Here is a 126477-nt window from a genome sequence, read left to right on the forward strand (position 1 = left end):
CACTGAAAAATGCTAAGCATCATCTGAGCCTCCAGCAAGTCATAGTAACATCAAAGATCACAGATCACCATAACAAATATAACAGTAGCGAAAAAGTTGAAAACATCGTGAGAATTACCAAAATGTGATACAAGGACACAAAGTGAGCAAACACTGTTGGAAAAATGGCGCTGATAGATTTGTTTGATGCAGGGTGGCCAGAAACCTCTAATTTGTTTAAAAAAAAAAAAAGAAGTATCTGCAAAGTGCAATAAAGTGAGGTATGACTGTAAGAGTTCAACTACTTTTGGGTTGGGATAGATTGGGGAAGAGTTTTGACATTTAAAAGGTGCCCTTTATGTCATAAAGGCCCCATGGGATCAGTGGGAGCCATGGGAGTAGCACTGAACTCTCTGGTTCTGTTTTCTTATCTGTGAAATGGAGGTGAACCACAAGTGTCTATTTTTGTAAGGGCAGAAAACATGGATGTGGCAGGGGGTGGGGGTGGGGGGTGGCAGGCTGCATGAGGATCAAATGAGATAGTCGTAGGAGGGTCCTGGGAGAGGGGGCATGTCCAGGCAGGGGAACATACAGCTTCGGTACTTGTGGTTCTTTTCCTTGTACTGGGTCCAGCCTGACCAGCTAGGCCCAGAAGCCCCAAGCTGTGAAGGTCTTTCCAGGAGTCATGTGTTCTTTTGCCTTTCCCCACCCCTGCTGGTTTTCTGTGGAACAAAAACAACAAGAGCTGCGCCTCTATGTGACTAACAAACAGCCACAAAGTTCCTCTTATCTAGTCTAGCAACTGCTGTGGCCTCAGAAGGTGCAGTGTTTGTCTCTGTTTAGTCATGGTTGCCTGGGCAACGTGCTTGTTCTCTCTTTCCCACTGTGTGACTGTGGGTATGTTTTTCCCCTTTCTCGTAGGGAAGGGCTGGATGACCAGAGAGGGCTGTATGTTTGCTGGGCCATCTTCTTAGTTTCCTTTTTTCATCTGTTGGTTCTTATTTGGCTGGAAATCAGGGTATGGGAAGTCTGCAGATGAGCCTAAGAGTGGAAAAGTCCCTCAGTTTGTGAGAGGGCGGGGGGATGGGAGTAAGTGGGAACTGGGGAGAGCCAGGTTGGGTGGAGGGGTGAGGGGAACTGGGGGAGTAGCTGCCTGATACAAAGTTTGTGCCCATTCCACCAACTGTTAAGTCTGCACAGCCAGGAAATGGATCAGATGGGCAGGTGTAGACAATGAACTTGGCATCATGAGTTGAGAGGTGAGGAGCGGGAAGGGAAGTTGGGATTTGAGAGACCAGCAAGTAGAGTAAGGTTGTGAAGAAAAGGTTTAGTGATTCGAAATGAACAGGCCTACATGTGTGACCTTTAAGTGAAAGAAGCCTGCCATTTGAAATATATTTGGGCAGTGATAGGTGCAAGAAAGGGAGCCAAGACCTCTTGGCCCTTGAGGTTTATGGCTCAGGAAAGTCAAGGAGTTCCTTTAAATTTCAAGTGAGGTAGGTACATATGCTACAGGAAGCTGAGATGGAATGGAGTCACTCACACAGGAGTGATTCCCTCCCTTGGGAAACTGGGGGGCTTAGACCACAGCTTAGGGCCCATGGTGGCTCTAGGTAAGGACATAGTGGAGGAGACAGTGAATGCCCAGAATCAGAGAAATGGCTGGACCCCAGATGCCAGAGACATGGGGCCCAAGAAAGGGTGGTGGGTAAGTAAGGATGCCTTCAAGGAGAGACAGAGGACGGAAGTGGAGTTGGGATACTTAGACTTGGCCGTGCCCAAGGGGCTGCTGGGTTTTGTGAGCAAAATCTCAGCAGTAACAAGTGGAGCAGCAGAGCTTGAGAGCATCTCCCCTTGAGGGAGTGGGATGGGGTTTGGGCCATCATATATACTGTGTGTCCTTTTCTCCCTGAGGCCCTCTTAGCTCCTTTTTCAGTGTCAGTGGTCTCCTGTGGGTGGTATTAAGGTAAATGTACTAAGTGATCTGGATGATGTTTCAGAAGGGGAGGGGCCCATTTGTGTTTATTTGGTTCCCCTCTTCTTGCTCCCTCACGTGGACCCCCTGCCATTTTCTTTTGGGGCCTTTCTTGGGATACCTTTCCTTCCAAATCACCCCTCAAGCTGAAGTTGTACATTAGTAGTCACCTCACCACTCACTCCCAAGCTGCCATATGAAAGCAGGAGTGGGAGAGCGGGATGGATGGAAGGTTGGGTCCCAATTTGCCATAATAGCTGTGTGCCTTTCGGCAAGTCACTTCAGCGGGCTGAGTCTCAGCTTCCTCACCCATACAATGGGGGTGTTGTGACAGTTATGCAAGATCATGGCTGTAGCACAGGCCTGTCACTCAGGTGGTGCCCATGAACAGATGAGTCAGAAAAACAATGCCCCCAACCACCATTAGGGCCTCTACCACCCACTCTGTTTTAAACTCAGGCAGACACGAGGTTTATTTTTAGAAAAAAAAGAAGAGCAAAGTTTATTGAAATTTCAAGCTACATTTGAAAAATCCAAATCCAAATCCTGGAGACATAACATCAGGATAAGGTGTTAGAAAGTGGGAAGTGTTCACTGCCACAGAACTCCCTAGAGACAAGCTCCCTGAGCACATCACCCAGGTATCATCAGGTCAGAGTCATTCCCTTGTCCATGAGAGGACACCGGCAAGCTAATCATTCTCTGCACTTGAAAGTTTTCCACAACCGCTAAAAACAAAACAAAGTTTTCAGATAACAAAGTCCCAGCTGATCTCTCAACCCCATTCTATGTAGTCAGCACCAGTGAATGGTGGGTTTGGCATTCAGAAGGGGACCTCACATGTATTCAGGGGACATATGGGGCAAAGGTTGCAGCAGCAAGGCATTTAGAGGCTGGCCCCCCTCCCTGCCTTTACTCTTCAGTTTTACTTAACCTAAAGGACAAACTGGATCCACTTAGTAAATGAACAAATCTAAGAATTAGCCTTAAGAGATAAGGGACCACTCAATACTTCCAAAGCTGGTTAGGCCCTTCAACACATAGGTGTATGTGTATATGTATACATCACTACACTAAGTTACAGATCTAGCCCTATGGGTATATATATGCATGTATGGCTATATAGAAAAAACTATGCCAATACTAACCAAACAGAACTTTGTAAGCGGTCATCCCAAAGCCATAATCGCACACTGGGCTGTGCATAAAGCCATGCATTACATCATATTCACCAACAGAAGGCTGACTTGGCTCAATCTCTCCCAACTCTGGCCCTGTCCTGGTGAGGCAATGGAGGAGAGAGAGGTTGCCTCTGCTTAAACCACAATTGGTTTCTTCATAGGACAGTTGTTGTCAGGTTGAAGCTGTTGAAGATGTCCATGGAAATGAAAAAAACAGACCCCTTAGACTTTCTGGAGCAAACGGGCGGCCCGTCTCAAACTACCTTTCTCCTTTGCCAGTTGCAGCTAAATTGCTCAGGCCCTGGGAGCCCACAGGGCGCAGCAGCATTAGAGGCTCACTGGCTTGGGGTGATGAGGCCCCATGCAACTCAGCCTCTAGAGACCTACTCTTTGTCAGGGGTCTGTCACTGGAGTGGACCCAGGTGGCCATGTCCTTGGGACATCTCTTGGCACCAGTTATGCTAGGTGTAAAGTTCTCCACGTGAGATGACGCTTGGGGAGCCAAAAAACAAACTGGAAAGAACTAGGTAGAACAAGTTTAGTGGCTCTGCCCACCCTGAGGACAGAGCCACTTACACCGCAGAACCACCGGGGGCCTCGGGGGTTTCTGGGGTTTCGGGAGCTGGCTCCTCGGGGCTCAGACGGGACTGGAACTTCTCCAGCTGCTCTGGGCTCGCCAGGGTCTTCAAGAGAGTATTCTCCCGCTCCAGCTGGGAGTTCTTCTCCACCAGCTCCCGGATCTGCTCCTTCAGGATCTCCACCTCCTCTCTCACAGCATACATCAGATGATTCTTCACTAGATCCTGTCCCGGAGGAGATGATGACAGAAGCATCCGTTAGCCATGGCGGCCCCTCTGCAGCACTGCGCCCTGGCCATTGGGGTGCCTGCTGTCTCTCACATCACTGACCACCATACTTCCCTCAGCATGCTGGCCCTGTGTGGCCCTGCTCCTCCTGCCCCATTCTCCCAAGCACCTAAAGCCATGCTCAGAAGAGCCGTGGGATCGGGGCCACGCCTGAGTTGGGAGCCCAGCTTTGAACTACATAGGATTCTCCCCCCATAAGTTTCTAATAACTTTCAAAGCTGGCCTCTTGGGAGCCTTTTGGGTGTGACTGGTGGTGGTTCGCTCTATCTCCATTTCCACATAAGGTCCTGCTGCTGGCCCTGATCCCAGGGAACACCTGCAATGCACCCCCTACTGTCAGTCTGCTTGACACATCTTCACCAAGAGAAGAAAATGGGCTATTTTGGAGCCTCTCCCACTCCTCATTAGCCAGCATACTGAGCTGCAGCTGCTCTGCAGCCTGGCCAGACAGGACACTGGCCCTGGCGGAAGCTACCAGCATGGCCGCATCCTCTCTGAATTCGGATGACTGCACTGGAGGCAGAGAACAGTGTCCTTAGGCTCCAGGGCACAATGAAGTGGTTGCTAACTGCTTGATGCCCCAAAGCCCTGCAGCCACTGGCTGCTTGGTGAGTATGACCTCCACCTGGTAAGCAAAGGGAGAAGGGATTGTGGGGGGGGGGGTGCTTTGCCTCCTGTCTCCTCCCAACTCCTGACCCCAGCCCAGACTCTGCAGAGGCACTGCAGTGCGCTTACATCCAATGAGCTCTGGCCCCTGCCAAGTGTGGGATGTAGACAAATGCAGGTGTCTGAGCTCCGTGCCCTGCCATGGGCCCAGGAGGGAGCCAGACACGGCTGCAAAGCCCTGGGATTGGAAAAGAAGGAGGAGGAGGAAAGGAGAGGGCCCAGCAAGTGTGGATTGGAAATGCCATTTCTATGGGACTCTACTTAAGGCCTCTAAGGGGAGAGGAGACAAGCTGTCAGCTTCCCCAGGCTCTTGGCTTTTGCACCCACCCCCTCACCACTACCCTGAGTTACATAAGCAGAAGCCAGGTCTGGGGACGACAATGACGCAATAATGCCACTCACCATGGCCTGCTCAATCTTGTTGTCTATGGCCACCACACTGGCTCCGGAGGCACTGTCAAGACAAAAAGGAAAGCGACCACGTTACCCACTTGGTTACAGTCTTAAGTACCTGGTAGTGGTGGCCACAAGGTCCTCCCTCTGCCCCAGCTCTTCCTCTCTACCGCAGCCCTGGCTGGGAGTTTCAGGCAATTGTCCCCAGGTCCCTCTCTGGCCCCTGCAGGAAGCGCACCCCCCCACCCAGGCCGGCTGCTGGTCACTGCTGTCTGGAGCTCCGCGGGGAGCGGCGCGCAGGTCCGGGGGTGCACGGGCCAGCGTGGCCTGCTCGGCGACGTGCAAACAATGGGGACGCGCGGCCCAGCAAGTCGCCTGCTGCCGGCCCATTACGGCGCCGGCCCACAAGGTCCAAGGCAAACCTACCGAGACCTGCAGCTAGCTAGGAATTCCTCCTCTGCTCAGAAGCTTCTGGCCTGCTCCCCAACGGCGCACGGCGCGCGCCAAGCCTCCCGCCCAGCCCTGCCGCCTCTGCCTCTGCTGTGGCAGCTCGTTCTTATGGCGCAGCGGCCGCAGGGACGCTCCGACGGCGGATCCCAGCGCGGCGGTGACCGCCCCCCCCTCCCCGCGTCCCCTACCTCCGCCCCTTCCCAGGATGCTGCACCGCGGGGAACGGGGGCCGCCGGCACACGGTTCGCTCGGAGATCCCGCTTGCAGCCCAGCCCCCGCCGCCGGCGCCCGGGCTCGGGAGCTGTGGCCAGCCGTTACCTGTTATCCAGCTTAACGGAAACCACATCCCCTCCAAGCAGGGAAGAGAAGAAGGAGATGTTGAAATTGTGCAGCTGATAGACCGCCACCTCCATGGGGGTCTGATACATTTCGGTGTTCATGGCTCGGGCTGCCGGGGAGCTCTGGCCGGGCTGCGGGCTGGACTGGGCTGGGCAGGCTGGGCGGCCGCCGGTGGCTGGCGCGCTGCGTGGGGCTGGGCTCTGCGCGTTGGGCCCTGGGGCTAGAAGCGGGGCGAAGGCTGCCAAGAGGACCCAAAGCCGGGTGGGCGTTCCAGAGTTGAAAGGAAGTGACTCGAGGGGTGTCACCTAGTGTGTCACAAACTCCACGGCCGCCGGTCCAACCCAGACTCGGAGATATTTCGGCTCCTTCTTCTTTATATAGGAGGAGCCGGCTGCGTCACATGGCGTCAGGGGCCATGCAAATGAGTCCTGTACCAGGCTTTGTGGCCCAGTTAAACCACATCCCCTCCCTGAACCTTAGGCTGGGACTGTAAACCGTTCAGCACTTCATTGTGCCAACTGGCATCTCCAAAGAGGGCTCTGGAGATTGGTAAAAACCAAACTGGAGCTTTCTTAGAGAAATGAGAAGTACAAATGCCATTATAGGAGCTAGGAAGCTTTGGTAGAGGGCGGCACTGGTTTTAAAAGCTCTTCCTCATGGCTAATTCATGTCAATGTATGACAAAAACCACTACAATATTGTAAAGTAATTAGCCTCCAACTAATAAAAATAAATGAAAAAATAAATAAATAAAAGCTCTTCCTCAGATGTCAGCCAGCACACTCGCCTGTCTTTGCCATGCGATCACAGGCTGCCGCCCTGGATACCTACCCTCACCACGAGTACCTTCACTCCTTCCTGCCACCTGCCTTCTTGGCCTCTCTCCTGCACACAGACTTTGTCACCAGCAGGTCCCCTCACCCAGCCAGCTTGCCCACTGGCTTGCCCCTATCCCCAGTACCTATCCACTCACCTTATCCTCAGATGTACCTGTCCATGTACTGACACATGCACAGATCTGTGGCATGCACAGACTAGCCAATCTGTATGTGCCAGTGTGTTTGTATGGAGGACACTGTAAGTGTTTAGGAACTCAGATGAATTGGGGAACATGCACAAGGGAGCAGCTGGGGGCCAGGCAGGTGACAGAGGGGATGGGGAGGAGCCAGTAGGGGAGTGGGCACTGCAGTGACCACAAGATGCCAGAAAATACTTTTTAAATTTTTTGGTAATGCCATGCAACAGGTGGGATCTTAGAGTTCCCTGATCAGGGATTGAACCCACTCCCCCTGCATTGAAAGCACAGAGTCTTAACCACTGGACCACCGGGGAAGTCCCTCATGTCCTTATTTTTAAAGACAAGATTTTGTTACTTTCCTAGAAACAGCAAACGACAACAAAATTATGAATCAAGGCTATATATAAACCATCCCAGGAAAATATCTGCCCTATGATGGGGTCCAGTCATATACAGGGTTACAGGGTACTTCACAGATTCCAAGTCACAAGGAGGATGAGGTGATTGTTGCCTACTAAAAATTACACGTTTCCATCAAAATATATTTTCATTCTTTCTAGCCTCAATCTTAAAAAACAACAACAAACCAAACCATCAGAGGCTTGAAGTCCTTTTATCCTGCTCTTTCCTAAGTGAGGCCACCTAGTGGACAGAAGGAGAACTGCAGCCAGATGGAGCCATCTAGAGAAACAAGGACAGGTGACGCAACTGAGAGTATTATTACACAAACTCAGGACCATAAGGAGAACATCAGGTTCCACCACATATACAATAGTTTTGATGAAGTTAGGGCCAGTACCCATGAATCAGTTTGTGATTCAGGCTATGGTCCAAATAAATATCTTAGTGCAATCATGCTATTGGAAAAGTACTGGGGGCTTCTTATCAGCAAAGGTTATTATTATTTGCTTCAGGATATTTCACCTAATCAGGTGCCTGGCACGGACATCCTGGCCAAGGCCCTAGTTAAGCCTAGTCTGAAGGCCTTAATTTTCTCTAGGCTGCCAATGCAGTTATGCCACCGAACAGCCAACATTTTTTAGCATGATGTGAAGCTCCCAATGGATTCTATGTGTGTGCTAAGTTGCTTCAGTCATGTCCCACTCTTTGCAACCCCGTGGGCTGTAGCCTGCCACGCTCCTCTGTCCATGGAATTTTCCAGGCAAGAATACTGGAGTGGGTTGCCATTTTCTTCTCCAGGGGATCTTTCCGACCCATGAATCAAACCTGCATCTCTTATGTCTCCTACATTGTGGGTTCTTTACCACTAGTACCACCTGGGAAGCCCTCCATTGGATCCCACCGGTGGTAATACATGGACAAAGATCATTCTATTTGCAAATGACTGACAAACATGTCTACCCAAGCAAACCTACTGCACTAGCCCCGGATGGTGATTTTCTTCACCCCAGTTTGGCTGGCAGACAATCCCAATCTCAGGATATCAGGTTATCCTCAGGTCACAAACTCTCTGAACAAGATGTTCACACTAAGCTACATGTAGTAGATGGGACAAAGTGCAAACTACGTTTATAGATCATCAGGAACATTAACTGAGCAAAAAAAAAAAAACCTTCTTAAATCTGGAGCTTAATCGATATTGGAATTCCCTGATATCTTAATCTGCCCTCTGTGTCACATAGAGCCTTCCTGGTCCATAAAGGGTCTGAGCTGACCTTTCATTTGCTTGTAAATCTTTCTTAAACACACTATTGCTACCCACCTCAAGATTCCAAGGGAGATGATGAAAAGAAAAAAGAGAGATAAATAAGCTGGGTCAGGAGGAAAAAAACACCACCAGGAAAACAGGGCATAGGAGAGGAGAAAAACCGGCTCCTTCAATGGGAACTCCCTTATATGGAGAGAGAGGCATAAAATTCCAGGTAGTTCGGGGAGGGGAAAGCAAAGAGGTGAAGTTTGCTAGTGAGGCTGTGTTTGAACCGTACATTGTTGTTGTTGCTCAGTCACTAAGTCGTGTACTGTAACTGTACATTAATTATACTTCAATTAGAAATAAGCTGAGTTTGAGACCCGCTGACAATAACAGCTACCATACACTGAGCTTCGGCTATGGGCTCTGGCTCAGCTGTGTTGGCTGAGTTACAAACCTGGCAGTGTAGGCACTGTTACTGTCATTTTTACAGATGAAGAAACAGAGGGTCTGAGAGGTTACCTTGCCCAAGGTGGTGGTGCAGTGAATAAATTATAGAGCTGGGACTCCAGCCTAGATCTTCCTGACCTAGAGACCAAGTTTGTTCTTACTACACTTACTAGTGGGGCAGGGAGTAAGTTTACTGAATGAGTGAATCAAGGCAGTTGGTGGATGTGTTGGAGGTGCCAGGAAAGTAGTGAGGGAGGAAGAAAAGGTGGGGGCAGGCGAAGTATGTCTAGGACACCAACAGCATGTGGGACCAGAAGAATATCCAAAGTGTCTAAATGAGCTTTATAAGAGGGCTTTGCTCACCTGCATTATTTCAAAAGGCAGCTACACAGTCCACAAAGAAAGCCCTCTCTGTCTAGAAAACTGAAACTATGAGTCCCACCAGGTGGCTCCCAGGATGGACTACACAGCACCCCACATGAGGTCGGGAGTCTTGGAATAATAATCCAGTCAAACCAAAAGTCCCCAGGGCCCCACTAACTGATGCCCTTAATTAACTCTTTCCCCTCATTCCTGCTGTGCTCAGCTTTTAGAAGAATGAAACCAAGAGCAAGAAAACAAGCTCATATCAGGGATGTAGTTTAAAAAAACAACTTGGAAAGAATGTCCCAGGTTCAGCCCACACTCAGCGGATCTCTCTCCCCTGTTCACCTCTAGTTTACCAACCGGTAGTGAGAAGCATTCCCCCTGAGGCCTCATGGTTCTCAGTTTGCAAATCGTGGCTGGATCCCTGGACCCCAGGATTTGCTAAACTAAGGCCACCAACCTAAATAAAAACTGTCCCTATAGGAAGATTTTCAAACAGCAGGCATAAGGAAGATGCGGCAGGTAGTAGGGGGAGAGGGAGAAATTGGAGGAACCCAGAAGGCTTTCTGCTGAATCCTGGGCACACCAGAAAATTCCTCTGTCCAGAATAGTTGCACCAGACCTTGCAGTGAGTGGAAGTGTGCGCTGTATAGGGTATCTGTGATCTGATCTGATTTTTCTGAGTAAAGTGTTGATCCATGAGGCTGTCAGCATCCTTGTGCCCTGTGGACGTGGGCCCCAGGCAGGAAACAGTGGCCTAAGGATTCAACCGCACAGCCGCCCCAACATGTGTTTCCTGACTCCCTTTCTCCCATGCTGTGAGTTACATGACAGACTGGACTGAAAACCCCCACAGTCCCAGCACCCAGCTGATGAGTGAGCTCCTTTGCCGGCTCTGATCCTAGCCCTACAGCTGTGGGTTTCTGTGGTTAAACAGACACAGCTGACCCTCCCCCTCCCAGGGTGACCTTCTAGATGGAGGGCAGCAAGAGGAGGGTGGGTCAGCTCCTCAACTCCCACCATCTCAGGTGGCCCTGGAGGTCACCTGAGGCTGGATGTTGAAACACTTGTTCCCTCGGAACTGGAAGAAGTGTCTCAACATTATCACCAGTCTCTTTTACTTCAAAAGCCAGACTCTCTAGGGCTGGAGCCCCTTCCTATTTTGGGTTCCCACAGCCCAGGAAGACGGAGAGTGGCCCGTCTGGGCCACAGAACCCGTGGGCAGGATCTGAGCACGCTGCTGAGGTGTGGGGACCAGATTGGGGTGGGTGCGGTAGGTTGAGGGTGGCAAGGAGGGGGAACATCTCACTTCCCTTTTTGTCACACTTGAAGCATTGTGTACCACGCAGCCCAGAGGAAACTATTTATAGGCAAGTCTTCCTTATTTTCTACAGGATATGTTCCACCCCCAAGATTCAGCCCTGTTGCCAGCAAAACACAGGGTCTTGTGTCAGGAGACGCGGGAAGGTATGGGACTGGCCACCAAGAAAACGCTGAGTTAGGAGCCAGACAAGGAAATCATAAAGGCTGTTGAGTACCGGAGCGTCAGCACAGTTGATGGGGTGGCTGCAAACAACCCTCCCTACTTACTCCCCTGCCACGCGCCCCCTCCACCTGAAGCTCTGTTTACCCCTAAGTACTTACTTGTCCCTTTTTCTGAAGAGGCTGGGGGAGAAAGGAGGCTGAAATGACATCATTTAAAATTTGTCCTGGCTTCACTCTTCTCTCTTGCCCTCAGGTTCCACGTCAGGGGTGGGAGAATACAGACAGGAAGGACGCTGCCACTTACATGGTTAATTTGGCCTCATGGAAAATCCCCAAAGTCCAGAAGGAGGGAAGCAAGAAGGAAAGACAGTGACAGACAAAGTGCCTTGTCCTCAGTGGGTCACGTGAACTGCCCCATATGGCTGGGACCCGACCCTGGGGGGCAGGAAAATGGGGAGGAGGATGCAGGCGAAGATGCAGAAGGCGGCGGTGGGATGCAGGGAGCCCAAGGGGAACTGTGGCAGAGAGGGACACTGTCTTGGAAAAGTGGCTCTAGCAACCAATTTGGGCCAAACCTTGGCACCGAATGGTGGCAGAAGCAATGAATTGTGCCTTTCAGCTCCCTCCGGACAGGGTCCCATGTGAGCTTCACAAACAATCTCTCAGTGACACTATGGATGACAGGCAGAAGCAAGCCCCATCTGGACAAGGCATTCCACCCTTCTGACCCTCATTCAAAGAAGCCAGAAAGGGCTCTTGTCAAATCACCTTGGTTGCTCCACCTCGGGCATCTCACTTTGGGGGGGGGGCGTGGTTTGTGCTGGCATCTCAGCAAGACTGGAAGTATTGGCAACGTTATCCAGGAATGCAATTTAGCTCAGTGGATCTTAAATTTCATGAACCTTGTGTCAATATTTATGCTTGTCTCCCTTCTCCTTATGCCTTGCAGCTGGGAAAATTTACCTCCATAATTTTTCTAAGTTCTCTTCCCATTTTCCACTGTCCCCATTACCCATCTACAAGTATGAAAAAAAAAAAGACTGTCAAATTCACCTCAGTAATGGAATACCCTTCTCTTCCCTCCTCCCCACACAGTTGCCATTATCATTCAATTCAGTTCAGTTCAACTCAACTCAAATCAAAGTAGATTAACACCTATTCAAAGTACAAGGCACATTTTATGGAAATTAAAAAAAAATAAACAAACTGGTAGTACAGGTCAACAACTGTGTTTCCATCTACAATATCCTAGGCCTGTGGTGAACTCTGAAGTCTCCCTACTGGTTAGATCACAGTGAAATGTTTACTTCACGAAAAAGCCTAGGGCTTCAGGGTGCTCAGGATGGCAGTCTGGGGTTTGGGAGGGGCATACCACCATCATCACTCCATTCCCTAGAATTTGGCACGCTTGTTTTCTCCCCACCCTGTCATTTGGTCCATGTCCATCTAGACAGGGATAACACAGCAGTTAGGGGCTTCCCTGGTGGCTCAGATGCTAAAGAACCCACCTGCCAATGTAGGAGACATAAGAGACTCCAGTTTGATCCCTGAGTTGGGAAGATCCCCTGGAGAAGGAAATGACAACCCACTCCAGTATTCTTGCCTGGAAAACCCCATGGATAGAAGAGCCTGGTGGGCTACAGTCCATGTGGTTGCTATGAGTCGAACACAACTGAAGCCATTTAGCACGCAACAGAGCAGTCATAAAACCTGGAATTTCCATGGGACCTAAGGCTCCTGTGACATGGTGATTGACAGTGCCAGGGTCCCTCACTCTGATTCCCTTCCTTTGTAAACCAAGGGAACAAAGCACAGGTCCTTAAGGGTCTCACAGTTGCCAGCGTCTTCCTTCTGAGAAGGGGGGATCTATGTTTAGCACGGGGAGGGGGGTGGTCACCTCTGTCTGCCAACCTCTAGGTCTCCCTTCTTTGGCCAGCTCCTAGTGGTCTCATCCTTGTTCATATGGCCCTCCCAACTAGTGAGCATCTTCAGGTGGGCAAATAACCCCCCTCATCACGGCCCACCTTCTGGGAATCCCTGTGCTCGACAGCCTTCCCAGAGGTTGGGAGAGGAGGCAGCAAGAACACGGCCACTCTCCATGTTTGTTCATCTGCACCAGCCCTCCACCAGCTTCTCAGGGCCAGGGTGACCGACACTGGTTGGGCCTCTCCCCAGCCCTTCTGCTCTATGGAGTGGCCCCAAGAGCCGAAATTCCAAGGCAAGCCATTTTTTTCTGGCAGTTGCTGGGGTTACTCTGAGTGGTATGTGAAGGACTTGCAATGATTGGCAATGCTCAGAAGATGAGAACCAGGAGGATCTCGTTGGGGACGCTGAGCCAGCAGACGAGGGGCCTGTGAAGAGGCCAGGGGCTCTGAGGTGGAGCACCTGGCTCCATTGCGGGCCCCTGTGATAGAATGGGTGACCTCTGAAGTGGTCCAGGTTCCCTGGGGAACAAAATGCTGGTAATAATGCCAGCCTCTTCAGGCGCAGGGAGGCTCCCAGGCCAGGATGGGTAAGCATTATGAGCCTCCCCGGGCTCCCACATTGTACTCCTGAGGCCCTTGCTTAACTCACAGTGGAGCTATTCACAGTAGGCTCACTTGAGGTGGCTCCTTGATCCTCTGTTGTGGGACTCTGTGGGCCTCTGGCTCTCCAGCCACCTCCCCCCTCCCTCGGGTTTCCTGGATGGAAAGAAGGCAGCCCAGCTGAGATGGGGCAATGGCAGGAAGGGGCAGGCTACACACTACTCCCCAGAACAGAAAGAAAGGAGAGAAACAAGGCAAGCTCCTCCCTGGACAGTCCCCCTGCCCCCACCCTCCCCAGCCATGGGAACTGAGCCAGGGAGCTCAAAGGAGTGCTAGGAGAGGTTAAGGAAGGCCCCCTGCCCAGGGTTTGAGAACTGCTGACAAGGAATACACACACCTTATCAGGAAGAAAAGAGCAGCACAGAAGCACACACACACACACACACACACACATTTATGCAAACACTCTTTCAGCCTTTGACGAAGTCTAATTCAGAGAGAGGCTTCCCTGGTAGCTCAGCTGGTAAAGAATCCGCCTGCAATGCAGGAGACCCTGGTTCAATTCCTGGGTCAGGAAGATCTGCTGGAGAAGGGATAGGCTACCCACTCCAGTATTCCTTGGGCTTCCCTGGTGGCTCAGACAGTAAAGAATCCACCTGCAATGCAGGAGACCTGGGTTCCATCCCTGGGTTGGGAAGATCCCCTGGAGGAGGGCATGGCAACCCACTCCAGTATTCTTGCCTGGAGAATCCCCATGGACAGAGGAGCCTGGCAAGCTACAGTCCATGGGGTCACAAAGAGTCAGACATGACTGAGCGACTAAGCACAATTCACAGAGAGATAGGCAAGCCCAGGGCATCATTCAATCTCTCTCTCTCTCTCAGCTGATGCCAGCTTCCCCGTGACCCCAAAGGGGTAGTAAAGGAATAGGACATGGCATGGTGGCAGGGCAGGATACTCTAGACCCAGCCAGAGTGTCACAAGCCACAGCCTCTACTCTGACATCCAAGAATGACTGAGTACTGTGCAACGGTCATGGGTGACAGGGTCTTGGGAGTGGAAGTCAGGTCGGTATAGGGGGAACCAGCTTGATACTACACACTGTTCACCGGCTGCAAGGAAGTGCTGGTGCTGCCAGGCCCACAGTTTTCAAAGAGGTTAATTACACATTCAAAGAAATAAGAACAAGCACCATTTGTGTACCATCAATCATATGAATGCCTAAGAGATGATTCCTGCAGGCTCCTCATGAGATCTGGTCTAGGGAGAGCCAGTCCTGGCATAGACATCATATGTGACTGACATCTGAGAAGTATGATTTGAATGGCACTGAGGAAAATTTCCCCTCAGTCCAAGCTGTTTGCCTGACCAGACTACTGCAGTGCCTACAAACGTCACCCTCCGAGTCATACCTTAGAGTTCTAATGGAATTCTTTACACTTTGAGGAATTAGGAATTTTTTTCCCCAAGCAAAAGCCCTGGGAGAGTGCCACATTCTGCCACTATCAATTACAAATATTTAAATGGGGATGAACTCAATTTTTGTATTACTTTCAACAGAGTGGTCAGTGGCCAATCAGCATCAGAAGATGAGTAAACACAGCAGGTACACCTTGCTGGTGGGCTGCGGAGGGCAAGAAATGGGTCCAGATGAGGAGAATATGGATGTCTGTGGATTGGGGAGGGTCCTTTCAGGAGATGTGGATGCAGCACTTGTGGCTCCAGTCCATGGAACTGCTTTTGGGAATCACTGGCCTACAGGTGAGAGCCACAACAGGGTCTACTGAAGAGTCACCATAATGCCAGTCACCATGACCCACTTTGTATCACACACCATGATGGGGTTGAGCACTGTTGTTCAGTCACTCAATCATGTCCAACTCTGTGACCCCATGAACTGCAGCAGGCCAGGCTTCCTTGTCCTTCACTATCTCTGGAGTTTGCTCAAACTCATGTCCATTGAGTTGGGGATGCCATCCAACCATTCCGAGCCTAACTTCTGTTCAGTCATCTCCTTTCCTCTCCTGTTTGGCTACTTCTTTCCCTCTCACTCCTAAAAGCTAGATCAGAAAATGAATGAGAGCCACTATTAGAAAGATAACCCCAATCTGCTCTGATTTATAAGTCAACCTTTGGCAAATTTGGCCTCTCCATTATGAGGAACAGATTGCTTCTGAGACACTTCCCAGCTGTTGGTGGGAACTCTTGGCCTGGGAGGTTGGAGGTATGGGGGTGGGCATCAGGGCGACAAGGGAGAAGAAGAACCTGGAGAGAGGGTGAGAATGAGGAGGGGCTGCTTTTTTTCCAACAGCACAGTCTGGTCAATTAACCAGCCCTACCTCCCTTCAACAAAAGCCAGCTCTCCTCCAGCCCTGTGGCTGTCACTGCCTGGTCAAACATGGATCCATTCTGAGGTTGGCTGGAGGGCTGTGACTCACTGCCCCCTCAGGAGCTTGCTGGGCTGACTATAAAGACTGGCCAGGATCTCTGCCAATGTGCCCATCCCCACCCTGAGCCAAGCCTTGCTCCCCCTGCCCCTACCACCCTCATCCCATCCCATGGCTTGCTAGCGCTTCCCTGGCCAGGAGGGCGCCCTTGAGGCTCACTGACTCCCCCTCTCCCCAGGGAGAGCAGAAGGGGAATTCACTGCTCTCTGTGGTATGCATCCGGCCTGTGTTTTGGTATCTTATTTTATTTTTATGTTTAATTTACACTGCCTGCTAGGTTTGGGGCTTAAGTAAACAAAGGCTGTGTTTCCCCCAAGGCTTGGACTTCCTGGTTCTCTGTCAGCAACCAAGTGACCCTTTTAACCTCTCACTCCTTGAGACAGGCAGTGTTGGGGGCGGGGTTGGAAGAACAACATACTTTGCGTCAAAAGCCTGGAAATTCTTAGTGCCAGCCTGAAATACCATCCCCTCACCCTTCTCCACATGAATGTTAAGTCCCGAAGCTGCCTTACCAAGTATGGACTGCTTTTAAAGGGCACTGTAAGAGTGTAAGGGTAAAGCACAAGAAAAGGAAAATTCAAAGTATTCACATTGATTTTTTTTTTTGACAGATGTCTTTGTGCATGCTAAGTCGCTTCAGTGATAAGCTGCTTCAGTCGTGTCTGACTCTGTGCGACCCCATGGACTGTAGCCCACCAGGCTCCCTGTCCATGTCACTCTCTAGGCAAGAGAATGGGTTGCCATGCCCTCCTCCAGGGGACCTTCCTGACCCAGGGATGGAATCCCCAGGGGTTGAATCCTCATCTCTTACTTCTCCTGCATTGGCAGGCGGGTTCTTTACCACTACCACTACTTGGGAAGCCTGATGTGTTTGTGCCATCAAGTAAAGTCAGAAGAGCCCAGGTCTTGGTGGGTGGAGCCTTGGCAGTGAGCAGCCTTAAAGGCCTATAGATGGAGCAGAGCACGTTGGACCTGCCCGGGAAAGGCTTCCTGCCAAAGCTCATACATCTTAAAAAATAAGGAGAACACTGGCCCCTATGTCCTAGAATAGAGCTCTAACAGCAAAGTAATGAATTCTGGTTAACAGTTCTGACATCCTGTTGTTTACTAAAACTAATAATACCATGGCGTTTGTTGACAGAGTTGCAGAAGAACTAAAGTAAACATGGAAACTGAGGAATGGCCAAGTGTAGACAATTACTAACTCAGCAGTTGAGAAGAGGGAGTTTCTCAGACACTCCTTGTACCTCTTGGGGCAGTGGGGCCTGAGCACAGTTAGGAGACAATCCAGATGCATCTGTCGTCTTGTTGGGTGATTTCTCTCCAATAGTAGGCTGCTGCAATAAGGGGCTTGGTCCACGGAGTTGAGTCCTCAGACAGAGAGTATAACAAGAAGAAGTGAGAGGGACTCTACCAGTGCGCATGGCAGGGGAGGGGCTCCCTGAGAAACACGGCTCTAGCACCCGTTTTAAATGAACTTGGCTGAGTAATATTCCATTGTGTATATGTACCATAGCTTCCTTACACAATGGAATATTACTCAGCCATTAAAAAGAATTCATTTGAATCAGTTCTAATGAGATGGATGAAACTGGAGCCCATTATACAGAGTGAAGTAAGCCAGAAAGATAAAGACCAATACAGTATACTAATGCATATATATGGAATTTAAAAAGATGGTAATGATAACCCTATATGCAAAACAGAAAAAGAGACACAGATGTACAGAACAGACTTTGGGACTCTGTGGGAGAAGGCAAGGGTGGGATGTTCTGAGAGAATAGCATTGAAACAAGTATACTATCAAGGGTGAAACAGATCACCAGCCCAGGTTGGATGCATGAGACAAGTGCTCAGGGCTGGTGCACTGGGAAGACCCAGAGGGATGGGATGGGGAGGGAGGCGGGAGGGGGTAATCAGGATGGGGAACACATGTAAATCCATGGCTGATTCATGTCAATGTATGGCAAAAACCACTACAATATTGTAAAGTAATTAGCCTCCAACTAATAAAAATAAATGAAAAAAAAATAAATGAACTTGGTCAAATAGGAAGAAAACATATCAGAAGGCCAGAGTTCTTTTTCCACCTTACCCCCAGACCCCCTGGACACTTAGAAGGCTTCTAAATATGAAGGGCCATGTGAATGTGGGGTAAGGGCCCTGTTCCCAAACACTGCTGGTAAAATGGCTCACCAGATGAGAAGCCTTATCACTACTCTTTCAAAGTTTAGCATTTCTAACTTCCTGTCCAGTTCCAGTTTGTTGCTGCCATGGTTTCACAAGTTGGGGCTACTGCCTATGGGGAGGGGGATAGTGCGAGTGACTGATGTTCAAATGGGAATCAACAAGTAAAATGTAGTCTCCTGAAGGTCTTAGCAATCCTTTCCTGCTTGGACGACTTGTAACCTGCATAAAGTTTTGGCCTTGAGAGTCTCTCTCCAGGCAAGAACACTGGAGTGGGTTGCCATTTCCTTCTCCAGGTGATCTTCCTGATCCAGGGATCAAACCCGCGTCTCCTGCACTGCAGGCAGATTCTTTGCTGCTGAGCCACCAAGAAAGCCCCAAATGGCACCAGTAGTCAGTAATCACCAGGACTTCTAGTCTTTCAAGCAGGACTAAAGGCACAGCCAGATAAGAACATGTCCACCAGAAGTGGGCAATGCATACATTCTCAAGTGAGCAGTGACTGGCTTTCTAGACTAGAATACAAGCTCTCTGAGGGCAGAGGCTTATCTTATTCATCACTGTATCCCTCAGAGTTTGGCCCAGTGCCTGGCACACAGCCTCAATGCCATACACCTGTGCTTAATAAGTAAGCAGAAGGTTTAGATAAGTATTTGAACTTGGCTCATGGCCCCCACAGGGTAGAACTATAGGCAAATTCATGAATTTGCTTCCTGTTAATATTTTAATTTGGTGACAATCATTGTCAGAGAGCAACTCTGCAGTTAAAAACAAGAAAGACCTGTGAAAATCAAACATACTTGAGAAACCCAACCCAAACACAATCTAAGTGTCCACTAATGACCTGGAATCAAGGCCTGACCTCTTCAATAAAAAGGATAATTCATCCATGTGTGTGTGCCTGGCTTTGTGCAAATGCTGGGACTTTGGTCACTTTCCATCTTTAGCTGGAGGGGGTGGGTCAGTTGGGAACAGGGCACCCACAGGGAGCACTAGAGGGTGATGAAGCCCGGGAGGAGGGCAGCCAAGTCTCAGCTGCTGGCAGTAACATCAAAGGGATTTCAGGCTAGCAAGCCTGATTCTGAGTGAGTGACAGCCATATAACTGGAATGATGTGCAGTGGGGTGGGGGTGCAGATAAAAAACCAATCCTGATTAAAAATACCCTAATGTCCTCCAACATAGAGTAAATTCTCACCACTAATGTCATCCTTGGCTTTAAAGTCTTGAGGAACCCTGTTGAAATGAAAAGTCTTTCTCAGAAGGGAAACTTTCATTTTTCTCAGGGAAGAACATGATGACCTGCTCAGTATGGTCTGAATATAATTACTTTATTTGGAGTACTAGGTTGAGTATTGAAAATGAGTTGGGGGGCTTCTGGGATTAGTGACCCAGGCTGACTAAGTATAGACTAGGCCTAGGTGAGGCCTTACAATGGGTCCTAGCTAACTGGTGGCCTTGGGCTTTCAGGGGACAGGCAAATGTGCCCAAATATTCCTAAACTCACTGTAAATAAACCAAACTGCCTGAGTGGGCATGTCTGAATAGCAGAGTTTATGACAAAGGAGCTTGTTTTCTCCTGCTCTTCTTGGTAAATACAAGCAAAGTGTTCTGCAGAGGCTATGAGGAGCATTCATATATATGTCCAAGCCCTACTGGGGATATTTTCAGTGCTCCTTGTGTAGGGAACCTGGTTTGCGTGCTCATCAAAGAATCCTCCCTGGAAATCTCCTCCTCAGGTCCTACCAACTCACTGATAAATTGACACAGGTGAGAAACTGACCCCCAGGAAAGCTCTGTGACTGATAAGGGGTACATGGGTTCTCCTTTCCTGAGGTAATTTCTTTTTTACCAAGAGCCTCCTATTAACCCCAGGGAATGAGTCCAGTGCAGGGAATGCCAGGCAGGAGGTCAGGTCGCCGGGGGAGCTTTCTTTGGCCATTTTCTGCCACTCTCTGTTGGCAGCTGTCTTCTCTGCCTGTGTAGCAGGCGGCCCTGGTGGCAGACACAATACTCACACCAGAGCTGGCCAGGGCAGCCCTTGCCCCTCAGCACCCCTCCTTCCTGCCCTTGTAAAACTGGCAAAACCTCAGCCCCAGAATCCCACTCTAGCTTGACCAGGCGATGGCGAACTGCCTGATACCAGGCAGAGTTGGGCTGATGGAGGGAGGCGGGGGAATAGGGCTGGGCAGCAACTCCCCCCCCCCCAACCCCTGTGGCTCTGTTGTGAGGTGCTGACAGCTGGGAGAGGACCTGAAACCAGTTAGCTTGGGGCTCCCAGCCAGCAGTGTATTTTCATCTTGTTTTGACTGGGACTGTCCTCCTCTATGTAAACACGTCCATATCAAGGGGAAGAAAATGTAGAACAGCTTAAAATAGGTGGGTGGAACACATCCCACCCATGAATCACCAGCTCAGGGAATGCCCTGCAGGTGGGCCTTGCTTTAAGCAAACCTGACATGTGAAAACCTCAATTCAGCAAGAGGGCAGGGATGCACAGCTGTTAGCTTGACCTATCACTGGGAGATCTCACAGCCACATCTGGTCCAAATAATAACATCAGTAGTTCCTGTGTACTGATTGCTTAGCGGGCGCTGTGTTAAGATTATATCCATTAGCCTTTTGGACCTTGTCAATAGCTATGGATAGTTGACAGTAGTAGGAATTGGGTATCAGATTATCTCAGGCCCATTTTGTGGACGAGGAAACTGAGGCTCAGACAGGTTTAAGTGACTGCTATGTGCTAAGTCGCTTCAGTTGTGTGCGACTCTTTGCAACCCTATGGAATGTAGCCCACTAGGCTCCTCTGTCCATGGGATTCTGCAGGCAAGAATACTGGCGTGGGTTGCCATGCCCTCCTCCAGGGGATCTTCCTGACCCAGGGATCAAACCTGCATCTTCTGCATTGGCAGGTGGGTTCTTTACCACTAGCGCCATCTGGGAAGCCCCAGGATAGTTGATAGTAGGAATAGGGTATCATATTATCTTAGGCCCATTTTGTGGATGAGGAAACCGAGGCTCAGACAGGTTTAAGTGACTAGCCTAGGGTTTCCCAGCTAGCAGTTGTAGAGGTGAGACATGAACCTTTGGTGTGTGATTCTAAACTCCAGGCTGTCTCTGGCTGGGGATTTCACCTTGTTTTGAGATTTCTAAGCACGGCTGCATTCTAGGCATGAACGCCCATTTGCACTGAACCCCCTTCATCACAGTTCACAGGGGAACTGTTAATAGGCCTTTACAGGGTTAGGGTGGGGAAGCCCCCAGATTGGGGCTGGTTTTTTCCACTGACTAAAAGACTCCCATGGGGAAAGGGGCCCTACCGGCATGCTAGGATGGGATGGATCTGCATTTCAACTCAGGCCTGGCAGACTGGTTAAGGCAGCAGTCCCCAACCTTTTTGGCACCAGGGACCGATTTCATGGGAGACCATTTTCACATGGACTGGGGGTCGGGTATGGTTTCGGGATGATTCAAGCACATTACATTTATCGTGCCCTTCATTTCTAATCTGATGCTGCCAATGATCTGAAAGGAGGTACCAGTCCACAGCACAGAGGTTGGAGACCCCCGGGGTTAAGGACAACTGCTTGACTGGACACAGGGAAGGCCCCTCCTAATTGCAAATCAGTACAAACTACTCCCACAGCAGGCTGTGGCAGGGACAAAAGACTCAATATAATCCAAGTAGAAGGAAAGACCAATTGTAAACACATATTTTTGAAACAAAATGTCACTGGTCAATGTTGATGTTGGTGCAGGGCTGGCCTCCAGGCTAAACTGTGAAGGAGGAGTCTGTGTTCAGAACCTTCCCACTTCCTTTCCAGGTACCTTCCTCCTGCCTGTCCCTGCAAGTGACCTAGGGTTCCATGGGGACCCTCACTAATGTTTGGAGGTGTCCTGCCCTTCCTAGCAATGCCCCCTTTAAGGGCGAAAGTTGTTCTACCTCCCTGCAATGATATGCACCCAGCCTCTCCTGAAGGACAAATCGGGGAAATGTGTTTGTATAAATGGCAGGTAATGGTTTAACAGGTTTCCCCCAGATCATGCGGCTCTAACCCTTAGATTTCAGTTAGTGGTCCAATTTTTTGCCCGGGTGGGGACCTGGGGGTGGGGAGGGAACAAGCTAGCAGGGGCACAACAGTGGGAGAGGGGAGATTGCTCATCAGTGATCTTCAAGTCCTGACAAGTAGGCCATGTGCTACTCTGACTATAGGTTAAGTGTGGGTCTGCATAGATGGATAAGCACTCTGCCCTTACACTCACTGTATTCTTTCCAGAGCACCGTGGACAGGGCACTGGGGTAACAGTCAGGAGACCAGAGTCTGGCGTGGTTTTGCCCCTGGCTGCCAGAACAACATTGGAAATGTTTCATAACCACTCTGGGCCCCAGTTTCCCCTAAATGTAAAGTGAGAGGATTGAGACTACAAATGTATAGTTATTTAGGTGCTTATTTGATGAGTGATACCCCCATTTAGGGGGCTTCCCGGTGGCACTAGTGGTAAGGAACCTGTCTGCCAATGCAGGGGACATAAGAGATGTGGGTTCAATCCCTGGGTCGGGAAGACCCCCGAGGAGGAGGGCATGACAACCCACTCCAGTATTCTTGCCTGGAGAATCCCAGGGACAGAGGAGCCTGGCAGGCTACAGTCTATGGGGTCGCACAGAGTTGGATATGACTGAAGTGACTTAGCAAGCACACACGCACCCTCGTTTAGACTTGAGAGCTCCATGAAGCTACATACCAAGGGCCTATAACAGTGTCTGGCACATAGTAAGTGCTCAACAAATGGAACAATTGAAGGAAGGAATGGCAAAAGTGACTTCTAAGGTTGCTGCCAGTCCCAGCCTTGATGTCCTCAAATGCAGCTCTTTATAGTTGTGCCTCTGAGTGGAGAGGCCCAGGCCAAGGGCTGAATGAAGCCTCCAGGTGCTTGCCCTCAGGACCAGAGGGTACAGGGGCAGCCTGCACTGTGGAAGGGCAGCCTCTGGGACCAAAGGCAGCTGGGAAGAGCTTCCAGGAGGCCCAGGAGGCTTTCAGGATGTTGGATGGGGGCGGTGGTGAGGAATGTAGGAAGGGCAGGGTCGGGCAGGAGGAATCAGGAGAGTAACTTTTACACAGTTCTCTGTAAAACGGTAAGCTGAGATAACAGAGACTTGATGGGTGTCTGGGCTGAGGTAGGAAAAGTGCGGAGTTGCAATGGTGACTCAAGGTCAGGAGCTGGAATGGGGCCCGGAGCTCTCAAGCCTCTGCTCACCCCCTTGGGATGGGCCCCTGGCTCCAGGCCAGCTCCCTGAATAGCTCTCCCACCCCCACTCACCCCTCCACCATTCTAGCTTCTCAGGCCAACCTGTTTCCCTGACCAACCAACCAGTGGCTGCCCTCTCCCCTCCCACAAGGTGATGTGAAGTCCACCCCCAATCTCTCTCTGGAGGCAGATTTGCCGCTCCTTCTCACATCTCCTGTATTCACGCTCTGACGCAACTCTTCCCCTTCTTTCGCAAAACAGGTGCATTCGCCAGGCTGCCTCTCCTCCTCTCACTTCCCCTCCTAACATCCCCCTGCCTTCCCCTCCCCAACCCCACTCCATGGCCAGGGCCCTCTCCTAGGAATACTCCTGTGTCCCCACTCTCCTCCAGCACCCTTTCACGTTTTGACAGGACCCACAGTTTCAATCCATGAGAATGAGTCTTTAAGAGTGAAATTTCAGGTATGAGTGGAGAGAGAGAGATTGATTGATGGAGCAGGGGTCTCTTCCGGAATTCCTGGTATGACACTCCATCCTCTGGATGCTTCTTAGACCAATTCTGTCTTTTGCTGCCCTGGGAATTGGGAGACCAGAGTTCTGGTCCCATCTCTGCCACTAAAACTGTTTGTGTGACCTTGGGCAAGTCATTTAATCTCGCTGAGTCTCAGTTTCTTCATCTGTCAAATGGGAGTAATTACCCCTGCCCTACCCTTGCCACGCTCAACAGAGGTGTTATGAAAATTAAAGGAGATGTGTGTGTGTGTGTGTGTGTGTGTGTGTTGGGGCAGTGGGGGAGCTAACTCCAAAGCCTGGGACAAGTACCAGGGGTTATGTCTCCCCACTGCTATGTTTGAAGGACTCATGAAGGTTACATGGTAAAGCTTTCTTTACAGAAATGCCAGTGTGCCTTTGGCCTGCGCCTTTCCCCTGCTTCTCCTCCAGGGCTTGGGTCTTCGCCAAATCTGGTCTCCTGTGCACCTCCGCCCAGCTTCAAGAACCTCTCCTGCCCCGCCTCCATACCCCTCAGCACCCATCCAGTTGCCTCAGGCCTTCCTTCACCATCCAAGGGCCTCTTGCTCCATTCTTCCCCTCTCTCGAAGCCCAGTGCCCAGGGCCATCCCTTTGCCAAATGACCCTGCTCTCCTGGCGTGACCTCAGCCCATCCCCATCAAAGCTTTGAAGGGGAAGGACTCTGGGGCGGGGGTAATGACTGAACTTGATGATTTGATACAGAGGCTGAGCACAACGCGGAACACCCAACGTGCGTTCCAGAAGCACATCATTGTTTGGTTGCATGTGCTGGGGGAGACTTGAGGGTAGAGGCAGCTTCGGGGCCCCTGACAGCTCACCAGATAGAAGGTTGCTCCAGTTCTAGATCTGCGGGGCCCTGCCTGCCTGCTCTTCCCACCTGTCTTCCCCTTCACCTCTCAACTCAGAGCATGGGCTGGGCTCTTTCATCTCCAGGACCTGCATGCTAGAATGTGATTTCAGGCCTCCCTGGCCTACTGCCACTTCGTTTCTCAGGTGACCCCACCTTTCCCTCAGGGACAAGAGGCTGAGAGCAGTTTGGAGCACCCTCTGAATTTCCCAGCATAAGCAATCACCTCCCTCTCAAGGCCACACCTAAGAGTCTTCTCACCTGAGGAAAACCTGGGTTTTCCTCTGCAGATGTGGGGGCTCTTCAGCTTTTCCCCTTGGCTGGAATGTTTCCTGGACTGGCAAACACTGGAGAGGGTTCCTCCCAAACTGCAGGGGCAAACCCTTCTCTTCTATCCCTCAGGGCTATTGTAACCCTCCTCTCCCCAAAGGAGGAAATCAGGAGCAAAAGGTGACCTTGCTAGGCCTTGGCAGGGAACCGGTGACAGGGTGGCAAAACACGGCCTCATTTTGTTGGCTTCTGCCACCTGTCTCCCTCCCTCCGCCCACTGCCGGGGCCCCAAGTTGGCAGGCAAGTCGGGAGGAGGTGGGACTCTCTGGTCAGGCTGTCCAGGAAAGCTGGTCTCATACTGGAGGTGACAAAGTTGGTATCAGAGCCCAGCAGCTGAAGTGGTGGCAGGATTCTGAGGCAAGTCAGAGGAGAAGGAAGCTGATAGTGCAGAGTCTGGGTCCTTGGTGGGAGTGGAAGACTGGTAAGAAAGACCACTACTCTCACATTTGTTAAACCAGTCATTGTAAGAGTAATGATAATAACCACAGCTACTAGTTATTGCAAGTGTATTATGTGTGAGGCACAGTGCCAAGCGTTTCTTGTGCGCTTACTATTTCACTTACGCCTCACAATAACTTTATGTAAAGAAAAATATTATTTTTTTTCAGATGACAAATAAGGAAATAGAAACTCAGGGGGGTTGTGACCAGCCCAAAGTCACTCAGCTGGAGCTGCTTATCTGAGGACCTAGTTGACTCTGAAACACCCCCTCTTCACCCCTACCCAGCCCTCACCGTCCTTGCCCCCAGCATGGGCTCTGCAGCCAAATGGCATACCAGGCACTCTCCAGCAGGTTTTTGCCTCCAAAGGTGCTGAGAGCCTCAGTCACCTGGAACTGGTTTTTCTTCGCTCCATTCCCCCTCTCCTCCGCACCACCAAGAAGCTAACAATTCTAATCACGCATTTGTTTAAGAGCATCCAGGTGGCTCAGTGGTAAAGAACCCACCTGCCAATGCAGGAGACATAAGAGATGCAGGTTCGATCCCTGGGTGGGAAGATCCCCTGGAGGAGGGCATGGCAACCCACTCCAGTATTCTTGCCTGGAAAATCCCATGGACAGAGGAGCCTGGCGGGCTACAGTTCATGGGGTTGCAAAGAGTCAGACACTACTGAAGCAACTTAGCACGCAATCCAATGAATGGGACAGGGGTCATGCACGAGTACTGGGCTTTGAAGGGATCAGTGATGTATAAAATCCAAGGTTGTCAAACTCCCTGACTAATCCTTCCCCTCTGTGCACACCACCCCACTCCTTCCTAGAAACCATAAAGTTGTTTTGAAAATAACTTCATTCGTAATCATTCTTTTTTAGAAGATATAGTTAGGGAGTTGGGGACAGACATGTGCACACTGCTATACTTAAAATGGATAACCAACAAGGTGCTACTCTATAGCAGGGAACTCTGCTTCAATGTTATGTGGCAGCCTGGATGGGAGGGGAGTTTAGGGGAGAATGGATACATGTGTATGTATGGCTGAGTCCCTTTGCTGTCCACCTGAAACTATCACAACATTGTTTAATCAGCTATACTCCAATATAAAATAAAAAGTTAAGAAGATTTTAATAGCTTCATGAAAAAAAATAATCTGAGTGTCAAATACTTACTGATGGGCCCCTGAATCCTCTGCTCTCCATGGAAGAAGCCCTGCCCATTTGAAAGTGTTTCCACTCCCCCCACTGCACTCAGAGCTTACCCTTTGGAGTGTCTGCTGTAACCCTCACCACCCTTAATATTTGGTCCACTACTCACTCAAGACCTTGGTGCCAGGCAGTGGCTCCTTAACTGGCATGCCCTCCAACCAAGACCTCTCTCACCAAGCATGCATCAATGTCCCTTCCTATCACTCCTCTGAGATGACCTTGCCTTGCCTCGTCCTCCCCCTTCTCCTTGTCCTTTTTTCCCCCTAGCTCATTATTGCTCTTTTCTCCTGGCAAACAAGTCTGATCCACAATGGCTGGCTTCCTCCTTAAACATGCAATTCTCCCCTTTGGCCTACTTGGCATCATCTGGCCTCTTTTTGTTGTGTTTTGTTTTCCCACATATTCAGAAAGATGGAAGGAACCTTGAGGATCAGCTAGTTAGTTCCAACCCCTCCCTTTATGGGCAAGGAAACTGAAATTTGAATAGAGTAAACGACTTGCCCAGGGTCACATGGCTGGGCAGGGGTAAAGCCAATACCCCATCCGGGTCTGCCTGATTCTGGGGCTTCTGCTCCTTTACTCTGCTCCCTTGCCCTTTAGGTAAGGCCTTAACCCACCAGCTGTCAATCCCCTCTCCTTCTTCAGATGAACCTATGGCTTAGGTCACACCACCGTGCACTGATTCTATTTCCTACTTGTTTCCTATGTGTATATCTAGGTTTCACAATGAGAAAGTAGTATGGGCAGCGGGAGCTAACTCCTTCCTCCCACTTGAATGATGTACAAAAAGGGGAACTGAGCTGCCTAAGGTCATGCAGCTCTCTAGTGGTACAACTTGGGGCTTTATCCATGACACCCCAATGCGGTGCACCTCTCTTTTTATCCCATTTCCCCCTTCAATACTGCACTGGGATGTTTCATTCTTGCTTCTTCTTTTCTTGATATACTTATCCTCCTTCCCAACTTCTGTATTTTTCACAAACCTGCTGGATTTAAGAGCTGGAAGGGACCTCAGGGATCATTAGTTTCACCTATCACTGCACAGATGAGAAAAATGAGACCAGGAGAGGGGAAGTCATTTGCTTGAAATCAGACAGCTAATTAGTGGCCCAGCTGGGACCCAAGTCCAAGTCACCAACTCCTAGTTCAGTGTTCTTTCAACCACCCTCTTCCTGTCTGTGCTTTTTGTCAAAAATTCTTCTTATCTGGAAACCCGTCCCCCTCCCATGATGCTCAGGTCCTGCAAGATCTGGGAGGGCTTTGGTCCAGGGTGACACAGTGTCACCAGGGAAAGGTAGAAGGAGCAGAGGCCTGGAACTGCCTGTATCCTCCCATGTCTCACCACGGGAGGCCCCAGCCTGGCCTTGCCAAGACTGGTGACTATCAAGTATGTGTTGAGATAAAGCCATAGCCTCTCGAATTCTCAGTTCATGGCCTAGACACTGGCGTCAAAGCCCGAGCCGGCTGCAAAACGAGGTCAGTTCACTGGCCTCCCAATGGAAAAATCTTATAAAATCAATAGCATTTATAACGTCAACAGACTCAGAGACCTTTCCTCTGTTTGTTTTTTCCTTCTGGGCTGCTCTTTCTCACCCACCCTGCTATGAAGGCATAGACAATACAGGAATCTGGCAAGCAAAGCTGCAAAGGCCAGACCACTGCCCCCAGAGCCCCTGAACTGAATGGGGAGTGGTAGGAGCATGTTGAGGTATGAATGATTTGTGAAGACTCTGACCAAGGCCCTCCTGGCTTCCTTGGGCAATGCTAATTGGATGTGAGGCCCTCCCTGGTAGCTGACCCCTGAGAATAATCAGAAGCTGTCCAGAGCTCCAATAGCAATTCTGGAAGCTCAACCGGCCCCAGCTTTGCCGCACTGGGCCTTCACTAAGGAAGACAGTAACTAGAAAGCCAATTAGACAATGCCATGGGGCCTTCCTGCAATGGGAAGTGTCTGAGGCCCTCAGACTGGCTTGGATGTTGGCCCTTTTCCCAAACATCCTTCCCTCGGCCCCAGTGGGTGTATCCTACCTTCCCTCCATGCACACAGAGGGTGGCTGCCCTCATCATGCTGTTATCTGCATGGTCACAAACAAGCTTCTTCCTCCTGTCCTGAAACTGGTCCTGAAACCAGACCACAGAGCTTGAGCCTGGCATTTCTACCATTAAATGATGTCCTTTCTATGGAAGTATTATGAACTTATTCCAGTCTGAATTCATTGAACAAATATTTACTGAGTACCTACTCTGTGTCAGACACTGGTAGCTTCTATCAATTGTGTTTTGTGCAATTGAAGACTGCTGTACCTCAGGAGCTCCTAATGAGCATGCAGGGTCAGATGAAATAGCAGGTTTGTTGCTACCAGGCAGAGGAAGCTTGGGGATAAACTACAAAGGCAGGTCCTGAGAGTAAGTATGTACCATAGTGTGGGTCTCTGGACATCAGGGATATTGAGGTATGGATGCTTAGGGTGGTAAGCTGGGAGATGCCACTTCCACACAGACTCCTAGGACCAGGGACAAATCTCACACTTGTCCTGGGGAGCCACAAGCAGCAGACATGTAGACAATCGCAGGAACTTCCACAGCTAAGAGACAAGTCGTGCCCTCTGTCCTCAGTCCTTGCCACTGACCTCCCAAACAAGGCAAAGGACAGGACATTTTGTAAGAAGCTGAGATGGTTAGATAGCATCACTGACTCAATAGACATGAATCTGAGCAAACTCTGGGAGATAGTGGAGGACAGAAGAGCCTGGTGTGCTATAGTCCAGTGGGGTTGCAAAGAGTCAGACATGACTTAGCGACTGAACAACTGTACTCTCTTTTCTGATATATTCCCTGGGCACTTGAGTTTGTTTCCTTAGCTGCTCAAGAAGTGTTCAAGGCATTTAAAGGCAACTCTTCAGGGGAAAGCATTCCTGGTTAAACACCCACCTTCCAAATGCATGAACTCAATTGTGCAGCTCATCTCCGAGGCATGGTTTTGGCCCTGTGCCTGGTGCCCTGACCTTGCCCTCTGGGTGATCTTGCTCAAGGATGCCAAGGGAGTTGGTGGCAGGGGCTGGGAGCAGAGCCCAGGTTTCCTGGATCCTGGCCTGGCACTCTGGCCACCAGACCCCACTGGCTCTCCTCTCCTGCCCTTTGTGCTCTGTCTGAACCGTCTGGAGGCATGTGCCCTGCACCCAACTAGCTTCCACTGGGTGAGATATTTCTGTCTCACACCAGTCAGCGGTTCAGCCATATGGGGCATAGGCAGTCTGGCTGACGGCTGACCAAGGGGCCAGGCCCAGGTGGGGGAGGGGAGGGGAGGTCACTCTGCTGGTCTGGGATCTGCAAAGCTGGGTCCCTAATGCAGTAATTCTTTTTACTAGGGGTCCAAAGTGTGGCCCCTAAGCTCAGTATCCCAGGGCTTGGGCCAGGTCACTGTGGCCCTCCACTCCCAGGCTTGTTGCTACGATACAGGGTTCTACAAGTGCTGAGCGGCATTGTCGGGGCCGGATGCAAATGGCACGCAGCAGGGTCTAGCTGTGAGCCAGTTGGCCAGCTGACATTTCAGGGTCCAAAGAGCTTGTGTGTACTGGACAAGCTGTTTATTGTGGTCTTGGCACTGCCCGGCCCTTCAGACAGCAACAAATGCTCCCAAACTGGGAAAGGAGAGGAAATAAGGAATCAGCCGTAGCCAAAGAAGACCTGGAATCTCTCTCCTCACACCATTTGCTCCCTGCAGCTGACATGCTGCTGGTGCCAACCATCGGAAGTTCCCCAGTGAGGGAACTGGAGGGGGCAAGCCCCACAAACCTCCATTCGTGAAGACCTAGATTGCAAATCGTGTACATGCCCACGTCAACATCCTTCTGACTGCCCAGTTCTCAGATGCTGCTGCTGAGGGAAGGTTGAGCACTCAGAAAATACCAAGAAGGAGAAATCTTGATGTCATAATGTTTAAACACACAGAAGAACTGGGACCCCAAGGTTGCAGGTTGTTAATACACACACACACATACATACACATCATCATCATCATCATCATCTTCAGAGAGATGGTTATCAACAGGACATGACAGAAATGGTCATTTCGAGTCTTGGCCTGGTTTTTTTCAGTTACACTCAGAGTTGACAATGGGCTTCCTTGGTGGCTCAGGACAGTAAAGAATCCACCTGCAATGCAGGAGATGTAGGTTTGATCCCTGGGTCGGGAAGATCCCCTGAAGAAGGAAATGGCAACCCACTCCAGTATTCTTGCCTGGAAAATCCCACTGGACAGAGGAGCCTGGTGGGCTACAGTCCATGGGGTTGCAAGAGTCGGACAGGAGTGACCATCTTTCACTTTCACAGAGTTGACAACACGCTGGAGAAAATGCGGCAAGAGCATGTGTATTAGAGCATAGGCTGGGGTAGACAGGTGAAATATAGGAGACCCCAAATGAGGGAAGCTGAGAAGCTAGAGTCCAGAGAAATTGTGGGAAATGTGGCATTTCCCAGAAGACATCTGGCCCTATCCACACTGCCTGGAAGTCTAGTCTGGCCTATAGCCTGAAGGTAAGCTATGCTTGGGAGGGATGGAATCATGGATAAGTTGTTGAACTCTCTCAGGCTCTTGACCTCCAAACCTTGATCCATCCAAGATTGTGGCTGCCTAGGCTGGACAAATGGAATTTCCAGAAAGGCTTCTGCATGTCCTGGTCAGGGTCTCCAGTTTATCTGTGGTTTAGCACATAGTCAGTCCTATCAGCCCAGCTGTGCATGATAGACACCTTCAGTATACACACACACACACATAGACAGACACACACACAGCAGCAGCAGTAATGAACACCAGCAGTTAACATTAATCAAGCACCTGCGAGCGCATGTTCAGTTGCTCAGTCATGTCTGACTCTGTGACCCCATGGACTGGAGCCCACCAGGCTCCTCTGCCCATGGGATTTCCCAGGCAAGAATACTAGAGTGGGTTGCCATTCCCTTCTCCAGGGGATCTTCCCGAGCACCTACTTTGCACCAAACATAGTTCAAAGCACTTTATATACAGTATGTATTTTTATCTCAATTAACCCTCCCCAGTTTACAGAGGGATAATCTGAGGTCCAGAAAGGTGAAATAACTTACTCAAAGTCCCATCAGGTACAGTGTCTGAATAGGGATTCAGCAGAGGTCTGGGCCCAAAGCCTGTGCTTATTAAATTACAGGGCCCTTGTGACTAAGCATATGAATGTGCCCATTTATACAGAAAGCCTCAGGGAAGGAAGGAACACAGGGGTAAAAGGAAAGATCCAAGAGCTGGGCCTTTGGAGAACCACCTGGGGGGAGGAGATGGTGGGCCATGGGGTAAAAGAGTTAGGATGGGCAGCAGAATGCCCATTAAATGCCAGAAGCTCAGGTGATCTAAGTTTGCAGCCTCACATGTCTCAGGAACTGCCAAGGTCTCCATCATGGTGCCTACCATCACACCAGTACTCAACTCAGTAAAACAGATAAGGAGCAAACAACACAGCAACCTTGGGGGTTACACACAGACCAAATGGCTGCCTCCCCCCTTGGTAAGACCCAAGCTTTAAAGTGGCTTCCTCACAGGCCAGGTCACAAGACATTACTTAAGCTCCCAGCACATGGCAGGCAGTGGGGGGATAGAGACAAGCCCAACAGGGACCCTGCCCTTAAGATGTGGCCAGGCTGGCAGTGGGGGAGATGTAAGATGGGCCTTGAGCTGTCCCTGGGGTTAACTGGGGCAAACGATGCAGGCTGTGCCCAGTCAAGGAACAGAAGGAAGCCCCTGGGCCTCCCCAGACACGGGGCCGCTGCCTTCAGCTCCACTCACAGAGCTGGACAGCCCAGCTGGCACCATTCCCCACTGGGGTTGCTGAGACAAACAGCTCGGAGCAGCCTTTCAGGGCTGCACCGGCCACTTCAGCTGACACACCAGGAGCCTGCAGTGGGTGAGGGCTGGGAGAGGTGGGGAAGCCATAGGAGGTTACCCTCGCCCTCTCTCACTTGCCAGTGGGCCTCCCGCCTCCAGTAAAGGGGGAACGCTCTTCTTCAGAGCTCTCCCCCACCAGCCCATCATCTCCTCCCTCCCTTGGAAGCCCAAGGCTTAGAGAAATGAGTCCAAGTAATTAACTAATTAATGAATATGGATGGCAAAGTTGCTGAGGTTGCTGGAAAACACCCTGTTGCTGCCAACACACACAACCCGGCTCGGCACCCGCCTCCCACTGTGGATGAAAAGGAAGCTCTGGGGGACTACTTGACTGCATCTCCCCAAGGTGCCAGCTGCAGCAGAAGCGCCCGCCACCCAGCAACCCCTTGCCTGATGCCAGGAGACCAGCTTCCAGACAGCACATCCCCCTGCAAGGACAGCCACCCCAGCCCACCCTCAACCCCAGCTGGGCCTGCAATCCACTCAGTTACTCGGCGTCAAGGGGAATCTCTGTGGTCCAAGGAAGTCTGTCTGTGGGCTCTCCCAAAGCCAAGTGCAAGGCTGCAGGAGATGGATGGATGGAGATAGAAGAAGAAGAGAGAAAAGCAGAAGGAGCGACCAAGAGGCACACACAGCTGGCAGGAGCCCATCTCCAGCTGTTGGGCGGGCTGTTTCCTTTGATAAAGCACTTGGCAGTACTCCCAGTTCTGTAGTTTCTGGCCTGTGAAAGCACACCCGGAGCACGAGCCTGCCTGTGGGAGGACTTCACCCTTGCTTTGTTTTCTTTCTTTCTTTTTTCTGGCTTAAAAAAAAAATGCTCCCCTCCTTTCAGGAAAACTCGTCCCTCCCTGACACCTGGGTAGAGTGAGGTTGTACCAACCAGTGACATGGGCTGGGCCACGAGCCTGTCATCACAGAAAGTCAGTGCCACAGAGGCATGGGTTGTGCGGTGAAGCCTCAGCATGTGTGTGTGTGTGTGTGTGTGTGTGTGTGAGAGAGAGAGAGGGAGAGAGAGAGTGTATCTGAGAGGCTGTGCTTGTTTGTTGTGGCTGACATGGCCTTCTGTGTGGCACATCATCATTGTTCTCCCCACCTAGGCTCCTTCCAGCCCACTAATGCTTTCCCAGAAAGCACTGGGAAATAGAGGAGTCCCAGGGTCATGTGATCACATAGAACAATTCGCCCTCTCTCAAACCCCTGGTCATGTGGCTTCATAGAAGCCTGTCTTCTCCATCTCATCCTGTGTGAAACAAGGAGCCAGGCTTGAAGGCCTCCCAGGTCCCTTGGAAGAAGCAGGGCATGTACTGTGGCCCCCTCCTTCGCCTGCAGGATCATTTATAGCCTAACGACAAACAGCCCCCAGACCCACACTTTGACCAGCGCCCACAGGGCCTCCCTCAGGCCTGACTATCCTGAGGGAACTTGATATCCTGGGGGTCAGCACTGGCTCTTCACACAGTCCCCATAAGTTCCTGTTCCTCGGGGCTCTCCCAGCCTAGCACCCACTCCCACACACAGCCAGCGCCAGGCGTCCATTGGCTGTGTCTCCATGGGAACCTCTGGGGTCAGTTCACAAGACTGCTTCCAAGGGGAGGAGGCCGGCCTGGCCCAGAGGAGACAGCGTCTCTGGCAGAAGACACAGAATTGCCTCTGCAGCCAGAGAGGGAGGCCCAGAGCAGCCTTGAACCACTGACCCACCACCCCACCATGTTCAAAGCCCAAGCCCAGTGGCTGCTGGCCCTTACAGATGGGAGAAGCCAGTTGGGAAGAAGCAAACAGGAAAACAAACATAACCTGGGAACTTTGGACCAGCTTCCAAACTGAAAGTCCTCAAATATTCCTTGTCTGTCCCCTTGTAAAAAAAATGCCCTCTCATGAAAAAATGGGGGACCCTTAGACTCCAGGATGGCAGAGCCAGAAGCACCTCAGGAATCCTGTGTTCCAACCATTTCACCTTATGTATGGGGGTCCACAGTGAGGCGGTCAGTAGAAGAGCTGGCACTTGAAGTCAGGACACTAGGTCAAAGAGTTCTGGGTCCTGGCCATGGTTGACAGTAGATATACCAACCTGAGGCCCAATCAAGAATTCTGGGATCAAGAAGCTCTGTGTTGACAAGGGTGGTATAGCCTGGTGAGCTGAATGTGGCCATGAGACTGGTGTGGGGCTATGAGTTCTTGAAATCCCTTTCGTCTGCCAAGGGATATGTCTGTTGACTTTATGGGGCCAGGTGAGCAACACAACTGGGACTCAATGTCAAGTCAGACTTGGGTTGGGGACTCTTGCTCTTCCCTGCCTTCATGTTTTCTAGAGTATTCTTCCTACCAAGGCCTCAGGTCTAGAAGGGGGAAGAACTAAGACCTAGTTTTTCCACTGATAGGAAAGGGCAGTGTGGCGGCAATCCTAGGTATGTAGCCTTTGCCACCTCTTTGAGGTTCAGAGCCCACCTTGCTCCTTCGCAGCCCAGATGTAAAACTCGAATTGTGATCAGGAAAGAAAAAGTGGGTAGGTGGGAGGGCCTATGAGCTTCGAGAAGGTAATAAGCCATGGATGAGCATTCTTTACTTTGAGCAAGCTCTGAGGCCAGATTGTAGGCAGATGGCAAGGCCCACAAAGCTGAGCCTGGCAGGATGCTCAGGACAAAATTATATCGACTGAGTCTGTCTTCAAGCCACGGGCTGGGATGAAGCTGAGTTGACTCCACCCTCTCAGAAACAGCCAACCCTCCAGTGTGGAAACAGCACATGCTGTTTTCTGAGACAGGGTGACTTGGATATCTGGAAGAAACTCCATTAAAATAAACAGCTCAGCATGGAAGACAGTCATGCCCCAGACTTGCAATACTTAAACATATGCTTTAGAACCTACCATCACCACTTCCATTCCCCTTGTTCTTGCTGAGGGCTATGGCATTCAGGCGACAGTTAGAACAAGGTCCATCTTGACCCCACTCACAAAGTCCTGTATCAAGATTCCAGACAGCTGCACTGGCCACTTACTTCCACCTATCATTTTATAGAGACGATCATTTTACAGGACATTTTGGCATGTGTTATTTTGCATGTGTGTACTATCTTTATAATTGTTCTGGAATGATTTCTCTGCATGTAATCCATCTCCCTGACTTGACCCCAAAGCTCCTGAAGGGTGGGAAGCAGGCCTTCGGTGGCTTTTTCTCCCCTCCTCCCTCCCCCTGTGGCACTCAGGACAGTGGTGTGGCCAAGAGGATGGTCTCAATTGTGCTTGTTCAACTCGGTAACAACAACTGGGGAGGCCAGCATAATTTCTGAATTCATCCGCAAGTGCATCCAGTGATGATGGAAATCTGCAGCTGGATGGATCCACTGCAGCAAAGAAAGAGCTATTCTTGAAGGGAGGATCACCCAAAGCCAGCATGTCAGTTGACTTAACCACCCCCTCCTCGTCCCATCTTGATGAAACAACAAATAAGCAATTGGGACAAGGGTGGGGTGTCTCACACCAAGCGGCCATTACGCTGACAGTAGCTGGACATTGCATTTCCCAGCATCCTCCACTCCGATACATCCATCTCTTTGGCAACAGAGTGTTAGGCTGCTTTCTAACTTCGTTTCCAGATGTGGCAGTTCCCTGACTCTAGCTGTGGGACTCCATTGGACCCAGAGTGAGTTATTGATAGGAAATTATTTGAAGTTAGAGATCATGTTTGCTCATTAATGGTTCTTAATGTATATCTTCTTTAGGGGTTTACCTAGGAGAAGATATTAGAGGACTGGCTTTGATGATGGATACACATTTACGGATGGGAACCTTGAGTACTTAGGAACACTCTTTCTAAAACACTCATCCCAATCAGAACTGTCGCTAGGTTTTCCTTCTCTCCTGTTTCATAAGCAACCTCACAGACTGAGTAGCTAAAAATCTTTCTAACAGAAATAACACAGAGGTAGCCTGGAGACCTATGTTATAGCTGAGACTGGGAATTTAGCTAATATCTCTAAAGAGTGAGCTACTTACTATTAACCAAGTCATTAATTAAGGTCATGTTTGCACTTCAATTGTCAGCCTCAAACATCTGTTTATTTAAACCGAGGTCACTTTAGTTTATTACAGTTATAGCCACTGGTGAGATAATCTGCTTAGATTTCACAAGTATGTGTGAATTGCCTACCTCAGCCCTTATTTTCACAGAATAAGAGTTCTCCTGAAGGCACGGGGTCAGACTTAAGATAATAAATGATTTTCCTTCTCAACAGAACTAAAAACAAGGCTTTAATTAAGTCACCAAAATTCTCAGACTGAATATCTATATTACATTTCTTAATGATGGTAATCCGTCCAAGGGTGATCCACAGGATTCCCATTGATCCAAGAACAATCTTTAGGCAGACATTTCATTGGCTCAGAGATTGTTTCCCAATCATTGACACTGCCCTTCTCAATGGTGGAGTCACCCCCACTTTGTTGGTAGAGACTGCAGGTGGCCTGGGAGAAGGGGCAGTGGGAAGGGATGATAGACATCATGAAACAGAATGGGGGAGAATACATGGTAGAAAATATCTCCCTAAGGAGGAAAAAGTAGAGGCAGAGAACTTAAAGATATCTGTGAGTGGAGAAAAAGAAATTGGGGCCAAGATGGTTTTCCTAGGCAAGCCTAAGACTTGAGGATAGTCTAGATATATACATCCTCACAAACCCTCACCAAACCCTCACCACACACACACACACACAGAGGCACACATGCCTCTTTAACATATACCTTCCTCATCCTGACTCTCAAGTCAAAAATACAGGAATAGACTCAGACAGTTACACACTCATATGTCATACACATAAGAACACCAACCCTCCCAGATGCCATCCTTTTAGTTGTCCCTTCACAAACACAAGTATCCCTCTCCATCCACACATAAATATATTTCCCATACATTTCCATATCTTTTTTGCATATGATTTGAACATATTTTTATGTATATCTATATTACCACCTAAACTCCCTCCACACAACCAAGTCCTCCTACCCACATACATGAGCTTCCCAGGTGGCGCAGGGGTAAAGAATCTGCCTGCAAATGCAGGAGACATGGCTTTAATCCCTGCATGGAGAAGATCCCCTGGAGAAGGAAATGGCAACCCACTTCAGTGTTCTTGCCTGGAAAATCCCATGGACAGAAGAGCCTGGAGGGCTACAGTCCATGGGGTCGCAAAAGAGTTGGACATGACACAGTGACTAAACACCACCACCACCATACATGCATACACTCAAACACATCTTCTTCCCAACAAAGGCAAAAAGAGGTCTGTGCTCTATAAATTCTAGTGCTTTCTTCCCTTGGTGGATGGGATTTAAAGGAATGACTGGATAGCTAGATGAACTGGAGAAGTACTTTTGCTAATGGTTCTTAGCATGGTGGAAAAGTCCATCAAGGACATTTGAAAGCCTCACAGAGTTTACTCCCTTGGCCTATAGACAAGACACCAGCGGTAACCTTTAGCAGCTGCCAAAAGCATCTAAGACTCTCTTAGTCCTGCTATGCTAGCTGACCTTTGCAAGGAATCCTGGGTACTTTGAACTAAGAACATTTAGTATAAGAAACAAAACAAAAACAAACATATTTCCCTGACATTTAAGAACAATACTAAAAGTGTCTATCCAAATTCACCTGGCAGGCTTGGCCTGTGGCAAGATGGTGAAGGAGGAGAAGGTGATTTTAAAGCCCACCAGCCCTGGGTGTCCTCTTGGAGCTCCCACTCCCTCCCATATATGCTCTGGAACCTTACTGTCTTCCCCACAAGGCTGCCTCTGTGCTGGCCAAAGAAGACTAGAATTGGGAAAACGCTTTTGGATTCAACCAAAAGGAAGTCATGGGCAACCTGACGGGGTACAGTTAGTTTATTAGATCTAAGATTAAAGTGGTGGGCACTGTGATCTGTGCAGTGCCATCTGCATAGGAAGTCTATGGTCCAGTTACTTTTTATCCTGGCCCCAACAGCCTGCCCATTAAAAAAGTTCAAATGTGGCTCAGCTGAAAAGCAATCAGATCTGTTATTGACACTGTTTCATTCTGAATAGTACAGAGGACTAAAGGCTTTCTTTACTTAGTTCATTAGTTAGCTAACAAGCATTTTCCAAGGACCTACTGTGCATGGAGCACAGTCCCAGACACTCACTCTTGCCATTGCTGCTTCTGCTATTTAATTTCTGAATACAGGCTGTTGCCAGACATCCAATTTTCTGAGTGCCTGCTCTGACAGGGAACAATGACTAATGAACCAAACATCAGGGAGGGCCTTCTGATCTCCAGCACAGAACATGCCCATAAAGGCAGAGTCTAATTTGTTCAGCAGGCAGCTGCCAATTCTTCTGGGATCTTAATTACCTGGAGCAGTTTATATGGGCGAATCCCCTTGGGAGAGAAACCCTGAACTCTGTCTTTCTCACACCCTATCATATGCCAGGCCCTACAAATGGCTTGAAACCCCAGCCACTGCACATAGGTACAAAGTCCAGGCCACGGTGGTTCACCAGACAGGCACAGCACACAACCCACCTTCACACCTCTGCATACACTCCCCTACACACACACACACAGCAGCAGCAGCAGCAGCAGTGGGTTATAGCGGAAAGCACTCTGGATTGCAAGTATCTTGGTATCAACTCAGCTCTGTCTCTGCTTCTCTGGGTGACCTTGGACGAGACTTTTTCTGTCTCTGGGCTTCTGTTTCCTGTCCTATAACGTGAGAGGTGGGACTAGATGATCTCTGTGGGCCTTTCCGGTTCTAGGACTTGACATTCTGCTTCCTGACCCCCAAGAGAGCTGCGTGACCAGGTCAACTTTGTAAAATGGGGCTGAGACAAGATGGGGGCAGCAGTCAGAGTCATGGAGGAACCTCTCTGTTTCCTTGGGTTGGCCCCTCTCAAAGCTCCAGTCTATTTCTGAAAAGTGTCACAAACCAAGCTGGGGGATCTGGTGGCACTGTGGGTTCTGCTGTTCCCTTCAGCTTCATCTCCCTCCCCCATCATTCTTTTTATAACCCTTATTCCAACTCTCATTCCTTTTAACTGGCCCTTAAGCTCATACTGACTAGTTCCCTTTAGCAAGCTCTTCAGAGAGACCAATGATTAAATGGTCTCAAGAGTCTCCTGAGTCTGTAAAATGTAAATAACAGCCCCTGCCCTGGCGGCCTTCACAGGCTTTCCAGAGGATCAAATAAGATAAAGTCTGTGAAAGTTCTTTGGAAATTGTCAAGTGCTATGCAAATGCGAGGGATTATTATTAATGATGGGTGAGGAGGTAGCCATGTGAGGCGAGGGGGAGCAGAGTGCCAACTTGCCTGCTCTCATCACCGTCTTCACTGGGTGAAGGCATTGGTGTTGCCAGCTGGCCTGTAGTCACCTAACACATCCATGGGGGTGGTTCTTTGATTAGCATTACCCCCCCACTGTCCCCTAGCAGAGTTCAAGCCAGAGGAAAGAGGACAAGGAAGGAGTAGGTTAGTTTGGTATGGGAAGGCCTAGGGTTGTGATTTTTTTTCTTAAAAAAGGCAACTCTTTCCTTCAAACAGACTCTCACATGGAAAACTCAGTTTATAAAACAGATGAGAGCAGAGCTACTCAAGTTGAAGTTGGGATGATGCCCATGGAATCCCATTGGCTGGAGTCTCTGCTTGCCCTCAAGATCACTCTGGTGGGTCCCGAGGGCTCCAAAGGAGCACATGGAAAAATCCTCAGTGTAGAGCAGGCACTCTTGCCTGGCATCTGGGGGCTCCAGACATGCAGGGGACAGCCATAGTCTGGGCACTGGAGCGAGGGAGTACAGGGCACAGAAAAGGGAGATGGAAGAATGCTATAGAAAGGCAGAATCGGGGGCAACACCTTTAGTTTACTCAGCAGCTTTTGTCTGGGCCCCAGGCCTGCATTCTGGGGTTACCCTAGAATGGTTTGGTTTGGTTTGGTTTAGTAAGTTGTGTCCAACTCTTGCAACCTCATGGACTGTAGCCCGCTAGGCTCCTCTGTCCATGGGATTCTCCAGGCAAGAATACTGGAGTGGGTAGCCATTCCCTTCTCCAGGGGATCTTCCTGATCCAGGCAGACTCCTTACCGACTAAGCCACCAGGGAAGCCCAGGGCTGCAGTTTTGTGAATCAGTGCTCCAAAATCAGTGCTACAGAAAAACATGGGTCTAGAAATGGGTGAAGGGGCTTCCCAGGTAGCGCTGTTGGTAAAGAACCTGCCTACCAATGCAGGAGACATAAAGAGATGTGGGTTTGATCCCCAGGTCGGGAAGATCCCCTGGAGGAGGGCATGGCAACCTGCTCCAATATTCTTGCCTGAAGAATCTGCATGGACAGAGGAGCCTGGTGGGCTACAGTCCAGAGGGCTGCAAAGAGTCAGAAACAACTGAAGCAACTAACATGCACACATGCAGAAATGGGTGAAACAAAGGATGGGACCAAATGAATGTAAGCAGGGCTCCTGCTTTCTCACTTTGAGGGGGAAGGAGTCTGCTGGAGTAGCTCTTTCCAGCCCATGAGCATCCTTGGCATGGGATGAGGAAAAGGCCAGAAGGAACTGGCCCGACATCTTCAGGTGGGCTCAGTGGCCAGACAGACAGCAAGCTGCCACCAGCTCCGGGGACTGGGCAGAGGAGGAGGAGCGGACACACAGGTGAGCACAACTATGCCCTCTGAGCAGGGGGTGTTGGGCCTTGTCAGGACTAGAGTCCAGACGCCTGAGACATAGAACAAGGAGAGAGAGCTGAGGAGTTGGGGAGGGGATGGGGAAACAGAAGGCTTCCTCCTGAAGTGCTTGCTCCATTTTCCCACCCTCCCCACCCAAACAGGCTCAGTGACATGGCACAGTTGACTGAGTAGGCAGAAAGCAATCAGATACCGTAGGTACAAGCTGAGTGTTCCAGACACGATAGGGGTACGTGTGCCTAAGACTTTCACACAGCCAGGACATGAGTGGTTGCTGACTCCCTAAGGCAGATGGAACAGTGTCAGGAATTTCTTTTGAGTATCTGGAACTGGGAGGATATAATAATAATAATAATAATAATAACAATAAAATCACCTTAGACTAAATGATGCTGGCACCAGAGAAACATCCGGTGCTGGTATTTCTGTAATATTCAGGCCCTTTGCAAAAGTTCAACATCTTTCTTGAGGAGATTCTTATTCCACATGTGTCTTCTCTGATTCCTTTTCCACATGTGGTGGCCTAGAGCTCCTTCTCAAATTACCCTGAGGTAGCTGCTACAGAGACACGTTCTCTGTGCCAGGGTTGAGCAGGAAATGGGTAACCCAGAGCAGAAGGATCAGCAGCAAAAGCCATTTGCGCTCGAAGGAAACGAGAGTATTTGGAATTCCAGTGTGCTTGGGCGGAGGGGAAGAGGTCGTTACACCAGCCCAGACAGTCTTTGTCCCCACTCTTCTGTAAAGGAGCAGTGGGACCATCTCGGAAAATGTGTTGGATGAGAGAATCACTTGGCTAGAGGTTACTTCCCTTGCATAAGCCTGTGTGAGCACAGACACTGGGAAGGAGGCAGAGAGGGGGGCTCCTGAGGGGCCTGAGGAGGAACTGGACTCAAGGAGGAAAGAAGAGCAAATGAGCCAAAAATAGCTTTGCAACAGACCCCTCAGAAGGACTGTAACCCTTGCTCTGTAAGTGGTTAGAGCTCCTCCCTTCAAACGAGAATGGTTTTGCTATTACAAGGACATTTAAATCAGGTGTACACACACACACACACACACACACACACACACACACACACACACACACACACAGAGCCAGGAAGGATTTCTAGTTTCTTCCTAGCATCTTCCAAAAGTGCCTGCCTGGCTGGTGGCGGGAAGGTGTGCATGCTAGATTGCGTCTGATTCTTTGCGACCCTATAGACTAGCCCACCAGGCTCCTCTGTCCATGGGATTCTCCAGGCAAGAATACTGGTGTGGGTTGCCATTTCTTCCTCCAGGGGATCTTCCTGACTCAGGGGGGTCTCCTGAGTCTCCTGCATTGGCAGGCAGATTCTTTACCACTTCGCCACTTGGGGGGAAGGCACAGGGGCCTAGGCCGAATTTAGGCTCAGCTGGAGTCCTCCCCCTCTGTTTGGGCTTCTATGAGGGTCAGGGCAGAGCTAGGACTCTCCCAGTCCCCTCTGCTAACGTCAACAGCATCCCCAGGGTTGGCTTTATATGTGGATGGAGAGGGTAGCTGCCTGCTTGGTATGATTTGAGAGGTAAAGGTCAGAGGAACCTTGCCTGAAAAGGTCAGCTCTGCTAGCCCCCAGCTAAGCCTGCAGTTCTCACAGTGCTTACTCTTGGCAAAGGTCCAGGTCTAAAGAGAATTGTGACTTGGGCAGGGGAAGCATGTTCAGTTACTACCAGCTGTTTACACCTTGGCTGGATTCACAGTATCACATTAGCAGTAGCAGAAAGCAAGCTTCCCGCAGGAGGATGGTTAAGAGACAGGAAGATCAGGAAAGTTCTGGAACATGTGCCATCTATCACCCCGAGCAGCTGGGGGTAGTTTGAGGGAGCTTGTGCTAGAAAGCAGAATGAGGGAGAAGAAAGAGAGTCAAAACCAAATTCTACCCAGTTGGCCATTTTCTGAGGAATGTGCCTGCTTCCTCTATCCAGGCTGAGAATGTTTCAGATTTGACATTTAGGTTTACAACAAAGGAGATAAAATCTCCTCCCCAGAGAGAGGCATTTCCCCTGAATTCAGACTCATCGCCTCCCACTTAACGGACGGACCATGTGCTGGTGAGGAGGGCCGAGATCCCGAGCCAGGGTGTCACTCACCCTTCAAGGCCTGGCGTGGCGCACTCCTTGCTTCCTGAGAAGAAGAGCGTGACCACCATCACCTGGTCTTTGTCATGGCGGGGAATCTGCTCCCTTGGCCAAGCCCCTGCCCTGGAGACAAAGAATAGGAAAGGAACACACAAAGAGCTGCACTTAGATGCCAGGAGTCTGTTTCCATCCGTGCCAGGAACAGACCTGAGCAGTGGGTTGGATGTTGCAGCTGGGGTCCCTTGGCACTGGAGAGGCTAGAAGTTATCCAGACAATAGAGCCCAATAGATGGAGTCCTGCAGCCCATCTTATATTCCCCAGAGATACCACGAGAGTCTAATGATGTTGCCGAGGCCCATAGCCAAAACGCGCCCGGCAGACAAAAATGCAAAAATCGATTCACAAAATCCGCAAAGAATTAAGTGTAGATAGAGCCAGATTGAATGAACCCCCTGGCCTCTGTGGGCTGCAGGGACCAGAGGAACCCCATTCCCCTAGGTTGCTACAGTGCCTGTCATGGTGACATGACATCTGCTGCAAGGGGACTGGCTCAAGGGTCTAGGGTCCGTCCCTTTGGTGTCTCACTGCTAGGCAAAAAGCAGTAGCAAGCGTCTTTCGTTCACCTACAGCTTGGTCCCTGGTGGGATGCACCTGGCCAGCTCTGCTCTGTTTTCTTAAGTGTATGCAGAGTCAGAGCAAGGAGCAAGGAGGGAGGAGGGGAGCGAGGAGGGAGGATGGACTTGAGGAAGGGAGGAAGGGCCAGGATGCTGGCCTCCTGAGGTAGCCCAGATTTCACATGAATACACTACTGACTATGAAAGGTAGCAGTGTTGTCTCTTCCAATTCTAGCACTTCTGGGAGTCATTTCTCAGCTCACACTTCCCTCCTGTGACAGATACATAAATCCTTGGCTGAAGAGGCTGCCGTGCCCCTTCCTGTCTCAGACGTGATTTTCTTCAGATGAATTGCACCACCTCCTTCAGACTTGCACAGGTCAGGTGACCAGACCAGGCACAGTGCAACAGTCATCAGGCTGTGAGGAAGGAGAAGAGAACTGTGATTTCTGGTCAACTCCCTGGCTCCATGTCTCCCCAAAGCAATCTAGATACCTGCAGACAGGCCCCTTAGACCTTCGTGGACAAGTCCGTTGCATAAACAACCATATGACACATACCTAAGACACACAGAGAAGATTTCTGAAAGCCAACTCTCAAGTATTTCTGGGAGGCTTTTCCAGTTTGATAAACGTCTGTGGCAACACCTGGTTTCAGCTTAGCTTTTCCCTACACCCAGGTTCTTCTCCTAGTTTCTGTATACTCCAGGAATGCAGGCTCACTTTCATATTGGCCCAAATAATTAGGAAAGGAGAACTACTGGAAAAAAAAAACTAGGCCCATACTGCAATTTAAAAGCTAGCTATACGTGATTTTTTGGGGGTATAACTTTTATTTTGTATTATCCATGCCACAGGTCCAATGTTACCCAAGCTACATGAAATTCAACTCTAACCGTATTTGGAATCTGTGTGTGAGTGGATGATTTCTTTTTGCAAGAATATTTTTTATTTATGTTTGACTTGGACTGGTGTCAAAGTGACTCTGCATGCCTGAGTACCCACAAAGCAGCTCGTTCAGGTGGGGGTGTGCTAGCAACCTAGGAGTCAGTGACTCCTATGGATAATCCCCAACGTGGATAATGAATATAAGAACAACCAAAATGTGACAGATACAAGAATGGATCTATGTGGCTAAAGACAGAGGCTGCAATGAATCAGAAGTACATAATTTAGTATTATTAAGGAGTAAGCATGATCCTGGATGCTGTAAATAGAGAAGAAGCCTGTAGGAACTCTGAGGTCATCTTCCTTCTCTATTCCATGGCCACTGGCCACTAATGAAACCCTATACTGCTCCAGTCTCCCATGGAACAGCTAGCTCAAGGAGTTAGGGCAGGTGATTAGGTCCTCTGAGGTTCAGTTAATTTTGCTCTTTTTCAAACCGGCCATCTTGCAAAATGTGTGTCACTGGTAAGAGAGATGGGGGTGACTGGCTAAAGCTGTTACAGAGGACATAATGAAGTTTCTGGTAGAGAATTTGGAGGTTGTCTAAGGGATAGAGGAATACAAGCTGGTTCAAATTTTTTATAATAGATTTTGTTAATTTGGAAAAGCAAACTGACAAAGGGCATCAGAACTGCCATTAAGCATACGAAGAGGCGGATCAGAAAGCAGGACGGAATTTGGGAGGAACAGTCTCACAGAGCAAAGATTATTCAACACTGGCTGGATCACCGAAGGATGTTGTAGTATTTCCTTTCTTAGAGGTGTTGGAAGCTCAGCTGTCTCGGCTTGAGCCTTTGGCTAAAGACAGTTCCAAGGACAACATAGCAAAGACATGCAAGGCTCCTCAGGTACAATCCAGGCGGAAGGCAGAACAGACCCAAAACCTCGATCACCTTTCCACTTCCTTCTAGGGCTCACCTCACAATCCGCAAGGTGAGCCCCAGGAGGAAGCAGGACTAATGATCATCTTCCCTATCTCAGGGCAATGGAAGGAGGAAGGGGCCCATCACAAATTCCTCGTAGAAATGGGAACCCTCTTGTACAGTTTGATTTTATACAAATTTCCCACCAAATCTTGCCTGAATCTGTCCAGAAATTGGCGCAGTCCGTGTGAAATTGCCACAGTGACATATTTCCTGTCCTTCTACTGGGGCTTTGTGCATTCAGAGAAAGATTGGAACCTCTTAGACTTACTTCCTGGAAATACTCCTTAAGGTGGAGCTGAATATGCCTGTGAACAATGCTGAGAAGAAATGAGTGGAAGGTGGTGAGGACAGCCCCACCAACTACTCAGTGACTGTGTCCCAGAGTGTGGTAGAGGCGGTGCCTGGAGCCAGGGGAAAGGCCTGCTGCTGATCTGGAGTGTTGAGTGTCACGGGGCAGAGCAGGACATCAGAGATATAAAAATAGCAGCGTGTTCTTACACTTGGAAGTGAGCTGTCAGAGGGGGCCTTCAAGCTAGGTGTACATGGATAAGTTAAAAAGTGAAAGTTGCTCAGTCGTGTCCAACTTTTTGCAACCCCATGGATAATCCATGAGATTTTCCAGGTCAGAATACTGGAGTGGGTAGTTATTCCCTTTTCCTGGGGCCCTTCCCAACCCAGGGATCAAACCCAGGTCTCCAGCATTGCAGGCAGATTCTTTTCCAGCTGAGCCACCAGAGAAGCCAGTACATGGATAAGACGATCTTAAATCATACAGTATGGCTCCCCTTGCCTGCCTCTGCTAACACAAGTGTGGTTGGATGGCCCCAAATCCAGTGATTTGCCTACCACTTTCAAGATTTAGGCCATGTTTGAGGACCACCAGTATTGTTCTTTATTTGTTGTTGTTTAGTCAGTCACTCAGCCGTGTACCGACTCTTTTGCAACCCCATGGACTGCAGCTTGCCAGGCTCCTCTGTCCGTGGGACTTCCCAGGCAAGAATACTGGAGTGGGTTGCCACTTCCTTCTCCAGGGGATCTTCTCGACCAAGGGATTGAACCCAAGTGTTGTGCATGGGCAGATGGATTCTTTACCACTAAGCCACATGGGAAATCTTATTTATTTAACATTTTCTCTAAAACAGCTTACAGGAGATTCACTTTTTAAAACTGCCTCCAGCTCAGACATTTTTTAGAAATCATATGGTGTATGTGTTAGACACACTCCTCCCCCTCCATACATGTTGAATAAATAAATAGCTATAAAAATAGAAAAAGTTAGTCCACGTACCACCTAAAATGATCTTGCACACCACCAGCACCTGTTTACCGTGCTTGGGGGGAACAGTGCTTTCTGTATAATGCATGCAGAAGGTCCCCACCGCCAACAAGCATGGCTTTATTTCCTCCTGCAATGTAAAGCCGGCAGGGCTTTAGAGGGCTGAATGGCCGGGATGCCATCCTGAGCCTGCCTCCCTCACGCCTTCCTCTAGGGCTAGGGCCCCCGGCCCTTACTATTTTCCTCCTTTCAGGTGCCAGCCCTGGCCAAGGCTGCAGTTTGCAGCAGAACACAGGGCCCTTATTCTTGGTCAAGTGCTCCTGCCCTCAAGCTATTTTCCCTGCTGAGAATTCCTCACTAGACCTCACTTAACTTGGACAGTGCCCTCTGTGGAGCGGACTTCCTCAGCCTTGGCCCCAGGGGCTGCTTTGGCAGGAGTGCCCCCAAGCCCACATCAGTAGCCTGCCTGTCCAGCCCAGTGCTCACACGGGGCCCAGTCACCTCCGGCTGAGAAGCGTGGAGTGCGCGGTGCCCCGAGCTGGGAACACTGTCTTCCCTGGGAGGCCAGCAACACCCCTTTCTCTGAGCTGGCTCCCCGGGTGGTCAGGAGACAAAAGAGGCCCGTGGCAAGAACATGAGCAGTGGAGCCAAAGTGTTCTGCAGGCCAGAAAGATTATGCCAATGTGGGCTAAACACAAGGACTATCTAACAATCAGGGCTGACCAACAAGGGAACCCACTTGTGGGTAGATGTTTCAAGCTAAAGCAGTGTGTTCACCCTCTGGGGATGCTTTACAAGATTCCTGTTTCTGCTGGAGAGTTAAGACCCTTCAGGGGCTTAGAGCCCTTTTTGCTCTTATTAAACAGATAATCATTCCCCATTCCACCACCCCCCGCCCCCACCCCATCCAACTTGGACTCTCTCGGGGTCTCTGAATGCAAAGTCCCCAGAAACAAAACTGCTCTGAGGGAGGCAGGGCTGAGGCAGGGAGCTCTGCCCGTTCCACTCCCAAGGCTCCCAGAACTCCCTAACTTCCACCACCCACCGGGAGATGCTTTCTAGTTCAGGGCAGCCCAGCTTGAAAATACTGTGGTGAGAAAATTAAACCAGGTGAAGACCCAAACCCCTTCAAGTTTAAAAGACACACACAGATTTTTATTTGTGACCTTGTTTGTTTGGAGGTGTAACATCTATTTGGAGATGAAGGCGGTGGCACAATGCCTCCTGTCTTTCTTTGTGTCCTCCTCTAAACTCTTTCCTCTTCTCCTTCTCTCTTTCAAATTCACCTTCACCCCGGCCTCTCTTCCCCTGCCCCCAACTCTCTCCTCCCTTTCTCTGTTCTTTCCCTTGAGCAGATGCCAAGGCACCACGGAGGACCTTAGGGCTCTATGTAGTGCAGCGCTATTCCCTGTGGGAATTCTAAGATCCCTTGAAACCACCAGACTCTATGACTGATTAACTGAGGGACAAGAAATGATTGTTGAACAAACTGAGCTACGAAGAAGGTGGGCTAGCAGCAAGGAAGCAGAGTGTGTGACTCTGAGGGTGAGGGCACTAGGGCAGTAGGCAGGTGCCTGACAGGTGGGGCTGGCTTCTCTTCTACTCACCCTCCCCATTGCAGTAGAGAGGCTGGTGGGTACACAGTTGGCAGAGGACATTGGAGATCTGCCATGTAGGCAGCCCTGAGCTCTCAAGCCTCGTCTGGCAAGGAGCTCTCTCTGGTTAGTGAAGTGTCACCTACTGTGGCTATGGACCCTCATCATATAATCCAGCGAGAGATGGTCCACTATAAAGGAATCAGAATGCAGTGAAAGGTACCAAACACCAACTTTCACCAAGCAGATTGGTTTCTGGTAGCTTATCTATGCATAAGTGAGGGGGAGAGCAGCTATATATAGCAGCAGTCAAATTCTCAAAGGGCCCTGCACTGAGTCATGCAGCGGTGGTTCTGGTGAAAGTGGGGCTTTACCAAGAAACCAGATTTTTTTTTTCCATTTAATTTTATTAGTTTGAGGCTAATTGCAATATTGTAGTGGTTTCTGCCATACATCGACATGAATCAGCCATGGATTTACATGTGTTCCCCATCCCGATCCCCCCTCCCGCCTCCCTCTCCATCCCATTCCCAGTGCACCAGCCCTGAGTACTTGTCTCATGCATCCAACCTGGGCTGGTGATGTTTCACCCTTGATAGTATACTTGTTTCAATGCTGTTCTCTCTGAACATCCCACCCTCACCTTCTCCCACAGAGTCCCAAAGTCTGTTCTGTACATCTGTGTCTCTTTTTCTGTTTTGCATATAGGGTTATCATTACCATCTTTTTAAATTCCATATATATGCATTAGTATACTGTATTGGTCTTTATCTTTCTGGCTTACTTCACTCTATATAATGGGCTCCAGTTTCATCCATCTCATTAGAACTGATTCAAATGAATTCTTTTTAATGGCTGAGTAATATTCCATAGTGTATATGTACCACAGCTTCCTTTTCCACTCGTCTGCTGATGAGCATCTAGGTTGCTTCCATGTCCTGGCAATTATAAACAGTGCTGCGATGAATACTGGGATACACGTGTCTCTTTCAGATCTGGAAACCAGATTTCTAAGACAAAGGGCCAGTCTAGTCCTTCTTCTTAGGCAGTCTTTTAGAGCGAATGCAAACATTCAAGACCAGAAAATCCCCCTAGTTCAAATGATAATTTCTCCAAAGACACACACGAAGAACTCAAGAAACACATTCTGGTTTGAGGAGCTGAGCTTTGGGGCTGAAGGGGTCACTGGGAGACATCTGGTGAAGAGCTCATTAGCAACTATACCTTGACCACACCCCCAAACACCTTGGTCTCATTACTAAATCATTCCAAGTCCATCATCCTTGAGTTTTTAAAGTGGACCCTAATGTTCTATTCAGCCTAGATCCTCTCTTGTGGTTATGACTTTTTTACACATTTACCATCTTCTCCTTTCCCTTTCTTGCTTTTGTGAATCCCCTCTTCCTCCCATCCTTCCAACCTTCAGGGCTTCAATGACATATTCATGTGTCCACACATCCCATCTATACACAGCAAGATGCTACAGGTGTGATCTTCCAAAATATCTGAATTGGAAGAGAGTCAAGAAACCCATTTTTTCTCTCCCCTCTCTCATTTTGTAAGTAGGGAAAGCAGCCCACAGAAGGGCAGGGAGTTACTTTCTCAAGCTCAAGCATCAGATTGGTGGCAAAGTCGGGACTCGAACCCAGATCTTCTGGATCCAAACCTGACCCACTTTCTACAACCTCAAGCTGTAGCTCCTCCAGGAACTGTGCCTCCTCCATGAATTCAGGGTCCTCTACAACCTGGGGCTCTTCCATGAGCTGAGGCTCCTCCAGTCTTTCCCCCTTCATTGTCACTGTTGCCCAGGGAAATCTTGATAGCCTGACTGGAGTTGGTTTCTCTCTCTCTCTCTTGCCTGGTTGGGGTTGGTTCCTCTCTCTTTCTCTGTATCTCCCTCTCACGCTCTAGCTCTCCCTCTATTAGCTGCTGGGCTAGGGCAGGATCAACTGGAAACTCTTTCCCAGGCTCAGAAGAAAAAGTGCTCAGGGAGCCTCGGGGCCAGCCTGGGCTGCCTCCGCTGTGGAGGCGGGAGGAAGTCCCCGGCCCTGAGTGCCTTCGGGGGCTCCCAGGCTCTGAGGGAAGGCTGGAGCTCCTGGGGCAAGTGCTGCCCTCCGGATCTTCTGCTGAGGCCAGGCCAGCTTTCTAAACTAACTCCCAGACTGAAGGGGAGGGCCGGATCCTCCAGGGGAGCCCAGACAGTGGCTCTGCCAGCCAGCCCCTGTGGTTGGAACTTTCAAAAAGACCAATGTTTCAGCAACTGATTTCTTTTCCAACCCGAACAGCAAGCCTTTCTGTCCCCCTTGCATGACTGTGGCTGTGGCACGCAGCCCCAGTCTGAACAGAAGCAGAATTCCAGGGCTGGGACTCCATAACACCCAAACCGCTGGTCAATTCCATTAAATAAAATCAAATAAAAAACCACCGTTTTGGGCATCAGGGAGACCCAAAGCTGGTCTCTTGGCATGGAGATGTTGTGTACCTACGGGGATGGGATGTGCACAGCCATCTAGAGATGAGAAGTCATAAGACCATTGGGTTAGAAAATCAGGAGACATGGTTTCTCTTTTCAGCTGGTCACTAACTGGCCGTTTGGCTTGTGACAGGCACCCACCCATCTCTGGGCCTCAGTTTCCTCATTTGTAAAGGGTGAGGGTCAGACTGAATGACTGCAGAAGCCCTACCAGTTCTGAGCCTCTGTGTCTGGCTAAGATGCAAGTGAAGGCAGAAGGTGCCAGCCCCCAACATTGGGTAGATGGAATTTCAAGGTCTTGAAGAGGCAGTCCCCAGTTCCACTGCCCTCTGAAATCCTTCTCCATTTGCCAGCAGTGCCAGTAGGGTGCCCTCATGCCTCTTTAGGTTTCAATCTCTGGTAAAAATGTCAAAGCTCCCGGCAGTTTGTCCCCTGCAAACAGAAGGAAACCTAGAAGCCTTGTCAGTCATTTACACCTGAGTGTGAATGAAGAAGGTTCAGAGAGCAAGCCTTGACAGAGATAAAGCTTGCCAGACTGGGCTGCAAGTGTTAGCTGGCTTTGGGCAGGACAGGTTGTGTGATTGACGGAGTAAGGGGAGGGGTCTGTGAGGGGACTGGTGAGAGAGGGAGATAAGGCATGTCCTAAAAGGTTTTGTTCTGGCTCTTCATATGATTTGCCTAATGATAAGGAAGGCTTCTCTTCACTGAGTGCTTCCTGGAACATCCTCTCACCTAACCCCCACCTCTCAACCACACTTGCACCATTTTCTTTTTCTTTTTTTTAATTCCACCATTTTCCTAATGAGGAAACTGAGGTTGAGAAGTCACTTGCTAATGTCACATAGTCTGTCAGGCCCTTCTCTACTCCTCAGAGGCTGCTCTAGGGTCTTTTGACGGTGAAGAATCCCACCCCAGCTCCCCACGAAGGCCAGCACCTCCCACCCTACTGGGAGAGAAACCGGGAAAAACAGAGTGGGGCCCTGCCTCTCTAGGATCATGGCTCCCCATGATCAATGGCTCAGCATTCAAAAGCTCTGGACACACCTTGCAGTTAATACTAGAATATACTAGCAAAGCCACCCATATCTGAATAGGTGGCTGAAGATATAGCATTTTGGAGACATGGTCATTTCGGGGGGCCAGTTTCGAGTATAATTTTCAGTGCATTAGTTCTTTATTCTCTTCACTGACTTTCGCCCTGTTCATCTGGCAGGTGAAGAGCTCTTCAAAGTCTTTTTCTGATCCTGATTTTCAGCTGATAGGCCATTATGGCCCTTAGAGAATCACTCTGCCTAAATCATGGCTGCTTGATCTTGGCCATGAGAAAATTTCCTTGGGGGTTTGCTCCTATCTGAGGTCCCCAGTGAGCCAGAGTGACTTCAAAATCCACACCTTAGGGTATTAGCAGTGACTGGGGGGCAAGAATCCCTCACAGAGGGACATAAATGATACAATGCCCAAGGTTTTAACAAGGTGACTTTTGTTTTTGTGAATTTTCTAATCCTCGGGGAAGGATTAGAACACCCCTTAGTCTATGTTCTCACAGCTTCCTGCACCTTTTCTTCATTATGATCAATTGTAATGATATGGCTATTTGTGTAATTATTATTTGATGTCTGTCTCCATTATTAGATTGTAAATTTCCTGCCACGGGGATCCTGCCTGGCTTGTTGGCTGCCACTTTCTCCCCATGTCTGATTTTCACGTGTGTGTGAAAGGAGAAATCCTTCTCTTCCCCACGCACCTGGGGTGTGCAGTCTTATTCCAATGACCTCCCACACTGAGATGCTCCCCCAAATTGTTAGACCATTAGGATGGATATACCACTGACGCCAATCTGCCTAGGAGATAAGAAACCTGAAAGATTCAGAGGGGAATTAACAGCTCCTTAGTCGGTTCCCCCACATGATTCCAGTCCTAGAAGAGCTGGTAAAGAATCTGCCTGCAATGCAGGAGACCCCAGTTCAATTCCTGGGTCGGGAAGATCCCCTGGAGAAGGGATAGGCTACCCACTCCAGTATTCTTGGGCTTCTCTTGTGGCTCAGCTGGTAAAGAATCCGCCTGCAATGCAGGAGACCTAGGTTTAATTCCTAGGTTGGGAAGATCTCCTGGAGAAGGGAAAGGGCTACCCACTCCAGTATTCTGGCCTGGAGAATTCCATGGACTGTATAGTCCATGGGGTTGCAAAGAGTCAGACATGACTGAGCGACTTTCACTTCACTTCCATTTCCAATGGAAATTTCATACATGTTTCTATTACGAAAGTATTTTCCTAAAAACATTCATCTCTCACACATGCACTTTTCTTTTCCTTATAAGCACCTGCATCTGATGCCTTTGCTTTCCCCACCTGTCTGACCCCTTTTGTCCATGATCCTTATTACCAGCCCTCTCATACTTTTATTCAGTTCTTTACTGCTAGTCACCACCTTCCCCGTGTTTGCATTTTATGTAACATCCCTTGGTAATTTTGTCTAGCTTCTCTGCATGCTAGTAGTCAGGAAGTTCTTTCTGTTATCTAATCACAGTTCTTCATGCTACAGTAGAGGCCTATTTCCTCTCATTCTGTTTCTAGTGTGGTTTGGAAACACTAGTCACCATCTCTGAGTTGTGACTTTCTTATATTTGAAGATCAACCTCTCTTTGACCACCGTCTGGCCCATCCTTATGCTCGTCTTCAATCAATCATCTTGGCTCCTTTAGCTTGGTCCCACAGCTCCCTGAAGTCCCAGGAGTTAGCCGGTTGGCTAAGCAAGCTTCTCTTCCCTTCTGTATTCAGACTGTTTTTCAGCCTGGACAAATTATCTGACATTTTCAACCCAGAAAATTTAACCCTGGGGCCCCAGAAACGAATGCAGCCTGAAGCTTTGTGCCCCACAGCCTCTGTACAATGAGAAGCATTCACAACTTAGAACGAGGCCCGCAAAGGGAAAATAAAACCCAGATGACCCTCTGTGGTTCTTTTTTTCTTTACAGTAAATAATTTACAAAAACAAATTTCCCTCCACCATAGGCTTTATCACTGGTCTCCAGGGCCAGCCTTTACGTATTTCCATACCGTCATGGACTATTTTTAGTGAAAGATGACATTAAGTACTGGCTGCCCCATGGGCTTCAACCCCCATCTCTTCCTCCTGTCAGAATGTTGTCAGACCTCCCCTTTTGGACCTGCTGGCCACTCATAGCCTAGAAATATTTCCAAGAGTGTGAGTAGCTATGGCATGACTTCAGGGGTTTCTGAGAAAGCCTCTGTCTAAACATGTCTCCTTCGGCTTGGGTCTGATTAGAATTTCAGCCATAGAGCTTCATTTCTTTAGTTCAATATCACTTCCTCAGGAAGCCTTGTCTGATACTTTGTTACACTCTCAGAGAGGAGCTCATTCCTTTTCCCTCTTGGCACTTCTTTGTAATTATAGATTCATTAGCGTGGTTATTTTGGTTAATGTTCATCTCTTTACTATTCCATGATGGCTGTGGCCATGCTTTTTGTGAGTTCCCCACTCTATTCCCAGTGCCTAACATTGAGCCTGTCACATGGAAGGCATGAGAGAAATATTTGTTGTTGACTGAATTTGCTCATGAAGCTAAATGTGAATTTTCCAGAGCACTGATAGGAAAGGGTGTGGGCATGCATGCCCAGGACACTAGCTCAGTGCGAGGGCCCCAGAAAGCAAGGTGCTGACCGTAAGCAGCAATCTGCTTCCCCAGATGACCCAAGGCTGCTTCCTTTTTGCTACTCCAGCTCCCTTTCCTTTCCTGTCAGCTTGAGGCTTCCCTCCTTCCTCAGCCAAATCCCAGGACCTTCATTTATATGGCATCTGGGAAGGAAGGGTTTGACCAAGGTATTGATACAAACAAGGCTAAAATGACACCCCGTGAGGCCGCCAGGAACTTTTTTTTCCAGAGAGATTTGGGTGAACAATATGTGTGTGTGTCTGTGTGTGTATTCTTGGGCTTCCCTGGTAGCTCAGCCAGTAAAGAATCTGCCTGAAATGCAGGAGACCTGGGTTCAATCCCTGAGTTGGGAAGATCCCCTGGAGAAGGGAATGACAACCCGCTCCAGTATTCTTGCCTGGAGAATCCCATGGACAGAGGAGCCTAGTGGGCTACAGTCCATGGGGTCGCAAAGAGTCAGACACGACTGAGCGACTAACACTACTACACTACATACATATTCTCAGGGCAGTGCTTTGACATGATCCTGGTTCTGTTATCCCCCTCAGAAGGGGCCTGGTGGAGACCGAGGCCAGAGATGCACAGATGTGAAGCCATACCCCCAGACTCCTCTGGCACCCACCCTCAACTGCACTCCCATGCTTAGCCCTCCTGGTTCTGATGGGCTTTCTGCAAGCATCCAGGAGTGGTGCCTTTCTGCTCTTGGGCCCAGAAGGCCTCCACCTACCCAAGACTAACTAGGTCCCTGAGGGGAGGTTTGCTCCGACTCAGAAAGGGGCCACAAGAGGAGGGCCAGATCAGGCCTCTCATACATGGAAAGTGTTCCTTGCTGTCCCCATCCCAGCCAGCTCCTTCTGACCCATGACCCTCGCTGGACAGGCAAGGTGCCCCTCTCCCCTCCCAACCAGACAGCCTTACAGCTCTTTCCACTGGCCATTCTTTAAGGCCCTGCTGGAAGCTGCTGCCATAAAGAGACTCTCCCTTCCTAGTTTGCTTTGGCGCTGCCTAAGTTTTGGGCTTGCAGACCCAGGAAACAGTAAGCTTGAGGCCTTTCCCTCAAGGAGCAGAAGCCCCAGCCCAGCCTGCAGTGGCTGGTGGCTCCGCTGGAACTGCTTTGGTCCTGCCACCTCCCTCCTCTACCCCTCTTCCATGCCTAACGGGGCAGGCATTCAATAAATCTGCAGTAGGTGCTGGGTAAATAGCAGGCCCGTGGTCAATAAATGATGGATTGATTAACTGAAGTGCTTGGCTGCTCAGTAAAAGGTCTAATGAGGCACTGCCGTGGTTCATTTTCCTGTGCACCTGGGGAGGCAGAGTTTAGTGCATTAAGACTGGGCCAGGTTTATCTTATTTGCTTTTCTTTTCTTTCTTTTTTTTTTTTTTTACTACAACTGACTATCAACTGAAAGGGTGAGGGATACAGAGAAGTGAGAGGCTGGAGGCCTGGGAGGGGCCTCAAGAAAGGGGAATCCTGCACCTCTGCCTCAGTTCCTGCCCCCAACTGTCACTGGATTCAGGGAACTTGGGGTGTCCAGCTCTCCTGAGCCCTGAGATGGTGGTCCTGGGCTTGTCTGAGAGTTGCATACAAATCACACCTGTCAGTAATTCCCATGCTACCTTTTGACTTTACCTCCTTGTTTCTTCCTCCTTTCCTTGGACAGGAGGGCACTGTCCCCCACTACACTCAGCATGTGAGGCATTTACCCACTGGCAACACAGTGTGACACGCTGGGTGGAGACAAGGAAAGAGAAGAGGACCTATTGGTTTAGACATAAACTTTGAGCCAGTGGACTATTAGATTGATGGGGCTATTATGTGTTGTAGGTATTCATGTGAGTTTATTAGAGAAATATGCCATAGAATTTAGCAAGTCCCATTTCACTGGGGGCTCAGTTGCACCAAACCAGCAATGCCATTTTCTGAAAAAGCTAGAAAGTGAACTAGGTATCACTGTGAATTCAGGCCAGCCTGGGGACTTTGAGACTTTGTGAAGAATGGATTGGGCCTCCCAGCTTCTATTAAACCCATCTCCCTAAAGTCCCCAGAACAGTACCTGACCCAACAAAAGGAAGAAGAACTTCTGACACCTGTTCTGCACCCCTACCCCCGATACACCAGGCTGACTTCAGCACTGTACCATCAGGTGACAGCAGGAGATGCCACCCCCTCAAGAACACCCCAAACCATGCTTAAGCCCAAAGCAGCTCACCTGCCTGCTTACATGTGCTGCAGAGTGTGGGGGCCTCAGAGGGGGAATCACCTCCACCGCCTGGCACTTGCCTCTGAGCAGACTCTTGGCCTGACACTAGGCAGGGAAGGCTTTTCCTTTGGAAGTGTAGCGAGCTCTACTTAGACCCCCAGCAGGCTTCTGAATGCCTGGCCCCAGGGAAGCCTGCCACTGAGCAAGCAGAAGCTTGATGCCTCAGTAACCTAGCTCTGTTACATAACGCACTATGAGAGATATGAGTCAGGGACCTCAGGCTGGCCCAGGCCCAGCCTAGCCTGGGAGTGAGGCTAAAAGGGAGGTGTGTGTTTGTGTGTGTGGGGAGGGGGGAGTAAGCCAGGAAGGAGCTGCTGGAACCACTTCCCTTCCTCTCACTTCTCACCCCCTTCTTCCTCAGGGATAGCTATAGCCAATCGCTGGCCTACAAAGCTCGGAGTGGGAATCCCGGCCAGACCCTGAGCTGTGAGCAGCTGCTCTCCATCTCCCCTGAAGAGAAGACAAGAGGAAGTAGGCTGAATACCCAAGGCTGTTTCGTGAGTAAATTCTTCCTTCTAGGAAGGATGGGGAAGGTCCCTCTGGGGCTTTGTCCGCAGGCAGGGGCCTGATTTCAGGCTGGGCCTATTTGAGGAAAGTGGTTCCCAGGGGAGGAAGGCTGATCGCATGCCTGGGGCATCACTGACCAAGCAGCTTAGGGCTCTGGTTTCCCCTCGGGCTAGTGCTGCACAATGGGAAGCCTTCCAGTCAGTCTCCGTGCTGGCCGGGATCTCACACCTCACAAACTGTTTCCCATAGGGCAACAGCCACTTTGGGGCAGAGATTTCCGGGTAGAAGGTACAAGTGAATTAGCTTTGCCCCATGAAAAGACTCCCTCCTGCCCAGATTAGCATTTGTAAAAGCTTATTTTCTAGACTCCTCCCATCTTATCCCCACTCTGACTCCTTAGCTAAGCTGGATTTTGGCATGGGTATGTGGTGGCTTCCATAAGCCATTTCCCCACACTGACTACTCATCAAACCTGCTTTGAGGCTGAGATCTAGCCTTCAGCCTTCACAGAGAGCCTATTAGTCCACAGGGTCCTGCTCTGCCAAACCCGTGGTCCCAAGCGAAGCCCTAACCCTTGTCCCATTATTGCAGGCAATGGGACAGCACATGTCCTGGGCAATTATTGCCTTCTTCATCTAAAAGAGAAATTTCGTCTTTTTTGACCCCTGTGGTCAAGGAATGCTCTCCCTTGAGTGCACTGAGCACACTGAGTGCCCCACCAAATGGGTCCAAACTTCAGGCCCACTCAGCACACTGGCTTCTCCAGGGCTAGCAAGACTACTGCATGACACCAACCAATTTGTTATGTAAACCCAGCCAGTCATGGCAGATTATGGCTCTGTGGTTATCTTGAGGGATCCCTTACACAAGAGGAGAAAGTTCAGGTAAGAGCATAATCGTGATGAGCAAACACGGCGCAATGGCTACCACCAAGGTAAAGACATGGCTGACCTTATTCCTCTCAACCAGCCCGCAAAGCACAGGCAAGTGCTCTGCTGGGCTCCACCACTCAGGGGACCCAGAGACCCTGGCAGCCTTGGCCAGACACATCCATCTCAATTTATCCAGACTTCCTGGCCTTTGGGACCTGTTATGGAAAGGAGCCAAAGTTCTACCTGGAATTGAGAGCTTGTTAGTTTATCTGGAAGTGCAAATATAAGCAGGATTGTTAACCTTCTCTTCAGGCAAGGAGGGAAAATAAGGTCACCCTGAAAAGAGTTATTTTCTGAAGTGTGGGCTCACATGGGCCCATTCCTGGCAAGACTGAGGAGGAGACTGCTGCTGCTGCTAAGTCACGTCAGTCGTGTCTGACTCTGTGTGACCCCATAGACGGCAGCCCACCAGGCTCCTGTCCCCGGGATTCTCCAGGCAAGAATACTGGAGTGGGTTGCCATTTCCTTCTCCAGAGGAGGAGGAGGTGGAATTTTTGTTCTGTTCTTGTCACTTTTCGTAAGAGCACGAACCTTCCATCCAGGCCTCTCGAGCTCCGTGCTGCCCAGAGCCCCACACTGCAGCAGGCCTTTCAAGGACTCTGGCCCCATCTCTCTGCTTCTCTTCTCCAACTCAGCTTTCATAGGTTCCATTCCCATAGAACCCTATTCCCAATGAGCTGTCACCCTCGAAGGAAGTTCTGATAAACAAATCACACAAAGTAGTCAATGGTGAGTAAAACAGTTACATGTTACTCTTTTAAAAAGGAAACCTTGGGTAGCAAACCTGGGTAGACCCTGCTCATTCATGACCGAGAAACACTCAAACTTTTTCCAGTCCCTAATTCATGAGCATCCTGAAAGCACATCATTTCTCTCATAAAACTTCTATCAATTGGTTAATCTTCTTAGCTTTCTTTCATTGTAATCACTAGCACTTGACTCAGGGAGGGAGGTCTTCTCCCCAAAGAAATAGACATTTGCTCTTTTCATGGGCATTACTACACTTGAATGAATTGACTATGAGAAAAGGACCACAAAATAGGGTTGAAAAGTAGGTCTGGGCAACTCCACTCCTACGTAGAGACCCAAAAGAATTGAAAGAAGGGGCTCAAAAAGATACCTGGACACCAATGTCCAAAGCAGCATACTTCACCAGAGCAAGCAGGTGGAAACAACCCAAGTTTGTGAACAGATGAATTGGATGAATGAAAATGTGGTGTATCCATCAAAGGAATGTCATTCACTCATAAACAGAAGTAAGTGCTGATAAATGGATAGAGCTTGAAAACATTACCTCAAGTGAATGAAGGCCACATTTTGTATAATTCTATTCATAGAAAATAATCTCAAATAGGCAAATTCCTGAGATAGAACAGAGGTTACCAAGGACTGGAGGGAGAGGAGAACAGAGAGTTACTGCTTCATGAAGCGAAGAGTTAGTCATTCAGTCGTGCTACCTCATGGACTGTAGTCCACCAGGCTCCTCTGTCCATGGGATTCTCCAGGCAAGAATACTGGAGTGGGTAGCCATTTCCTTCTCCAGGGGATCTTCTGGACCCAGGGATCAAACCCAGGTCTCCTGCATTACAGGCAGATTCTTTACCACCTGAGCCATCAGGGAAGGTACTAAATAGGTACAGAGTTTCTATTTGGAATGGTGCCAAAGTTCTGGAATGAGTAATATTGCTGACTGCACCATTGTGAATATACTTAATACCACTGACCTACACACTTAAAAACGGTTAAAATGACAAATTTTATGTTATAAATATTTTACTGGTATATATGCATATACCTAATATATACATATATAACATACACTCACATATGTAGTATATATAGTAGTTGCTGGTAGAGCAGTAGGGTCACTCATCACCCAAAGCCTCTGAGCACATGGAATTCACATCTGTGTCTCAGCAAAAAGATAGTTTCTAACACATCAGGGCTCTCATGAAGTATATAAACCATGAATGTTAAGTCTGCAAATGCATTTGTGTTTTCAACAGAGAATGTGTCTTAATTCAATGTGCCTATTCTTTGTCAGATCACTAGGCACTCAGGAAAAAGTTATTTTAAATTACCCTGGGCTAGGAAAGGCCTTTCAGAGCTTGATACCAAAAGCAAAACTCACAAAGGCAAAGAATAACAGACTTAAGCACATAGAAACTCAAAACCTTTTCCCAGAAAAGTACACTATCCTCAAAATCAAATGGCAAAATCAGTTGACACAAGGTTGCAATCTCTAAATCAGAATTTCTTGTGGTGTGGCCCAAATACCGCTGCACTATGGAATAGGAACTTGAGATGACAAGGACAGAAAATTGATCTTAGAGTATAAAATTAAGCACTACAGCAGGCAGGTGGGAGAGTTTTGCCCCCCAAATCCTCTATGTCCTCAGAAATCAGGTTCAGGAATATACATTTATGAAATCATTACTTTGAAGACTCAGAGTAGCACAAATAATTTTTATGCAAATTTTTCTTGGAAGCCTGATCTCTGATCTTTCCCTTTACTATTTTTTTAAAATTTTATTTATTTATTTATTTATTTTCCATTTATTTTTATTAGTTGGAGGCTAATTACTTTACATCATTGCAGTAGTTTTTGTCATACATTGAAATGAATTAGCCATGGATTTACATGTATTCCCCATCCTGGTCCCCCCTCCCACCTCCCTCTCCACCCGATCCCTCTGGGTCTTCCCAGTGCACCAGGCCCGAGCACTTGTCTCATGCATCCAACCTGGGCTGGTGATCTGTTTCACCCTAGATAATATACATGTTTCGATGCTGTTCTCTTGAAACATCCCACCCTCGCCTTCTCCCAGAGTCCACAAGTCTGTTCTATACATCTGAGTCTCTTTTTCTGTTTTGCATATAGGGTTATCGTTACCATCTTTCTAAATTCCATATATATGTGTTAGTATACTGTAATGGTCTTTATCTTTCTGGCTTACTTCGCTCTGTATAATGGGCTCCAGTTTCATTCACCTCATTAGAACTGATTCAAATGAATTCTTTTTAATGGCTGAGTAATATTCCATGGTGTATATGTACCACAGCTTCCTCATCCATTTGTCTGCTGATGGGCATCTAGGTTGCTTCCATGTCCTGGCTATTATAAATAGCACATCAATAGAGAAGGTTAAAAGAATTAACACATGTAAAACAACTAGAAATCTTGCTATTATTATTTTCTGTGCATCTAAGTGGGGACCAGTTGTTGCCAGTGCAGAAGCTTAAAGGTAGACTCCGAGGGCTCTCAGAGCTGCAAGAGAACTCAGATTCAAAGTAGCTCAAATCACACTGGCTGGGGTGCTGGGAAGCTGAAGAATAGAGCTGATTAAGTAGTTTTGGATCAAATCTTAGAAATAAATTTGAGATTACAACAATGACAACAACAGAATATGGCAAAAGCTCCCCTTTCAGCTTGCTACACTTTACTGATCAGAGAATTTGTTGTTGTTTAGTCACTAAGTTGTGTCCGACTCTTTTGTGACCTCATGGACTGTAGCCTGCCAGGCTCCTCTGTCCATGGGATTCTCCAGGCAAGAATACTGGAGTGGGTTGCCACTTCCTTCTCCAGGGGATCTTCCCAACCCAGGAATTGAACCTGTGTCTCCTGCATTGGCAGGTGAATTCTTTACCACTGAGCCACCACAGAAGCCCAGATCAGAGAATAAAGGCCCCTCAAATTTCAACTTTGCAAATTTTTTAATAGGCTGCATTTCAATTGAAAAAAATTAGCTCTTTGCCCAGAATATTCTGCCTCTTAGGTTTTCCAATTTTAGAAGCATTTTAAAATAATACAGTATAGTCCCCTAATAATAGACTGACCAATCATCCCAGTTTCCCTGGGACTGTCCCTGTCTGAGCACTGAAAGTCCTGTGTTGGTGGAAAGTCCTGGGATGATTGGTCACCTGACCTAATTAGGACATTTTAACCATTTGATTAGTTTATGGGCTAATATTTGCCTCTGTTTAACAATTCTTCCTTCATCGACAATTCTTTAGTGTCCTACTGATCTTAGGTGGAGTCTTGGCTCTGCTCTTTATTGTAAGGCATCGAGGAAGTTATTTAATTTATCCAGCCTTAATTTCCTTCGTTAAAAATGAAGAATGGTGATAACAGTACCCATTTCATTGGGTTGGTGTAAAATTAAATGAGGCTATGCAGATATAATGCTTTAGCACATGCTATAAACACTCAGTAGATGTTTAGCTATTAATCTATTATAGTTATTAGTTACCTAACACAAGATTGAAGGGCTGGTGTGTAAAACATATCTCCCCCCACAAGTAGTTTAGAGGGACTATTTACATACCAATGAGCTACATGCCCATTACCACTGATTCATATGTATATATACAACACTGCTCATCAGGGCTTCTACCAGGCTATCAGAGTTACTGCATGTGGTTCATACCAAAAAAAAAAAAAATCATATTTAAACCCTTATAAGAATTTTTCAAGAGTCAATTAAAGTTGTAAAATCTTTACATAGGACCACACCAGCAACTAAGCAGTCATCTAGCCCAAAAAAAACCCTTTATTGAATACTGGCAGTATAATTAGAAACCAAGGAAAAGCTAAGTAAGTGGAAAACACACCCGACCCTCAAATTGCTTACACTCTTGTGTTCCAAGGAAACCAAGAGCTAAGCTTAGAGTCAGGGACAGGTCAAAGCAGAAACCAGATAGAAATAAAAAATCTGCCCTATGCTTCCTCCCAAGAATATAGGAGCCCCTGCAGCTGGGGAGTGGGCTGTAGGAGGAAAGGCAGAAGAGTCGCTTCTCCAGAAGAGATGGCCATGCAGGAGACAAGTTAGAGGAAAAGGACACTCAGGCAGGAATCTGAAGTATCAAATAATTAAATGGAAGAGAAGTAACAATGATGGCTGTGGTATGAAGCTAGAAAACCAGGGAATAAATGAAGTAGGAAGAGGAAATTTTCACTCAGAAGACTGTCCAGCCTAGATTTTGGAAAAACCCCATGACCAGCAATAATGGCCTCCTACTTTGCCAATGAGCGTGTCATTGTAGGCAAACTTTCAACCAAATTCAGAATCTCCAGTCTCTAAGGTCCCAGTTGTGAAGGCAAGTGACAGAATGCTTTGTCTTTCTGGAACTGTTAAAGTGGTTACCACAGGACCCTGTCACTCCCCAGCCTGAGGGCTTGAGTTGCTCTGTTCACAGGAGGGGAGGCAGGGTGCTCAGAGACAACTTCCCAATGATATGCCCTGCTCCCTCCACCAAAGCCCTCAGCCTCCAACCCAACCTGGTAGCATTTCCAGGCTTTGCCAAGAACCAAGAGGTGTTAACAGAGTAGGTGACAAAGGAGGTCTTGCCGTTTTCAAGAAACCCAGACCACCAGAAAGCCTCCCAAGGTGTGGCAGAAGTGAACACTTTGATTTCAGACTTTCAGCCTCACATCCCACTCACTTAGGTCTGACCCTCCCAGGCCTCCAACCTAGGACCCAGAGCTGAGGAAGAATCCCCTCTTATGTTTCATCAGGTCATTTTGGAGCAGATTCTCTCCCAGTTGAAAGAGTGCAAGTGCTATGAGCCCTCTTTCCAGGTGTCACTGCCATCCATCCCCCGCTAACTACAGCTCTAAGCTCAGCAGACTATTAGGAACCTGTTAGGGCTTTTGCTCGGCAGGGTTGCAGTGGCTGTGGTCTGAATACACTTGTAGTCATCTTTCACCAAAAATGAAGATTCCCTGGAAACTTTGCCTGGTTTCTTAGAAACAATGAGACAAATTGATGCCTAAAGTGAAATAATAGATGAGAAAGGGCTTTGATGGTGTGGAAAATGCCTGCAAATACAACCTGTTATAATAATGCTAACGAAGTCGGCAGCCTTGCTTGTACCCTGCTGGAACTTCTGGAACCGTGGAGGCTAACCTGGGCTGAGCACTAAGTGAGGTAGTTCTTGCCTAGCATGATGGCTTTTAAAATTTCCTATTTGTGTCTCACCGACAAACCATCACATTATTCAACTACTCTGTGGGAGCCCAAAATTACTTATTACCTTGTCTGAGCACATTACCTGCCCATGACTTGGAATCTCAGAAATAAAAGGAAGGTTAGAGACCAGAGAGGTCAAGCAACTTGCTCAGGGTCACACAGGGAACTAGACACACAACTTGTACTACAACCGAGGTCTTCCACAGAGGGTTTCTCTTTCTCTTACATAACCTGTGACCTTGCGGAAGAAGAAAATCCACCCACCCACCCCCACATGCACACGCACACACACACTCCAGTGCCTCGTCCCTATGGCTCTAAGAACACCAAACCCACAGCTGAGTTTCTTAAAGTTGCCTCTCCTGCCTCAAAATTGCTGCAGTTGTCTCCCCAAGACCGGCTCTTACCAGAGTGCCTGACTGGAAGACTGCAGCCACCTTTGGTCTTCCCATTGTGTTTTTCTCCTCCACTCTCCCTTCCTTGCCCTTCAGCAGGATTTCTAGAAAGTCTGACCTGCACTCCAACACAGGCTTGCCATGACATGGACTCATCCACCCTCCTGTCTGGGATGCTCTTTGGGGCTGCCTTTAGCTGTCACTAGAAATGGAAATGGTGGATCATGGATGGGGAGGGGTCCCCCTATCCAGAGTTTCAAGAAATTCTCACAGGTCTCTAATTTTTCTTATTCCCCACCCTCCCCCACACCAGTAGCAGCTGAATCTGTCGAGACAATTTTCTTGCCCCCATTCTCAGTCAGGGCCACTCAGTAATTTAAAAGCCCTTGCAATTTCCACCCAAGTTTGCCTGTTTGGAAATGGACTTTTGATAAGCGTGGAACTCAGGTCCCAAGAGCATCCCATGGCAGACTCTCCAAAGTGGCTGTAGAAATGTAGGCATTTGGGTAGAAAGTGCCGCTAGCTATCCCCAAAGCATCTACCGCTCTGTCGCTCTGTCCATCTTCTGGGCTCCAGCATTTCCCCAGGAAAGCCTCCGCAGGCACCTTTCCAAACAGGGCTCCCACCTGCCAGGCCTCCCACCAGCCAGGCCTCCCCTCAGCCACACAGGAATCCAGGTAGCCTCCCGTGTCGGGTTGTGGCGGTCCCAGGCGCCCAAACCTCCAGGGCTCCTCTCGGCCTTCCAGAGGGGCGCATTCAGCCCAGGCAGGTGCGAGGCAGCCGGGACCAGGTGCCCACCCGCGCGTGCCCCGCCACCCACCTGTGGAAGAAGAGCAGAATGGAAAGCATGGTCTGGTCGATGTTGCGGTTGCAGATGCCCTCGTTAATCAGGTAGCAGGGGTCCCGCAGCACGGGCTCTAGCGAATCCTGCCGCATTATGCTATTAAGCTTGTCGGCGTTGAGGTTCTCGAAGACCAGCTTCTCCTGCAGCTGCCGAAAGTTGCTCACGGTGGGGCTGCCCGAGTTGTTGTTGTCCCCGCCGTTGTCGCGCTGGAGCCCGCTCCGGTGGGCCAGGTCCAGGCAGCAGTTGCAGCAGTCGAGGCCGACAGGTGAGCGGCAGTCGGACTTGGGCTGGGCCATGTTCTCCGGCTCGGGGGCCGCCTGGCCCGCGAGGTCAGGGGCTCCTGGCAGGTGCGCGCCCGCCGGGCCGGCCGGAGGAGACTCCAGGGTGTCTGGGACAGACAAGCTGAGAGAAGAGTTGGAAATAAGCGTCGAGAGCCGGCCACCCTCGGCTCGGCCCCCTTCTGGCTGCGCTGCTCAGGGTGCGAATAGAAACAGCTGGACAAACAGCTCTGAGCGGATCCTTTGGGCTCACTTCCTCCTCTTCCTCCTCCTCTCCGCCCCCCTCCTCTTCCTCCGCCTCTCCAGGCCAGGGCCGCCCCCCCACCCCCACCCCGAGGTGCCACACGCGTCCCCCTCGCCGTCCCAAGTTTCCCAAGTGTCAGAGCTGGGGCCGGGGGTGGACCTGGAGCAGCAGGAAGGGCGGGCGGCGGGGCCGACAGAGAGCCGGGGCGCGCCCTCGCTCCCTCCCTCCCGGGTTCCCTCCCTCCCTCGCCAGCTCGGGGACTCGCCGGCTCTCGGGCTCTCCGGGGCTGCGCCGGCGGAGCGGTGGCAGAAGCAGAGCGCGAGTGAGCGAGCGAGCGAGCGAGCCGCGCGCCCGGGAGTCAGCGCGGGGCCGTGACAGCATGCAAATGACCCGCCGGGGGGCCGACCGACCACGAGGGGCCGCCGCCGCTTCGCCCGCGCGCGCCCGGGAGCCGGCGGAGCGGTACTGTCCCCCTCCCCCGCCCTGCTCCCACCGGGCTTCCGCCCCCATCTCGCCCCAGCACCCGCAGGGCCGCCCGCACCTTCCGTCGCGCTCCCAGGAGCCCGGCCCCGCTCGGCCTCCCTCCGTGAGCCCCGCCGCGCTTTGGCTCGGGCTGTCTCGCTGCTTCTGGCGCATCTTGGGCCAGGAATCCCCAAGAGCTGCCGCGCCACCCCCGGTCTCTAGCTCAGCGGGCGGACCAATGTGCCTGGTCCCACCGCGGACGGGTCCCCCTACAGGAGAGACGCCGCCTTCGAGAAGCGGGGTGGGGGTGGGGGTGGGGTGGGTGCAGAGAGCGCGTGGCCCCTGCTGGGTGTCCGAGGGCGCTGTGCGCGCCTCGGGGGTAACCGACACGCGGCTGCAACAAAACTCACAGAAGCACGCTCAACCGCTTCTCGGTTTCTGTCCGTTTCTTCTCCCTTCATTCCTTTCCTCCTTTCCCCTCAATTGCTCTCTCCTATGTCTTCCCTGAACCCCATCTGAGATGGTCTCTGCTCCGGCTTCCCGGAATGCCAGTCGGTTAGCAGTTCTCCCTCTGTCTGCACGCCCCCCACCCCCACCCCCCACGCCTTGCTTCTCTTTGCCCTTCTTCTTCCATTCTTTCTTTCATATTTATTTTTCTGTTCGTTTCCCCCTCTTTCTCTCATTTATTTTTCTGTTCTTTTTTTCCTCTTTCTTTACTCCTTTCGGCCCTTTCCTTTCTTTCTTTCTTTCCTTTTTTTTCCTTTCCTGGATTTCCCTATTTACCATTTTTCTCTGCCATCCCTCTTTTACTCCTTTCAGTTTCTTTCTTTCTCCTTTCCTTTCCTTCATTTTATTCCCCCCCCCCATGCTCCCCTCACTTCCACACCCCCTCATTCTCCTGTTTTGTCTTGTCCTCCCTATTTCACTTAGCTTCCCCAATTTGTCCAAACTTGCAGTTTTTTGATCCCCACCTACCACCTTAGGTGATCTCTATCCTTACCTTTTTGGTTGTTCATGGACACTGCGGAGTGTCCTGAAACCTTGGCCTGAGCGGAAAGTGCCCCTGGGCCCGAGCTGATGTGAAAGGGCAGGTTTGTGGAAAGCAAGCAGGTCTAACCCCAGCCATGGGTGTGTAAGTGGTAGGTTCCGAAGTGTCTCCGGACTTGGAGACTTGGAATAGTTTGTATGCATAGAATTCAGTAATTATTGGTTTCTGAGAAAAATTCGAAATATTCCTCATGTTCAGTTTTCACTTAAATGGATTTCAGTTTCTCAGCACTTCCCCACCCTTCTTTCAACTCGCTTTCACAAGGCCATGGCCCTTGCGATAGACCAGTACATACCGCCATCTTGTGTTCACAGAGCAGAACATTTCTTGCCTGAGTCAGATCTTGGCGGAGACGCTAGAGGTGCCCCCTAGTGGGATTCACGCTGCACTGGTCCTGAGACCACGAGGTAAAAGGAGGCAGATCCTCTAAGCTAAGAGGGCTCGTTGGCCAGGCTGTACATCTGGACACCAATCAGGGCACAGCCACTCTCTTTTCTAGTGCCGCTCCACTTATCTGAGTCTCTGGAGATCGGGCTTTCATAGATTTAACATTCCCTCTGTGTGCCACAACTATCACCCCCATGATAAGGAGCAAAGGACAGCTAACAAACTCCTGTTTCCAAGGCTCTATAGATCTTACAAGGGGCCCAGCAATTTTCAGAAATGGAAGGAGGACAGTACTCTCTCTGCTGTAGGACGCAGAAAGCCAAAACCGATCTATATCCCTGCCTCCTGACAGGATCCTAAGATAAGACACGAAAGAGGGGTTGCAAGGTCACTGACCCGGCCAGCAAAGCTGTGTTCTCACAGACTGTTGAAGACTGTTTATCTCAAAAAAGCCAGTCATTTAGATGCATTAATTTCCCTTTTTCTTCTTCATTGTCTTTTTTTTTAATGTTCTTGGTTAAAAGCCAGAGGAGGTAGTAGAATATGAAATTTCATATGCGTTATGTAGACTTATAGCCTACTGAATTGTTTTTTAATTACAGTGTTTATGATTTTCCCTCTTGTTTATAATTATTTTATGTTAAACATTATAACAAAATATATTAGCTTCATAAATGTTTATTTAATTTGTGTTTTGAGAACTGCAGGGGCCTTTTGCTTCTACACTTGCCTGAATCCTTTTATCTTTGTGCATAACCTTGGGATGAGGCCCTGGTGGAAGTATTTCCTTCTTGGCATTTGGCACCATTAAACTCCAGAGTTTGTCCCCTTGACATTTCCCTTGTTGTAGTCCTTGCTAGCAAGCAGTATTGTTAATAATTCAGTACAGCTTTGCATACTATATCCAGGCTGATCAAGAGCAAATATAACTTAGAAGAAAATCTAGATAGTTCCGAGATAGAGTTCAGAAAGCTGTTGTGTATTTGCACACAAGTCCAGCGTGTACTGACATATAGCATGCCTTCTTGAAAAGGCTGACAGGGCAGGGCCTTCTTGGCTCCTCTCTGTGAAGCCTCCCTCTGCTCACATATATTGTGTTGGATGGAGAGACTCCCAAGTAGCAAAACAGTCTTATATAAACCCAGCGAGCAGAAGGGGGCCCACTTACAGACAGGGTGGAGTAGAAAGGGGGAAAAAAGGGATACCTCCTTCTCAGATGGAGTCATCAACAGTGACTTTCTGCTTGCCCTGTGCCAAGTATGGGGTGAGTGGGGATTCAGAGGTAAGTAAGACACAGCTGAAGCACCCAAAGAACTCATGGTCTAGTTGGCAAAACAGAAACATAAACAGACAAAAACAGCACAATCTGGGAATGACGATGGAGGCCTGGTGTGTGTGTGGTTGGGGGGGGGGCACTGCTGTGGGAGTGTGGAGGAGGGGTCAGCTTTGGAAGGAGGGAAAGGCACTCAACATGGAGAGAGGAGAGAACAGAGGCCTGGAGGTGACAACAGCATGTGTGCAGGGGGCTGGGTATGAATTATAAAGAAGTTCAGTGTTACTGGAGAATAAGATGTGAAAGATGGAACAATGAGAGTCAAGGCTAGAAAGAGATTTGGGGACCAGGTATCAGGGAACCTCATGTGGAACATGAAGGAAATCCCCCTGCTTCACAAGTTTGCCCCATATTTAGCAATTATTAAGAAAAGGAATAGGTATCATTTACTGAGGTCATGCTATGTGCTGGGTACTTTACATATATTATCTTATTTAATCCTCACAACAATCCTATGAAGTAGGTTATGATCCCAGTAATGAGATGGCCTTGGGAATGTTCAAGAAGCTCTCATGTCACATAAGTAGTAAGTAGTGGCGTTTGGATTGAACCCACCCTTTCCAACTTCAAAGCTTATGTCTTTAACCATTAGGTGACTTTTTAGTTATGCTTTATCAAACATTTACAAAGCATAACATCTATTTTAAGAAGATCATATACTCTAAAAAAGTGCAATCAATGATTTACTAACACACACACACATATATATGGCTTCCTTTTTTAATGTTTGAAAATTTTTATACAATTTTAAAGGTTACTTTCCATTTACAGTTATTACAAAATATTGGCTATATTCCCCATGTTGTACAATACATCCTTGAGCCTATCTTATACCCAACAGTTTGTATCTCCCACACTCCCACCCCTATATTGCCCCTTCCCTCCACTGAACCACTACACTGTTCTCTATATGTGAGTCTGCTTCTTTTTTGTTATATTCACTAGTTTGTTGTATTTTTTAGATTCCACATATAAGTGATATCATACAGTATTTGTCTTTGTCTGACTTATTTCACTTAGCATAATGCCCTCCAAGTCCATCCATGTTGCTGCAAATGGCAAAATTTTGTTCCTTTTAATGGCCAAGTAGTAGTCTGTTATATATGTATGCATACATTTGCATATATATTAATATATATATCTATATATATATATCTGTCCCACGTCTTCTTTTCCATTCATCTGTTGATGGACACTTAGGTTGCTTCCATATCTTGGCAATTGTAAATAATGCTGCTATGAACATTGGGGCACATGTATCTTTTCAAATTAGTGGGATTTTTTTCAGATATATAACCAGGAGTAGAATTGCTGAATCATATGGTAGTTCTATTTTTAGTTTTTTGAGAAACTTCCATACTGTTTTCCACAGTGGCTGCACAAATTTACATTCCCACCAACAGTGTACAAGGGTTTCCTTTTTTCCATATCCTCACCAACATTTGTTATTTGTGTTCTTTTTGATGACAGCCATTCTGACAGGTGTGAGGTGATATCTCATTGTGATTTTGATTTGCATTTCTCTAATATTAGTGATGTTGAACATCTTTTCATGTGCCTGTTGGCCTTCTGCATTTCCTCTTTGGAAAAATGTTTATTCAGGTCTTCTGCCCTGACCATTATATTTAAAAACTTTTATTTGTGCTGCAGAGAGCCAGAAAGGAAATTGATTAATCTGGTATAATAATTAATATTATGATAGCTGAATTTTTTATTATTACCATGTGCTAGATATTTCCAAGTGCTTCCAGAGACCTCACCTGTGCTTTACATAGTATTATCCAGTTTAATTATCACAACAAGCCTGTGAGATACTACCATCATATCCACTTAAAAGATGAGGAAACCAAGGCACTGAGAGGTTATATAGGGTATCTAGAGAATAGGAACTGTCTCTAAGCACTTGCAATCTATTAATAATTAGGTGCAAGTTAAGACATACAATAGTTTTTAGGCAAGCCCATTTCCCTACCATCAATACTTGGTTTTGTTAAAGTTTCTTAATGGGAGAAAGCAGATTATTCTTCCTGAAACTTTTCACAATTGTTCACAGATTTGTAGACTGCTATAGTTGGTAAGGGATTCCCAAGTGGCACAGTGGTAAAGAATCTGCCTGCCAGTGCAGGAGATGTGGGTTCAGCCCCTGGATCAGGAAGATCCCCTGGAGGAGGAAATGGCAATCTTGTCTGGAAAATCCCACGGACAGAGGAAACCAGGGGGCTGCAATCCATGGGGCTGCAAAAGAGCCAGACTAAACAACAGCAGCAATAGTTAGTAAGGGTTTAAAACTCGGAGAAGGCAATGGCACCCCACTCCAGTACTCTTGCCTGGAAAATCCCATGGACGGAGGAGCCTGGTGGGCTGCAGTCCATGGGGTCGAGAAGAGTCGGACACGACTGAGCGACTTCACTTTCACTTTTCACTTTCATGCATTGGAGAAGGAAACGGAAACCCACTCCAGTGTTCTTGCCTGGAGAATCCCAGGGACAGGGGAGCCTGGTGGGCTGCCGTCTATGGGGTTGCACAGAGTTGGACACGACTGAAGCTACTTAGCAGCAGCAGCAGCAGCATGGATCCCTCTCAGAATAATGTTTTTAGATACACAGAATACAATATGTAGAATTACAAAGGAAATAAATCATATTGAAATTCACTTATCAAAATATTAAAAATGGAAATTGTTTTATAATTATATATAAGTGCTTGTTATTAATGTATTAACAAGATATGGATGCAGCTCTGATAACCTCTATAACTTCAAAATAATGAGTGTAAAAATATTTAAAGACATCTGTAATAGCAGTAATGTGACATAAAACTGTGATTCCTACTGGTGACAAACTCACAGTTACTGCTAGTACTATTGTGATCTGTTCTCTGCATGTATAAAAAGAGGAAATCTAAATTTCAGTTAGAGATTGGTGAAAATACAGCTGTAATATTTTCCCTTGAAGTTCATTTATCCTCTGATTTTTCAAGCGTTCCTGTTCTAGACCAACCATGGTATAATATTAATAACAACAGCAAACATGAATGAGCCTTTACTATATGCAAGGCATGGTGCTAAGGGCTTTACTACCATTTTCCATTTATTCCTCATAGCAAGCCCATGAGGTAGCCTTGCTTTACAGCTCTCAGAGAGATGGAATTAATTTTCCAAGGTTACACAGCTGGCAAGTGGAAGAGAACAACAGAAATTTATTTTCTCACAATTCTGGAAACTAGGAGTCTGAAATCAAGGTGTTGGCAGGGTTGTTTTCTTCAGAGTCCTCTCTCCTTGGCCTGTAGATGGTCATGTTCTTCCTGTGTCTTCACATGTTCATCCCTCTGTACATGTCTATGTCCGAATGTCCTCCTTTTATAAGGACAGTCATATTGAATTAAGGCTCACCATAATGACTGATGCTGAAGCTCCAATACTTTGGCCACCTGATGCAAAGAGCCAACTCATTGGAAAAGACCCTGATGCTGGGAAAGATTGAAGGCAAAAGGAGAAGGGGGCAACAGAGGATGAGATGGTTAGATAGCATCACCAACTCAATGGACATGAATCTGAGCAAACTCTGGGAAATAGTGAAGGACAGGGGAGCCTGGTGTGCTGCAGTATTTGGGGTTGCAAAGGGTCAGACACGACTTAGCAATGAGACAACAGCAACGGCAATAAATAATGACCTTGTTTTAACTTAATTACCTCTTTAAAGATCTCATTTCCAAATATAGTCACATTTTGTGGTATAGACAGGATTTCAACATCACCACAACAGATCCCAATTAAAAGGATTCAGATTAAGTAGGTCTGGAGTGGGGACCAGGTATCTATAATTTTAAAAGGTGATACTTATAATTTTAAAAGGGTGATACTTATAGATAGCCAGGTTTGGGTTCCCAGCCACAAAATTTCTTAGCACAGTGCTTGGACATGGTAGATACTCAATAAAAACTTGTTGATTGATTATGCAAGAGGAAATAAAATACAAAGATGAGCAACTGGGGGAAATTTTAAACTGCCCTCAGGGATCTTCAGGTTGAAGTTAGACAATTAGAGAAATAATACATTTTGGTGCTCAGTCACCCAGTCATGTCCAACCCTTTCGACCCCATGGACTGTAGCCCTCCAGGCTCCTCTGTCCATGGAATTCTCCAGGCAGGAGCACTGGAGTGGGTTGCCATTTCCTGCTCCAGGGGTTCTTCCCAACCCAAGGATCAAACCCGTGTCTCTTATGTCTCCTACATTGGCAGGCGGGTTCTTTATCACTAGCGCCACCTGGGAAGCCTAATCTTCCCCATAGAGCTCAAAAAATGGTAATAATTATAATAATTTAAAAAATAGTAGCAGTTGTAATTAATAGTAGTAGTAGCAGTAGTATACTCCTTAATGTCTGAGCCACCAGGGAAGTCCCACTTCACTTCTAGTAGCAGTAGTATAAGGCCCAGAATATAAGAATTTATTTTATAGATCTTCTTAGTGCTCAGGGCTCAGTCATGTCTGATTCTTTGTGGCCCCATAGACTGTAACCTACCAGGCTCCTCTGTCCATGGAATTCTCCAGGCAAGAATACTGGAGTGGGTAGCCATGCCCTCCTCCAGGGGATCTTCCTGACCCAGGAATTGAACCCACGAGACATGTAGGTTCAAAGCGGATTCTTTGCCACTGAGCCACCTGGAAGCCACAGATCTTCTTTAAATACTGATTTATTTTACTACAGTTTGGTTTTCCATTCTTCTATCACAACTAGGATTTACTCTATTTAGAATTGACACATTTTTCTCTTGATTAAATTTGAAATATATATCCCCTCTGGAAGGATTCCAACTAAGCTGGTGACAGGGGTTACTTCTAAGGAGGAGGTGGGATTAGGTGTGAGGGGAAAGGCGTGAAGGAGAGGGACTTTCTAGCTTTATCATTTGCCAAAAATCAGTATGTTTTACTAATATAAATTCAAGATTTTTTTTAATATAAAAGCAATACAAGTACTTTCCTGGTGGCTCAGTGGATAAAAATCTGTCCGCCAATGCAGGGGACACAGATTTGATCCCTGATCTGGGAAGATTCCACATGCCATGGAGCAACTAAGCCCGTGAGCCACAACTACTGAACCTGCTTGCCCTAGAGCCCATGCTCTGCAGTAAGAGAAGCCACCACAATGAGAAGCCTGTGCACTACAGTGAAGAATAGCCCCCACTTGACACAACTAGAAAAAGCCCATGCAAAGCAACAAAGACCTAGTACAGCCAAAAAAAAAAAGAAAAAGTAATACAAGGTTATTTTAGAAAATTGCTATTGCAGGATGGTATGAAGAAGCCTCAACATTCATTCAAAATTTAGCCAGCCAAGAGCAACTTTTATCTCAGCCGCTATCTTTTTAGAACTGTTTCATGGTGGTCATGTATTATTGCAATGCAGGAGACCTGGGTTTGATCCCTGGGTCGGGAAGATCCCCTGGAGAAGGAAATGGCAACCCACTCCAGTATTCTTGCCTGGAGAATTCCACGGACAGAGGAGCCTGGCAAGCTATAGTCCGTGTGTGTGTGTGTGTGCTGTCACTTCAGCCATGTCTGACTCTGCGATGCTATGGACCATAACCCACCTGGGAAACCCAGTAAAGGGATAATCTCTGGTTTTCTGATAAGTAAAGCCCCTGAAGACAGCTGATAGAAGTCAATCAAAAGCTTTTCTCCTCTTTCTTGGGCACTTATACTGTCTGGATCAGAGGGTATATAGGCCACAAGTATGGTCGTCAGTCCAATCCCATCTTCCCAGAAGAGCCAGGTCTTCCTTCCTCACTAGCAGTTGATGATCAGTTTCCACCCCCCACCGACCCTCAGTTTCACTAGCTAGTGCAACTCTTAGTGTTTTTGCAGAACTTCATGGGTATTGTACCTCAGGTCTTCCCTCGTGGCTCAGATGGTAAACAATCTGCCTGCAATGCAGGAGACTTGGGTTTGATCCCTGGGTTAGGAAGATCCCCTGGAGGAGAGCATGGCTACCCATGCCAGTATTCTTGCCTGGAGAATTCCATGGACAGAGGAGCCTGGTAGGCTACAGTCCATGGGGTTGCAAAGAGTTGGACACGACTGAGTGACTAACACTTTCATTTTCATGGATATTGTAATAGGCATTTGTAAATGGTGGGCATCAGACATTGCTAGCTTGCTGCCCTATTAACCGAGAGTTCCCCTGTTTATTATATAATCAATATTCTTACTAAACACTTCAATGAGAAGGCACACAAGTCGTTTGCTTTTTCCATGGTTCTTTGTTATTAGCTTTCCACCTCTCTCCATCCTGGGGATCCTGTTTTCACTAGTCCTTTCATTTAACCCAATACAGTAGTCTTCTCCCTCTTCGTAAGGAAAAACTGTGTGGTACTTTCCTGAAGCTTTGATCTCCTCTTGAAAGAAGGTAAGGGCAGAAACTGAACCTGGAAGCTGGCTGTCAGGGTGTCGGGGTGAGGAAGATGGGGGCCCAGGATGATGTTTTCTGTCTTCTTCTCTGAACTGAGAATCCAGGCAAATTACAGACATCAAGGCAAAGGAGGGTAACCACCTTGCAGAGATAACTTGTAAACTTGTAAGCCTTCTATATTGTTTGTAGATCCCAAGCTTGATTAGGGGCCCCTAACTCAAGTGGGCCTTAGAAAGCATCACTATGAACAAAGCTAGTGGATGCGATGGAATTCCAGTTGAGCTATTTCAAATCCTGAAAGATGATGCTATCAAAGTGCTGCACTCAATATGCCAGCAAATCTGGAAAACTCAGCAGTGGCCACAGGACTGGAAAGGTCAGTTTTCATTCCAATCTGAAAGAAAGGCAATCCCAAAGAATGCTCAAACTACCACACAATTGCACTCATCTCACATGCTAGTAAAGTAATGCTCAAAATTCTCCAAGCCAGGCTTCAGTAATACGTGAACTGAGAACTTCCAGATGTTCAAGCTGGCTTTAGAAAAGGCAGAGGAACCAGAGATCAAATTGCCAATATCCGCTGGGTCATCAAAAAAGCAAGAGAGTTCCAGAAAAACATCTATTTCTGCTTTATTGGCTATGCCAAAGTCTTCGACTGTGTGGATCACAATAAACTGTTGGAAATTCTGAAAGAGATGGGAATACCAGACCACCTGACCTGCCTCTTGAGAAACCTGTATGCAGATCAGGAAGCAACAGTTAGAACAGGACATGGATCAACAGACTGGTTCCAAATAGGAAAAGGAGTACGTCAAGTATTGTCACCCTGCTTATTTAACTTATATGCAGAGAACATCATGAGAAATGCTGGGCTGGAAGAAGCACAAGCTGGAATCAAGATTGCCAGGAGAAATATCAATAACTTCAGATATGCAGATGACACCACCCTTATGGCACCCTTTCATCCTCTTGATGAAAGTGAAAGAGGAGAGTGGAAAAGTTGGCTTAAAGCTCAACATTCAGAAAACTAAGATCATGGCATCTGGTCCCATCACCTCATGGAAAATAGATGGGGAGACAGTGGAAACAGTGTCAGACTTTATTTTTGGGGGGCTCCAAAATCACTGCAGATGGTGACTGCAGCCATGAAATTAAAAGACGCTTACTCCTTGGAAGGAAAGTTATGACCAACCTAGATAGCATATTAAAAAGCAGAGACATTACTTTGCCAACAAAGATCTGTCTGGTCAAGGCTATGGTTTTTCCAGTGGTCATGTACGGATGTGAGAGTTGGACTATGAAGAAAGCTGAGCACCGAAAGATTAATGCTTTTGAACTGTGGTGTTGGAGAAGACTCTTGAGAGTCTCTTGGACTACAGGGAGATCCAACCAGTCCATCCTAAAGGAGATCAGTCCTGGGTGTTCAATGGAAGGACTGATGCTGAAGCTGAAACTCCAGTATTTTGGCCACCTCATGGGAAGAGGTGACTCATTGGAAAAGACCCTGATGCTGGGAGGGATTGGGGGCAGGAGGAGAAGGGGATGACAGAGGATGAGATGGCTGGATGGCATCACCAACTCGACAGGCATGAGTTTGAGTAAGCTCCGGGAGTTGGTGATGGACAGGGAGGCCTGGCGTGCTGCGATTCATGGGGTCGCAAAGAGTCAGACATGACTGAGCAACTGAACTGAACTGAACTGAACTTAATATAGTAGGAAAATGCTTTGTCTTGTTGTTGTTGTCTGTTAATATCCTTCCCAAGGTGAATCTCCCTTCCTGCACTAGCTTTTTAAATCTTGATGCTGTGCACTCAGATTGATCTATTTACCCTATTTTCCATTTCTTGGAGCATTCTCATTTACCTTTCAGCCACCTCTGGAATTCTGGACTCGATTTATCTAGCCCTTTGTCACTGCTCTATATGTTGATATTCAGGAAGCCTCCAACTTGTACACAGGCTAGGATCTCAAAGTTCACTCTGAAGTCAATTGTTTGGAAGGTGACATGCATTTTTTCCATAGGAGAAAAATATTGTTTTAAATGCTAGTTATATTTCCAGATCAGACCATAAAAGGCTTTTTTAAACATTAATGTGCTAGAACTGTGGGCCATTTGTGATGAAAAAGTAGAATATCTTCCTAATTCAGCAAAAACAGGAAAATAGTCCAAGGGAGTAAGAAATTCTTTAGTGTGACTGCTGTCTGGCACTGGAATCAAGGAGGTTGAACTAGATGAGGAAAATGGAGAATTCACTCCATTTTGGAGTCTCTCAAGGGGACTTTCGGGGACTTGGAAAGGCTACACTAGTTCTTTATTATTTCTAACTTCACTTCAAAACTGATGGCTTTCAGTAATAATGACTGCTATGTACTGAGCATCTACTGTGTGACAGACCTTGTGGTAGACAATTTCCATATTTCTCTTCATTTCACCCTCACAACAGCGTGCGTGGGTGCTAAGTCACTTCAGTCATGTCTGACTCTTTGTGACCCTATGGACTGTAGCCTGCCAGGCCCCTCTGTCCATGGGATTCTCCAGGCAAGAATACTGGAGTGGATTGCCATGCCCTCCTCCAGGGGATCTTCCTGACCCAGGGACTGAACCCAAATCTCTACATCTCCTGCTTTGACAGGCAGTTTCTTTACCACTAGCGCCACCCCCAGGTGGCCCCCTCACAACAGCACTATGGGGCAAATGCTATAATGACCTTTATTTTACAGATTAGGGAACTGAAGCTCAGAAAGGTCCATAAGCTTGATGAAGGTCATTCACACAGTATAATGGGAAACCGAGTCAGTGGTTTCCCACCACACAAACTCATGCTTTACAATATGTTACCTGGTCACTCTTTTCTTTTCCTTATCTGGGTATATCATGAGCGCTAAGGCTACCGGCCATAGAGTTGCTTGTTAGCTTACAATGTAAACAAGGATCAGAGAAATCAAGAGAGGTGGAAGGAGGGAGAAAATGAAGGTGGAAGGGAGAGAGTTTTGCTAGGCAAAAGTTCACCTAAGAAACCAGTGCTTCTCACTGTACTGTGCATACAAATCACCTGACACTTGTTAAAATGATTATTCACCAGGTCTGGGTTGGGGCCTGAGCTCCTGCATTCCTAACAAGCTCCCAGGTGATGATGCTACCCTTGGTCCATGGGCAACACTTTGAATTGCAAGGCCACACAGAGCCAATGATAAGCAAGCAAACATATTAAGCATCATTAATTCCTTGTTACTAATTTAATTGAGATCAGCTTCTATACTAAACAGTCACTTATTATTCTCTTTTCTCCTGTAGGCTGTCATAGGTCATTGTCTCTGCTTTGGATCTGCCTGTCTGTTTCAACTTATACTCAACTGCTTTTTAAAATACAAGTGTTAAAGACATATGAGCATCTTCTACTACTTGGAGCCCTAAGCAGCCTCAATCAAGCATTGCTTTCTTTTGGCCCAAGCCATATCTCTGGCCATGAGGTCCAGACCTCAGCAGCTACTCTCAGATTTCTCTCTCCTGCTAGGAACAGTCTTATAAGGGTGAGGCGTGTAACACTGCTGTCCCAGCTCTTTCTAATTTCCTTCCTCAGAGCTGCTGCGTTCATCTGGAGCAGGAAACAGCATGGCTATTTCTTCTGCATAGTTGAAATAATACCAGGCATTAATTTAAGGCAGCCATTGAAAAAGTTCTTTGCAGAGTACTCCTGCTAATTCCAAAAGACTAATAAAATTTGTTTCCTGGAAGATTATTTGATTTATCTTGCCACCTTCTCTCCCCCCTCCCCTTAGGATTTGACTGTGATCATTTTGAGCCATTCTTCAAGTTTTTCTTCTATTTTTAGATGCTCTGACTCATTCTTCCCCAATAGCAAGAGGCAGGGAGGGCCTTCTATTCCAGCCAAGCTCTACTTTATAAAGTAGGAAATAGTCTCTCACAATGTCTACAAATCAACTTGATGATCTGTGGTCCGAAATAACTCCACTGCTTTTCCATCTTCTCTCTCCCACTGTGGCCTTTCTGACTCCCTTCTCAGGTAGGTATTCATCCAGTCTTCACGTGAATATATTAGGTAGGGTCACATTTCATCATTGGATAAAAGAAAAAACATGCTTAAAAAAGATTTGCAGTCTTTTCCTTGTAACTTCTACCCATTAATCTTACTTTGACCATAGGGAGCAGAAATAACCCTTCAAATGTATCATGACGCTAACCATATCCTCCCGTAAAGGTTAACTATCTCTTTGCTAGACTAAATATGCTCAGTTGCTAATCAATTCACTATAGTTTGTAAACGCTTATGTTAAAATAAGGCACCTAGGAGTGGGTGTACTGCTCCATGTGTGGTTTGAACTGAGCTTAGTACATTAGGACTGTTCCTTCTTGTGATCTTCTAATGTGACTTTACTATTGTGTTGGCTTTTTTTTTCATTTATTTTTATTAGTGGGAGGCTAATTACTTTACAATATTGTAGTGGTTTCTGTCATACATTGACATGAATCAGCCATGGATTTACATGTATTCCCCATCCTGATCCCCCCTCCCACCTCCCTCTCTACCTGATCCCTCTGGGTCTTCCCAGTGCACCAGGCCCGAGCACTTGTCTCATGCATCCAACCTGGGCTGGTGATCTGTTTCACCATAGATAATATACATGTTTTGATGCTGTTCTCTCGAAACATCCCACCCTCGCCTTCTCCCACAGAGTCCAAAAGTCTGTTCTGTACATCTGTGTCTCTTTTCTGTTTTGCATGTAGGGTTATCATTACCATCTTTCTAAATTCCATATATATGTGTTAGTATACTGTAATGGTCTTTTACCTTTCTGGCTTACTTCACTCTGTATAATGGGCTCCAGTTTCATTCATCTCATTAGAACTGATTCAAATGAATTCTTTTTAATGGCTGAGTAATATTCCATGGTGTATATGTACCACAGCTTCCTCATCCATTTGTCTGCTGATGGGCATCTAGGTTGCTTCCATGTCCTGGCTATTATAAACAGTGCTGCAATGAACATTGGGGTGCACGTGTCTCTTTCAGATCTGGTTTCCTCAGTGTGTATGCCCAGAAGTGGGATTGCTGGGTCATATGGCAGTTCTATTTCCAGTTTTTTAAGAAATCTCCACACTGTTCTCCATAGTGGCTGTACTAGTTTGCATTCCCACCAACAGTGTAAGAGGGTTCCCTTTTCTCCACACACTCTCCAGCATTTATTGCTTGTAGACTTTTGGATAGCAGCCATCCTGACTGGCGTGTAATGGTACCTCATTGTGGTTTTGATTTGCATTTCTCTGATAATGAGTGATGTTGAGCATCTTTTCATGTGTTTGTTAGCCATCTGTATGTTTTCTTTGGAGAAATGTCTGTTTAGTTCCTTGGCACATTTTTTGATTGGGTCATTTATTTTTCCAGAATTGAGCTGCAGGAGTTGCTTGTATATTTTTGAGATTAATCCTTTGGGTGTTGCTTCGTTTGCTATTATTTTCTCCCAATCTGAGGGCTGTCTTTTCACCTTGCTTATAGTTTCCTTTGTTATGCAAAAGCTTTTAAGTTTCATTAGGTCCCATTTGTTTATTTTTGCTTTTATTTCCAATATTCTGGGAGGTGGGTCATAGAGGATCCTGCTGTGATTTATGTCAGAGAGTGTTTTGCCTATGTTCTCCTCTAGGAGTTTTATAGTTTCTGGTCTTAGATTTAGATCTTTAATCCATTTTGAGTTTATTTTTGTGGATGGTGTTAGAAAGTGTTCTAGTTTCATTTTTTTACAAGTGGTTGACCAGTTTTCCCAGCATCACTTGTTAAAGAGGTTGTCTTTTTTCCATTGTATATCTTTGCCTCCTTTGTCGAAGATAAGGTGTCCATAGGTCATGGATTTATCTCTGGGCTTTCTCTTTTGTTCCATTGATCTATATTTCTGTCTTTGTGCCAGTACCATACTGTCTTGATGACTCTGGCTTTGTAGTAGAGTCTGAAGTCAGGCAGGTTGATTCCTCCAGTTCCATTCTTCTTTCTCAAGATTACTTTGGTTATTCGAGGTTTTTTGTATTTCCATACAAATTGTGAAATTATTTGTTCTAGATCTGTGAAAAATACCGTTGGTAGCTTGATAGGGATTGCATTGAATCTATAGATTGCTTTGGGTAGTATAGCCATTTTGACAATATTGATTCTTCCAATCCATGAACACGGTCTGTTTCTCCATCTGTTTGTGTCCTCTTTGATTTCTTTCATCAGTGTTTTATAGTTTTCTGTGTATAGGTCTTTTGTTTCTTTAAGTAGATATACTCCTAAGTATTTTATTCTTTTTGTTGCAGTGGTGAATGATATTGTTTCCTTAATTTCTCTTTCTGTTTTCTCATTGTTAGTGTATAGGAATGCAAGGGATTTCTGTGTGTTAATTTTATATGCTGCAACTTTACTATATTCACTGATTAGCTCTAGTAATTTTCTGGTAGAGTCTTTAGGGTTTTCTATGTAGAGGATCATGTCATCTGCAAACAGTGAGAGTTTCACTTCTTTTCCTATCTGGATTCCTTTTACTTCTTTTTCTGCTCTGATTGCTGTGGCCAACACTTCCAAAACTATGTTGAATAGTAGTGGTGAGAGTGGACACCCTTGTCTTGTTCCTGATTTTAGGGGAAATGCTTTCAATTTTTCACCATTGAGGGTAATGCTTGCTGTGGGTTTGTCATATATAGCTTTTATTATGTTGAGGTATGTTCCTTCTATTCCTGCTTTCTGGAGAGTTTTAATCATAAATGGGTGTTGAATTTTGTCAAAGGCTTTCTCTGCATCTATTGAGATAATCATATGGTTTTTTTATCTTTCAATTTGTTAATGTGGTGTATTACATTGATTGATTTGTGGATATTAAAGAACCCTTGCATTCCTGGGATAAAGCCCACTTGGTCATGATGTATGATTTTTTTAATATGTTGTTGGATTCTGTTTGCTAGAATTTTGTTAAGGATTTTTGCATCTATGTTCATCAGTGATATTGGCCTGTAGTTTTCTTTTTTTGTGGCATCTTTGTCTGGTTTTGGAATTAGGGTGATGGCGGCCTCATAGAATGAGTTTGGAAGTTTGCCTTGTTCTGCAACTTTCTGGAAGAGTTTGAGTAAGATAGGTGTTAGCTCTTCTCTAAATTTTTGGTAGAATTCAGCTGTGAAGCCATCTGGTCTTGGGCTTTTGTTTGTTGGAAGATTTCTGATTACAGTTTCGATTCCCATGCTTGTGATGGGTCTGTTAAGATTTTCTATTTCTTTCTGGTTCAGTTTTGGAAAGTTACACTTTTCTAAGAATTTGTCTGTTTCTTTCAAGTTGTCCATTTTATTGGCATAGAGCTGCTGGTAGTAGTCTCTTGTGATCCTTTGTATTTCAGTGTTGTCTGTTGTGATCTCTCCATTTTCATTTCTAATTTTGTTAATTTGGTTCTTTTCCCTTTGTTTCTTAATGAGTCTTGCTAATGGTTTGTCAATTTTGTTTATTTTTTCAAAAAACCAGCTTTTAGCTTTGTTGATTTTTGCTATGGTCTCTTTTGTTTCTTTTGCATTTATTTCTGCCCTAATTTTTAAGATTTCTTTCCTTCTACTAACCCTGGGGTTCTTCATTTCTTCCTTCTCTAGTTGCTTTAGGTGTAGAGTTAGGTTATTTGTTTGACTTTTTTCTTGTTTCTTGAGGTAAGCCTGTAATGCTATGAACCTTCCCCTTAGCACTGCTTTTACAGTGTCCCATAGGTTTTGGATTGTTGTGTTTTCATTTTCATTCGTTTCTATGCATATTTTGATTTCTTTTTTGATTTCTTCTGTGATTTGTTGGTTATTCAGAAACGTGTTTTTTAGCCTCCATATGTTTGTATTTTTAATAATTTTTTTCCTGTCTAATCTTACTGCACTGTGGTCAGAAAAGATGACTGGAATGATTTCAATTTTTTTGAATTTACCAAGACTAGATTTTTGGCCCAGGATGTGATCTATTCTGGAGAAGGTTCCGTGTGCACTTGAGAAAAAGGTGAAGTTGATTGTTTTGGGGTGAAATGTCTTATAGATATCAATTAGATATAGCTGGTCCATTGTGTCATTTAAAGTTTGTGTTTCCTTGTTAATTTTCTGTTTAGTTGATCTATCCATAGTTGTGAGTGGGGTATTAAAGTCTCCCACTATTATTGTGTTACTATTAATTTCCTCTTTCATACTCATTAGCGTTTGCCTTACATATTGTGGTGCTCCTATGTTGGGTGCATATATATTTATAATTGTTATATCTTCTTCTTGGATTGATCCTTTGATCATTATGTAGTGTCCTTCTTTGTCTCTTGTTCACAGCCTTTATTTGAAAGTCTATTTTATCTGATATGAGTATTGTGACTCCTGCTTTCTTTTGTTCTCCGTTTGCGTGAAATATTTTTTTCCAGCCCTTCACTTTTAGTCTGTATGTGTCCCTTGTTTTGAGGTGGGTCTCTTGTAGACAGCATATATAGGGGTCTTGTTTTTGTATCCATTCAGCCAGTCTTTGTGTTTTGGTTGGGGCATTCAACCCATTTACATTTAAGGTAATTATTGATAGGTATGGTCCCGTTGCCTTTTTTTTTTGTTGTTTTGGGTTCACGTTTATACAACCTTTCTGTGTTTCCTGTCTAGAGAAGATCCTTTAGCATTTGTTGAAGAGCTGGTTTGGTGGTGCTGAATTCTCTCAGCTTTTCTCCTTCATATCTGAATGAGATCCTTGCTGGGTACAGTAATCTAGGTTGTAGGTTATTCTCTTTCATTACTTTAAGTATGTCCTGCCATTCCCTTCTGGCCTGGAGGGTTTCTATTGAAAGATCAGCTGTTATCCTTATGGGAATCCCTTTGTGTGTTATTTGTTGTTTCTCCCTTGCTGCTTTTAATATTTGTTCTTTGTGTTTGATCTTTGTTAATTTGATTAATATGTGTCTTGGGGTGTTTCGCCTTGGGTTTATCTTGTTTGGGACTCTCTGGGTTACTTGGACTTGAGTGGCTATTTCCTTCCCCATTTAAGGGAAGTTTTCAGCAATTATCTCCTCGAGTATTTTCTCATGGCCTTTCTTTTTGTCTTCTTCTTCTGGGACTCCTATGATTCGAATGTTGGGGTGTTTCACATTGTCCCAGAGGTCCCTGAGGTTGTCCTCATTTCTTTTGATTCTTTTTTCTTTTTTCCTCTCTGCTTCATTTATTTCCACCATTTTATCTTCTACCTCACTTATCCTATCTTCTGTCTCCGTTATTCTACTCTTGGTTCCCTCCAGAGTGTTTTTGATCTCATTTATTGCATTTTTCATTTTTAATTGACTCTTTTTTTATTTCTTCTAGGTCCTTATTAAACATTTCTTGCATCATCTCAATCTTTGTCTCCAGGCTATTTATCTGTAACTCCATTTTGTTTTCAAGATTTTGGATCATTTTTATTATCATTATTCTAAATTCTTTTTCAGGTAGATTCCCTATCTCCTCCTCTTTTGTTTGACTTGGTGGGCATTTTTCATGTTCCTTTACCTGTTGGGTATTTCTCTGCCTTTTCATCTTATTTAGATTGCTGTGTCTGGAGTGGGCTTTCTGTATTCTGGAGGTCTGTGGTTCCTTTTTATTGTGGAGGTTTCACCCAGTGGGTGGGGTTGGACGATTGGCTTGTCAAGGTTTCCTGGTTAGGGAAGCTTGCATCGGTGTTCTGGTGCGTGGAACTGGATTTCTTCTCTCTGGAGTGCAATGGAGTGTCCAGTAATGAGTTTTGAGATGGGTCTATGTGTTAGGTGTGACTTTGGGCAGCCTGTATGTTGACGCTCAGGGCTATGTTCCTGCATTGCTGGAGAATTTGTGTGGTATGTCTTGCTCTGAAACTTATTGGCTCTTGGGTGGTGGTTGGTTTCAATGTAGGTATGGAGACTTTTGGACGTTCTCTTATTACTTAATGTTCCCTGTAGTCAGGAGTTTTCTGGTGTTCTTAGGTTTTGGGCTTAAGTCTCCTGCCTCTGGATTTCAGTTTTATTCTTCCAGTAGTCTCAAGACTTCTCCAACTATACAGCACTGATAATAAAACTTCTAGGTTAATGGTGAAAAGATTCTCCATGAGGGACACCCAGAGAGGTTCACAGAGTTACATGAAAAAGAGGAGAGGGAGGAGGGAGATAGAGATGAGCAGGAGGAGAAAAAGGGGGACTCAAGAGGAGAGAGACAGATCTACGCAGTTGTCTGTTCCCAGAGTGTTCTCCGTAGCCCAGACACCCACAAAGATTCACAGAATTGGATTGGGAAGAGAAGGGGAAAGGAGGAAATAGAGGTGTTCTGAGGTAGAAAATGGAGAGTCAAAAGTGGGAGAGAGTAATCAACACACTCCTGAATAAAAATGGGAACTGAATATTGGATTCTTAAATGTCCAAAATTTATATCACATACTGAAAAACAAAGATTAAAAATCTAGAGTAGAGGTTAGACTCTTAAAAATACAATATTAAAAACAAAAACAAAAAAACACAAAAAATTTTAGAAATATATATGAAGTTCGGTTTAAAAATAGGGCTTCTCTTTTTTTTTTGCAAGGTTATAGTGAAATGAAAATGAAAATTAAGGAGTAGTAGAGGAGTAATAGAGGACTTTAAAAGAAAATAAGAGAAAAAAAAAGAAAAAAAAAACAAAAAAAATTTTTTTTCCTAATTAAAAAAATCATAAAAATCTATGAAAATGAAAGTTAAGGAGTAATGGGGGAGTAATAGGGAATTTTAAAAGAAAATAAAAGAGAAAAAATAAAAAAGAAAAGAAAAAAAAAAATTTTTTTAATTAAAAAAAAAAAAGGTAAAAATATATCTAGGAATTTCTCTGGAGCTGTTGTGGTCAGTGTGGGTTCGGTTCAGTTTCAGATAGCTCCTCGTTCCAGCTTACACTTCTCGATATCTATAGGCCCCTTCCAGTGTAGTCGGTGTTACCTACAGGGATTTTAATCTGTTGCACTGGTCCCTTCTGAAGCGGTTCCCTTTGTTTATTTGGCTTCTGTTTGCCGGTCTCTTCAGTGTCTAATTTCCGCCCTGACACAGGCGGGTGGAGGTGGTCTCTTGTTCAGGTTCGCTAGTTCAGTCCTGCTGCGGGGAGGGAGGGGCGCTGCAGGCAGATATCACTGTGTGTGGGGAGCACTCACAGAGTTCTGGCCACACTGGGTTTGCCCCGCTCACGGGTGTGTGCTCTCCCCGTCTATGCTGCTCAGGCTCCCGGCTGCTCTATATGGAGCGTGCCCTGTGTTGCGTGCGGTTCCAGTTTTCGGGTATTCCACAAAAGCGCGGACTCGGTTGCGCCTGCGTTTTGTGCCTTCCCCGGCCCGAGCAGCTCAGGCAGCCAGGAGCTTGAGGCACACTCTCCCCGGGTGCAGTGCACCTTCTCCCCTCCGTGGTCCCAGCCTCAGTTTCCGCCTGTTTAGCCGCGACCCTCCCGGCGGATGTCGACCATCCAGAATCTCAGGAAGTCTTTGGTTAGAAACTGGAGGCCTGTTTGCAGTGTGGTAGGGGATGCCGTCTCTGGGGCCGAGTTTGCCCCTTTCCCCTCCCCCCTGCCTCCTGCCTCCGGCGGGGATGGGCCGGTCCGCAGCCGGCTAGCTCCTCTGGACTTGCTCGGTCCCTTTGTTCTGTGAACGGCCGGCAGTGTGTTCAGGCCGGTTAATTTTCTCTCTCTTGCTATCCCACAGTTTAAGTTGCTATCTCACAAAAGCTCCCTCCGATTGCCCTCAGGGCACTCAGGCCCGGTCCTTACCCTAAGCAATGCCGCCCGCTCCTCTCTGTTCCGCCCCCACTTGCTGGTGGCGGATGCGGGCGTCTGGGGTACTTTTCTGCTGGGAGTTGCTTTTAGGCACGTAATCTGTGGGTTTTATTTATTTTTCCTCCCAGTTAGGTTGCCCTCCGAGATTCAAAAACTTCCCCCAGACCCGCCAGTGCGAGGGTTTCCTGGTGTTTGGAAACTTCCTCTATTAAGACTCCCTTCCCGGGACGGGTCTCCGTCCCTAGCTCTTTTGTCTCTCTTTTTATCTTTTATATTTTGTCCTACCTCCTTTCGAAGACAATGGGCTGCTTTTCTGGGCGCCTGATGTCCTCAGCTAGCGATCAGAAGTTGTTTTGTGAAGTTTGCTCAGCGTTCAGTTGTTCTTTTGATGAATTTGTAGGGGAGAAAGTGGTCTCCCTGTCCTATTCCTCCGCCATCTTGGCTCCTCCCCTGTGTTGGCTTTAAAAAGTCACTTCTTCACATTTGTTGAGCACCTCCTTTGGGTCAGATACTTGATATCTACTAAGCAACTTGTCTAGAGTTTCAGTGGTAGAGGTTCTCTGTTCTCTCTTACTCCATGGGTCCAGGAGATGGTATAGCTACCTTCTTCCCAGCCTTCTTCCTCATATCCACTGCCCTCCAGGTCTCTCACTTATTGAGGATCTCGGCATCTCACTTATAGTCTCCCCAACTCTGGCCCTTATCCTGAGTGACTTTAATGTCCTTGTAAATGACCCATGTCCAAGTTTCATCCTTTCAATTTCCTGCCCTCACCCCACTCTGCCACAGAGTTGCATCCCTACATGTCCTACCTCCTTTCTTCTTACTTTGCAGGAACTGCTTATGATTTGGAGCCTATTCTCTCCCACTTCTTGACCTCTCTTCTTCAGTTATCACCTCACTCATCTGTATCTTCAACCTTTCTTTGTCTTTTTACTGGCTGTTTCCCCATCAGCATTTAGATATGTATGACTTTCTCCTATTACAAAAGAAACAGACATGGACCTGGACATTATCATACTAAGTGAAGGAAGTCAGAGAGAGAAAGACAAAAATATAAGATATCACAAATATATGGAATCTAAAGAATTGATACAAACGAATTATTTACAAAACAGAAACAGACTCACAGACATTGAAAACAAACTTATGGTTACCAAAAGGGAAAGGAGGAGGGAGGGATAAACTAAGAGTTTGGATTGATAGATACAAACTACTATATAGAGAATAGATAAGCAACAAGATCCTACTGTATAGTGCAGAGAACTATAGTCAATATCTTGTAATAAACTATAATGAAAAGAATCTTAAAAATATACATATATATATGCATGTATACATTCATATGGGTTTCTCTGGTGGCTCAGACAGTAAAGAATCCACCTGCAATGCAGGAGACCTAGGTTCAATCCCTGGGTTGGGAAGATCCCCTGGAGGAGGGCATGGCAACCCACTCCAGTATTCTTGCCTGGAGAATACCATGGACAGAGGAGCCTGGTGGGCTACAGTCCATGGGGTCTCAAAGAGTTGGACATGACTGAGCAACCAACACAACAACAACAATACATACATGTATATACATACATACATACATATATATATATACACATATATATGTCAGTATGCATGTATATGTATGTGTATATATATATATATATATATATATATATATATATCTCTGAATCATGTTGTTGTATACCAGAAACTAATACAACATTGTAAATCAATTATACTTCAATTTTTTAAAAAAGAAGCAAACTCTCCTTTGGCTCTATCTTTAACTGGTGCTCACCCTATTTCTTTCCACCCACTATCACAGTTGCCTTTCACAAGAATAGTCTACACTCATTATCTCCATTTCCTTACCTCCCATTCAAAAGCCAGCCCTGCCTCTCTCCACATCCCACCTCCCACCTCACCCCACCCCCAGTCTGGCTTTTCTGATCCCAGAACACCATGGTTACTGCTCTTGTTAAGGAAACTAATGATATCCTGATTGCCAAATCCAATGAACAATTTTAAGTCTTTGTTTTAACAGAACTCTGTTTTACTGGACATCTTGCTGCTGCATTTAATATCTAACTCTCATTCCATTTCTGTCCTCATACCTCTCTTGAAAGTGTCTACTCCTTGGCTTTGGTGATGCTGCTCCTCTCCTGATTCTCCTCATTCTTCTCTAGTTACTCCTTTATATGCTTCTTTGTGGACTCTACCTCTGCCACCCTTTAAAGGCTGGTCTTTCCCAGGATTTTTCTGATTCCATACCTTTCCCCAAACTGTGGAAAATTCTTCAAGAGATGGGAATACCACACCACCTGAGAAATCTGTATGCAGGTCAAGAAGCAACAGTTAGAACTGGACATGGAACAACAGACTGGTTCCAAATTGGGAAAGGAGTACGTCAAGGCTGTATATTGTCACCCTGTTTATTTAACTTATATGCAGAATACATCATGTGAAATGCCCAGCTGGATGAAGCACAAGCTGGAATCAAGATTGCCAGGAGAAATATCAATAACCTCAGATATGCAGATGACACCACCCTTATGGCAGAAAGCGAAGAAGAACTAAAGAGCCTCTTGATGAAAGTGAAAGAAGAGAGTGGAAAAGTTGGCTTAAAACTCAACATTCAGAAAACTAAGATCATGGCATCTGGTCCCATCACTTCATGGGAAATAGATGGGGAAACAGTGGAAACAGTGGCAGACTTTATTTTCTTGGACTCCAAAATCACTGCAGATGGTGACTGCAGCCATGAAATTAAAAGACGCTTGCTCCTTGGAAGAAAAGCTATGACCAACCTAGACAGCATATTAAAAAGCAGAGACATTACTTTACCAACAAAGGTCCATCTAGTCAAAGCTATGGTTTTTCCAGTAGTCACATATGGATGTGAGAGTTGGACTATAAAGAAAGCTGAGCGCCAAAGAATTGATACTTTTGAACTATGGTGTTGGAGAAGACTCTTGAGAGTCCCTGGACTGCAAGGAGATCCAACCAGTCAATCCTAAAGGAGATCAGTCTTGAATATTCATTGGAAGGACTGATACTGAAGCTGAAACTCCAAAACTTTGGCCACCTGATGTGAAGAACTTACTCATAGGAAAAAACCCTAATGCTAGAAAAGATTGAAGGCAGGAGGAGAAGGGCATGACAGAGGATGAGATGGTTGGATGACATTACTGACTCAATGGACATGAGTTTGAGCAAGCTCCGGAAGTTGGTGATGGACAGGGAAGCCTGGTGTACTGCAGTCCATGGGGTCGCAAAGAGTCAGACATGACTGAGCAACTGAACTGAACAGTGTTTTAAGGACTATGAAAAATGAAAATGAAAGTCGCTCAGTCGTATCCAACTCTTTACAACCCCATGAACTGTAGCCTGCCAGACTCCTCTGTCCATGTGATTCTCCAGGCAAGAATACTGGAGTGGATAGCCATTCCCTCCTCCAAGGGATCTTCCTGACCCAGGGATCAAACCTGGATCTCCTATGTCTCTGGCATTGGCAGGCAGATTCCTTACTGTCTGCGCCACCACTGATAGGTGTTTCCCCCCTGTGACATTGTCACAGTACTTGCTTCAAGGTACATGTTTTGATCCCCAGTTTATAGATGAGGAAACTGAAATCACTACGGTTAACTACTTTCCTGAGGGTCACATTGACAATAAGTGGTGAAGTTTAGGTTTGAACTGAGGTCTTTTGACTTCAAAATTTATGCTTGATTCATAACACTACAAGAGTCAGACTGAAATCACGAGATGCAGGTTTAATCCCTGGGTCACGAAGATCCCCTATAGAAGGAAATGGCAGCCCATTCCCCATTCCAGTATTCTTGCCTGGAAAATTCCATGGACAGAGGAGCCTGGCAGGCTATAGTCCATGGGGTTGCAAAGAGTAGGACAGGACTGAGCAACTAACACTTTCACTGTTTTTTCTACTTTTCACAACACTACACTGGTTAAAAGGGGTGCCTCCACTGCTGACTGCCAGGCAAGGTATTCTCCAAGGTTGACTTGAATTCTTAGTGCTAGTACCTAGTGCTTACTGTTCCCCAAGGCAGCCATCTTTGGACATCCATATTCTGACCATTTTAAAAGCTCTTGTTTGTAGGAAGCCAAAATTATAAATGAGCTGAACAAGACACAGCCAAGAATAGAGCTTTTTGGCTCACTCCTACAACTTCCCTTCATGTGTGATACCAAATCATTCATTTGTTCAACTAGTTACAGGCTCATCGCAACAAATAGCTGGGGCACCCAGCCTGTATTTGGCTATCTCATCAACAAGGAAAATATGGGAAACTTTGCTTAACGCCTGGATGGATTGCAATCCACTATATATATCACATTCTCTGATCGGCCAATCTAGTAAAGAGATCAAAAAAAAAAAAAAAAAAAAAGGAAATGAAGTCTGGGAGGGATATTTGTTTTTAAAAGGGGCAATTTGTCAATGACTCAAAGTAATGATTTTCCAGCAGAAAGTTCCCAGACTTTCAAACGTAACTGAAAGGCTGTCAGGAAGAAGATTTGGGGGCAGTGGGCTTCCTACTGCTCTTCAAATGACATCTAAATAAGCAGGGTCCCCCATTTTCATTGCTTTGAATGGTACAGCACTGTTGTTTGCACCTGGTTTTATTTAGGCTCCCATTTCAGTTTTCCATGCTTTTATTTTTCTTTGAGTTCTACACTTGCACATGTTTCTTCTGTCTGGCTTGTTCCCTAAATTTCTACATTCTCCCCTCCCCCAAAACACACATACACACATGCACACACCCTCCTTGTCCTTTGAGAATCAGTGTACCCAGCCTTCCCTCTGGACACCCTCTCTGGTGCCTCCAAACTGAATAACTGTTCCTCTTCTTGTGTGATGTAGTGGAAAGTGCACACAATGTCTATCACAAAGTTGATGCCCAATAAACGTTAGTTTCATTCTCTCTTTCCCCATGTATATCATTAAAACAGTATGGATCACGCCATATTGTATTCTCTTGTTTACTTGCCCCCTGCATCAGTCAATTCTGAACTCATGCGTTCTTTCATTCAAGAGGTATTTATTGCATGTTTACTGTGTGTGCAAGTCATTGTTCATGCTAGGTGCTGGGGATACAATAATTTCTGAAAATCATACTTACACTGTCTTTTTCATTTTTGCATTCATAGCACTTTGCATAGTGCCTGGCAAATAAAGATTGCTCATTGCAGGTTTTGTAAGAGAATGTATTTCCTCAGAAGAGTTTCTCCAAGTGTGGTCCTTAGACCACTTGCATCTAGGTCACTGAAGGGCTCAGGTTACATGTTAAATGTCAGTTCTTGTTCTAGATCTACTGTGTCAGAATCTCTTAAGGGTGGACTTCAGGAAGCTGCATTTCAGTCTAGTTTGCAGATATTTCTTTCCCACTAAAATTTGGGAACCACTGCAAAATAGGAGTCAGGGGAGGGGGGAGAACTAATGCATATTTTTGAAAAGTATAGCTAAAACCAGTTGAATCATGTTTAATGCCTCTGACTACAGTAAGAACATTTTGTAAAGGGGGAAAAAGGCATTTGTTAAAATTATCTGGGAAGGGTTTTTAAATAGACTTGGAATATTCAATTAATTATATTAAAGTTCTAAAGTCTAAGATAATAAGTGGAATTATTGCTAATAAAATCTAATCTTAATTTAGATCAAAGTTTGTGATGCCAGAGAGTTTTCATTTTTATATAACTACTTGTATATTGAGGGCTTTCCTGATAGCTCAGTTGGTAAAGAATCCACCTGCAATGCAAGAGACCTGGGTTTGATCCCTGGGTTGGGAAGATCCCCTGGAAAAGGGAAAGGCTACCCACTCCAGTATTCTGGCCTGGAGAATTCCATGAACTGTACAGTTCATGGGGTCTCAAAGAGTCAGACACAACTGAGTGACTTTCACTTTCCCTTTTCACTTCACTTGTATACTTAACAATATAGAGAGATTTTGCCTAATTTAACAGTATAATATAGTGATTGCCATACTACAGGCCCAAATCACAAATTTGTTATTTTAAATTATGAGAGTATGTCACAACTATATTGGTACTTTGGCCCTTGGTTAGGTATGTTTTATCTGATGCCTAGTCCTTGATCAGAAGTGGTGGTAATGCTCATTCTCCATGAAAATTTGATTCATTTTACCATTTTATGCTGTATTTTCCCAGAGGGTACTGTTATTAAGCGTGTTCTTTGGTAATAGATGAGGTATGTACAACATCTGAGTCAACCTAAGGCAGCATAACTTCCCTTTCAGGAAGACTTGCAAAACTGGATTTTATGACCATGTTCCTGGGGCTTGGAACTTAGCATTTTTGGTTTGCCTTGATGTGATTTTCACAGTCAAGAGCTGAGGTTGTCTATGCCTCGATGCAAACCTCAAATACACACAAGTTTGTATTTCAGTTTCCCTCCTTGTAACTTTACTTTCTTTAAAATGTAATTTAGGGCTTCTTTGGCGGTGTCACTACTGCTAAGCTGGATCCTCACGGTGCCCACATGGCGCCACATCCAATGACCTAAGCATTCTGTGCAATGACTCCTCCCTGGAGCTGAGCGAGTACTGGGACCAGAAGTTTAGTGGTGACAACAATGAGCAAGAAAGATTACTGATGGAAAGCTCCACACTTTATGTGGGGAATCTTTCCTTTTATACAACCAAAGAGCAAATATATGAGCTCTTTAGTAGATGTGGTGACATCAAGAATGTTTATATGGGCCTGGATAAAATAAAGAAAATGGCCTGTGGTTTCTGTTTCATAGAATACTTTAACAGAAATGAGGCTGAAAATGCCATGCAATTCCTAAATGGCACCAGCCTAGATGACTGTATTATCTGCACAGATTGGGGTCTAGGCTTTAGAGAGGGCAGACAATACGGCTGTGGTCGATCTGTTAAGAGGGGCCAGTTAAGAGATGAGTTTCATGAAGACTTCAATGTTGATAGAGGAGGTTTTGGAAAACAGGCTCAGGTCCCTGGTAGGAGAGGAATTCACTCAAAAAGTCTTTGTTAAAGAACAATGCCAGGCCAGCAAATAGCCCATTTCATAACAAATTTAAATTACTTTATTTGCTGGGCAGAAGCCTTATTGATGTATTTTTTCTCTCTGAAATGATATTAAATGGTGCAAACAAAAATAGTCTCTTGTTCTTATCTTAATTTTGAGACTTGTTGTCAGGTTACCAGTTTGATCATCAGGTGGTCAAATGTGAAATGTCCTTCAGGAATTAACTATGTGAGATATGACTCGTGAAAAGTACAACTTCCCATTCAGGAAGATTTCAGCTGGATTTTATGACCATGTTCCCAGAACCTGAAATGATCATTTTATAGACTTTGCATAAAATAAAGTAAAATAATTGGAAACAACTTAAAAAGTCATTAAAGGAATGTAAGCACATTATTATAAAGTATTTAAAAAATCCAGAAGAGACTATAAGGGAAGCAAAAATCCCCCTGCCCCGCCTCTTCGTATCCTAGGCCTATTCCCTGGGTGATAACTTTCAATTATTTTAGCAGCTTGTTTTGGTATCTTATGGCAGAAAGTGAAAAAGAACTAAAGAGCCTCTTGATGAAAGTGAAAGAGGAGAGTGAAAAAGTTGGCTTGAAACTCAACATTCAGAAAACTAAGATCATGGCATCCAGTCCCATCACTTCATGGCAAATAGATGGGGAAACAATGGAAACAGTGACAGACTTTATTTTCTTGGACTCCCAAAATCACTGCAGATGGTGACTGCAGCCATGAAATTAAAAGACGCTTGCTCCTTGGAAGAAAAGCTATGACTAACCTAGACAGCATATTAAAAAGCAGAGACATTACTTTACCAACAAAGGTCCATCTAGTCAAAGCTATGGTTTTTCCAGTAGTCATGTATGAATGTGAGAATTGGACTATAAAGAAAGCTGAGCACCAAAGAATTGATGCTTTTGAACTGTGGTGTTGAAGAAGACTCTTGAGAGTCCCTTGGACTGCAAGGAGATCCAACCAGTCCATCCTAAAGGAAATCAATCCTGAATATTCATTGGAGGGATGATGCTGAAAGCTGAAACTCCAATACTTTGGCCACTTGATGCAAAAAACTGACTCATTGGAAAAGACCCTGATGCTGGGAAAGATTGAAGGCAGGAGGAGAAGGGGATGATAGAGGATGAGATGGTTGGGATGGCATCACTGACTCGATGGGCATGAGTTTGAGCAAGCTCTGGGAGTTGGTGATGGACAGGGAAGCCTGGTATGCTACAGTCCATGGGGTCACAAAGAGTCAGACGTGACTGAGCGACTGAACTGAACTGACTTTGGTTTATTTCCTGGTAGTTTTCTCCATATTTCTAAATAACATGACTACTTACACTGTTTATTTTAATTTTAAATGTCATCTATTGACTTTCTGCTTTCAGAGATGAGGATGTAGCTCAATTACACCCCCACTGGCACTTCTCTTCTCTTGATCCTCTCAATATAGTTTATAACATTTTACTTACATTTTATATTGTTATATAACATAGGTTAGCTTATGCTGCAGTGACAAACAACCTCGAAAGCCTTAGTGGCTTAAAATCACTGAAGTCTGCTCCTCAAACTACATTCTCATTGCTGATTGCCTGGGGGGTCTGCTCCATGCCATGATCATCCTCCTTTGGGGGCCCAAAAGGCTTATCCACTATCAGTCACGTGAATCAGTTATGGTAATTCCCTCTTTCTTGTTAGTGATTGGTTTAGGAATCCAGGCTTAAGCCAATCAGAGGTTTACAATCCCATGAGATTAGTTATTAATAAGGCCACAGGTGGACAATGACCAATGGGGACCCCCAGTAAAGACAGAAATGAAGGATTTAAAATTTATATTTGAATGAACCATTGTCTCTCTCCTTCCCATATGAATAAGTATGTGTACAGAGATTGCTACAAATGGCCTTCTTACAACCACAAGACAAACAAGCCCTAGGATGAATTGGGCTCTTTAGATGATGGGAAGAAGAACCAAAGCAACTGTGTCTTTCATGAAATTACACAGATGCTGAATCAACTAGCCTTGTAGCACACACTATGTCTGGATATCCTATTATGTGAGATAATACAGTATTTTATCCTGCAAACCAGCTTGTTGACATGCAGCTGAAAGTACCCTGATACCAAATACTTTTTCTTAATTTTATTCTTGTATAAAGGATTTAAACTGATTTCTCATGAGCCCAAACATACCTCTCCAGGGTTCATGACCTTTCATCTGGGAATTTCGATAAAATCCCCATCTTACTCCCGATTTCTTCACCCTGTGTCCTGATGTTATTTCTCTCATCAGTAACATACTTTCCTGAGTAGGAGAAGAAAGGGAATGTCAATTTTTATGACTATTAAGTTCTGGGCATTTTGATGGAGGCTTTTAAACACAATTTCATTTATTCTTAACAACTCTATGCCCCTTACGTAGATGAGAAAACAGAGACTCAGAGAGGTAAGGGCACCAACTAGTAAGTGGCAGAGCTGGGGTTCAAACCAAGGAGTCTCCATCGAAGGTGGTGTTAAGCAGGGTACTCTATTGTCTCTTTCCCTTATCTTCAGTCAGGACAGGAGGTCCAAATCTCTATTAGAGTTTTATTTCTCCAGAAATTGTCCCACTGACCACATCATATCTGAACTCTCGCTCCCTCAAGCAAGCTTCTCAAGCCTTTCTGTATGATGTCGAGAATTCCACCCAGCCATATTTATTTTTACTCTCTGCGAGAAAGAGGAGCACCTGACATTCATTTCTGGCCAATTTAGCTTACTCTGCATACAGCAATGGAGTTTACTGAGTTTTTAGTGTCTCCTCTTTGCAACTTCCCTAAAATAGAAAAAGAGACTTTTCAAGTCATGGGATTAAAATTTTGTTTTTATCACAGGATGTTTCTGGAGGAGTACCTTGGCATATCTCCCAGCCACTCCTCCTAGTGGCTACCCACTTAGCCTGCTCCCAAATATGTCTTTAAGCATTTAACAATGTCTTATGAAACATAGTGTCAGTTAAATTAAAGGAACTTTCATACTGTGTGGCTAGAGGACTCTTCCAGTAGTTCTTACAATAAAACATTCTTCAAAATCATATTGAATAAATCAGTAGACTAAAGGATAAAAATCACATGATAATAGATGCAGAAAAAATATTTGAAAAAATTCAATTCCCTTTGCACAACAAAAATGACCAACAAAATAAGAATAGAACAGAACTTCTTCACTCTGATAAAAGGTATCTATGAAAACCACATAGTCAATGGTGAAAGACTGAAAGTTTTCCCTCTGAGATCAGGAACAATAGACTTTTGTTCAATATTGTGCTGGAGATTTTAAGCTAAGATTAATTAGGCAAGAAAATGAAATAAAAGTCATTCATATTGAAAAGGAAAAAGTAAAATTCTTTATTTGCAGGTTGCATGATCTTGTAGAGAGAAAATCCCAAGGAGTCCACTAAAAAGAGAACTACTAGAGCTAATAGTTCAGCAAAGTTACAGGAGATAAAATCAATATACAAAAATCAATTGCACTTCTATGAACTAGGAATAAAAAATCCAAAATGAAATTAAGAAAGCAATTCCATTTAAAATAGCATAAAAAGGAATAAAATACTTAGGAAAAAATGCAACAAGTGTCTAATTTGCACTCTGAAAACTACAAAATATTGTTTGAAAGAAATTGAAGAAGGCTTAAATAAATGGAAAAAGTATCCCATATTAATGGATTGGAAGACTTATTAATATTGTTAAGAGGACAATATCTCTCAAGTTGATTAGTAGCTTCAATCCAATTCCTATTGAAACACCAGCTGGCAGTTTTTTTTTTAAATAAATTGACAGGCTGATCCAAAAGCTCATATGGAAATGTAATAGAATAGCTTTAAAAAATCTTGAAAAAGAAGAACCAAGGGGAGCGGTCCTAAGATGGTGGAGGAATAGGACAGGGAGACTACTTTCTCCCCCCAAATTCATCAAAAGATCATTTGAACTCTGAGAAAATTTGAACACTGAGCAAAACAACTTCTGAATGCTGGTGGAGGACACCAGGTACCCAGAAAGGCAGCCCATTGTCTTGAAAGGAGGTAGGACAAAATATAAAAGATAAAAAGAGAGACAAAAGAGTTAGGGACAGAGACCTGTCCCAGGGAGGGAGTCGTGAAGGAGGAGAAGTTTCCAAACACCAGGAAACCCTCTCACTGGCAGGTCTGTGGGGAGTTTTGGAATCTCAGAGGGCAACATAACTGGGAGGGGGAAAAAAAAAAAACCCCACAGATTACGCGCCTAACCACAACTCCCAGCAGAGAAGTAGCCCAGACACTCACGTCCACCACCAGCAAGCAGGGGCTGGACAGGGAGGCGTGGGTTGCATGCTTAGGGTAAGGACCAGGCCTGAATGCCCTGAGGACAATCTGAGGGAGCTAACGTGAGATAGCAACCCAAACTGTGGGATAGCCAGAGAGAGAGAAAAAAAAGAGAGAGAGAGAGAGAGAACTTTCCTGTGAAAAGCTCTAACCTAAGGCACTGCTGGGCCCACTCACAGAACAAAGGACTGAGCGAATACCAGAGGAGAGCTAACTGGCTGCAGACTGGCCCATCCCCCACCAGAGGCAGAGAGGCAGGCAGGTGACAGTCAGAGCCAGAAGGTGATGGGCAATCTTGGCCCTGGAGACGGCATTCTCTACCAAACCGTGAGCAGGCTCCCAGTTGCTAACCAAGTCTTCCTGGGATCCTGGACGGTTGACATCCACCAGGAGGGTCGCAGCCAGAGATCAGCTCCCCAGAGGAGACACACGGCACACCTGAGACGGTGCTCCTGCTGTGCACCCAGGAAACTGAGCTACTGGGACTGGGGAGGTGATAAGATGCACCGTCCACCTGGGAGAGTGTGCTTGCCAAGCACCTGGTTGCCTGAGCTGCTCAGACCTGGGAAGGGCACAAAACACAGGCCCAACCAAGTCTGCCTTTGTGGAGTACCCGAGAACCTGAACCTGAGCAGCTTAGACCTGGGAAGTGCACGCAACCCAGGGCCCACTTTAGACAGTTCCCCTGCAGAGCAACCTGGAGCCTGAGCAGTGTAGACTGGGAAAGCACACATGCCATGTGGGGGCAAACCCAGTGTGGCCCAGACACTGTGAGCATTTCCCCACACATGCCAGTGGGATTTGTTTGCAGTGTTTCTCCCTCCCCACAGCACAACTGAACAAGTGAGCCTAAATAAGTGTCCGTCTTCGCCCCTTTGTGTCAGGGCAGAAATTAGACACTGAGGAAACTTGCAAACAGAGGAAAACAAAAATAAACAAAGAGGGAACCGCTTTGGAAGTGACAGGTACAACAGATTAAAACCCTGTAGTTAGCACCGACTACATTGGAAGGGGCCTATAGACCTTGAGAAGAAGTATAAGCTGGAACAAGGAACTATCTGAAACTGAACTGACCCCACACTGCCCTCAACAACTCCAGAGAAATTCCTAGATTTTTTTTTACTATTATCATTTAAAAATTAAAAAAATTTTTTTTTCATTTATTTTTATTAGTTGAAGGCTAATTACTTTACAATATTGCAGTGGTTTTTGCCATACATTGACATGAATCAGCCATGGATTTACATGTGTTCCCCATCCCGATCCCCCCTCCCACCTCCCTCCCCATCCCATCCCTCTGGGTCTTCCCAGTGCACCAGGCCCGAGCACTTGTCTCATGCACCCAACCTGGGCTGGTGATCTGTTTCACCATAGATAATATACATGTTTCGATGCTGTTCTCTCGAAACATCCCACCCTCGCCTTCTCCCACAGAGTCCAAAAGTCTGTTCTGTACATCTGTGTCTCTTTTCTGTTTTGCATGTAGGGTTATCATTACCATCTTTCTAAATTCCATATATATGTGTTAGTATACTGTAATGGTCTTTTATCTTTCTGGCTTACTTCACTCTGTATAATGGGCTCCAGTTTCATTCATCTCATTAGAACTGATTCAAATGAATTCTTTTTAATGGCTGAGTAATATTCCATGGTGTATATGTACCACAGCTTCCTCATCCATTTGTCTGCTGATGGGCATCTAGGTTGCTTCCATGTCCTGGCTATTATAAACAGTGCTGCGATGAACATTGGGGTGCACGTGTCTCTTTCAGATCTGGTTTCCTCAGTGTGTATGCCCAGAAGTGGGATTGCTGGGTCATATGGCAGTTCTATTTCCAGTTTTTTAAGAACTCTCCACACTGTTCTCCATAGTGGCTGTACTAGTTTGCATTCACACCAACAGTGTAAGAGGGTTCCCTTTTCTCCACACACTCTCCAGCATTTATTGCTTGTAGACTTTCGGATAGCAGCCATCCTGACTGGCGTGTAATGGTACCTCATTGTGGTTTTGATTTGCATTTCTCTGATAATGAGTGATGTTGAGCATCTTTTCATGTGTTTGTTAGCCATCTGTATGTTTTCTTTGGAGAAATGTCTGTTTAGTTCCTTGGCCCATTTTTTGATTGGGTCATTTATTTTTCCAGAATTGAGCTGCAGGAGTTGCTTGTATATTTTTGAGATTAATCCTTTGGGTGTTGCTTCGTTTGCTATCATTTTCTCCCAATCTGAGGGCTGTCTTTTCACCTTGCTTATAGTTTCCTTTGTTATGCAAAAGCTTTTAAGTTTCATTAGGTCCCATTTGTTTATTTTTGCTTTTATTTCCAATATTCTGGGAGGTGGGTCGTAGAGGATCCTGCTGTGATTTATGTCAGAGAGTGTTTTGCCTATGTTCTCCTCTAGGAGTTTTATAGTTTCTGGTCTTACATTTAGATCTTTAATCCATTTTGAGTTTATTTTTGTGGATGGTGTTAGAAAGTGTTCTAGTTTCATTTTTTTACAAGTGGTTGACCAGTTTTCCCAGCATCACTTGTTAAAGAGGTTGTCTTTTTTCCATTGTATATCCTTGCCTCCTTTGTCGAAGATAAGGTGTCCATAGGTTCATGGATTTATCTCTGGGCTTTCTATTTTGTTCCATTGATCTATATTTCTGTCTTTGTGCCAGTACCATACTGTCTTGATGACTGCTGGCTTTGTAGTAGAGTCTGAAGTCAGGCAGGTTGATTCCTCCAGTTCCATTCTTCTTTCTCAAGATTACTTTGGCTATTCGAGGTTTTTTGTATTTCCATACAAATTGTGAAATTATTTGTTCTAGATCTGTGAAAAATACCGTTGGTAGCTTGATAGGGATTGCATTGAATCTATAGATTGCTTTGGGTAGTATAGCCATTTTGACAATATTGATTCTTCCAATCCATGAACACGGTCTGTTTCTCCATCTGTTTGTGTCCTCTTTGATTTCTTTCATCAGTGTTTTATAGTTTTCTGTGTATAGGTCTTTTGTTTCTTTAAGTAGATATACTCCTAAGTATTTTATTCTTTTTGTTGCAGTGGTGAATGATATTGTTTCCTTAATTTCTCTTTCTGTTTTCTCATTGTTAGTGTATAGGAATGCAAGGGATTTCTGTGTGTTAATTTTATATGCTGCAACTTTACTATATTCACTGATTAGCTCTAGTAATTTTCTGGTAGAGTCTTTAGGGTTTTCTATGTAGAGGATCATGTCATCTGCAAACAGTGAGAGTTTCACTTCTTTTCCTATCTGGATTCCTTTTACTTCTTTTTCTGCTCTGATTGCTGTGGCCAACACTTCCAAAACTATGTTGAATAGTAGTGGTGAGAGTGGACACCCTTGTCTTGTTCCTGACTTTAAGGGAAATGCTTTCAATTTTTCACCATTGAGGATAATGTTTGCTGTGGGTTTGTCATATATAGCTTTTATTATGTTGAGGTATGTTCCTTCTATGCCTGCTTTCTGGAGAGTTTTTATCATAAATGGATGTTGAATTTTGTCAAAGGCTTTCTCTGCATCTATTGAGATAATCATATGGTTTTTATCTTTCAATTTGTTAATGTGGTGTATTACATTGATTGATTTGTGGATATTAAAGAATCCTTGCATTCCTGGGATAAAGCCCACTTGGTCATGATGTATGATCTTTTAAATATGTTGTTGGATTCTGTTTGCTAGAATTTTGTTAAGGATTTTTGCATCTATGTTCATCAGTGATATTGGCCTGTAGTTTTCTTTTTTTGTGGCATCTTTGTCTGGTTTTGGAATTAGGGTGATGGTGGCCTCATAGAATGAGTTTGGAAGTTTGCCTTGTTCTGCAACTTTCTGGAAGAGTTTAAGTAAGATAGGTGTTAGCTCTTCTCTAAATTTTTGGTAGAATTCAGCTGTGAAGCCATCTGGTCCTGGGCTTTTGTTTGCTGGAAGATTTCTGATTACAGTTTCGATTTCCATGCTTGTGATGGGTCTGTTAAGATCTTCTATTTCTTTCTGGTTCAGTTTTGGAAAGTTATACTTTTCTAAGAATTTGTCTGTTTTTTCCAAGGTGTCCATTTTATTGGCATAGAGCTGCTGGTAGTAGTCTCTTATGATCCTTTGTATTTCAGAGTTGTCTGTTGTGATCTCTCCATTTTCATTTCTAATTTTGTTGATTTGGTTCTTCTCCCTTTGTTTCTTGATGAGTCTGGCTAACGGTTTGTCAATTTTATTTACCTTTTCAAAAAACCAACTTTTAGCTTTGTTGATTTTTGCTATGGTCTCTTTAGTTTCTTTTGCATTTATTTCTGCCCTAATTTTTAAGATTTCTTTCCTTCTACTAACCCTGGGGTTCTTCATTTCTTCCTTCTCTAGTTGCTTTAGGTGTAGAGTTAGGCTATTTATTTGACTTTTTTCTTGTTTCTTGAGGTAAGCCTGTATTGCTATGAACCTTCCCCTTAGCACTGCTTTTACAGTGTCCCATAGGTTTTGGGTTGTTGTGTTTTCATTTTCATTCGTTTCTATGCATATTTTGATTTCTTTTTTGATTTCTTCTATGATTTGTTGGTTATTCAGAAGCGTGTTATTTAGCCTCCATATGTTGGAATTTTTAATAGTTTTTTCCTGTAATTGAGATCTAATCTTACTGCATTGTGGTCAGAAAAGATGACTGGAATGATTTCAGTTTTTTTTAAATTTACCAAAGGCTAGATTTATGGCCTAGGATGTGATCTATTCTGGAGAAGGTTCCATGTGCACTTGAGAAAAAGGTGAAATTGATTGTTTTGGGGTGAAATGTCCTATAGATATCAATTAGGCCTAGCTGGACCATTGTGTCATTTAAAGTTTGTGTTTCCTTGTTAATTTTCTGTTTAGTTGATCTGTCCATAGGTGTGAGTGGGGTATTAAAGTCTCCCACTATTATTGTGTTATTGTTAATTTCCCCCTTCATTCTTGTTAGCATTTGCCTTACATATTGTGGTGCTCCTATGTTGGGTGCATATATATTTATAATTGTTATATCTTCTTCTTGAATTGATCCTTTGATCATTATGTAGTGTCCTTCTTTCTCTCTTTTCACAGCCTTTATTTTGAAGTCTATTTTATCTGATATAAGTATTGTGACTCCTGCTTTCTTTTGGTCTCCGTTTGCGTGAAATATTTTTTTTCCAGCCCTTCACTTTCAGTCTGTATGTGTCCCTTGCTTTGAGGTGGGTCTCTTGTAGACAGCATATATGGGGGTCTTGCTTTTGTATCCATTCAGCCAGTGTTTGTCTTTTGGTTGGAGCATTCAACCCATTTACATTTAAGGTAATTATTGATAAGAATGGTCCCACTGCCATTTGTTTTGTTGTTTAAAATTTTTTTTTATTTTTAAGTTCTTTATTACTTCTTTAATTTTCATTTTTATAACCTACTATTACCTTGCAAAAAAAGACCCTATTTTTAAAGCAAATTTCATATATATTTTTTATAATTTTTGTGATTTTGTTTTGTTTTTTAATATTGTATTTTTGAGAGTCTAACCTCTACTCTAGATTTTTAATCTTTGCCTTTTGGTATTTGTTATCAATTTTGTACCTTTAAGAATCCAATCTTCAGTACCCATTTTTACTTAGGAGTGTGATTACTGACTTGATTGCCCTCTCCCCCTTTTGACTCTCCTTTTTCTCCCCAGGTCACCTCTATCTCCTCCCTCCCCCTTCTCTTCTCTACCCAACTCTGTGAATCTCTTTGGGTATTCTGGGCTGTGGAGAACACTTAGGGAACTGATTACTGGCTAGATCTGTCTCTCTCCTTTTGACTCCCCCTCTTCTCCTCCTGGTCACCTCTATCTCCTTCCTCCCTCTTCTCTTCTCTATGTAACTCTGTGAACCTCTCTGGGTGTTCCAGACTGTGGAGAGCACATAGGGAATTGATTACTGGCTAGATTGCTCTCTCCCCTTTTGATTCCCCCTCTTCTCCTCCTGGTCACCTCTATCTCCCTCCTCCCTCTTCTCTTCTCCATGTAACTCTGTGAACCTCTCTGGGTGTCCCTCACTGTGGAGAATCTTTTCTCCATTAACCTAGATGTTTTATCATCAGTGTGGTATGGATGGAGAAGTCTTGAGGCTACTGTAAGAATAAGACTGAAAACCAGAGGCAGGAGGCTTAAATCCAAAACTTGAGAACACCAGAAAACTCCTGACTCCAGGGAACATTAAATCGACAAGAGCTCATCCAAAAGCCTCCATACCTACACTGAAACCAAGCTCCACCCAAGAGCCAACAAGTTTCAGAGCAAGACATACCAAGCTAATTCTCCAGCAATGCAGGAACATAACCCTGAGCATTAAAATACAGGCGGCCAAAGTCACACCAAACCCATAGACACCTCAAAACTCACTACTGGACACTTCATTGCACTCCAGAGAGAAGAGATCCAGCTCCACCCACCAGAACACCAACACAAGCTTCCCTAACCAGGAAACCTTGACAAGCCACTTGTCCAACCCCACCCACAGGGAGAAACCTCCACAATAAAGAGGAACTACAAACTTCCAGCATACAGAAAGGTCACCCCCAAAACAGCAATTTAAACAAGATGAAAAGGCAGAGAAATATTCGGCAGGTAAAGGAACATGATAAATGCTCACTAAACCAAACAAAAGAGGAGGAGATAGAGAGTCTACTTAAAAAAGAATTCAAAATAATGAAAGTAAAAATAATCCAAAATCTTGAAAACAAAATGGAGTTACAGATAAATAGCCTGGAGACAAAGATTGAGAAGATGCAAGAAATGTTTAACAAGGACCCAGAAGAAATAAAAAAGAGTCAATCAGTAATGAATAATGCAGTAACTGAGATCAAAAACACTGGAGGGAACTAACAGTAGAATAACTGAGGCAGAAGATAGGATAAGTGAGGTGGAAGATAGAATGGTGGAAATAAATGAAGCAGAGAGGAAAAAAGAAAAAAGAATTAAAAGAAATGAGGACAACCTCAGAGACCTCTGGGACAATGTTAAACACCCCAACATTTGAATCATAGGAGTCCCAGAAGAAGAAGACAAAAAGAAAGGCCATGAGAAAATACTTGAGGAGATAATAGTTGAAAACTTCCCTAAAATGGGAAAGGAAATAGTCACCCAAGTCCAGGAAACCCAGAGAGTCCCAAACAGGATAAACCCAAGGTGAAACACCCCAAGACACATATTAATCAAATTTAACAAAGATCAAACACAAAGAACAAATATTAAAAGCAGCAAGGGAAAAACAACAAATAACACACAAGGGGATTCCCATAAGGATAACAGCTGATCTTTCAATAGAAACTCTTCAGGCCAGAAGGGAATGGCAGGACATACTTAAAGTGATGAAAGAGAAAAACCTACAACTCAGATTACTGTACCCAGCAAGGATCTCATTTACATATGAAAGAGAAATCAGAAGCTTTACAGACAAGCAAAAGCTGAGAGAATTCAGCACCACCAAACAAGCTCTTAAACAAATGCTAAAGGATCTTCTCTAGACAGGAAACACAGAAAGGGTGTATAAACTCGAACCCAAAACAATAAAGTAAATGGCAACGGGATCATACTTATCAATAATCACCTTAAATGTAAATGGGTTGAATGCCCCAACCAAAAAACAAAGAGTGGCTGAATGGATACAAAAATAAGACCCCTATATATGCTGTCTACAAGAGACCCACCTCAAAACACAGGACACGTACAGCTGAAAGTGAAGAGCTGGAAAAAGATAATTCACAGAAATGGAGACCAAAGAAAGCAGGAGGGAGTAGCAATATTCATATCAGATAAAATAGACTTTGAAATAAAGGCTGTGAAAAGAGACAAAGAAGGACACTACATAATGATCAAAGGATCAATCCAAGAAGAAGATATAACAATTATAAATATATATGTACCCAACATAGGAGCACTGCAATATGTAAGGCAAATGCTAACAAGTATGAAAGGGGAAATTAACAGTAACACAATAATAGTGGGAGACTTTAATACCCCACTCACACCTATGGATAGATCAACCAAACAGAAAATTAGCAAGGAAACACACAAGCTTTAAGTGATGCAATGGGCCAGTTAGACCTAATTGATATCTATAGGACATTTCACCCCAAAACAATGAATTTCAATTTTTCTCAAGTGCACACGGAACATTCTCCAGGATAGATCACATCCTGGGCCATAAATCTAGCCTTGGTAAATTCAAAATAAAAATTGAAATCATTTCAAGCATCTTTTCTGATCACAATGCAGTAAGATTAGATGTCAACTACAGGAAAAAAACTATTAAAATACAAACATATGGAGGCTAAACAACACACTTCTGAATAACCAACAAATCACAGAAGAAATCAAAAAAGAAATCAAAATATGCATAGAAACGAATGAAAATGAAAACACAACAACCCCAAACCTATGGGATTCAGTAAAAGCAGTGCTAAGGGGAAGGTTCATAGCAATACAAGCTTACCTCAAGAAACAAGAGAAAAATCAAATAAACAACCTACCTCTACACCTAAAGTAACTAGAAAAAGAAGAAATGAAGAACCCGAGGGTTAGTAGAAGGAAATAAATCATAAAAATTAGGGCAGAAATAAATGAAAAAGAAACAAAGGAGATCATAGCAAAAATCAACAAAGCTAAAAGCTGGTTCTTTGAGAAGATAAATAAAATAGACAAAACATGCCTCACCATAATAAAAGCCATATATGAAAACCCACAGCAAACATTATCCTCAATGGTGAAAAATTGAAAAAAAATTTCCCCTAAAATCAGGGACAAGACAAGGGTGCCCACTCTCACCACTACTATTTAACATAGTTTTGGAAGTTTTAGCCACAGCAGAGAAGAAAAAGAAATAAAAGGAATCCAGATTGGAAAAGAAGAGATAAAACTCTCACTGTTTGCAGACGACATGATCCTCTACATAGAAAACCCTAAAGACTCCACCAGAAAATTACTAGAGCTAATCAATGAATATAGTAAAGTTGCAGGATATAAAATTAACACACAGAAATCCCTTGCATTCCTATACACTAACAATGAGAAAACAGAAAGAGAAATTAAGGAAACAATTCCATTCACCATTGCAACAAAAAGAATAAAATACTTAGGAATATATCTACCTAAAGAAATGAAAGACCTATATGTGGAAAACTATAAAACACTGATGAAAGAAATCGAAGAGGACACAAATAGATTAAGAAATATACCACGTTCATGGATCAGAAGAATCAATATAGTGAAAATGAGTTTTCTACCCACAGCAATCTATAGATTCAATGCAATCCCTATCAAGCTACCAACGGCATTTTTCAGAGAACTCGAACAAATAATTTCACAATCTGTATGGAAATACAAAAAGCCTCGAATAGCCAAAGCAATCTTGAGAAAGAAGAATGGAACTGGAGGAATCAACCTGCCTGACTTCAGGCTATACTACAAAACCACAGTCATCAAGACAGTATGGTACTGGCACAAAGACAGAAATATAGATCAATGGAACAAAATAGAAAGCCCAGAGATAAATCCACGCACCTATGGACACCTTATCTTTGACAAAGGTGGGAAAAAACACAATGGAGAAAAGACAATCTCTTTAACAAGTGGTGCTGGGAAAACTGGTCAACCACTTGTAAAAGAATGAAACTAGAACACTTTATGACACCATCCACAAAAATAAACTCAAAATGGGTTAAAGATCTAAATGTAAGACCAGAAACTATAAAACTCCTAGAGGAGAACATAGGCAAAACACTCTCCAACATGAATCACAGCAGGATCCTCTATGACCCACCTCCCAGAATAATGGAACTAAAAGCAAAAATAAACAAATGGGACCTAATTGAACTTAAAAGCCTTTGCGCAACGAAGGAAACTATAAACAAGGTGAAAAGGCAACCCTCAGAATGGGAGAAAATAATAGCAAATGACCTTGCTTCTATCACCAGTCCCATCCACACCAGGGTGTTGTTTTTGCTTTAACTCTATCCCTTCATTCTTTCTGGAGTTATTTCTCCACTGATCTCCAATAGCATATTGGGCACCTACCAACCTGGGGAGTTCATCTTTCTGTGTCCTATCTTTTTGCCTTTTCATGAGAAATACTGGGCTGGAGGAAGCACAAGCTGGAATCAAGATTGCTGGGAGAAATATCAATAACCTTAGATATGCAGATGACACCACCCTTATGGCAGAAAGTGAAGAGGAACTAAAAGAGCCTCTTGATGAAAGTGAAAGAGGAGAGTGAAAAAGTTGGCTTAAAGCTCAACATTCAGAAAACTAAGATCATGGCATCCAGTCCCATCATTTCATGGCAAATAGATGGGGGAACAGTGGAAACAGTGGCTGACTTTATTTTTTTGGGCTCCAAAATCACTGCAGATGGTGACTGCAGCCATGAAATTAAAAGACACTTACTCCTTGGAAGAAAAGTTATGACCAACCTAGACAACATATTAAAAAGCAGAGACATTACTTTGTCAACAAAGGTCCATCTAGTCAAGGCTATGGTTTTTCCAGTGGTCATGTGTGGATGTGAGAGTTGGGCTATAAAGAAAGCTGAGCACCAAAGAATTGATGCTTTTGAACTGTGGTGTTGGAGAAGACTCTTGAGAGTCCCTTGGACTGCAAGGAGATCCAACAGGTCCATCCTAAAGGAGATCAGTCCTGGGTGTTCATTGGAAGGACTGATGTTGAAGCTGAAACTCCAATACTTTGGCCACCTGATGCAAAGAGCTGACTCACTGGAAAAACCCTGATGCTGGGAAAGATTGAGGGCAGGAGGAAAGGGGATGACAGAGGATGAGATGGTTGGATGGCATCACTGACTCAATGGACATGGGTTTGGGTAGACTCTGGCAGTTGGTGATGGACAGGGAGGCCTGGTGTGCTGCGGTTCATGGGGTCACAGAGTCAGACATGACTGAGTGACTGAACTTAACTGAATAGCCAAGGAAACAACTGACAAAGAATTAATCTGAAAAATATAGAATCAGCTCATGCAGCTCAATTTCAGAAAAATAAACAACCCAATAAAAAATGGACCAAAGAACTAAACAGACATTTCTCCAAAGAAGACATACAGATGGCTAACAAACACATGAAAAGATGCTCAGCATCACTCATTATCAGAGAAATGCAAATCAAAACCACAACGAGGTACCATCTCATGCCGGTCAGAATGGCCACTATCAAAAAGTCTACGAACAGTAAATGCTGGAGAGGGTGTGGAGAAAAGGGCACCCTCTTACACTGTTGGTGGGAATGGAAACTAGTACAGCCACTATGGAGAACACTGTGGAGATTCCCTCAAAAACTGGAAATAGAACTGCCATATAACCCAGCAATCCCACTGCTGGGCACCCTCGGCCTACATACTGAGGAAACCAGAACTGAAAGAAACACAGGTACCCCAATGTTCATCGCAGCACTGTTTACAATAGCCAGGACATGGAAGCAACCTAGATGCCCATCAGCAGACGAATGGATAAGAAAGCTGTGGTACATATACACAATGGAATATTATTCAGCTATTAAAAAGAATATATTTGAATCAGTTCTAATGAGGTGGATGAAACTGGAGCCTATTATACAGAGTGAAGTAAGTCAGAAAGAAAAACACCAATACAGTATACTAATGCATATATATGGAATTTAGAAAGATGGTAACAATGACCCTATATGTGAGACAGCAAAAGAGACACAGATGTAAAGAACAGTCTTTTGGACTCTGTGGGAGAAGACAAGGGCGGGATGATTTGAGAGAATAGCATTGAAACATGTATATTATCATATGTGAAACAGATCACCAGTCCAGGTTCAATGCATGAGACAGGGTGCTCAGGGCTGGTGCACTGGGATGACCCTGAGGGATGGGATGGGGAGGGAGGTGGGAGGGGGGTTCAGGATGGGGAACACATGTACACCCATGGCTGATTCATGTCAATGTATGGCAAAAACCACTACAATATTGTAAAGTAATTAGCCTCCAATTAAAATTAATTAATTAATTTTTTAAAAAGGACTGAGAGACATGGGGAAAAAATAAGAAGAATCAAGTTGGAAGGCTTACACTTCCTGATTTCAAAACATACTACAAAGCTACAGTAAACAGGACAATGTTGTACTGACATAAGAATAGACACATATATCAATGGGCTTCCCTGGTGGCTCAGATGGTAAGGAATCTGCCTGCAATGCAGGAGACCCCATGGTTTGATCCCTGGGTCAGGAAGATCCCCTGGAGAAGGAAATGGCAACCCACTCCCAAGAACCCATTATTCTTGCTTGGGAAATCTCATGGACAGAGGAGCCTGGTGGGCTACAGTCCATGGGTCACAAAGAGTCAGACACAACCGAGTGACTAAGCACCTAGTGCTCAATTTTGCCCACCCGATGGATCAACTAGAATAGAATTGAGAGTCCAGAAGTAAACTTTCACATTTACAGCCAAATTATTTTTGTCAATGGGGGAAAAGATAGCCTTTAAAGCAAATGGGACTGGAAAAACTTTAAATGGATATCCATATGCAAAAGAGTAAAGTTGGTTATCATATACCATACACAGAAATTAATTTTAAATGGGTTAGATAGCAAAAACTATAAAACTCTTAGGAGAAAACATAAATCTTCAAGACCTTGGCATAGGTCATGATTTATTAGATATGGCACCAAAAGTCAAAGAAAAATTAGATAATTGAATATCATCAAAAATTTAAAACTTTTCTGCTTCAAAGGACACCACTATAAAGGTAGAAAGACAATCCACAGCATGGGAGAAACATTTTGTAAATCATATATCTAAAAAGGAACTTGTATCTAGAATGTATAAAGAATTCTTACAATTCAACAAAAAAGACCAAAAATTTTTAAAAATGGGCAAAGGATATGAATAGACATTTCTCCAAGATGAAAAACCCATGGTCAATAAGCACATGAAAAGATATTCAGTATCTTTAGCAATAAGAGAAATGCAAAGCAAAACCACAGTAAGATACTACTTCATAAACAGTTGGGTGGCTGTAACCAAAAAGTCAGATTCTCATAGCAAATGTTGATGAGGATATAGAGAAATTGGAACCCGTATACATTGCTGATGGGAATATAACGTGGTATGGTTGCTTTGAAAATAGTCTGGTAGTTCCTTGGAATGTTAAACAAAGTGTTACTAAATGACCTAGCAATTCTTCTCAGAGTTATATACCCAAGAGGAATGAAAACATGTACACAAAAATTTGTACATGAATGTTCATAGCATCATAAATTAGAGCCAAAAGGTGGAAACCACTCAAACATCCATCTACTAATGAGTGGATCAATAAAATGTGGTATATCCATACAATAAAATATCATGTGGCCCCAAAAAGAAGTGAAGTTGCACATGCACATTATGCTGAGAGACACCAGGACACTTACATGAAATGTCCACAGTAGATAGATCCATGGTGACAGAAAAGCAGATTAATATTTGCCAGGATCCAGGGAGTTGGTGGGGAATGATCACTATTGAGTACAAGATTTCTTTGGGGGGTAGTAAAAATGTTCCAAATTGATAGTAGTGATGTTTGCACAACTCTGTGAATTTATCAAAGCCTTTAAATGGATGAATTGTGTGGTATGTGACATATCTCAATAAAGCTGTTTTAAAAAATCACATTGAATAAAAATTTGTTGGATATGACCAGATATAGGGATAGGCAGGCTATTTTATCTGTGTATATCCTGGTAGTATTGAAGACTTCTTCAATTTAAAATTTCTTACATAAGGCTTACCTTCCCTAGAACCCTACTTTTACCTCCAACCCACCCTCTGCCTGTTTGCATTCCTTGATGGGTTTTACTATGGTATTAGCACACCAACATTTTCCTTTGTGGAGAGGGTGGATGAATATTTAGTCAGATACTTGGATTCATTTCTATATTCTGTTCTAGGGCAGCTGTCTCTTTGTCCTGGGAAGGATAGGGCACTGGACCAATATCTGATCTCAATCCAGGGATAACTGGAAAGGATATATAATGCTACCTTTGAATCACCTCCTCCCTGGAAGACACTTTCTCTGTCCTCTTGATGCTCTCGGATTTATTTATTTATTTATTTGCAACTGGACAATGAGATTTTCATCTTCACCAAATTTCCAGACTGAAACCCTCCCCCACCCCCACCCCGGGACTTTAACTAGCTGTTCCCAGTGTGTATAAATTGGGCACAAGATACAAAATAATGAGCTGAAAATGGCCTTATACCTCACCTCATGTGTGGATGCTAAGTCGTTTCAGTTTGTCCAACTATTTGTGACCCTATGGATTATAACCCATCGGGCTTCTCTGTCCATGGAATGTCCTTTGTCCATTCTCCAGGCAAGAATATTGGAGTGGGTTGCCATGCCCTCCTCCAGGGGATCTTCCCGACTCAGGATCGAACCCATGTCTGTTACATCTGCATTGGCAGGTGAGTTCTTTACCACTAGCACCACCCGGAAGCCCATCTCACCTCAAAGGATCTCAAATTTTATCTCATAGGAGTCCCCTCAAACTCCCTTATTGAGATAACCCATGCTTTTCTCTAAAAAGCACAATGTTTTATTATATATGTTCATTTGCTGGTGGGGAGGTAAGATCTGTGGGCTTCCCTGATAGCTCAGTTGGTAAAGAATACGCCTGCAATGCAGGAGATCCTGGTTCAATTCCTGGGTCAGAAAGATCCAGTGGGTGGATAGGCTACCCACTCCAGTATTCTTGGGCTTCCCTGGTGGCTCAGCTGGTAAAGAATCCGCCTGTAATGTGGGAGACCTGGGTTCAATCCCTGGGTTGGGAAGACCCCCTAGAGAAGGGAAAGGCTACCTACTCCAGTATTCTGGCCTGGAGAATTCCATGGACTGTATAGTCCATGGGGTTGCAAAGAGTCAGACATGACTGAGCAACTTTCACTTTCACTTTCTTTAAGATAAGATCTGTAGATAACAACTTATTCAAGGCTTACCAAGAAATCAGAATGAAAAGGAGGGAAAACTAATGAGTTATAAATTCTTTAATATTCTTATAATATATATCTAAGTATCTATATACTATATCTAGATATAGTATATGTATAAGTATCTGTGTTTTTAGGTTTCACTATTTTTTATTGTATTTTAATTTTTTTATTATTTATTTTTTCCCATTTATTTTTATTAGTTGGAGGCTAATTACTTTACAATATTGTAGTGGTTTTTGCCATACATTGACATGAATCAGCCATGGATGTACATGTGTTCCCCTTCCCAATCCCCCCTCCCACCTCCCTCTCCATCCCATCCCTCTAGGTTTCACTATTTTTTAATTCATATTCATTAAATAATTACTGACTCTCTAGTATGTGCCAGCCACTCTGTAGGTTCTGGGAGTACAGTAATGAACAAAATGGACAAAATTCCCTGCCTTCATGGATTTTGTATTCTAGAAGGAGAAGACAGACAATACGTATGTGCAATATACATGTTGGGTGGTGATAAGTTCTGTCTGTTCAGTTGCTCAGTTGTGTAGACTCTTTGTGACCTAATGGACTGTAGCCCATCAGGCTCCTCTGTCCTTGGGATTTCCCAAGCAAGAATACTGGAGTGGTCTGAAAGAGACACGTGCAGCCCAATGTTCATCGCAGCACTGTTTATAATAGCCAGGACAGGGAAACAACCTAGATGCCCATCAGCAGACGAATGAATAAGGAAGCTGTGGTACATATACACCATGGAATATTACTCAGCCATTAAAAAGAATTCATTTGAATCAGTTCTAATGAGATGGATGAAACTGGAGCCCATTATACAGAGCGAAGTAAGCCAGAAAGATAAAGACCATTACAGTATACTAACACATATATATGGAATTTAGAAAGATGGTGACGATAACCCTATATGCAAAACAGAAAAAGAGACTCAGATGTATAGAACAGACTTTTGGACTCTGTGGGAGAAGGCGAGGGTGGGATGTTTCAAGAGAACAGCATCGAAACATGTATATTATCTAGGGTGAAACAGATCACCAGTCCAGGTTGGATGCATGAGACAAGTGCTCGGACCTGGTGCACTGGGAAGACCCAGAGGGATCGGGTGGAGAGGGAGGTGGGAGGGGGGATCGGGATGGGGAATACATGTAAATCCATGGCTAATTCATGTCAATGTATGACAAAACCCACTACAATATTGTAAAGTAATTAGCCTCCAACAAATAAAAATAAATGAAAAAAAAAAAGGAATACAGAAAGGATTAGCTTGACTTAAATAGAGAACATACTTGTGGACACAGTGGGGGAAGAAGAGGGTGGGGTGATTTGAGAGAGTAGCATGGAAACACACACGTTACTGTATGCAAAATGAACAGCCAGTGAGAGTTTGCCGTATGATGCAGGGAACCCAGAGCCGGTGTCCTGTGACAACCTAAAGGGGTGGGGTGAGGAGGAAAGTGGGGGGAGGGCTCAAGAGAGAGGGGACATATGTATACCCATGGCCGATTCATGTTGATGTATGGTGGAAGCCAACGCAATATATTGTAAAGTAATTATCCTCTAATTAAAAATAAAATTAAAAAAAAAATTCTGGAGTGGGTTGCCATTTCCTTCTTCAGATAAGTTCTGTAGTGTTAAAATAAAACACCGTTTAGGGAATGGGTAGATGGGATTTCAATTTAGAGTGGTCAGCAAGGGCCTCACTCAGAAAGTGTCTCTTGAGCAAAAATCTTTAAGAGGTGAAAGACTGAGCCATTTGGATATCTGAGTGTGGTAGATTGTATGACTGTAATAATCTCTCCCATTCAGCATGCCCATTTTGTAATGTGATTTTTCTACTCCTTCTATCAAGAATTGGAACTTTCCCTCTTCTTCTTGAATTTAGGATGGTCCTATGATTTGCTTTGAAGGGGACAGGAATGATTTGTAAACTTGTCAGTGCTAGGTCTTAAGAGGTTTTTCAGCTTCTTTGTTTTAAATTATTTATTTTAATTGGAGGATAATTACTTTACAATATTGTGATGGTTTTTGTCATCCATCTTCTGTTTTTACCCTCCAAATATGGCTGCTATATAGAGAAGTCCAAGCTTTCCTGATGTAGAAACAGGCCACAAGGAGAATTACAGTGCCCCATTTGACAGTGAGCACAAAGGTTCCAGTCTTGTGAGTGGGGCCATATTGGATCCTCCAGAATTAGTCAAGCAGCTCCATCCAACATCATGTGGAGTAGAGACGAGCCATTCCCACAGAATTCTGCCCAAAGAGGAGACCAACAAAAAGGTAAATAAATGGGATAATTATAAATTATAGTAAGTTCTACCAAAGAAACAAACAAGAGGTTAAGAAGGAGAATAATACAAGGGGCCTAGTTTATTTAGAAGCACTTCCCTGCTAGCTCAGTTTGTAAAGAATCCACCTGCAATGCAGTAGACCCCAGTTCGACTCCTGGGTAGCAAAGATCCACTGGAGAAGTGATAGACTACCAACTCCAGTATTCTTGGGCTTCCCTGGTGGGTCAGCTGGTAAAGAATCCACCTGCAATGCAGAAGACCTGGGTTCAATCCCTGGGTTGGGAAGATCCTCTGGAGAAGAGAAAGGCTACCTATTCCAATGTTCTGGCCTAGAGAATTCCATTGGGGTTGCAAAGAATCTGACATGACTGAGTGACTTTAACTTTCACTTTCCAGTTTACTTAGAAGGATTGACCAGGGAAGGCATATCTAAGGAATTGGCATTTGAGTTCAGACAGAAAGGATATAAAGGAAATAAGAGTATACTGGGCAGAGGGAAAAGCAAGCATAAAGGCCCTGTCTCAAAAGAGAGGTTAGGTGTTTCAAGCACTTTTTAAAGAAGACCAGGGGGGCTAAAACAAGGAAGATGGTTCCAGGGAAACAGAGACTAGATTATACAAGGTCTAGCCAGTTGATGAAGAATTTATATTTTTTCCCTAGGTGAACTAAAGGGTTCTAAGCAGTGTAGTGACATCATCTTTCAGTTTAAAAGTGTCACTTCTGCTGCAGTGAGAGAATAGATTAGAGGGGTCAAGAATGCAAGTGGAGAAATTAGGTCTTACTGTCATCCAGACTTGAGTTGAAAGTAGTCCAGTTAGAGTGATGACAATGAAGATGGAGAAGTGTGAGCAGCTTGAAGGTGTGTATTGAAGATACAGCTCACTGAGGAGTGAAGACAGGATAAGAGAAAAGGGAAATGGAAAACTCAAAGATAACACAACAATATCTGACTTAGGCAATAGGATTGATGGTGGTATTCGCTACTGAAAGTAAGGAGATGAATAGAGGAATCCAGAATTTAGTTTTGAATATATCAAGTGTGACTTATTTGTAAGATATCTTTATATAGATGTCAAGTGGACAGCTAGAATTCAGAGGAGAACTCTGATTGACAGATTTAAATTTGAGGGTCATCAAAATAAAATACAATATTTAAATCTATAGGAATAGCTGAGATCATGCAATGAGAAAACACAGAGTAAAAACAGAAGAGGGTATAAGACAGATCACTGAAGAATGTGAGTATTAAAAAATAAACTAAAGGAAGAGCAGATAGCTAAGCAGAGTGAATAGTGGCTAAGAAGTTAGGAGGAAAAACCACAGGAGTATGATGTCAAGAGAGAGAAGGCAATGGCAACCCACTCCAGTACTCTTGCCTGGAAAATCCCATGGATGGAGGAGCCTGGTGGGCTGCAGTCCATGGGGTCACTAAGAGTCGGACACAACGTTGAGCGACTTCACTTTCACTTTTCACTTTCATGCATTGGAGAAGGAAATGGCAACCCACTCCAGTGTTCTTGCCTGGAGAATCCCAGGGACAGGGGAGCCTGGTGGGCTGCTGTCTATGGGGTCGCACAGAGTCGGACATGACTGAAGCGACTTAGCAGCAGCAGCAGCATGATGTCAAGAAAGGCAAGAGAGATGTGTATTTCAAACTGGAAGAATTGGTCGATAGTGCTGAATGCTGCTAAGAGCGTGAGTAAAATGAGAACAGATAAGAGCCTATTTGGACTTCCCTGGTGGCTCAGACAGTAAAGAATCTGCCCACAATGAGGGAGACCCAGGTTCGATCCCTGGGTCAGGAAGATCTCCTGGAGAAGGGAGTGGCAACCCACTCCAGTATTCTTGCCTGGAGAATCCCATGGACAGAGGAGCCTGGTGGGCTACAGCCCATGGGGTCACAAAGAGTTGGACACAACTGAGTGACTAACACTTTCACTTTTCAACACAGATTCAGGACTGGTTAAGAAATGAAATGAAGTCAGGATGGAGGCTGATACATACTGAGAAGAGTGATGACCAGTGGATTGGAGGTTTTAGAAAGGAAGTGTGTGTGTGTCTGTGTGTGTGTGTGTGTGTGTGTGTGTGTGTGTGTGTGTTAGCAGTGAGGGTGGGGGAGGGCAGAGGAATGGGAAGTTTCAACTAAAAATGGCAGAGGTGATAGAATTTTTGTGATGATAAGGTCCAGGGTGTAACCATAGGAGTAGATGGCTGAATTGGGATGGAGGAAAAGATCATGGGAAATGAATAGATCAAGGAACTGAGAATCCAGTGGTCCATCCATGTGAATGCTGAAGCACCAACTTTGTGGTGTAGGAGGTAAAGTCATCTATAGATTGTGAGTCAATCACTGTTTGCTCTTTTGCAAAGAAGTCAGTTTTTGTGTTTGGATTTTAATTTCCTAGAACCTCAGCTGGGCCCTCAGCAATACTAGGCAGGTCAACAGTTCCCCAATTAGCTTCCTCTCCGATTCCTCAGAATAACTGTTTTGACTGAATACTATATAATCTTAACACTGTGTAGATGACTGGTTCCTACTCACAAAGAAAACGGTCCATCAGGAAGAAAATCTCTCTCATCAGCTCCTTACATACATATGCACAGTCCCATGTTTTCTTCCTTCTTAAGTGGGAATCGATCCACTCTCCTGTCTAAGGCTAATGCTCCATCAATGCAGAGCTCCACCAATGTGCTCCATGCCAGCAACATCCCATCTCTCCTGTATCTTTACTCTATTTCCACTTGGTGCTTCCCCTAAGGCTGTAAACTGGCATGAATCTACCCCACGTGTACAACAGCAGCAGCTGCAACCCCTCCCACCACTGGACTTGCCTCCACAGGCAAACTTGTTGAAAGAAATTGAAAGTAAAGCAAAACTAGTTGAGAAGTTGCTGTCTCCACTTTCATCTCAGAGTCTCTTCTTTTTTTAATTTAGCTTTTTATTTTGATTTTTGTATTTTAGCTTTTAAGCATTTTATTTAAAATAAAATTGGAACTGAAGCTCCAATACTTTGGCCACCTGATGCAAAGAGCTGACTCATTGGAAAAGACCCTGATGCTGGGAAAGATTGAAGGCAGAAGGAGAAGAGGGCAACAGAGGATGAGATGGTTGGATGGCATCACCAACTCAATGGACATGAATTTGGGCAAACTCTGGGAGATGGTGAGGGACAGGGAGGCCTGGGGTCCATGGGGTCACAAAGAGTTGAATACGACTTGGCAACTGAACAATGACAACATTTATTTTTTTATTTTAGCTTTTAATTTCAGACTTAGAAAAAACTTGCCAAAAGAGTTTTTAAAAATCCCATTTTGTCCCTCACTCAGATTCCCCAAATGCTAACATTTTCCCACATTTGCTTCTTTCTCCTCTTCCCTTTCCTCATGTTCTCATCTCCTCTTCCTCTTCCTTCTTCTTCTTGTCCTCCTTGACCCCTCCTGCCTCTTACCTTCCTAGGTGAACCATTTGCTCTCATAATTCCAATGTGCACACTCATGATTTCCACACCTGTGTGCTCAGCCCTTATCTCTCTTCTGAGCTCCTCATCCATATTTCCATTTAAGTCTAGTTATTCCCTAGACTCCTCATGCTCAACATGTCCCAAACTGATCTCGTTATTCCTGCCCCACATTTCTCCATCTCCATTTCTCCCCTATTTCTTTGCATTCCCTGTCCCAGTTAGTGACACCACTGGCTCCAAGTACCTAACCAGAAATCTGACTCTTTCTTCTCCTTCACTTATTTTGTCACAAAGTTCTAAATCTCTTTCATTTATGTGCTCTCCTTATTTGGCTTTGGTTGAGATGCTCAGTTGTGTCCGACTCTTGCGACCCCATGGACTGTAGCCCGCCAGGCTCCTCTGTCCATGGGATTCTCCAGGCAAGAATACTGGAAGTGGGTTGCCATTTCCTCCTCCAGGAGATCTTCCCGATCAAAAGATTGAACCCCATGTCTCTTACGTTTCCTGCATTGGCAGGCAGATTCTTTACCACTAGCACCAAGTATCTCTTGCTTAACATAGTGCAATGATTTTCCAACAGCTCTTATGCGTCAATCTCTACCCCTTTGAATTACTTCAGCTACCTGAGTAATTTTTCTTAAATGCAGATTTCATCATGGCATTGCCCTATTTAAAACCATTCAAAGATTGCTCATAGCTTCTGGATAACATCCATACTCCTTGGAATGTCATATAGAGTTCTTCGTGATCTGTCTTCAGACTATCAGCCTGTTCATTCTCCTCCACACTCAACCATGTACCTACAATATTATTCATTTATTGAAGTTACCATGTTCCCTTTGGCCTCTGTGCCACTGTGCATGCTGTGCCATCTTTCTGAAATGCCCTTCTTTCCCTGAACAACACCTACTCTCTTTTCAAGACTTATCTTTCCCTGTTCCACTCGTTAGTAGGATCCCATTCTCCATGCTCTGTAGCAGCTTGTATTTATCATATCTCAGTGCTTTACCCCCACTTTATTGTAACTGTCTGTTCACTTATCTTTTCCCTACTAGACTGGGGACTACTTGAGGAGAGGGACTTAGCACACACTGAAAAAATTAACTCTAATATAATGAGTTTGATTTATACAAGGAACCAATAAGAACCAATCAAATTGCTTTGCAGTCATAGGCTTCTATCTTTTTTCATTGTATATGTATGCATTGATAAATCCTTGAAATAAAATATAAGATTTATATATTACTTGTCATGTATTTTGATATGTTTACTAATTTTCTCATGCCATCTATCTGGACTCTATTTTCACTCCTGGAAGCTTATATTTCCCTAGAATAAAACTTCAAGTCCCTTCTAAATGATTATGTTCAGTGAACAGGTAGATAATTTTCCACAGTCACACATAACTGAATTCTTTATTTTTCTCCTGCAAACTTATCAGGATTTAGAAAATCTAAGAGTTGAAAAAGATCTTTATAAGTCCCCTTTTCTAGTGCTTCCCAACCCTAGTAGCTCATCTGAAGGAGCCTGTAAATATACAGATTCTCATGCCCCACTCCAGAGGTGTTGGTTGTTTAATCACTAAGTTTTGTCTGACTCTTTGTGATTCTATGGAGGCAGCCTGCCAGGCTCCTCTGACCATGGGACTTCCTGGGCAAGAATACTGGAGAGAGTTGCCATTTGATCTTCCCAATCCAGGGATGGAACCCAAGTCTCTTGCATTGGCAGGCAAATTCTGTACCACTGAGCCACCTGGGAAGGCCAGGTGGTACAATACAGAGGTACAATACAGTATAGTCTGAGACCAATATTTCTAAAATTTTCCCAATTAGTTCAGATGAGCAACCAGGGATTAGAATGCTTGATCAAGTGTAATCATCATGTCGGTGCTTGAATACCCTGGATAACATCATAGCATTCTCAAACTTTAAAGTGGAATTTCACTTGGTAGGTCTGGATAGGCGGCCTGAGGTTCTGTACTTCTGGGAAACTCTCCTCTAGTACAATGGACCACACTTTGGATATCAAGGGCATTAAAATCACACAATAGTGGAGTCAGAGAAACCTGGGTTCAAATCCTACTTCTTCTAGCTTAGTAGTTATGCAACCTAGGGCAGTTCACTTTTCTGATCCTCAGTTTCCTCATTTATAAAATCAATATGATAATGCCTCATTGGGCTGTTGTGGATTTTTTTTTAAGAATACAAATTGACACAGATATATTTTTTTTGACAATTCAAGCAATCTAAACCAATTGAACTTTCTCTTCATCTTGATTATGCAGACACATTTGAAGAGAATATCTTTATAGTACTATGCCTTCCTATACAGAAATGTCACTTTTTATTTGTCTTTATGTGCCATGATTAAATTAAATGAGATAATGCTTTAAAAACACTTAGCATGGTTCCCGGACATCTTAAGTGCTTAGAACATGGTAACTGGTAGCTTTTAAAAATTTATTTGATTATGGAAAATTTCAAACACACAAACTGTATAAAGGTCAGTATAAGTGAATCTCCATTAATCCATCACTCAGGTTCAACACTTATCACCACATGGCCAAACATGTTTCATCTGTACACCAGCTCACAAAGTAAATCCTAGACACCTATATCATTTGCTCAGTAAACACTTCAGCATGTATCTCTAAAAGACTTAAGGCTGATTCCCACCCCACCGCTATCTTTCTCTCTCTCGCTCTCACTATAACCATTAATGCCATTATTTTCACCTAATAGTTTAACACAAAAATCTTAGTATGATAAATTGAATGCCAATCAGCACTCAAACATCTCCAATTATGTCAAAAACAGTTTTTTTTTAAGTTGGCTTGTCCAAATAAGGGTAAGAAAGGAAGTTGTATTACTATTATCATCACCATTATCATTTCTATCACAAAGATCTCCATCCTTGATTTCCAGTGATGAGGAGCTTATCAGCTCTCACAGCAGTTCATTTTATTTTTCAATAGTGTTTCCATTCAATAGAAAGAAGGATTGCTGTCTCCCTGTATCTTCTATCCACTGAGTCTTACATAGAATAAATCTACTCCCTCTGCTCCATGACAGTCTGTATTAGTTTCCTGTGCCACAAACCAGGTGGCTTAAAACAACAGAAATTTATTGTCTCACAGTTCTCCAGACTAGAAGTCTGAAATCAAGGTGTTGACAGGGCGATGTTTCATTTGTTTCATTTCTGGGGAGAAAGTTTTCTTGCCCCTTTCAGCTTCTGAGGGCTCCTGTTTTTTGGCTATGACAGCACAATTCCAGTCTGTGCCTCCTTCTTTACATGATCATCTTCCCTTTGTGTCTGTGACCAAATTTCCTTCTCACAAGGACACCAGTCATGTCGGATTAAGCCCTGACCCTACGCCAATATGCCTCATCTGAATGAGTTGCATCTGTAAAGACTGCGTTCAAAACTCAGTGGCTTCCCTGGTGGCTCAGTGGTAAAGAATCCACCTGCCAGTGCAGGAGACACGGGTGTCAATCCCTGATCCAGGAAGATCCCACATGCCTCGGAGCAACTAAGCCCATGTGCCACAACTACTGAGCCTGTGCTCTAGAGTCCAGGAGCTGCAACTACTGAGCCCACATTAAACAGCTACTGAAGCCTGCGCACCCTAGAGCCTGGGAACCACAAGAGAAGCCACTGCAATGAAAAGCCCACACACCAGTATACCACAACTAGAGAGTAGTCCCCCCGCTTACTGCAACTGGGGAAAAGCCCATGCAGCAGTGAAGACCCAGCACAGCCAAAAATAAATACATAAAATTATTGTTAAAAATCAAGTCACATTCTGATATTCCGGAGTTTAGAACTTCAGCATATCTTTTAGGGGGGACACGATTCAACTCAGAGTACAACCCTTCAAATATTAAGAAAATCATCAAATTCCATATGGCCTTCTCTTGTCTCAGTTAAACCTCCTCTGTTCCTTCAATCATTCCTGAGCTTTGGCTCTATTTTTTTCCTAAATCACTGCCATTTATTGAATAATTCAACTGAGCCCACTGATTGAAATGTTACTCAAGTGTCGTTTGACCATATGAATAGACCCACACTATCCCCTCTCTGTTTCCACATACTCTAATTCTATCACTGCAGCTTAGGTGTGATGTACCATTTCCTCTGCTGCTGCTCCTGCTGTTTAGTCACTCATTCATGTCCATGCAACCCCATGGACTGTAACTCACCAGGCTCCTCTGTCCGTGGGATTCTCCAGGCAAGAACACTGGAGTGGATTGCCATTTCCTTCTCTAGGGGATCTTCCTGATCCAGGGATCGAACCCAGGTTTCCTGCTTGGCAGGTGGATTCTTTACCACCGAGCCACCTGGGAAGCCCCTACCATTTCCTCTACCTCCCCTCATCTCAGGCTGGGCTGGATGTTCCTCTTCTGTTCTTTTGTTTTACCTCTATCATTGCACATTACACTATGTAACAGCTATTTGTGTGAAAAGAAGTAAGAATGTTTTAAGTCAACCCCATGAACCAAGAGGATGTTATGGCCATAAAATAGTGGATTCATCAAACATCAGCTGAATCCTTACTATGTGTACATGGTGTGATGGGTAAAATTTTGAATAAAGCATACTCTTTGCCCACAGGAAGCTCACAGTCTAATGAGGGATACAGACATGTGAACAGACAAGAAAAATACAGCTGGATGTAGAAGCAGGATGCTTTGGAAGCACAGAAGAGGAAAATCTAACCCAGCATAGGACAGGGCATGTTAAAGAAGCCTTCTTTGAGGAGATGATGCCTGGGCTGAGTTTGAGAGGATGACAAGAAGTCTGCCAGGCAAAGAGGGAATGAGAAGCAGAAGTGATGGGCATCAAAGCAGAGGCTGCAGCATGAGCAAAGTCCTAGAAGTGTTTGGAGAATTGCAAGGCTGCCAGCAGTTTGGTATTGTTGAGACATTAGCTGTGAATGAGGCAGTAGTGTGGGAGATGAAGCTGGCAAGTTTGAGGAGATTTGCATGTCCCTGATATAGGGGCCAAGAATTGGTGCCTTCGAACTGTGGTGTTGGAGAAGACTCCTGAGAGTCCCTTGGACTCCAAGGAGATCAAACAAGTCAATCCTAAAGGAAATCAACCCCAAATGTTCATTGGAAGGACTGATGCTAAGCTGAAGCTCCAGTATTTTGGTCATCTGATGTGAACAGCTGACTCACTGGAAAAGTCCCTGATGTTGGGAAAGATTGAGGGCAGAAGAAGAGGGCATCAGAGGATGAGATGGCTGGATGGCATCACCAATGAAAATGGACATGAACTTGGGCAAACTTTGGGAGATGGTGAGGGACAGAGAGGCCTGGTGTGCTGCAGTCCATGGGGTCGCAAAGAGTTGGACATGACTAGGTGACTGAACAGCAACATAGCTTAGACTCCATCTTGTAGGTCATGAGGTATTACATGATTTTGTGTGTGTGTACTCAGTCTTTGTGACCCCCATAGACTGTAGCCTGCCAGACTCCTCCAGACAAGAATCCTGGAGAGTGAGTTGTGATTTCCTACTCCAGGGGATCTTCCCAACCCAGGGATCAAACCTGGGTCTCTTGTGTCTCCTGCATTGGCAGACAGATTCTTTACCACTGTGCCATGTGGGAAGCCTGTTACATGATCTTATTTTCAATTTAAAAAGCTAATTCAGGTGGCTATGTGGAGAGCTGGATAGGGCCAAAACTGGAATCGGGGAGACAACTACCAGGTGTGTGATGAGCTGAGAAATATTTGAGAAGGAAACTTGTCAAGATTCAGTCAGGATTTAGCTATGAGGGAAGTGAGTGGGAGTGAGGAGGCAAAAATGACTTTCAGGTTTCTGGTGTGGGAGTGATTGGGTGATGCCATCCAATAAGACAGGGATTATAAGAAAAGGAATGGACTTGGGGGACACTGAGTTTGGTTTTGGACCTGTTCAAATTGAGGTACCTGCAGGATTTTCAGACTTGAAACAAAGTTCTGGCCTGGCTATATAGATTTGAGTGTCATCAGGACAAAGGTAAGACTGAAAACAATGAGAATGGATGGGACCATCTGGGACAATTCAAAAAGTGGGAAGATCCAAGGACCAAGGATGAAATCCTGGTCAACACACCTAACATGCTGATGGAGGAGGAGAATCACATAAAAGAACAAGTAAGAATAATCATAGAGGTGTGAAGAGAACAAGGAAAGTGTGGTGACATGGAAACCACAAAAAAGAAAGAAATGAGCAGCAGTGTTAAATGATGAAAGGTTTAGTAAAATAAGGGTTCCAGAAAAGAACTTATTTAATTCTTTGTTAAAACCCCCCGAAAATCCCAAATTCCATTTGTTTATTCTCCCTAATGATTAGCTTCATCAAAGGAGAAAATCAGGTTAATTTGACTTATTCTTAGAAAAAACATCTCACTTTAATAATCTGAGCATTCTAGAATTTTTATTAAATGGACAAATATCTATTGAGCACTTAACTTACACCAAGCATTGCACTAGGCTCTGTTCTAGGCTCATCATTAGTAAACCAGACAGAAAAAAAGAAAAACCCTGCTCTCATGGAGCTTGTAATTGAGATACACTGTAGTATGATACTGACTTCAATCCCGATAAGTGTCGAGGGTTTTCCCCATACCACCAAGCAGTTTTCCCACACCAGCTGGGTGTGCTACAATTCAACTCAATTCTGGCACTATCCACCTGGACATAAGAGTCAGATCCCATAGGTTAAAGGCTCAGCCCTACAAGATGCCCCTTGCCCTTTAGATGCCAATGACAAGACCAGGTGGTTGCCTGTACTTCTGACCCACTGGGTGGAGATTTGAGGTTCCAATG

The 126477-nt window shown here is 45.4% G+C and overlaps 2 protein-coding genes across 8 annotated transcripts; one reads left to right on the forward strand and one right to left on the reverse strand.

Moving 5' to 3' along the window:
- Positions 1 to 2425: 2425 nt before the first annotated feature.
- TSC22D3 (TSC22 domain family member 3) lies at positions 2426 to 67081 on the reverse strand. 7 transcript variants are annotated; one of them, XM_070462196.1, is made up of 5 exons: positions 67065 to 67081; positions 65647 to 66072; positions 43268 to 43378; positions 5070 to 5121; positions 2426 to 3938 (listed from the first exon to the last, which is right to left on the reverse strand). In XM_070462196.1, the coding sequence occupies exons 2-5, from the start codon at positions 65964 to 65966 to the stop codon at positions 3708 to 3710; spliced, it is 714 nt and encodes a 237-aa protein (XP_070318297.1). In that variant the 5' UTR covers positions 65967 to 66072; positions 67065 to 67081; the 3' UTR covers positions 2426 to 3707. The 7 variants fall into 7 exon arrangements, with proteins under 7 accessions (XP_070318297.1, XP_070318294.1, XP_070318293.1 ...); XM_070462193.1 differs by lacking the exon at positions 67065 to 67081 and adding an exon at positions 66734 to 66897; XM_070462192.1 differs by lacking the exon at positions 67065 to 67081 and adding an exon at positions 66458 to 66550.
- Positions 67082 to 94282: 27201 nt separating this feature from the next.
- On the forward strand, positions 94283 to 94866 carry LOC110142811 (nuclear cap-binding protein subunit 2-like). The gene has a single exon (XM_070462188.1). The coding sequence runs from the start codon at positions 94301 to 94303 to the stop codon at positions 94598 to 94600; it is 300 nt and encodes a 99-aa protein (XP_070318289.1). The 5' UTR covers positions 94283 to 94300; the 3' UTR covers positions 94601 to 94866.
- Positions 94867 to 126477: the final 31611 nt, after the last annotated feature.

Source organism: Odocoileus virginianus, unplaced genomic scaffold, assembly GCF_023699985.2.
Source record: "Odocoileus virginianus isolate 20LAN1187 ecotype Illinois unplaced genomic scaffold, Ovbor_1.2 Unplaced_Scaffold_1, whole genome shotgun sequence".
Taxonomy (NCBI): Eukaryota; Metazoa; Chordata; class Mammalia; order Artiodactyla; family Cervidae; genus Odocoileus; species Odocoileus virginianus.

Coding starts and splice junctions, on each gene's coding strand:
- LOC110142811 (XM_070462188.1), top strand. CDS start 94,301: ATGGGCCTGGATAAAATAAAGAAAATGGCCTGTGGTTTCTGTTTCATA.
- TSC22D3 (XM_070462193.1), bottom strand. CDS start 66,828: ATGCGCCAGAAGCAGCGAGACAGCCCGAGCCAAAGCGCGGCGGGGCTC. Junction 43,379..65,646: donor ATTCTGCTCTTCTTCCACAG/GTGGGTGGCGGG, acceptor CTTTGTCTCCAG/GGCAGGGGCTTGGCCAAGGG. Junction 3,939..5,069: donor ACAAGATTGAGCAGGCCATG/GTGAGTGGCATT, acceptor CCTCCGGGACAG/GATCTAGTGAAGAATCATCT.